Here is a 144179-nt window from a genome sequence, read left to right as displayed (position 1 = left end):
TCTGTCTCCCCCTTCTAGACTGTGAGCCCACTGTTGGGTAGGGACTGTCTCTATACGTTGCCAGCTTGTACTTCCCAGGCGCTTAGTCCAGTGCTCTGCACACAGGAAGCGCTCAATAAATACGATTGATTGATTGATTGGTAGTGCCCATGCTGGCCGATGGCCTTTTGGACTGTGAGCCCACTGTTGGGTAGGGACTGTCTCTATATGTTGCCAACTTGGACTTCCCAAGCGCTTAGTCCAGTGCTCTGCACACAGTAAGCGCTCAATAAATACGATTGATTGATTGATTGATTGGTAGTGCCCATGCTGGCCGATGGCCTTTTGGACTGTGAGCCCACTGTTGGGTAGGGACTGTCTCTATATGTTTCCAACTTGGACTTCCCAAGCGCTTAGTCCAGTGCTCTGCACACAGTAAGCGCTCAATAAATACGATTGATTGATTGACTGATTGATTGATGGCCCAGATTGGCGAGCTATTTAGAGAGCGAGGCCCCGGCCCTCCAATGGCAGAGGGGTCAAGAGTGGGCCGGGGGTCCGCCTTGGCCCCCCAGCCTCAGGACGACGACGACAACGACCTCCCGCCCCTCCCTGCAGCAGGCCGGAGCAGAGGCAGACCGAGGACTGCAATGCAGCAGCGGGCACGGGCCCAGCCGCTCGGGATAAAACAATGTTGGCAATGTTGGCGCGGGGAGGGACGAAGGGGGACGTCCAGCCCCTCAGGGACCCTGCTGCAAGTCACGAGGACCCGGGTTCCAATCCTGCCCCTGCCACTTAATAATAATGGCATTTATCAAGCGCTTACTATGTGCAAAGCACTGTTCTAAGCGCTGGGGAGGTTACAAGATGATCAGGTTGTCCCACGTGGGGCTCACAGTCTTCATCCCTATTTTACAGATGAGGTCACTGAGGCCCAGAGAAGTGAAGTGACTTAACCAAAGTCACCCAGCTGACAAGTGGCAGGGCCGGGATTTGAACCCACGACCTCTGACTCCAAAGTCCGGGCTCTTTCCACTGAGCCACGCTGCTTCTCTGCCGGGTGACCCTGGGCAAGCCGCTTCACTCCTCCGGGCCTCAGTTCCCTCATCGGTACAATGCGGATTGAGGCCGTGAGCCCTATATAATAATCATGATGGCGTTTATTAAGCGCTTACTATGTGCAAAGCACTGTTCTAAGCGCAGGGGAGGTTACAAGGTGATCAGGTTGTCCCGCGGGGGGCTCACGGTCTTAATCCCCATTTTACAGGTGAGGTAACTGAGGGACAGAGAAGTCAAGTGACTTGCCCAAAGTCACACAGCTCACAAGTGGTGGAGCCGGGATATATCCTGTATATATGTTGGTACATATTTATTACTCTATTTATTTTATTATGTTTGGTTTTGTTCTCTGCCTCCCCCTTCTAGACTGTGAGCCCACTGTTGGGTAGGGACCGTCTCTATATGTTGCCAACTTGGACTTCCCAAGCGCTTAGTACAGTGCTCTGCACACAGTAAGTGCTCAATAAATACGACTGATGATGATGATATATGTTGGTACATATTTTTTACTCTATTTTACTTGTACATATCTATTCTATTTATTTTATTAATGTTTGGTTTTGTTCTCTGTCTCCCCCTTCTAGACTGTGAGCCCACTGTTGGGTAGGGACCATCTCTATATGTTGCCAACTTGTACTTCCCAAGCGCTTAGTACAGTGCTCTGCACACAGTAAGTGCTCAATAAATACGACTGATTGATTGATTTGAACCCATGACCTCTGACTCCAAAGCCCGGGCTCTTTCCACTGAGCCACGCTGCTTACCTCATCTGTAATCCCCGTTCTGCTAAGCACTTACTATGGGCCAAGCATTGTTCTACGCGCTGGGGTAGATCCAAGGTAATCAGGTTGTCCCACGTGGGGCTCATAGTCTTCATCCCCATTTTACAGATGAGGGAACTGAGGCACAGAGAAGTGACTTGCCCAAAGTCACACAGCTGGTTAAGTGGCAGAGCCGGGATTAGAACCCACAGTCTCCAACTCCCAAGCCCGGGCTCTTTCCAGTGAGCCACACTGTAAGCGCTTAGTACAGTGCTCAAGCGCTTAGCACAGTGCTCTGCACACAGTAAGCGCTCAATAAATACGATTGATTGATTGCTTCTCAACCCTAGGGCGCAGTACAGTGCCTGGCACCGCGTAGGCATGTAACAAATACCATTATTATCGTTATTAGGAGTCAGAGGACCCGCGTTCTAATGCTCTCCGCAACTCGCCTGCTGTGTGACTTTGGGATGGTTACTTGGCTACTCTGGGCCTCCGTTTCCTCAACTGTAAAATGGGGGTTCAGTACTTGTTCACTTAGACCGTGATGTCCGACCTGATTGATTATGTTGCCAATTTGTACTTCCCAAGCGCTTAGTACAGTGCTCTGCACATAGTAAGCGCTCAATAAATACGATTGATGATGATGACTGATATGTATCTATCCCAGCGCTTACTATATGCCAGGCACTGTACTAAGCGCTAGGGTAGATACAAGCTAATCAGGTTGAACACAGTACCGTAAAAAAAAGGGCCAGGAGCCAAGTCTGCCCCACCCTGTACTATGCCACCCTGTAGACTGTAAGCTCCTTGTGGGCAGGGAACACGTCCATTAACTGTTATATTGGACTCTTCCAAGCGCTTAGTACAGTGCTCTGCATACAGTAAGGGCTCAGTAGAGACCACTGATGGACAGAAGCGGGCCCTGTCTGGGGGGCTGGGGGGGCCCATCCCCGGCCTGGCTGCCGTCATCCTCTCTCCGTCCTTGTCACCCCGGGCGGGAAGACAGACACCATCCGTCTGAGAAGCAGCACGGTGTAGTGGTTAGAACACCGAGGCTGGGAGTCACAAGGTCACGGGTTCTAATCCTGACCCCCGCCACTTGTCTGCTGCGTGACCTTGGACAAGTCACCTCACTGTGCCTCAGTTCCCTCATCTGAAAAACGGGGATGGAGACTGTGAACCCCCCGTGGGACAGGGACCGTGTCCAGCCTCATTTGCTTGTAGCCACTCCAGCGCTTAGTACAGTTCCTGGCACATAGAAAGCACTTAATTATCATTAGTACCATCATCATCATCATCAATCGTATTTATTGAGCGCTTACTGTGTGCAGAGCACTGGACTAAGCGCTTGGGAAGTACAAATTGGCAACATAGAGAGACAGTCCCTACCCAACAGTGGGCTCACAGTCTAAAAGGGGGAGACAGATATATGTATATATGTTTGTACATATTTATTACTCTATTTATTTATTTTATTTGTAAATATCTATTCTATTTATTTTATTTTGTTAGTATGTTTGGTTTTGTTCTCTGTCTCCCCCTTTTAGACTGTGAGCCCACTGTTGGGTAGGGACTGTCTCTATATGTTGCCAATTTGTACTTCCCAAGCGCTTAGTACAGTGCTCTGCACATAGTAAGCGCTCAATAAATACGATTGATGATGATGATGATGATAATAATGGCATTTATAAAGCGCTTACGATGTGCAAAGCCCTGGGGAGGTCACAAGGGGCTCACAGTCTTCATCCCCATTTTACGGATGAGGTCACCGAGGCCCAGAGAAGTGAAATGACTTCCCCAAAGTCACACAGCTGACAAGTGGTGGAGGCGGGATTTGAACCCATGACCTCTCACTCCAAAGCCCGGGCTCTTTCGATTGACCCAAGCTCCATCTCTCCTACCCCCAGGGCTGCTGATCAGACCCGCTCCTGACCAAGTCTCCCCACCCGCACCGGACAGACATCACCACCCTCCGGGCTGTGAATTGGACCCTCTGTTCACCATACCCCCACCCCCAAAAAAAACCATTGGCACTGGGCATATAGGCAGAGAAGTCACTTCCCTTCTCTGGGCCTCAGTGACCTCATCTGTAAAATGGGTATTAAGACTTTGAGCCCACAGTGGAACAACCCGATCACCTTGTAACCTCCCCAGCAGCTTAGAACAGTGCTTGGCACATAGTAAGCGCTTAATAAACGCTATTATTATTATTATCACAAGCAAATCAGGTTGGACGCGGTCCCTGACCCACATATGGTCTCAATCCCCATTTTACAAATGAGGTCAGTGAAGTGAAATGACCTCTCCCCCTCGCCCCCCTCCATCCCCCCTTCTTACCTCCTTCCCTTCCCCGCAGCACCTGTATATATGTTTGTACATATTTATTACTCTATTTATTTTACTTGTACATATCTATTCTATTTATTTTGTTAGTATGTTAGGTTTTGTTCTGTCTTCCCCTTTTAGACTGTGAGCCCACTGTTGGGTAGGGACTGGCTCTATATGTTGCCAATTTGTACTTCCCAAGCGCATAGTACAGTGCTCTGCACATAGTAAGCGCTCAATAAATACGATTGATGATGATGATGATGATGACTTTGTCCAAGGTCACGTGGGGGGGGCGAGGGGAGGCGACTGAGTCCGCGTGTGACTTTCTGTCTGTCTGTCTCCGGGTCCAGGAGCAGGGCATCGGCCTCACGGTGTTCTTCGTCACCTTCCTGACCCCGATGGCCTACATCCTGTCCAACCTGGAGAACTACAAGAAGGGCTCCGGTGCATAACGACCCGCAGACCCGAGCTGCGCTGCCCACCTGCCCGCCCGCCCGCCCACCATGGCAACGGAGCACTGACCATTAAATCATTCTTTCCCTGAGCACGGCTCCTCTGGTTCTTCCCCACGGCGCTGAGAGGCAGGAAGGGCGGGTTGGTCGGAAAGGGAGAAGAGACTGGGCCTGCATCAGCCCACTCTACGCCCATTGCGGGCAGGGAATGTGTCTACTGAGAGCTCACCTCCTCCAGGAGGCCTTCCCAGACTGAACCCCTTCCTTCCTTTCCCCCTCTCTATCCCCCCCATCTTACCTTCTTCCCTTCCCCACAGCACCTGTATATATGTATATGTTTGTACATATTACTCTATTTTACTTGTACATATCTATTCTATTTATTTTGTTAGTATGTTTGGTTTTGTTCTCTACTGAGAGCTCACCTCCTCCAGGAGGCCTTCCCAGACTGAACCCCTTCCTTCCTCTCCCCCTCTCCATCCCCCCCATCTTACCTCCTTCCCTTCCCCACAGCACCTATATATATATGTATATGTTTGTACATATTTATTACTCTAACTTGTACATATCTATTCTATTTATTTTATTTTTTTAGTATGTTTGGTTTTGTTCTCCATCTCCCCCTTTTAGACTGTGAGCCCACAGTTGGGTAGGGACCGTCTCTATATGTTGCCAACTTGCACTTCCCAAGTGCTTAGTACAGTGCTCTGCACACAGTAAGCGCTCAATAAATACGATTGATTGATTGTTATGCTGCACTCTCCCAAGTGCTTGGTACAGTGTTCTGCACACAATAGGCACTCACTAAATACACCTGAACGAATGATACAGCCACCAGCCTTCCACCTGCTGCCTCCTGACAGTCACAGTCTAATAGCTAGAACACAGACCTGGGAATCACGAGGACCTGGGTTCTAATTCTGTTCTGCCACTGGGCAGCTGTATGGCCTTGGGCAAGTCAATCAATCAATTGTATTTATTGAGCGCTTACTGTGTGCAGAGCACTGTACTACGCGCTTGGGAAGTACAAGTTGGCAACATATAGAGACGGACCCTACCCAACAGCGGGCTCACAGTCGCTTCTCGGAGCCTCAGTCCCCTCAGCTGCAGAATGGGGATTAAGACTGTGAGCCCCGTGTGGGGACAACAACTGTGTCCGGCCTGATTAGCTTGTATAATAATAATAATAATAATGGCATTTATTAAGCGCTTACTATGTGCAAAGCACCGTTCTAAGCGCTGGGGAGGTTACAAGGTGATCAGGTTGTCCCACGGCGGGGGGCTCACAGTCTGAATCCCCATTTTCCAGATGAGGTCACTGAGAAGTGACTTGCCCAAAGTCACACAGCTGACATGAGGCGGAGCTGGGATTTGAACCCATGACCTCTGACTCCAAAGCCCGGGCTCTTTCCACTGAGCCACGCTGCTTCTCATAAGCGTACCTGTACAAACATATATACAGGTGCTGTGGGGAGGGGACGGAGGTAGGGCAGGGGGGATGGCACATAGTAAGTGCGTAACAAATTAGTACAGTGCTCTGCACACAGTAAGCGCTCAATAAATACGATTGAATGAAATGGCACAATTATCAGTAACCTGCCACGGGCCTCACCAGCCGGCCACCTCCGTCCCGCTATCCACGGTCCGTCACACCATGCTGAGAAAGGCGGCCAGGTGGCCACCATGTTTAGACGCCTCCACCGCTCTGCACCTTGTGTCCCCAAGGACGGCGGGGACTCGCCTACCGATGAAGGTTGGCCCCGATCCCTGCTCCTTCCCAAGGGAGGGAAGTGCCAGTTGGCAGACCTCACCTTTCCGAGGTGGGTTTTGGGAGCGGCCCGCACAGTTCAAACACAACCAGCCAAATAGAGCTGTGGTGCACCCTGGCAGGCTGCCACAGTCCTCCCAAGGCCAGAGGGGTAATAATAGCAATGATAATCGTGGCACCTGTTAAGCACTCACTATGAGCCAGGCGCCGTACTAAGCGCCGCGGGGAAGAGCCCAAGCTTTGAAGTCGGAGGTCATGGGTTTCAATCCCAGCTCCGCCAACTGTCAGCTGTGTGACTTTGGGCAAGCCGCTTCACTTCTCTGCGCCTCAGTGACCTCGTCTGTAAAATGGGGATTAAGACTGTGAGCCCACAATAATAATAATAATGATGGCATTTATTAAGCGCTTACTATGTGCAAAGCACTGTTCTAAGCGCTGGGGAGGTAACAAGGTGATCAGGTTGTCCCATGGGGGGCTCACAGTCTTAATCCCCATTTTACAGATGAGGTGACAGGGAAGTTAAGTGACTTGCCCAAAGTCACACAGCTGACAATTGGCAGAGCTGGGATTTGAACCCAGGACCTCTGACTCCAAAGCCCGGGCTTTTCCCACTGAGCCACGCTGCTTCCCTACCTGATCACCTTGTAACCTCCCCAGCAGCTTAGAACAGTGCTTGGCACATAGTAGGCGCTTAATAAACGCCATTATTATTATTACAAGCAAACCAGGTTTGGACGCGGTCCCTGTCCCACGTGGGGCTCACAGTCTCAATCCCCATTTTACAAATGAGGTCACAGGGGCCCGGAGAAGTGAAATGACTTTGTCCAAGGTCACGTAGGTGACGAGCTCCCCGGGGGTCCCTCGGCCCTTTCCGGATCAAACTTTCTCCCAGTTTGAGCTCTCCGGGGGCCCGACCCAGAGGCCCGGGCTGACTTCCCCAAATCCACCTCCCCTTTGGAGAAAAACTGGGGGTGGAGGGAGGTGACTGACAGGGGGAACTGCCCAGAAAACATTTCCCAACCCAGAACCGAGCTGCACGAAGACCCTCCGCGCTCGTCCAGCCCGCCAACAGGACAGCGTGGGGCAGAGGGGAGGAAGGCAAAGAAGTTTATTCCAGCAGGATTCCTGTACCACACTTTTAAAATGTTCATAAAAGACGAGCCCAAACCAACGGGGATATAAAAACCAAACTTCCGCTAGGTTACATTTCCGACTTCTCAAAGACGAGCGGCCAAGGGGGCCGGGGTTGGGAGGCGGCTTCCTCCGCGGGAACGGGGGCAGGAAGCCGCGGCTTCTGCCCTCTGGCCGGTGGAGGGGTTGGGGGTGGGAGGTGGGGGGGGTGGCAGCCCCCCGGGGCTCAGGGAGGGTGGCAAGCACTCCTCCAGCACCCTCCAGGCTGGTAAAAACAAACCCTTTGCCACCTGTTCGGGCTCGGAGCCGACCCGCCCCCCCCCACCCCACCCTCCCGGAGTAGCCGCACTCTAAAAATAACGGACCCGCCCCCACGGGGGTCCGCTCCGGCTCCCGGAGTCGCTGCCTTTCGGGCGGCCCCGCTCCAGACACCGGAGGTGGCGGCGCGGAGGAGGTGGCTGAGCCTCTCCGGACGAGCATCGGGAAGCGGGGCTTGCACCCCCTCCCCCGGAAGAGGATCCGGTCCGGAGTCGGGCGGCGTGGGGGCCTCCGGCCCGGGACCCTCCCCTCCCCTTCCCTCCCTCTAGGTGAGGATGTCGTGGGCCTGGTGCTCCACCAGCATCTCCATGCTCTTCACGTCCGTGCACCACGATTCCAGCCGCTCTTTCATCCCCTTGATCTGGAACACACGCGCCCGTGCGGGGCTGGGGAAACCGAGGCCGGGGCGGAGGGGGGGTGGGGGGCACGCGCCGCCTCCCCCCGACCCTCCTGGGAAGAGGGCAGGCTCCGCAGGGCCTCGCCCCATGAAGGAACGTGCCATTAATAGACTCCTGGGGTGGGAGGGGAGTCGGGGGCTACGACTTGGCCTGCCCGGGATGGAACCCAACACCCGAATTCTTCCCATGGGACATCCCGCCTCCAAACCGGGTTGGACGGAGAAGGCCTACGTCTCTGGCATCCTCCTCCTCCTCTTGGTGTCCGGCTGGGCAAGCCTCACTGCCCACCCTTACCCGGGGCCAGCGTCTGCCTCACTCTTGCTCTCCGGGCTTGCCCACATCCCCGCCCCAGCTGTGGCAGCTCCCTGAACACAGCTCCCCTGCCTCTAATAATAATAATGATGGCATTTATTAAGCGCTTACTATGTGCAGAGCACTGTTCTACGCGCTGGGGAGGTTACAAGGAGATCAGGTTGTCCCACGGGGGGGGGCTCACGGTCTTAATCCCCATTTTACAGATGAGGGAACTGGGGCACAGAGAAGTGACTTTGCCAATTGTCTGCTGTGTGACTTTGGGCGAGCCGGGATTCAAACCCATGACCCGGCTCCAAAGCCCGGGCTCTTTATAATAATGATGGCATTTCTTAAGCGCTTACTACGTGCAAAGCACTGTTCTAAGCGCTGGGGGAGGTTACAAGGTGATCAGGTTGTCCCTCGGGGGGCTCACAGTCTTAATCCCCATTTTACAGATGAGGTAACTGAGGCCCAGAGAAATTAAGTGACTTGTCCAGTCACACAGCTGACAATTGGCAGAGCCGGGATTCAAACCCATGACCCGACTCCAAAGCCCGGGCTCTTTCCACTGAGCCACGCTGCTTCTCTAGACTGTAAGCTCACCGTGGGCAGGGAATGTGTTTAGAGTTGTATTCTCCCAAGCGCCTAGTCCAGTGCTCTGCGCACAGTCAGCGCTCAATAAATACAACAATGAATGAGTGGATGTTGATCCACCCTCTTTGCTTCAACCGGGCCTCCTCAAAGGAAGGGGAAGAAGAGGAAGCACTCCTGAGGGAGTGACTTTGGGCAAATCACTTCACTTCTCTGTGCCTCAGTTACCTCATCTGGAAAACGGGGATCATCATCATCATCATCAATCGTATTTATTGAGCGCTTACTGTGTGCAGAGCACTGTACTAAGCGCTTGGGAAGTCCAAGTTGGCAACATCTAGAGACAGCCCCTACCCAACAGTGGGCTCACAGTCTAAAAGGGGGAGACAGAGAACAAAACCAAACATACTAACAAAATAAAATAGATAGAATAGATATGTACAAGTAAAATAAATAGAGTAATAAATATGTACAAACATATATACAGGTGCTGTGGGGAAGGGAAGGAGGTAAGATGGGGGGGATGGAGAGGGGGACGAGGGGGAGAGGAAGGAAGGGGCTCAGTCTGGGAAGGCCTCCTGGAGGAGGTGAGCTCTCAGCAGGGCCTTGACTGTGAGCCCCCCGTGGGACAAAGTGGGGCTCTTTCCACTGAGCCACGCTGCTTCTCTAGACTGTAAGCTCACCATGGGCAGGGAATGTGTCTGTTTAGAGTTGTATTCTCCCAAGCGCCTAGTCCAGTGCTCTGCACATAGTAAGCGCTCAATAAATACGACTGATTGATTGACAACCTGATCACCTTGTAACCTCCCCAGTGCTTAGGACAGTGCTTGGCACATAGTAAGCGCTTAATAAATGCCATCATGATGATGATGATGATGATGATGATGATGATGATTCCCAAAGGCCCGCCCGCCCCCAGGCAGAGTGGTGCCCGCCGCCTCACCTGCTGTAGGTCCAGCACCCGCGGCTGCACCCAGGTCATGTGTACCCGCCTGTCCACCTCGTCGATGCTGCCCTTCAACAGCCCCACCGACAAGGCCTTCATCACTAGGAGCTCCACCTGGACACCCGCAGACCAAGGCGCCGTCCGTCCGGGCCCGTTGCCGAGGGCCACCGGATCGGACCTCGCGGGGGACGGACCCACGTGCCCATCCCCCGGGGGGGGGGCCGCATCCCCCTCCCCACCCCGGCCTCACCTCGTTCACGGTGACTTTGGCACTTTTGGCAATTTCCTCAAAGGTCAGCTGCCGGTGGTTGGCGGGTCGGGTAAAGGTCATCTGCAGCAAAGGGGAAGGAGGAAACTTTGGTCCCAGGAGTCCGGTTAATAATTAATGAGGACTGTGGTATTTGTTCAAGTTCTTACGAGGTGCCAAGCCCTATAGTAAGCGCTGGGGTAGATGTAAGTAACAATAATAATAATAATGATGGTATTGGTTAAGTGCTTACTATGTTCCAAGCACTGTTTTAACCGCCGGGGGAGATACAAGGCAATCAGGTTTCCCACATTGGGGCTCACAGTCTTAACCCCATTTTACAGATGAGGTAACTGAGGCACAGAGAAGCGCCCAAAGTCACACAGCAGACAAGTGGTGGGGTTAGGATTAGAACCCACGACTTCTGACTCCCAAGACCGTACTCTTTCTACGGAGCCACGCTGCTTCCCATAAGAGAATCAGTGGGTCTAAGTAGGAGGAAGAACAAGGTTTTGAATCCCCATTCTGCGGATGAGGGAACTGAGGCCCAGAGGCGTTAGGTGACTCACCCCTGGTCACACAGCGGATAAGTGGCGGTGCTGGATTTAGAACTCTGGTCCTCTGACTTCCAGCCTCGGGCTCTTTCCACTAGGCCACAATGGGCTGGAAGGGTCATCTGCTGACTGTAAGCTCCGTTTTGGGCAGGAAATGTGCCTACTGTCGTATTGTACTCTCCCAAGTGTTTTATGATGGCATTTATTAAGCGCTTACTATGTGCAAAGCGCTGTTCTAAGCGCTGGGGAGGTTACAAGGTGATCAGGCTGCCCCGCAGGGGGCTCACAGTCTTAATCCCCATTTTACAGATGAGGTAACTGAGGCCCAGAGAAGTGAAGGGACTTGCCCAAAGTCACCCAGCTGACAATTGGCGGAGCCGGGATTTGAACCTCTGACCTCTGACTCCAAAGCCCGGGCTCTTTCCACTGAGCCACGCTTAGTACAGTGCTCTGCACACAGTAAGGGCTCTGTAAATATAGCTGAGTGAACTGAATGAATGCCTTACTGGGCATTTTTTCCATGCCCCCACATTAAGCAGTGTGGCTCAGTGGAAAGAGCCCGGGCTTTGGAGTCAGAGTTCATGGGTTCAAATCCCGGCTCCGCCACTTGTCAGCTGGGTGACTTTAGGCAAGTCACTTCACTTCTCTGGGCCTCAGTTCCCTCATGTGTAAAATGGGGATTAAGACTGTGAGCCCCCCGTGGGACAACCTGATCACCTTGTAACCTCCCCAGGGCTTAGAACAGTGCTTTGCACACAGTAAGCACTGTACATATTTGTTACTCTATTTTACTTGTACATATCTATTCTATTTATTTTATTTTGCTAGTATGGTTTTGTTCTCTGTCTCCCCCTTTTAGACTGTGAGTCCACTACTGGGCAGGGACCGTCTCTATATGTTGCCAACTTGTACTTCCCAAGCGCTTAGTACAGTGCTCTGCACACAGTAAGCGCTCAATAAATACGATTGATGATGATGATGATGTACTGAGCGCTTGGGAAGTACAAGTTGGCAACATATAGAGACAGTCCCTACCCAACAGTGGGCTCACAGTCTAAAAGGAGGAGACAGAGAACAAAACTGAACATACCAACAAAATAAAATAAATAGAATAGATATGTACAAGTAAAATGAATAAATATAGTAATAAATATGTACAGACATGTATACATATATACAGGCTGTGGGGAAGGGAAGGAGGTAAGATGGGGGGATGGAGAGGGGGACGAGGGGGAGAGGAAGGAAGGGGCTCAGTCAAGTCACTTGACTGACAATCAATCAATCGTATTTATTGAGCGCTTACTGTGTGCAGAGCACTGTACTAAGCGCTTGGGAAGTACAAGCTGGCAACATCTAGAGACAGTCCCTACCCAACAGTGGGCTCACAGTCTAGAAGGGGGAGACAGAGAACAAAACCAAACATACTAACAAAATAAAATAGAATAGATAGGTACAAGCAAAATAAATAAATAAATAAATAAATAGAGTAATAGTAATAGTAATAAATAAATGCCATCATTATTCCTGGGATGGCTTTTAAGCCGGGACCCGGGGTCACCAGGCTAGGGGCCGAAGGCTCCTCACCCCAAGGCTCCAATCTCTCCAGTGTGGGCCACAGGACGGTGGCCAATGGCCCCGCCGGGTGACCGCACAGTCCGACCGACCCTAGAACGGCTCGGGTCAGGGATTTAGCCTGGACTCAATCAATCAATCAATCAGTCACATTTATTGAGCGCTTACTGTGTGCAGAGCACCGTGCTAAGCGCTTGGGAAGTCCAAGTTGGCAACATCTGGAGACGGTCCCTACCCAACAGCGGGCTCACAGTCTAGAAGGGGGAGACAGAGAACAAAACAAAACATATTAAAAAAATAAAATAAATAGAATAAATATATGTACAAGACTCACCTCCATGAGGCACAGCAGCTGGCTCTTCTGCAGGAGGAGAGCTTCGTTGGCAGCCAGGTCCGGCTGCAAAACAAGACGGGGAGGCCCACGTGAGGCAGGAGGCCCCCGGCACGTTCACCTCCGGTTGCCACCCACCCCCCGGGCCCCCAGACAATCAATCAATCAATCAATCGTATTTATTGAGCGCTTACTATGTGCAGAGCACTGTGCAGACACACTCCATCGGCCACACCTGGGGGTGGGGAGACTGCACGAGGGGGCAGTGGGAAGGAGGGAGGAAAAGGGGTGCAGACCCCGGCTCCGACGCCGTGCCCGAGCCGTCTCCTGACCCCGCGGTGCACTTAATCCGGCCAGGCTGCAGAACCCGAGCCCAACCTCTAGCAAGAATAATAATAAATAATAATGGCATTTATTAAGTGCTTACTATGTCCAAAGCACCGTTCTAAGCGCTGGGGAGGTTACAAGGTGATCAGGTTGCCCCACAGGGGGCTCACAGTCTTCATCCCCATTTGACAGATGAGGGAACTGAGGCCCAGAGAAGTGACTTGCCCAAAGCCACCCAGCTGACAATTGGCGGAGCCAAGATTTGAACCCACACCCTCTGACTCCAAAGCCCGGGCTCTTTCCACTGAGCCACGCTGCTGCTTCTAGACTGTGAGCCCACTGTTGGGTAGGGACTGTCTCTATTTGTTGCCAACTTGTACTTCCCAAGCACTTAGTATAGTGCTCTGCACACAGTAAGCGCTCAATAAATACGATTGATTGATTGATTGATTGTTGGGTAGGGACTGTCTCTATATGTCGCCAACTTGTACTTCCCAAGTGCTTAGTACAGTGCTCTGCACACAGTAAGTGCTCAATAAATACGATTGGTTGATTGATTGATTGTTGGGTAGAGACTCTCTATATGTTGCCAACTTGTACTTCCCAAGCACTTAGTACAGTGCTCTGCACACAGTAAGCGCTCAATAAATACAATTGATTGATTGATTAATGAGCGCCCCACCCAGTCAGTCGGTCAATCCTATTTATTGAGCGCTTACCGTGTGCGGAGCACTATTCCAAGTGCTTGGGGGAGGACAGTATAGCAGAAAAGTTCCCTGTACTGAGCGTGGAGCGGCGAGCTCGGGATGGACCGGCTCGCCAGCCTGAGCGGCCACAATGATGGCCTGTGAAATCAATCAATCAATCAATCAACCAACTGTGAAAGAGCCAAACTGGCGTGAGGGTCCGCAGGGGAAACCCACCTCATCAATCGTATTTATTGAGCGCTTACTGTGTGCAGAGCACTGTACTAAGCGCTTAAACCAGACCTGAACCAGACAACCTGAACCAGACAACGAGCCCCTGCCCTTTTGGCATCTCCTGGGCCCCAGCTCTTTGTGTTTTTGGAGGCCCCCGAGCCCCCCACAAAATATCGACAATGATAATAATGATATTTATTCAGCACTTGCCATAGGCAAAGCACTGGGGTTGATAAAATATAACCAGATCATACACAGCCCCTGGCTCTCATGGGGCTCAGTCTGTGAGGGAGAACTTAATAATAATAATAATGGCATTTGTTAAGCACTTACTATGTGCAAAGCACTGTTCTAAGCGCTGGGGGAGAATACGCGGTGATCAGATTGTCCCACGTGGGGCTCACAGTCTTCACAGTAAGCACTCAGTAAATACGATTGATTGAATGAATGAATGAATCCCCATTTTACAGATGAGGTAATGGAGGCACAGGGAAGTGAAGTGACTTTCATTCACTCAATTGTATTTATTAAGCGCTTACTGTGTGCAGAGCATTGTACTAGGCGCTTTAGTCCCCAGTAACAACAATACCAACTGTGGTATACTCAGCACTTACTATGGACCGAGTACTTTACTAAGTGCTGGGGCAGATACAGGATCAACAGGTCAGACATAGTCTAGGATAGAGATTATGTATATATATGTATATATGTTTGTACATATTTATTACTCTATTTTTTATTTATTTATTTTACTTGTACATATCTATTCTATTTCTTTTATTTTGTTAGTATGTTTGGTTTTGTTCTCTGTCTCCCCCTTTTAGACTGTGAGCCCACTGTTGGGTAGGGACTGTCTCTAGATGTTGCCAATTTGTACTTCCCAAGCGCTTAGTACAGTGCTCTGCACATAGTAAGCGCTCAATAAATACGATTGATGATGATAGAGAACAGGTAATGCATCCCCATTTAACAGATGAGGCCAAGAGAAGCAATAGTAATAATAATTATGGCATTTGTTCATTCATTCATTCATTCAATCGTATTTATTGAGCGCTTACTGTGTGCAGAGCACTGGACTAAGCACTTGGAAAGCACAAGTCGGCAACATATAGAGATGGTCCCTACCCAATAACAGGCTCACATTCATTCATTCAATCGTATTTACTGAGCGCTTCCTGTGTACAGAGCACTGGACTAAGCACTTGGGAAGTACAAGTCGGCAACATATAGAGACGGTCCCTACCCAATAACAGGCTCACATTCATTCATTCAATTGTATTTATTGAGCGCTTCCTGTGTGCAGAGCACTGGACTAAGCACTTGGAAAGTCCAAGTCGGCAACACATACAGACGGTCCCTATCCAATAACAGGCTCACAGTCTAGAAGCGCTTACCAACTGTCAGCTGTGTGACTTTGGGCAAGTCACTTAACGTCTCTGTGCCTCAGTTACCTCATCTGTAAAATGGGAATTAAGACTGTGAGCCCCCCCGCCCACCACCTGTGGGACAACCTGATCACCTCGTAACCTCCCCAGCGCTTATGTGCTTTGCTTTGCACATAGTAAGCGCTTAATACCATTATTATTATTATTATTATTATTACCACCATGTTCCAGGCACTGTACTAAGCGCTGGGGTGGATACAAACAAACAGGTTGGGCAGTCTCTGTCCCACAGGGGCTCATGGTCTCGATCCCCATTTTACCGATGTGGCAACTAAGGCCCAGAGAAGTGAAGTGACTTGTCCAAGATCACACAGCAGGCAAGAGGTGGAGCCGGGATGAGAACCCAGGTGGTCTGACTCCCAGGAAGGGGTGGGGGGTCTTTCCCCTTCTAGACTGTGAGCCCACTGTTGGGTAGGGACTGTCTCTATATGTTGCCCACTTGTACTTCCCAAGCGCTTAGTACAGTGTTCTGCACACAGTAAGCGCTCAATAAATACGATTGACTGATTGATTGATTGACCACCCAACACTGCCCTGAGGACTTAGGGGAAGCAGCATGTTTCAGTGGAAAGAGCCCGGGCTTTGGCGTCAGAGGCCGTGAGTTCAAATTCCGGCTCCGCCACTTGTCAGCTGTGTGACTTTTTCTCTGGGCCTCAGTTCCCTCATCTGTAAAATGGGGATGAATCAATCAATCAATCAATCGTATTTATTGAGCGCTTACTATGTGCAGAGCACTGTACTAAGCGCTTGGGAAGTACAAACTGGCAACACACAGAGACAGTCCCTACCCAACAGTGGGCTCACAGTCTAAAATGGGGAGACAGAGAACAGTACCAAACATACCAACAAAATAAAATAGGATAGAAATGTACAAGTAAAATAAATAAATAAATAAATAAATAGAGTAATAAATATGTACAACCATATATACATCTATACAGGTGCTGTGGGGAAGGGAAGGAGGTAAGATGGGGGGATGGAGAGGGGGGCGAGGGGGAGAGGAAGGAAGGGGATAATGATGGCATTCGCTAAGCGCTTACTATGTGCAAAGCACTGTTCTAAGCGCTGGGGGGTTACAAGGTGTTCAGGATGCCCCCACGGGGCTCACGGTCTTAATCCCCACTTTACAGAGAAGGTAACTGAGGCCCAGTGAAGTGACTTGCCCAAGGTCACACAGGTGAAACTAGGTGGAGCGGGATTCGAACCCCTGACCTCTGACTCCAAAGCCCGGGCTCTTGCCACTGAACCACACTGCTTCTCTATAATGAAGACTGTGAGCCCCTCGTGGGACAACCTGATTACCCTGTATCTACCCCAGCTCTTAGAACAGTGCTTTGCACATAGTAAGCGCTTAACAAATACCATTATTACTATTATTATTATTATTATTGTTATTATTGTTATTATTATTATTATTATTATTTAATGTCCGTACACCTCATCGCTGAGGTGTGGCTTTGCCCTGGCTCCATTCCCGCCAGTCTGCTTAGCCTTCCGCTCTTGGGCTCCCAGAGGGTACGGGGTTTGTAGCTCCCTCGTGCCTGTCCGCCCTCCTTCCCAGCAGACTGTGAGCGCCCTGGACGCCAGGGTCCGTGTCTTACTCAGAGAAGCAACGTGGCTCAGTGGAAAGAGCAACGGGCTTTGGAGCCAGAGGTCACGGGTTCAAATCCCGACTTTGCCAATTGGGTGACTTTGGGCAAGTCAATTTAACTTCTCTGGGCCTCAGTGACCTCACCTGTAAAATGGGGATGAAGACTGTGAGCCCCGCGTGGGACAACCTGTTCACCTTGTAACCTTCCCTAGCGCTTAGAACAGTGCTTTGCACATAGTAAGCACTTAATAAATGCCATCATTATTATTATTACGCAACTGTGTTCTCTACAAAATGGGCCCTGTGTGCCTCCCCCCGCCCCCAACTATTGATAAACTATTGCCAGCTTGTACTTCCGAAGTGCTTAGTACAGTGCTTTGCACGCAGTAAGAGCTCAATAAATACGATTGAATGAATGAATGAATGCTCTGCCCACAGTAAGCACTCAATAAATACGACTGAATGAATGAATGAATGAATGCTCTGCCCACAGTAAGCACTCAATAAATACGACTGAATGAATGAATGCTCTGCCCACAGTAAGCACTCAATAAATACGACTGAATGAATGAATAAATCAAACGTTTTCGGGTCCACGGGGATGAAAGCTGCTGGTTGGGGGCAGGGAATGTGTCTGTTTCTGGTCCAAGCGCTTAGTCCAGTGCTCTGCACATACGATTGAATGAATGAATCCCCATTTTACAGATGAGGTAACTGAGGCACAGAGAAGTGAAGTGACTTTCACAATAAGTACAATTGACTGATTGGTAAAAGCTGTTGGCCCGCCCGGGGCCCCAGTGGTTGGACGAGACGGCCACTGACCTGCTGGCCCCAGGAGGCCTTCAGGGCCTGAAACTTCTCCACGTTGCCGCTGTTGAAGGCAAACAGGGTGTCGATCAGCCATTGCCGGTCAGTGCCGCGCAGGGACTCCAGCACCGGGTGCATGAGCTGGGGAGGAGAGTGGCGTCAGCCTCGGGGCCCGCCCGGACCCCTACTCCCTGGGACGCCGGGCCCCGCGGTCAACTCTGGCTCGCTCACTCACTCACCAGTTCGCCGAAGTTGTAAACCCCTTCGGCCAGCAGTCCGGCGAGGCCCAGGGTGAACGCCCTCTCCTGCTGCTCGGACACTGGAGGGCAATGGGAGACGACCGGATCACCCGGGAGGCGCGGCCCACTCCCCCCACTTTCCAGGATGCCCCTCCAGGGAGAGGGGCCGGGCCCTCCCGCTCGACCCCTTTTCTTGGTTTTGTTCTCCGTCTCCCCCCTTTTAGACTGTGAGCCCACTGTTGGGTAGGGACTGTCTCTATATGTTGCCAACTTGGACTTCCCAAGCGCTCAGTACAGTGCTCTGCACACAGTAAGCGCTCAATAAATACGATTGATGATGATGATGATGACCCCTCAAGTTCTCATCGGGAACCGTGTGCGGGCGTGCACACGTTGGGCACGTGAGGAAGAGCCCCGGCCCGACGGGCTCCGTTCCAGGCCTCGCCCCCCACCCCGGGGCCCGAGACCGGGGTGGGTCGCATCTCCTCAGGGCTCCCACGCCGGGCACCTGGCAGCTCCTTGACGTCGACGCAGCCCAGGAAGCGCAGGGCGTCCTTGTAGTAGGAGGCGTGGTTTCCGACGGTCTGGTAGTATTTGCTGGAGAGGTCGTAGAAGCGGCTGTGGACGGAGGTGACTCCGGGGAGGCCGTTCAGCATCTCCTCCACGTCTTCGATCGTCTCCTGCACACGCGGGTCCCAACACGGGCCTCAGCTGGGCCGGGCCAAGCCCCCCGGGGCCCCCAGCCACGCCACCTCGTTCTTGCCGGGGTCAAGGCCATGCGATGAGCTCCGCATCCAGGACCTTCCAGCTCCCTGCCCACGAGGAGCTTACCCTCTAATGGCGGGGGGTGGGGAAGGGCAGACAGAAACCTGCCTACAGAGGGTAAGGCTCAAATAACTGTTCTTGGAAGCAATGGGGCTGTGCGGTAGAGCCTAGGGGATACAGCCTGGGCCCAGGAGTCGGAAGAACCTGGGTTCTAATCCCGGCTCTACCACATTTCTGCTGTGTGGCCTTGAGCAAGTCACTTCACTTCTCTGGGCCTCAGTGTCCTAATCTACAAAATGGAAATAACAACAATGATGGTGCTTGTTCAGCACTTACTATGTGCCGAGCACTGTTCTAAGCGCTGGCGTAGATACACGGTTATCAGATTGGCCCCAGTGGGGTTCACAGTCTTAATCCCCATTTTCCAGATGAGGGAACTGAGGCCCAGAGAAGTGACTTGGCCCAAGTCACACAGCTGACAAGTGGAGGAGCTGGAATTAGAACCCACGACCCCTGACTCCCAAGCTCGGGCTCTTTCCACTGAGCCACGCTGCTTCTCTCAAGCAGCGGATAAGAGTGTGAGCCCCACGTGGGACAGGGACTTGTGTCCGACCTGATTAACTTGTATCAACCCCAGTGCTTAGAAAAGTGCCTGGCACATAGTAAGCACTTAAATACTATTATTATTATATTATTATCAGTCATCTGGGAATCGCCTGCTCCCATGACCGGTCCCTGGCTCCCCCAGCTCAAGCGGAGAAACTGGAATTCCCAGCCCAGCTCACACAACCCCGCGATGGTGTGTGAATCTCGAGGTGGGCGAAGCGTACCCGGGCTCTCACCCAGAGGTGCCAGCCGAGGTGGCTGGGCTAAGCACCCTATTCTAGCACAAACTCCCAGGCCAGGCTCTGGGGAGTCACCACACTAGCCTCAGGTCCTGGGCCCTGCCAGCCAGCTTCCCTGGCCCACTAGCTAGCCAACCGGCCAGCCAGCCCCGCTGACCTCAAGGCGGGGAAAGAGAAAAACTGGCTGGGAAAAGGACCGACAGTTTCTCAGCCCCAGAGGACCCCGCTGACAGGTCCAAATGGGGCTGGGGGCATTGTTTCAGAGGGAATTTCTAATGGAAAATCCTTTACAGCCACGCCTAGCTCACCCCAATCTAACCCTGGCTGGGGCCGGGCAACAGCTGGGTACCAGCGGGCCTGCTGAAGGGTGTCCCGGGGGGAGAAAGCATGAGATGCCGCGGGGCCGGGCCGATGTCGGCCGGCTCACCTTGGTGACCGGCAGGTCCCCTATGTTTAACTTCAAGGCCCCGATGGCCGTCTTACACAGGATCACGGCCTCATCGCTGCTCTTCACCTGGAAACAAACGGGGCACCGTGTCGGGGCCGAGGAGGGCCGGTCGCGGACGCGGGACGGACGCCGGCACCCAGCCAACGCGAGCTTGGCCAAGTGGTCGCCCCGACCCGGAAGGAGGATTGGCAGAAGGGGGGGGAAGAGAAACAAATCGGGATCACGATGATCTTCGGGGCAGCCCGGATGGACAGGCCGCCTGGGGCTGACCAGAAGCCAAGCACACTCCATGCACCACCCCAAACCACTGGGGTCTTTCGGGTGTACCTTTTCTCGAGTCTTTTCCAGAAAGGTAAGGGCCACGCTGGGATCTAGACAGAGAAAAACAAGGGAACCCACTGGGAAACAGAACTGCCAGGCAGCGCCGCGACCCGGATCAGTTCAACCATTCCATCATATTTATTTAGCGCTTGGGAGAGTACAATACAACAATAAACAGACACATTTCCTGCCCACGATGAGCTTAAAGTCTATAATTCTGCGAGTGAACTCAAGAAGCAGAGATAACCCTCGAACTCTGGCCCGCTCCCGGATAGACTGGCCCTCGGGACCCACTCTTTCTCCTCCAGTCAATCAATCAACCGTATTAATTGAGTGCTTCCTGCGTGCAGGGAGCCAAAAAAATCCCAAAAACCGAGTTTGGTTTCCAGCCGTAGCCCCCCAGCCTCACCTGTCATCTGCCGGACCACATGAAGAATGATTTCTACCAGGGACAGGGGGTTCACTCTGTAATGACAACACGGCCAGTTCTTACACCTGTCCGGCAACGCACGCGGCCCCGGGAACCGGGGCAGAGAACGCAAGGGGGGTCGTACCTGTGCTCGAACTCGCTGATGAAGTTTTCGTAGAGCTGCGAGAGCAGAACCAGAGGGTCAGTTGTGGTGGGGCCACTTTAGTCTGCTCAGTCCATCAGGTTCCCCGCTCCTCCCTCTCTATCAATCACGTATATTTAATCGTATTTCCCCCTTCTTCCCCCCAACCCTCTCCACCAGTTAAATCCCCCTGCTCGCCCTGGTGGGAAGGCCCCGGGACTGGACATCAGGAGACCTAGGCACCACTAGGGCCCACTTCCTGACTGCTGCGCGGCCTTAGGCAGGGCACTGAAGTTCTCTCCGCCTCAGTTTCTTCATCTGTAAAATGGGGATAAAACACCTGCGCTCCCTCCCCTAAACCGGGAGCCCCGTGTGGGACAGAGGCTGGGCCCGATCTGCATGGTTTAGTGGAAGGGGCACGGGCGGAGGAGCCAGAGAACGTGGGTTCTAATCCCGGCTCTGCCAGTTGTCTGCTGTGCGACCTTGGGCAAGCCACTTAACTTCTCTGTGCCTCAGTTACTTTTTCATTCATTCATTCATTCAATCGTATTTATTGAGCGCTTGCTGTGTGCAGAGCACTGGACTAAGCGCTTGGGAAGTACAAGTTGGCAACATACAGAGACGGTCCCTACCCAACAGTGGGCTCACAGTCTGGAAGGGGGAGACAGAGAACAAAACAAAACATATTAACAAAATAAAATAAATGGAACATGTATAAATAAAATAAATAAATAAATACCTCATCTGTAAAATGGAGATTAAGACTGTGAGCCCCACGTGGGACAACCTGATTACCTTGGAACTAGCCCAGCGCTTAGAACAGTGGTTGGCACATCATCATCATCAATCGTATTTATTGAGCGCTTACTGTGTGCAGAGCACTGTACTAAGCACTTGGGAAGTCCAAGTTGGCAACATATAGAGATGGTCCCTACCCAACAGTGGGCTCACAGTCTAGAAGGGGGAGACACAGAACAAAACAAAACATACTAACAAAATAAAATAGAATAAATATGTACAAATAAAATAAATAAATAAATACCTCATCTGTAAAATGGGGATTAAGACTGTGAGCCCCGCGTGGGACAACCTGATTACCTTGGAACTAGCCCAGCGCTTAGAACAGTGGTTGGCACATCATCATCATCAATCGTATTTATTGAGCGCTTACTGTGTGCAGAGCACTGTACTAAGCACTTGGGAAGTCCAAGTTGGCAACATATAGAGATGGTCCCTACCCAACAGTGGGCTCACAGTCTAGAAGGGGGAGACAGAGAACAAAACAAAACATATTAACAAAATAAAATAGAATAAATATGTACAAATAAAATAAATAAATAAATACCTCATCTGTAAAATGGGGATTAAGACTGTGAGCCCCGCATGGGACAACCTGATTACCTTGGAACTACCCCAGCGCTTAGAACAGTGGTTGGCACATCATCATCATCATCATCAATCGTATTTATTGAGCGCTTACTGTGTGCAGAGCACTGTACTAAGCGCTTGGGAAGTACAAGCTGGCAACATATAGAGACAGTCCCTACCCAACAGTGGGCTCACAGTCTACAAGGGGGAGACAGAGAACAAAACCAAACATACTAACAAAATAAAATAAATAGAATAGATATGTGCATAGTAAGCGCTTGATAAATACCATTATTATTATTATTATTACTATCTTATATCATTCCCAGAGTTTAGCGGAGTGCTTGGCACCACCAGACCAGAAATCTCCACTTGTCTGGAGGTCAGTGACGGTGTCCGTCAAGCGTTTATTCCGTGCTAAGTGTCGGGGTCGGAATTTATGCCCACCGTCTTGGAACCTGGACAGCTGGTGGCTGAAAATTGTTTGGCCTGTGGAAGGCGGCACGCGGGCCCGAGGCTTTGACGCCGGCTTCGTTGGGAACCTGAACCCCGGAGGTGCCCTCTCTCACCCGGGGCGGCCACAGCAGAAAATCCACATGCCCGGAAGCCACTGCCCGCTCATCCCCTGCTGGGGAGGAGGTTGGCGGGGGGCCACTGGCGCCAGGCTAGGTGTGGCGGGCCCTGCGACCTCTTCCCCACGGAGGCCTCTCCAACCCGTCTCCCCCAAGGCACTGGGGCTGCCGGGATTTCACTCGGGGCCAGTTCCGCCTCCCCGTCCCCAGACAATCGCGTCTGGCGGAACAACAACTCCACCTCAGTGAACCAACATGGTCATCACGACTTGCTCGGCAGCCACGAGGTGAAACTGTACCCCTGGAGCCTAAAGGTAGACTGCCCCCCAAAAGGCTCATGTCGGAGGGGGTGGAGGGTCGTGAGGCCCCTAAATAATAATAATAATGATGGAGCCTAAAGGTAGACTGCCCCCCAAAAGGCTCATGTCGGAGGGGGTGGAGGGTCGTGAGGCCCCTAAATAATAATAATAATGATGGAGCCTAAAGGTTGACTGCCCCCCAAAAGGCTCATGTCGGAGCGGGTGGAGGGTCGTGAGACCCCTAAATAATAATAATAATGACGGCATTTATTAAGCGCTTACTATGCGCAAAGCACTGTTCTAAGCGCTGGGGCGGTTACAGGGAGACCAGGTTGTCCCACGGTGGGTTCACAGTCTTAATCCTCATTTTACAGATGAGGGAACTGAGGTACAGAGAAGTTCAGTGATTTGCCCAAAGTCACACAGCCCTCAGCTGGAGGAATCACAGACCCCGGCAGGGAAGGCCTTCCCCTCCGCCCCTCCAAGGAGGGGGGCAGTTTCTGGGGGTCTCCGAGGAAGGAGAGCCCAGAAGCCTCCCCCTTCTAGACTGTGAGCCCGCTGTTGGGTAGGGACCGTCGCCATACGTTGCCAACTTGGACTTCCCAAGCGCTTAGTCCAGTGCTCGGCACACAGTAAGCGCTCAATAAATACGACTGAATGAATGAATGAAAGCCGTCCTAGCCGTGGGACCCAGCGCTCGGCGGCAGAGTCCAAAGGCCGAGGTCCCTGGGCATTTGGGGGGAGAAGGGGAACCCCCTCACCTTGACGAGGCCATCTCCTTTGGCAAAGCAGGGGTCCTGCACAAAATCGAGGACCTGAAGAGTGAGTTGATGCCACAGCCTGAAAAACAGAAACCCCCAGTGACAACACGGAATCAACTGGTCGGTCAATCCAACGATCGTACGGGATGCGGCTCCCAGTGCAGGCAGAGCAGCGGCCCGAGAGCACAATCGATCGTGTCCACTAAGCGCCTACTGGGTGCCAAGCACTGTACTGAGCGCCACGCTATATGCTCGTTGTGGGCAGGGAATTTGCCTGTTCCAAGTGCTTTGTACAGGGCCCTGCACACTCAATAAATACCACTAAATACCAATACCAATAAATAAGTGCTCAATAAATACCACTGACTGACTAGGGAGGTTATAATTTTGGAGAAAGGCAAGCGCAGCCCTCCAGGAGCTTACAGTGTGATGGACCAGGATCCTGGAAACCCTTAAATAATAAAAGTAACAGTAATAATAATAATAACGGTGGCATTTGTTAAGTGCCTACTGTGGGCCAGGCACTGTGCTAAATGCTGGGGTGGATACAGACACAGTCCCTGTCCCACATGGGTGTTCACAGTTGTAATCCCCATTTTACAGATGAGGCACCTGAGGACCAGAGAAGTGAAGTGACTTACCCAAGGTCACCAAGCAAATGGCAGAGCCGGAATTCGAACCCAGGTCCTGCTGAGTCTCAGGCCCATGGTCTATCCCCTAGGCTACCTACCGAAGCCAAGGAGCTTCATTTCTTAGTCACAAAAACAAATCTGTGTGTTTGAGATTCCTTTGATCTGGGACGTGGTGGATGCCGGGGACGGTGGGACCTTCCACAACAGAGAAGCAGCATGGCGTAGTGGATAGAGCCCTGGCCTAGGAGTTGGAAGGACCCGGGTTCTAATCCTGACTCCGCCATTTGTCGGCTGGGTGACCTTGGGCAAGTCACTTAGCTTCTCTGTGCCTCAGTCACCTCACCTGTAAAATGGAGATTAAGACTGTGAGTCCCACGTGGGACAGGGGCCTTGTCCAACTCGGTGTGCTTGTATCTACCCCAGGGCTTAGCATACAGTGTGCGCTTAACAGATACCACAATTATTAATTTCTACCTCTGCCTCTGGCCAGGGGCTAGTTCTGCACCTGTCTGCAGAGGTGGGGGAGGAAACTGGGCCTCTGCCTGAAACCCCTGGACCCCCGGGGGAACCACCGAGACCACAGCTGCCACTCTCCCCCCATTCCAGCCTTACATTAATTCATTCATTCATTCAATCGTATTTATTGAGCGCTTATTCATTCATTCATTCATTCAATCGTATTTATTGAGCGCTTACTGTGTGCAGAGCACTGGACTAAGCACTTGGAAAGTACAAGTTGGCAACATATAGAGACGGCCCCTACCCAACAACGGGCTCACAGTCTAGAAGCGGGAGACGGACAACAAAACAAAACATGTGGACAGGTGTCAAGTCGTCAGAACAAATAGAATTAAATATGTTCAATACTCATATAGATGCCCCCGATGATTCTTCCACAGTCCACCTCCTCTGACTCCTTTACTCCACCCCACCTCACACGCTCAATAACCTGAGCACACACTTGATCTTATAATCTCTGATAACTGATCAATCTCTACCCTCACCAATTCTTAAATTCCTCTCTCTGACCACAAACTCCTCTCCCGCTCTCTTTCCCCTACAACGAGCCCCCCACAGAGCCCTCCATTCTTTTGACCCCCTCCGGTATTCTAGAGACATCCTACCCCATTCGGTCTCCACGCCCGTATTTCTGTCTCCTGACAACTGATTCCGTTGTATTGTACTTTCCCAAGCACTCAGTACAGTGCTCTGCCCATAATAAGCCCTGAAAAAATACCATTGATTGATTTATTGATTACTCACAAGGAGCTTACACTCGCATAAGAGAAACTTGTGTGCAAAGTACTGTACTAAGCGCTTGGGAAGTCCAAGTTGGCAACATATGGAGACGATCCCTACCCAACAGTGGGCTCACAGTCTAGTTTACGTTTACATTGTTCTTAAACTTGTGGCCAGAGGCAAGGGAATATAACTGGAGAATCCCATTTGCCTAGCATGGCCCCCAATGATGGCCGGGTGGGAGGACCCATTTGTCAGAGGATACTGAGGGTCGCTCTCACCCAGTCATCAGAAGATTCCAGGGAAATGGCATTGCTTCCACACCAACAGGGTTTCCCTATGTGGGTGTCCAGCTATACCAAAATAATATAAACCAATTTAGGGAGCTTTCAGCCCAAAGAGTTTAGGAACTTCTTGAATGCCCTGTTAGGCTTCATGGTCCAGGCACCGGAAATCCACATTCATGCCTTACCAAAACCCACCCCAGGAGAACTCCCTGGATGCAGTGGAAAACCACAGGGTCTGGGAATCAGAAGACCTGGGTTCTCTACCCGGGTCTGCCGCTTGCCTGCTGGGATATCTTGGGCGAGGCACTTATCCCTCTGTTTTGCAAACTAAATCCTTCCTTCCTTCCTCTCCCCCTCGTCCCCCTCTCCACCCCCACATCTTACCTCCTTCCCTTCCCCACAGCACCTGTATATATGTATATATGTTTGTACAGATTTGTTACTCTATTTATTTTACTTGTACGTATCTATTCTATTTATTTTATTTTGTTAGTAGGTTTGGTTTTGTTCTCTGTCTCCCCCTTTTAGACTGTGAGCCCACTGTTGGGTAGGGACTGTCTCTATATGTCGCCAACTTGTACTTCCCAAGCGCTTAGTACAGTGCTCTGCACACAGTAAGCGCTCAATAAATACGATTGATGATGATGATGATGAAATCCCCATTCTCCCTCCCAAAAGACTGTGAGCCCCTTGTGGGTCCCTACTCCAGGGCTTAATATAGTGCCTGGCAAGTAACAAGTGTTTAACAAATACTGCCATAATAATTATTATTATTATTGCACTTGTTCAGCACTTACTATATGCCAGGCGCTGTACTAAGCACTGGGGTGGAAACAAGCAGAGCGGGCCGGACACATCCTCTGTCCCACGTGGGGCTCACCGTCTCAATCCCCATTATATAGTCTTCTAGACTGTGAGCCCACTGTTGGGTAGGGACCGTCTCTATATGTTGCCAACTTGTACTTTCCAAGCGCTTAGTACAGTGCTCTGCACACAGTAAGCGCTCAATACGATTGAATGAATGAATTATATAGATGAGGGAACTGAGCCCCAGAGAAGTGAACTGACTTGCCCACGGTCCCAAAGCAGACGAGTGGCCGAGCCGGGATTAGAACCCATGACCTTCTGACTCTCAGGCCCGGGCTCTAGCCACTATGCCCTGCTGCTTCTCCCCCTTTTAGACTGTGAGCCCACTGATGGGTAGGGACTGTCTCTATATGTTGCCAATTTGTACTTCCCAAGCGCTTAGTACAGTGCTCTGCACATAGTAAGCGCTCAAATACGATTGATGATGATGATATTATGAGATAGTTCCTTCCAGAAGAACCGGCAAGGACAAGCGGGACGGGGTAGAAGAACTACTGCAACAAGTGCTCTGTAAATATCCCAAGAGCTGGAGCAGGGGCGACAGAGGGTGGTGGTTGTTTGTGTTGCCTCTTTTGGGCAGGGCCCCGGTATCTGTCCGCCTCTCCCTCTTCTCTCTCCCACCACGCCCTCATGTCTCTCCCTCTCTCCCTCATCCTCTGAGTCACCCCACCCTCACAGTGGCCTGGCCTCTCACCCCCGCTCCCCGCCAACCAAAGTGGGCCAGCCTCAGCTCCCCCTGCCCCCCATAGTGACCTGGCCTTACCACCCCCTCCACCACAGTGGCCTGGCCTCACATCTTCTCACTCATGAAAAGCAGCGCTCGAGCTGCTGACCACTGCTGGCAAAAGTCTAAACATCAAGCTAACCTTTCCCACCTTAACTCTGCCCTCTCCTCTGCCAGGCAAAACTATTTCTCCTCCCTTATTGACATCCAGGTCCATCATCCCCGTCAGCTCTTCCATCCATTTAACTCCCTTCTCAGGCCCCCTGTTCCTCCCCCTCCTCCATCCCTCACCCCCAACGATCTGGCCTCCTACTTCATTAGTAAAATTAACTCCATCAGGTCTGAGCTCCCCAAAGTCACTCCTCCCCCTTCTCCAACCCCCCTGTTCTCAACCCTCTCCGCTACTCTCCCATCCTTCCCAGCAGAATCTTCAGACGAGATCTCCTCCTCCCTCCTCTCAAGTGCTACTCCAGCTACCTGTGCTTCAGACCCCATTTCCGCTCATCTTATCAAATCTCTCGCCCCTTCCCTCCTCCCCTCCTTAATTTCCATCTTCAACCACTCACTCTCCACCGGTTCCTTCCCCTCTGCCTTCAAACATGCCCACGTCTCCCCCATCCTAAAAAAACTCTCTCTTGACCCCACCTCCCCTTCTAGTTATCGCCCTATCTCCCTCTTACCATTCTTTTCCAAACTCCTAAAATGAGTCGTCTACACCCACTGACTCGAATTCCTCAACACCAACTCTCTCCTTGACCCCCTCCAATCTGGCTTCCGTCCCCTACACTCCACCGAAACTGCCCTCTCAAAGGTAACCGATGACCTCCTCCTTGCCAAATCCAACGGCTCCTACTCTATCCTAATCCTTCTCAACCTCTCAGCTGCCTTTGACACTGTGGACCATCCCCTTCTCCTCAACACGCGATCCGACCTTGGCTTCACAGACTCCGTCCTCTCCTGGTTCTCCTCTTATCTCTCCGGCCATTCATTCTCAGTCTCCTTTGCGGGCTCCTCCTCCCCCTCCCATCCCCTTACTGTAGGGGTTCCTCAAGGGTCAGTTCTTGGTCCCCTTCTGTTCTCTACCTACACTAACTCCCTTGGTGAACTCATTCGCTCCCACAGCTTCAACTATCATCTCTACGCTGATGACACCCAGATCTACATTTCTGCCCCTGCTTTCTCTCCCTCCCTTCAGGCTCGGGTCTCCTCCTGCCTTCGGGACATCTCCATCTGGATGTCTGCCCGCCATCTAAAACTCAGTATGTCCAAGACTGAACTCCTTATCTTCCCTCCCAAACCCTGCCCTCTCCCTGACTTTCCCGTCACTGTAGACGGCACTACCACCTTTCCCGTCTCACAAGCCCGCAACCTTGGTGTCATCCTTGACTCTGCTCTCTCGTTCACCCCTCACATCCAATCCGTCACCAAAACCTGCCGGTCTCACCTCTGCAGCATCACCAAGATCCACCCTTTCCTGTCCATCCAAACCGCTACCTTGCTGGTTCAATCTCTCATCCTATCCCGACTGGATTACTGCATCGGCCTCCTCTCTGATCTCCCATTCTCCCGCCTCTCCCCACTTCAGTCTATACTTCATTCTGCTGCCCAGATGATCTATGTGCAGAAACGCTTTGTGCATGTTACTCCCCTTCTCAAAAATCTCCAGTGGCTGCCTGTCAATTTATGCATCAAGCAAACACTCCTCACCCTGGGCTTCAAGGCTGTCCATCCATCCCCTGGCCCCCTCCTCCCTCACCTCCCTTCTGTCCTTCTCCAGCCCAGCCCACACCCTCCACCCTCCGCTCCTCCGCCGCTAATCTCCTCACCATTAGGCCTCGTTCTCGCCTGTCCCGCCGTCGACCCCCAGCCCACGTCCTCCCCCTGGCCTGGAATACCCTCCCTCCCCACATCCGCCAAGCTAGCTCTCTTCCCCCCTTCAAAGCCCTACTGAGAGCTCACCTCCTCCAGGAGGCCTTCCCAGACTCAGCCCCCTTTTCCCTCTCCTCCTCCCCATCCCCTCCACCCTACCTCCTTCCCCTCCCCACAGCACCTGTATATATATATATATATATATATATTTGTACAGCTTTATTACTCTATTTTACTTGTACACACTTACTATGTGTTTTGTTAATGATGTGCATATAGCTTTAATTTGATTTGTTCTGATGATTTTGACACCTGTCTACATGTTTTGTTTTGTTGTCTGTCTCCCCCTTCTAAACCGTGAGCCCGCTGTTGGGTAGGGACTGTCTCTAGATGTTGCCGACTTGTACTGCCCAAGCGCTTAGTCCAGTGCTCTGCACACAGTAGGCGCTCAATAAATACGACTGAATGAATAATGGCAAGAGCCCGGGCTTGGGAGTCACAGGAGGTGGGTTCTTATTCCGGCTCCGCCATTTGTCTGCTGTGTGACCCTGGGCAAGCCACTTAACTTCTCTGTGCCTCAGTTTCCTCATCTGTAAAATGGGGATGAAGACTGTGAGCCCCACGAGGGACAATCTGATCAGCTTGTATCTACCCCAGTGCTTGGCACGTAGTAACCACTTAACAAATACCACCATTATTATTATTATCCACTTTTTAGTTGCTTGTCTTCAGTCACCGCCCCCCTCAACCTCCCCCTCTCCCCCCAACACACACACACACACACACACACACACACACACTCTCTCTCTCTCTCCCCACCCCCCCCCCCCCCCAAATACTGGCCTGAACTCAGTCATCTTCCCATAGTGGCCTGGACAGACGGATGGACAGATGAACAGAGACCGACAGAAACAAAGATAGACAGAGACAGAGACAAAGACAAAGACAGAGACAGAGAGACAGAGACAGACAGCGAGACAGAGACAGACAGAGATAGACTGACAGAAACAGAGACAGACAGATAGAGACAGAGACAGATAAGAGTCAGACAGAGACAGAGACAGACAGAGACAGATAGACAGAGACAGACAGACAGAGACAGACACAAAGACAGAGACAAACAGACAGAGACAGACGGAGAGACAGACAGACAGACTGACAGAAAGACAGAGACAGATAAGAGTCAGATAGAGACAGAGACAGAGAGACAGAGACAGACAGAGACAGACAGAGACAGAGAGACAGAGACAGACAGACAGAGACAGACAGACACACACACACAGCCCTTCCCCCAACCCCCCTACCCCAAAGTGGCCTGGCCTAGCTCATCCCTCCTCACAGTGGCCTGGCCTCACTCAATCAAATCAATCGCTAGTATTTAGGGAGCGCTTCCTGGATTCAGAGCACTGTACTGTGAGGTTGGGAGAGCACAATAATAACAATCTAACAGACACTTTCGCTGCCCAAGACAAGCTTACAGTGTAGACACCCCCCACTAACAGTCATCTGGCCTTACTCACCAACACCCCCAGTCCCCCATAGAGGCCTGGCCTCATTTACCCCCACTCCCACCCACCCACAGAGTGACCTGCCCTCACTCCCCTCGCCTCCCCATTGCCAAACTGTACTTTCCAAGCGCCCAGTCCAATGCTCTGCACACAGTAAGCGCTCAATAAGACGAGCAGCGCGGCTCAGTAGAAAGAGCGTGGGCTTGGGAATCAGAGGTCATGGGTTCAAATCCCAGCCTGGCCACTTGTCAGCTGTGTGACTTTGGGCAAGTCACTTCACTTCCCTGGGCCTCAGTTCCCTCATCTGGAAAATGGGGATTGAGACTGTGAGCCCCTCGTGGGGTCACCTGATCACCTTGTATCCCCCCACAGCGCTGAGAACAGTGCTTCGCACATAGTAAGCGCTTAACAAATACCATCATCATTATTCATAAATACGACTGAATTCAGTCATTCATTCAATCGTATTTATTGAGCGCTTACTGTGTGCAGAGCACTGTACTAAGCACTTGGGAAGTACAAGTCGGCAACAACTAGAGACGGTCCCTACCCAACAACGGGCTCTCAGTCCACATGTCTGCTGTGGGATCTTGGGCAAGTCACTTCACTTCTCTGGGCCTCAGTTACCTCATCTGTAAAATGGGGATTAAGACTGTGAGCCCCACGTGGGACAACCTGATCAGCCTGTATCTTCCCCAGCGCTTAGAACAGTGCTTTGCACATAGTAAGCGCTTAACAAATGCCAATTATTATTATTATTATTAGAAGGGGGAGACGGGCAACAAAACAAAACAAGGACAGGTGTCAAGTCATCAGAACAAAATGAATGAATAGGGGCCTGGCCTCATTCCCCCACCCCCCCACACAGTGACCTGGCCTCAGCCCCCCTGTCCCCCCTCTGCCAAATTGTACTTTCCAAGTGCTTAGTCCAGTGCTCTGCACACAGTGAGCGCTCAATAAATACGACTGAATGAATGAATAGGGGCCTGACCTTACCACCACCACAGCGGCCCGGCCTCAGTCACCTCCCACCCACACAGTGGCCTGGCATCATCCCCCCAACAAAGCGACCTGGCTTCAGTCACCGTCCCCCCGACTCCACAGTGCCTTGGCCTCAGTCACCCACTACCCCCCGTGGTCACCTGGCCTCAGTCAACCACCCCTCCAACGTAGCTCAGTGGAAAAAGCCCGGGCTTGGGAGCCAGAAGTCATGGGTTCTAATTCCGGCTCCTCCACTTGTCGGCTGTATGACTTTGGGCAAGTCATTTAACTTCTCTGTGCCTCAGTTCCCTCACCTGGAAAATGGGGATGAAGACTTTCTCACGTGGGACAACCTGACCACCTTACAACCCCCCAGCGCTTAGAACAGTACCCGACACATAGTAAGCGCTTAACAAATGCCACCATTATTATTATTATCATTCCCCCTGCCCTCCCCAAAGTGGCCTGGCCTTACCATCCCCCACCCCACCACAGTGGCCTGGCCTCAGTCACCCTCCCACCCCCACAGTGGGCTGGCATCACTCCCCTCAACAAAGTGACCTGGCTTCAGTCACCCCTGACTCCACAGTGGCCTGGCCTCAGTCACCCCACCCCACAGTGGCCTGGCACCATTCCCCCCAACAAAGCAACCTAGTTTCTGTCACCCCCGACTCCACAGTGGTCCGGCCTCAGTCACCCCACACCACAGTGGCCTGGCATCACCCCCCCCAAACAAAGCAACCTGGCTTCAGCCACACACCCCCACTCCTCCACAGTGCCCTGGCCTCATCACCCACCCCCCACCGTGGTCACCCGGCCTCAGTCACCCCCACCCCACAGTGGGCTGGCATCACTCCCCTCAACAAAGTGACCTGGCTTCAGTCACCCCTGACTCCACAGTGGCCCGGCCTCAGTCACCCCACCCCACAGTGGCCTGGCATCACCCCCTCAAAAAAGCAACCTGGCTTCGGCCACCCCCCACCCCACAGTGCCCTGGCCTCAGTCACCCCCCACCCCCGTGGCCACCAGGCCTCAGCCACCCCCTGCTGCCTGAGCCCACTGTTGGGTAGGGACCGTCTATGTTGCCACCTTGTCCTTCCCAAGCGCCTAGTCGTCATCATCACCATCATCATCAATCGTATTTATTGAGCGCTTACTATGTGCAGAGCACTGTACTAAGCTCTCGGGAAGTACAAATTGGCAACATATAGAGACGGTCCCTACCCAACAGTGGGCTCACGGTCTAAAAGGGGGAGACAGAGAACAAAACCAAACGTACTAACAAAATAAAATAAGTAGAATAGATATGTACAAGTAAAGTAAATAAATAAATAAATAGAGTAATAAATATGTACAAGCATATATACATATATATGTATATATGGTGCTGTATATATACAGGTGCTGTGGGGAAGGGAAAAAATAAATAGAGTAATAAATATGTACAAGCATATATACATATATATGGTGCTGTATATATACAGGTGCTGTGGGGAAGGGAAAAAAAAAATAAATAGAGTAATAAATATGTACAAGCATATATACATATATATGTATATATGGTGCTGTATATATACAGGTGCTGTGGGGAAGGGAAAAAATAAATAGAGTAATAAATATGTACAAGCATATATACATATATATGGTGCTGTATATATACAGGTGCTGCGGGGAAGGGAAAAAATAAATAAATAGAGTAATAAATATGTACAAGCATATATATGTATATATGGTGCTGTATATATACAGGTGCTGTGGGGAAGGGAAAAAATAAATAAATAGAGTAATAAATATGTACAAGCATATATACATATATATGTATATATGGTGCTGTATATATACAGGTGCTGTGGGGAAGGGAAAAAATAAATAGAGTAATAAATATGTACAAGCATATATACATATATATGGTGCTGTATATATACAGGTGCTGTGGGGAAGGGAAAAAATAAATAAATAGAGTAATAAATATGTACAAGCATATATACATATATATGTATATATGGTGCTGTATATATACAGGTGCTGTGGGGAAGGGAAAAAATAAATAGAGTAATAAATATGTACAAGCATATATACATATATATGGTGCTGTATATATACAGGTGCTGTGGGGAAGGGAAAAATAAATAAATAGAGTAATAAATATGTACAAGCATATATATGTATATATGGTGCTGTATATATACAGGTGCTGTGGGGAAGAGAAAAAATAAATAAATAGAGTAATAAATATGTACAAGCATATATACATATATATGTATATATGGTGCTGTATATATACAGGTGCTGTGGGGAAGGGAAAAATAAATAAATAGAGTAATAAATATGTACAAGCATATATATGTATATATGGTGCTGTATATATACAGGTGCTGTGGGGAAGGGAAAAAATAAATAAATAGAGTAATAAATATGTACAAGCATATATACATATATACGTATATATGGTGCTGTATATATACAGGTGCTGTGGGGAAGGGAAAAAATAAATAGAGTAATAAATATGTACAAGCATATATACATATATATGGTGCTGTATATATACAGGTGCTGCGGGGAAGGGAAAAAATAAATAAATAGAGTAATAAATATGTACAAGCATATATACGTATATATGGTGCTGTATATATACAGGTGCTGTGGGGAAGGGAAGGAGGTAAGATGGGGGGGATGGAGAGGGGGGCGGGGGGGAGAGGAAGGAAGGGGCTGAGTGTGGGAAGGCCTCCTGGAGGAGGTGAGCTCTCAGCAGGGCCTTGAAGGGAGTCAGTAAGCGCTCAATAAATACGATTGATCGATCGATGGGTGCCAGTGTCCCCGGCGGGCGCCGTGCCCCCTCACTTCTTGGTGTAGAGCTCCTCCAGCCGGTGCCACACGGCGGCCTGGCCGGGGCCGGAGCTCTGGCTCTGCTGCAGGAAGCCCGGCACGTCCTTCATGGCGGCGGCGGCGGCGGCGGGGGGGGGGCACCACGGGGGGGCACCACGGGGGGCACCGAGGACGGGACGAAGGGACCGCGTGGGCACCCTGGGGATGCCCTGAGGGGGAGGCCCTGACGGTGCCCTGCCGTTGCCAAGGCCTTCCCCGGCAACGCCAACCGGAAATGCACACTCACTTCCGGTCCCCCGCCGCGCGGGGCATGCTGGGAATCTCCCCCCTTCGGCCCCCGCCGCGCGGGGCATGCTGGGAATCCCCCCTTAGGCCCCCGCCGCGCGCCACGTGACCTCCGCCCCCCCCTCCTCATGCCTCCTCATTCATCAGCATCATCATCAATCGTATTGATTGAGCGCTTACTGTGTGCAGAGCACTGTACTAAGCGCTTGGGAAATACAAGTTGGCAACATATAGAGACGGTCCCTACCCAACAGTGGGCTCACAGTCTAAAAGGGGGAGACGGAGAACAAAACCAAACAGACTAACAAAATAAAATAAATAGAATAGATATGGACAAATAAAATGAATAAATAAATAAATAAATACAGTAAAAAATATGTACAAACATGCAGGTGCTGTGGGGAAGGGAAGGAGGTAAGATGGGAGATTCCTCCTCATTATAATACTAATAATGTTGGCATTTGTTAAGCGCTTACTATGTGCAAAGCACTGTTCTAAGCGCTGAGGGGAACACAAGGAGATGAGGTTGTCCCACGTGGGGCTCACAGTCTTCATCCCCATTTTACAGATGAGGGAACTGAGGCCCAGAGAAGTGACTTGCCCAAGGTCACACAGCTGACCTGTGGGGGAGATGGGATTCGAACCCATGACCCCTGCCTCCCAAGCCCGCGCTCTCTCCACTGAGCCACGGTGCTTCTCTCCTTCCTTCCTTTTCAGTCAGTCATTCGACCGCGTTTATTTCGTTCTCTGTCTCCCCCTTTTAGACTGTGAGCCCACTGTTGGGCAGGGACTGTCTCTATAGGTTGCCAATTTGGACTTCCCAAGCGCTTAGTCCAGTGCTCTGCACACAGTAAGCGCTCAATCATCATCATCATCAATCGTATTTATTGAGCAATTACTATGGGCAGAGCACTGTACTAAGCACTTGGGAAGTACAAATTGGCAACATATAGAGACAGTCCCTACCCAACAGTGGGCTCACAGTCTAAAAGGGGGAGACAGACCACAAAATGAAACATATTAACAAAATTAAATAGAATAAATATGTACAAGTACATATTCTGTCATATTTACTGTGTGCAGAGCACTGGACTAAGCGTTTGGCAGCAAAGAGAGACGGTCCCTGCCCACAACGGGCTCACAGTCTAGAAGGGACAACAAAACAAGCAAACAGGCAGCAGCACCATCATTAGCAATAACGATGCTTAGCGCTTATTCATTCATTCAATCGTATTTATTGAGCGCTTACTGTGTGCAGAGCACTGGACTAAGTGCTTGGGAAGTCCAAGCCAGCAACATATAGAGACAGTCCCTACCCAACGGCGGGCTCACAGTCTAGAAGGGGGAGACAGACCACAAAACAAAACATATTAACAAAATAAAATAAATAGAATAAATAGGTACAAGTACATATTCAGTCGTATTTACTGTGTGCAGAGCACTGGACTAAGCGCTTGGCAACAAAGAGAGACGGTCCCTGCCCACAACGGGCTCACAGTCTAGAAGGGACAACAAAACAAGCAAACAGGCATCAGCAGCATCATTAGCAACAATGATGCTTAGCGCTTAGATGACCCAGTGCTTAGAACAGTGCTTTGAACATAGTAAGCGCTTAATAAATGCCATTATTATTATTATTATTATTATTATTAATAAAATGGGGCTAGGAGTCTTAACCCCCGCTTTACAGATGAGGTAACTGAGGCCCAGAGAAGTGAAGTGATTCAATAATAATAATAATGATGGCATTTATTAAGCACTTACTATGTGCAAAGCACTGTTCTAGGCACTGGGGAGGTTACAAGGCGATCAGGTTGTTCCACAGGGGGCTCACAGTCTTAATCCCCCCAAATTTGGCTCAGCTCTGCCAATTGTCAGCTGTGTGACTTTGGGCAAGTCACTTAATTTCTCTGTGTCTCAGTTACCTCATCTGTAAAATGGGGATTAAGACTGTGAGCCCCCTGTGGGACAACCTGATCACCTTGTAACCTCCCCAGCACTTAGAACAGTGCTTTGCACATAGTAAGTGCTTAATAAATGCCATTATTATTATTATTATTATTAGAACCCATGACCTCTGACTCCCAAGCCTGGGCTCTTTCCACTGAGCCACGCTGGTTCTCTTCTCACTTCTCTGTGCCTCAGTTCCCCCATCTGCAGAATGGGGATGAAGATTGTGAGCCCCACGTGAGGCCACCTGATCACTTTGTATCTCCCAGTGCTTATAGAACAGTGCTTGGCACATAGTAAGTGCTTCACAAATTATACTTATTAATATTATTATTCTCTGGGCCTCAGTTCCTTCATCTGAGAAATGGGGCTCCAATCCTCATACAATCCCTCCTACATGAACTGGTTCAGTGGAAAGAGCCCGGGCTTTGAAGTCAGTGGTCATGGGTTCAAATCCCAGCTTTGCCAACTGTCAGCTGTGTGACTTTGGGCAAGTCACTTAACTTCCCTGGGCCTCAGTTACCTCATCTGTAAAATGGGGATTGACTGTGAGGACTCCGAGGGACAACCTGATCACTCTAGCCTCTCCAGCACTTAGAACAGTGCTTTGCAGATAGTAAGTGCTTAATAAATGCCATTATTATTATTATTATTATTATTATGAACTGCGAGCCCTATGAGAGACCTGATGACTTCGTGTCTACCGCAGCGCTTGGAACATAGTAAGCCCTTAACAAGTGCCATAATTATTAGTATTATGGAAGGATTGGCATTTGGGGCGAAGCAGAGACTCTTCTATTCTAGACTTGGTGGAAAAGGCCTGTGTTTCAGTCCTTTGTGACGCTTGGCACATAGTAAGCCCTTAAGAAATACCATAATTATTAGTATTAGGGAAGGATTGGCACTTGCGGAGAGGCAGTGGGTCTTCTATTCTAGACTTGGTGGCAAAGGCCTGTGTTTCAGTCCTTTGTGACGTTTGGCACACAGTAAACCCTTAACAAATACCATAATTATTAGTATTAGGGAAGGATTGGCACTTGGGGAGAGGCAGCAGCTCTTCTATTCTAGACTTGGTGGCAAAGGCCTGTGTTTCAGTCCTTTGTGACGTTTGGCACACAGTAAACCCTTAACAAATACCATAATTATTTGTATTAGGGAAGGATTGGCACTTGGGGAGAGGCAGCAGCTCTTCTATTCTAGACTTGGTGGTAAAGGCCTGTGTTTCAGTACCTTGTGACGTTTGGCACATAGTAAGCCCTTAACAAATACCATAATTATTAGTATTATGGCAGGATTGGCACTTGGGGCGAGGCAGCGGCTCTTCTATTCTAGACTTGGTGGCAAAGGCCTGTGTTTCAGTCCTTTGTGACGTTTGGCACATAGTAAGCCCTTAACAAATACCATAATTATTTGTATTAGGGAAGGATTGGCACTTGGGGAGAGGGAACGGCTCTTCTCTTCTAGACTTGGTGGCAAAGGCCTGTGTTTCAGTCCTTTGTGACGCTTGGCACATAGTAAGCCCTTAACAAATACCATAATTATTTGTATTAGGGAAGGATTGGCACTTGGGGAGAGGCAGCAGTTCTTCTATTCTAGACTTGGTGGTAAAGGCCTGTGTTTCAGTACCTTGTGACGTTTGGCACATAGTAAGCCCTTAACAAATACCATAATTATTAGTATTATGGCAGGATTGGCACTTGGGGCGAGGCAGCGGCTCTTCTATTCTAGACTTGGTGGCAAAGGCCTGTGTTTCAGTCCTTTGTGACGTTTGGCACATAGTAAGCCCTTAACAAATACCATAATTATTTGTATTAGGGAAGGATTGGCACTTGGGGAGAGGGAACGGCTCTTCTCTTCTAGACTTGGTGGCAAAGGCCTGTGTTTCAGTCCTTGTGACGTTTGGCACACAGTAAACCCTTAACAAATACCATAATTATTTGTATTAGGGAAGGATTGGCACTTGGGGAGAGGCAGCAGCTCTTCTATTCTAGACTTGGTGGTAAAGGCCTGTGTTTCAGTCCTTTGTGACGCTTGGCACATAGTAAGCCCTTAACAAATACCATAATTATTAGTATTATGGCAGGATTGGCACTTGGGGAGAGGCAGCGGCTCTTCTATTCTAGACTTGGTGGCAAAGGCCTGTGTTTCAGTCCTTTGTGACGTTTGGCACATAGTAAGCCCTTAACAAATACCATAATTATTTGTATTAGGGAAGGATTGGCACTTGGGGCGAGGCAGCGGCTCTTCTATTCTAGACTTGGTGGCAAAGGCCTGTGTTTCAGTCATTTGTGACGTTTGGCACATAGTAAGCCCTTAACAAATACCATAATTATTAGTATTAGGGAAGGATTGGCACTTGGGGAGAGGCAGCAGCTCTTCTATTCTAGACTTGGTGGTAAAGGCCTGTGTTTCAGTACCTTGTGACGTTTGGCACATTGTAAGCCCTTAACAAATACCATAATTATTAGTATTATGGCAGGATTGGCACTTGGGGCGAGGCAGCGGCTCTTCTATTCTAGACTTGGTGGCAAAGGCCTGTGTTTCAGTCCTTTGTGACGTTTGGCACATAGTAGGCCCTTAACAAATACCATAATTATTTGTATTAGGGAAGGAGTGGCACATGGGGAGAGGCAGCAGCTCTTCTATTCTAGACTTGGTGGCAAAGGCCTGTGTTTCAGTCCTTTGTGACGTTTGGCACATAGTAGGCCCTTAACAAATACCATAATTATTTGTATTAGGGAAGGAGTGGCACATGGGGAGAGGCAGCAGCTCTTCTATTCTAGACTTGGTGGCAAAGGCCTGTGTTTCAGTCCTTTGTGACGCTTGGCACATAGTAGGTCCTTAACAAATACCATAATTATTAGTATTATGGCAGGATTGGCACTTGGGGAGAGGCAGCGGCTCTTCTCTTCTAGACTTGGTGGCAAAGGCCTGTGTTTCAGTCCTTTGTGACGTTTGGCACATAGTAGGCCCTTAACAAATACCATAATTATTTGTATTAGGGAAGGAGTGGCACATGGGGAGAGGCAGCAGCTCTTCTATTCTAGACTTGGTGGCAAAGGCCTGTGTTTCAGTCCTTTGTGACGCTTGGCACATAGTAGGTCCTTAACAAATACCATAATTATTAGTATTATGGCAGGATTGGCACTTGGGGAGAGGCAGCGGCTCTTCTATTCTAGACTTGGTGGCAAAGGCCTGTGTTTCAGTCCTTTGTGACGTTTGGCACATAGTAAGCCCTTAACAAATACCATAATTATTTGTATTAGGGAAGGATTGGCACTTGGGGAGAGGGCACGGCTCTTCTCTTCTAGACTTGGTGGCAAAGGCCTGTGTTTCAGTCCTTTGTGACGCTTGGCACATAGTAAGCCCTTAACAAATACCATAATTATTTGTATTAGGGAAGGATTGGCACTTGGGGAGAGGCAGCGGCGTGTTTCAGTGACGTTTGGCACATAGTAAGCCCTTAAGAAATACCATAATTATTAGTATTAGGGAAGGATTGGCACTTGGGGAGAGGCAGCGGCTCTTCTATTCTAGAGTTGGTGGTAAAGGCCTGTGTTTCAGTCCTTTGTGAGCCAACAGAAGCAGGGGTTGTGTCCTTCCCCCCTCCTGGGGGGCACAGAAAGTCAAAGAGGGGGTGCCAGGGGGATCTACAGCTCCCCACTTCTCTGCAGCCGCTTTCTGCCACGTAGCCGCCTGGCAGGGTGGGCACACACCTGCCAGGCTGCTGTCAGGGGGGCTCCACCAGTTGGCAGAGGGCAGGGGCAGGGAAATTTGGGGAGCAAAATGGGGTTGGGGTGTCAGGCTGGATTCTCTGCAGCCAGAAAGGTGCTTCTTCCCTGTCCGGGCCTGCGGGGCTCAGGAGGTGAGCCGGGGCTGGGGGCGGGTGGCCTGTTTGTACATATTTATTACTCTATTTATTTATTTATTTTACTTGTACCTATCTATTCTATTTATTTTATTTTGTTAGTATGTTTGGTTTTGTTCTCTGTCTCCCCCTTTTAGACTGTGAGCCCACTGTTGGGTAGGGACTGTCTCTAGATGTTGCCAACTTGGACTTCCCAAGCGCTTAGTGCAGTGCTCTGCACACAGTAAGCGCTCAATAAATACGATTGATGATGATGATGACTGGCACAGCCCTCTAGCTTTGGGGGCATCAGGTTTTGGGGTGGGGGTCCCAGGAGCTGAGCCCGGGAAGGTCAGAGGCAAACTATGTGCTTAGAACAGTGCTTTGCACAGAATAATAATAATGACATTTATTAATGTGTATATATACACATTATGTATGTATATATGCATGTATGTATATATGTTTGTACATATTTGTTACTCTACTTGTACATATCTATTCTATTTACTTTATTTTGTTAGTATGTTTGGTTTTGTTCTCTGTCTCCCCCTTTTAGACTGTGAGCCCACTGTTGGGTAGGGACTGTCTCTAGATGTTGCCAACTTGTACTTCCCAAGCGCTTAGTCCAGTGCTCTGCACACAGTAAGCGCTCAATAAATACGATTGATGAAATACGATTGATGATTAAGCGCTTACTATGTGCAAAACACTGTTCTAAGCGCTGGGGAGGTTACAAGGTGATCAGGTTGGCAGCAATCGGAGCCTTGGGAGCGCTTCTTACAGCAGTTGGCACACACTAAACGCCCAGAGAACGCGATTGAATGGGAGCCCACTGTTGGGTAGGGACTGTCTCTATATGTTGCCAACTTGTACTTCCCAAGCGCTTAGTACAGTGCTCTGCACACAGTAAGCACTCAATAAATACGATTGATTGATTGATTGAATGAATTGAATGAAAGTTTTATTTTATTTTAGGGGGTGTATGTCTGTGTTCTTTCCTCTCCCCCCCACGTCTTACCTCCTTCCCTTCCCCACAGCACCTGTACATATGTATATATAATTAATTTAATTTTTGGTATTTGTTAAGCGCTTACTATGTGCCAAGCACTGTTCTAAGCGCTGGGGAGGATACAAGGTGATCAGGTTGTCCCATATGGGGCTCACAATCAATCCCCATTTTACAGATGAGGTAACTGAGGCACAGTGAAGTGAAGTGACTTGCCCAAAGTCACCCAGCTGACAAGCGGCGGAGCCGGGATTTGAACCCATGACCTCTGACTCCAAAGCCCGGGCTCTTTCCACGAAGCCACGCTGCTTCCCCAATGTATATATGTTTGTACATATTTATTACTCTATTTATTTTACTTGTACATATCTATTCTATTTATTTTATTTTGTTAATATGTTTGGTCTTGTTCTGTGTCTCCCCCTTCTAGACTGTGAGCCCACTGTTGGGTAGGGACTGTCTCTAGATGTTGCCAACTTGTACTTCCCAAGCGCTTAGTACAGTGCTCTGCACACAGTAAGCACTCAAAATACAATTGATTGATTGATTGTGTTAAAGCGCTTGCCATGTGCCAGGCACTGTACGAAGCGCTGGGGTAAGAAATACCAACGTTACTATATAATAATGATAATAATAATAATGGCATTTATTAAGCGCTTAGAGAAGCAGCGTGACTCAGTGGAAAGAGCACGGGCTGAGGAGTCAGGTCATGGGTTCAAATCCCAGCTCTGCCAATTGTCCGCTGAGTGACTTTGGGCAAGTCACTTCACTTCTCTGGGCCTCAGTTCCCTCATCTGGAAAATGGGGATGAAGACTGTGAGCCCCCCGTGGGATAACCTAATCACCTTGTAACCTCCCTAGCGCTTAGAACAGTGGTTTGCACATAGTAAGCACTTAATAAATGCCATTATTATTAATTATTATTATTATTATTCTCTGGGCCTCAGTTATCTGGGAAATGGGGATTGAGGCTGGAAGCCCTATGTGGGACAGGGACTGTCCAACCCAATTTGCTTGTATCCACTTCAGCGTTTAATACAGGGTCCAGCATATATTAAGCGCTTTACAAATACTATTATTATTATTATATATAATAATATATATTATTATGTATTATTATATATAATATACTTATTGTATATTGCATATAATATATAAAATATAATATATGCTATATAATGATACATATATTATATTATATATAATAATACATTATATGATAACATATAATAAATCATATAATATATAACAGAAATATATAATAATATTTACTATGCTGTACAACATATAATACAATATGATATATGATATATTATATATAATATAGTAATATACTATATTATTATATTATTATTATATAACATTATATAATATAATATAATATAATATATAATGATAATAATAATCCTCATTTTACAGATGAGGTAACAGGCCCAGGGAAGTGAAGTGACTTGCCCAAGGTCACCCAGCAGACCTGTGGTAGAGCTGGGATTAGAACCCAGGTCCTTCTGACTCCCAAGGCTGGGCTCTGTCCACTAAGCCATGCTGCTTCCCTACAGGATAATCAGGTTGGACACAGTCCCTGTCCCACATGGGGCTCACAATCTTAGTTACCCCATTTTACAGATGAGGTGACTGAGACACGGAGTGCCTTCACAAAGTGAAATGACTTACCCAAGGTCACACGGCAGACTTGTGGCAGAGCTGTTATTGGAACCCAGGTTGATGAAATTAGGGCCCTGCCATCGTCCTTATAATAATAATAATAATGATGGCATTTATTAAGCGCTTACTATGTGCAAAGCACTGTTCTAAGCGCTGGGGAGGTTACAAGGTGATCAGGTTGTCCCACGAGGGGCTCACAGTCTTAATCCCCATTTTACAGATGAGGGAACTGAGGCACAGAGAAGTTAAGTGACTTGCCCAAAGTCACACAGCTGATAATTGGCAGAGCCATTATCAATAGAAGCAGCGTGGCTTAGTGGAAAGAGCCCGGGCTTGGGAGTCAGAGGTCATGGGTTCTAATGCCGGCTCCGCCACTTGTCAGCTGTGTGACTTTGGGCAAGTCACTTCACTTCTTTGTGCCTCAGTAGCCTCATCTGTAAAATGGGGATTTAGACAGTGAGCCCCCCATGGGACAACCTGATCACCTTGTATCCTCCCCAGCGCTTAGAACAGTGCTTGGCACATAGTAAGCGCTTAATAAATGCCATTATTATTATTATTATTGTCTGCTGTGTGGCCTTGGGCAAGTCACTTAATTTATCTGTGCCTCAGTTACCTCATCTACAAAATGGGGATTAAGGCTGTGAGCCCCACGTGAGACAACCTAATTACCTTGTATCTATTCCAGTACTTAGAACAGTGCTTGTAAGTGCTTAACAAATATTATTATTTTTTTTTAAATAGAAATTAAATATTATTTTTAATATTATTATTATTAATAGAACTTACTGAGTGCTTACCCTGTTCAGAGCATTGGACTAAGTATTTAGTAGAGCACACAGAGGGCCCTCCACACTGGGAAAATGGAGAGAGAGAGAATAATAATATTATTATGGTATTTGTTAAGCGTTTACTATGTGTTTATCAGAGTTAACGGAGTTTTTTGGGGGGGAGTTAATGGTATTTGTTAAGCGCTTACTATGTGCCATGCACTGTTCTAATCAATCATCACTGTGCACGGGAAGCAGTGTGGCTTAGCGGAGAGAGCCCGGGCTTGGGAGTCAGAGGGCGTGGGTTCCAATTCCGCTCCACCACTTGTCTGCTGTGTGACTTTGGGCAAGCCACTTAACTTCCCTGAGCCTCAGTTACCTCATCTGTAAAATGGGGATTAAGACTGTGAGCCCCATGTGGGACAACCTGATTCACTTGTATCTCCCCCAGCGCTTAGAACAGTGCTTGGCACATAGTAAGCACTTAACAAATACCATAATTATTATATAAGCCAGTCAATTAAGAGTACGGGCTTTGGAGTCAGAGGTCATGGGTTCAAATCCCAGCTCCGCCAACCATCAGCTGTGTGATTTTGGGCAAGTCACTTCACTTCTCTGGGCCTCAGTTACCTCATCTGTAAAATGGGGATTAAAACTGTGAGCCCCCGGTGGGACAACCTGATCACTTTGTAACCTCCCCAGCGCTTGGCACATAGTAAGCGCTTAACAAATACCATCATTATTATTAATGTTGGTATTTGTTAAGCGCTTACTATGTGCCAAGCACTGTTCTAAGCACTGGTTGGGGGATACAGGGTAATCAAGGTTGTCCCACGGGGGGCTCACAGTCTTCATCCCCATTTTACAGATGAGGGAACTGAGGCCCAGAGAAGTTAAGTGACTTTCCCCAAGTCACACAACTAACAAGTGGCAGAGCCAGGATTAGAACCCACGACCTCTGACTCCCAAGCCCGGGCTCTTTCCGCTGAGCCACGCTGCTTCTCTCCACATCTCACATGGGGCTCACAGTCTTAATCCATTTTCCAGATGAGGTCACTGAGGCCCAGAAGTGTGAAGTGACTTGCCCAGCGTCACACACAGCAGACAAGTGACAGAGGCAGGATTAGAACCCTGCCCTTCTGACTCTCAGGCATGCCCCAGGCTCTTTCTGTTAGGCCATGCGTTCACTGCCTATGATCAATCATATTTATTGAGCGCTTACTGTGTGCAGAGCACTGTACTAAGCGCTTGGGAAGTACAAGTTGGCAACATATAGAGATGGTCCCTACCCAACAGTGGGCTCACAGTCTAGAAGGGGGAGACAGAGAACAAAACAAAACATTAACAAAATCAAATAAATAGAATAAATATGTACAAATAAAATGAATGAATAAATAGAGTAATTCATTCATTCATTCAATCGTATTTATTGAGTGCTTACTGCGTGCAGAGCACTGGACTAAGCGCTTGGGAAGTACAAGTTGGCAACATCTAGAGACGGTCCCTACCCAACAGTGGGCTCCCAGTCTAGAAGGGGGAGACAGAGAACGAAACAAAACACATTAACAAAATAAAATAAATAGAATAAATACGTACAAATAAAATAGTCATTCATTCATTCATTCAATGGTATTTATTGAGTGCTTTTTGTGTGCAGAGCACTGTACTAAGCACTTGGGAAGTACAAGTTGGCAACATCTAGAGACGGTCCCTACCCAACAGTGGGCTCACAGTCTAGAAGGGGGAGACAGAGAACAAAACAAAACATATTAACAAAATAAAATAAAGAGAATAAATATGTCCAAATAAAATAGAGTAATAAATACGTACAAACATATATGCACATATACAGGTGCTGTGGGGAAGGGAAGGAGGGAAGGCGGAGGGGATGGGAAGGGGGAGGAGGGGGAAGAGTCCATATCCTGAGAGCTCACCTCCTCCAGGAGGCCTTCCCAGACTGAGCCCCCTCCTTCCTCTCCCCCTCCTCCCCTTCTCCATCCCCCCCACCTTACCTCCTTCCCTTCCCCACAGCACCTGTATATATGTATAGATGTTTGTGCATATTTGTTACACTATTTATTTTACTTGTACATATTTATTCTATTTATTTTATTTTGTTAGTATGTTTGGTTTTGTTCTCCGTCTCCCCCTTTTAGACTGTGAGCCCACTGTTGGGTAGGGACCGTCTCTATATGTTGCCAACTTGGACTTCCCAAGCGCTTAGTCCAGTGCTCTGCACACCGTAAGCGCTCAATAAATACGATTGATTGAATGAATGAATATCCACCCCAGTGCTTAGTCCAGTGCCTGGCACATATCAAGTCATCGTCATCAATCGTATTTATTGAGCGCTTACTGTGTGCAGAGCACTGTACTAAGCACTTGGGAAGTCCAAGTTGGCAACATATAGAGACAGTCCCTACCCACCAGTGGGCTCACAGTCTAAAAGGGGGAGGCAGAGAACAAAACCAAACATACTAACAAAATAAAATAAATAGAATAGATATGTACAAGTAAAATAAAGATATGTACAAATACCATAATTATAATAATGATTATTATTCTCTCTCTCCCAGTTGTCCTAGGGTGGAGGGCCCTCTGTGTCCACAGCCAGCGAGGTCACAACTGGAAACTCCCAATCCGAGGACCACCGGGATCAGGTCACGCCGGGGGCTTGGCAGGCGGCACTGACCGGGCGGCGGGCACCCGGGGGCTGAGGTGGGGCAGGGTTCCCAGCATTTCCTCCCTCTGCCCATCCGCCAAGCTCGCTCTCTTCCTCCCTTCAAGGCCCTGCTGAGAGCTCACCTCCTCCAGGAGGCCTTCCCACACTCAGCCCCTTCCTTCCTCTCCCCCTCCTCCCCCCTCCATCCCCCCCATCTTACCTCCTTCCCTTCCCCACAGCACCTGTATATATGTATATATGTTTGTACATATCTTTTACTCTATTTATTTTATTTGTACATATCTATTCTATTTATTTTATTTTGTTAGTATGTTTGGTTTTGTTCTCTGTCTCCCCCTTTTAGACTGTGAGCCCACTGTTGGGTAGGGGCTGTCTCTAGATGTTGCCAACTTGTACTTCCCAAGCGCTTAGTACAGTGCTCTGCACATAGTAAGCGCTCAATAAATACGATTGATGATGATGATGATTTCCTGGGGTGCCACCAGCTCAGTAGGCGAGTGTGTGTGTGTGTGTGTGTGTGTTTGTGTGTTTGTGTGTGTGTGTGTGTATGTGTGCTAGGGGGGTGGTGGGAGGGTCCTGATGGGGATTGAGGCTAGAGGAGCAGGCTTGGGGAGGAGAAATGTGGGAAGCAGCATGGTCCAGTGGCTAGAGCCCGGGTTCTAAATCCCGGCCCTGCCACTTGTCTGCTGTGTGACCTTGAGCAAGTCACTTCCCTTCTCTGCTTCAGGTACCGCTTCGGGAGAATGGGGATTAAGACTGTGAGCCCCATTCATTCATTCATGTTCTGTCTCCCCCTTCTAGACAGTGAGCCCGCTGTTGGGTAGGGACTGTCTCTGTATGTTGCCAACTTGGACTTCCCAAGCGCTTAGTCCAGTGCTCCGCACACAGTTAGCGCTCAATAAATACAATTGAATGAATGAATGAATTCAGTCGTAGTTATTGAGTGCTTACTGTGTGCGGAGCACTGGACTAAGCGCTTGGGAAGAACAAGTCGGCAATGGAGAGAGACGGGCCCTACCCAACGACGGGCTCACCGTCTAGAAGGGGGAGACAGACGACAAAAAAAACATGTGGACAGGTGTCAAGTCATCAGAATAAACAGAGGGAAAGCTAGATGCACATCATTAACAAAATAAATAGAATAGTAAATATGTTTGAGAAGCAGCGTGGCTCAGTGGAAAGAGCCCGGGCTTTGGAGCCAGAGGTCATGGGTTCGTATCCCGGCTTTGCCAATTGTCAGCTGTGTGACTTGGGGCAAGTCACTTCACTTCTCTGGGCCTCAGTGACCTCATCTGTAAAATGGGGATGAAGACTGTGAGCCCCCCGTGGGACAACCTGATCACCTTGTAACCTCCCCAGCGCTTAGAACAGTGCTTTGCACATAGTAAGCGCTTAATAAGTGCTATTATTATTGTTATTATTAACAGCAAATAGGTGGCTGAACCGAGATTAGAACCCAAGTCCTCTGACGCCTAGGCCCGTGCTCTTTCCCCTAGGCCAATCCATCAATAGTATTTACGCTAGAATTGGTAGACCCTATCCCTAATAATAATAATAATAATAATGGTATTTGTTAAGTGCTTAGAGAGCGAGGTCCAGGGAGAAGGTTGGCATTGGAGTGCTTAGTCCAGTGCTCTGCACACAGTAAGCGCTCAATAAATCATCATCATCAGTCGTATTTATGGAGCGCTTACTGTGTGCAGAGCACTGGACTAAGCGCTTGGGAGGTACAAATTGGCAACATATAGAGACAGTCCCTACCCAACAGTGGGCTCACAGTCTAAAATAAATAAATAAATACGATTGATTGATTGATTGATTGATTAGAGGGGGTAGTTCCCCTGCCCCCTGGGTGGGCTTTCCCTCCCTCCATTGCCCCGTTCCACCGTGTCCCCCGCAGACCGTGCGGCCCAAGGTTGTTCTCCCTGACCCCGGGGGTCACGGACTCCCTCAGAACCGGAGGAGAGAGCGGCGGACGGGAGGGACTCTCCCTGCGGGACATCGCCGAGCGGATCCGACGTCAGGAGTGCCATCGCCTCGTGGTCATGGCGGGGGCGGGCATCAGCACCCCCAGTGGCATCCCGGACTTCAGGTAATCAATCAATCAATCAATCAATCAATCATCAATCGTATTTATTGAGCGCTTACTGTGTGCAGAGCACGCTTGGGAAGTACAAGTTGGCAACATATAGAGACGGTCCCTACCCAACAGTGGGCTCACAGTCTAAAAGGGGGAGACAGAGAACAATAATAATAATAATAATAATAATAATGGCATTTGTTAAGCGCTTACTATGTGCAGAGCACTGTTCTAAGTGCTGGGGGAGATACAAGGTGATCAAGTTGCCCCACGGGGGGCTCACAGTCTTAATCCCCATTTTACAGATGAGATAACTGAGGCTCAGAGAATAATAATAATGGTATTTGTTAAGCGCTTGCTATGTGCGAAGCACTGTTCTAAGCGCTGGGGTGATACAAGGTGATCAGGTGGTTCCACATCGGGCTCACAGTTTTAATCCTTATTTTAATAATAATAATAATAATAATGGCATTTGTTAAGCGCTCACTATGTGCAAAGCACTGTTCTAAGCGCTGGGGCGGTTGTCCCACGTGGGGCTCACAGTCTTCATCCCCATTTTACAGATGAGGTAACTGAGGCACAGAGAAGTTAAGTGACTTGCCCGAAGTCACACAGCTGACAATTGGCAGAGTAGGGATATGAACCCATGAGCTCCCAAGCCCGTGCTGTTTCCATTGAGTCACGCTGCTTCTGATGTGGTGGGGGGGAGAGCAGGAGGTTTGGAGGGGAAAAGGAGGAGAGGAAAAAAAGAGGAGTGGGATTGGAGGGGAAAAGAGGAGCAGTGAGGCTGGGGGGGAGGGGAAGGGAAGAGAGGAGCGGATTGGGAGAAGAGTAGGAGGGGGGAAAGAGGGAAAGCGGAGGAGGAGAAGGGAAGAGGGGGAGCGGAGTTCGGGGAGAGGAGACGAGACGGAGAGGGGAAAGAGGAGGAGAGGGTTTGGGGAAAGAGGAGGGAAGGGCAGGACGAGGAGAGGAGAAGGAGGGGGAAAGAGAAGTTCAGTGACTTGCCTAAGGTCACACAGCAGACGTGGTGGAGCCGGGATTCGAACCCATGATCTCTGACTCCAAAGCCCGTGCTCTTTCCGCTGAGCCACGCTGCTTCTTCTATTAAGCGCTTACTATGTGCAAAGCACTGTTCTAAGCACTGGGGAAGTACCTCGGCTCCCCCCATCCCATCTTTCCCCTTCTCCCTGGACCAGTCCGCCCTCCCGTGGGAGGCCTGAGCCGCCCCCTCCCCATAATAATAATAATAATGGCATTTATTAAGCGCTCACTATGTGCAAGGCACTGTTCTAAGCGCTGGGGAGGTTACAAAGTGATCAGGTTGTCCCACGGGGGGGCTCACAGTCTTAATCCCCATTTTACAGATGAGGGAACTGAGGCCCAGAGAAGTGAAGTGACTTGCCCAAAGTCACACAGCTGACAATTGGCGGAGCTGGGATTTGAACCCATGACCTCTGACTCCAAAGCCCGGGCTCTTTCCACTAAGCCACGTTGCTTCTCTATAATACTGTAATAATAACATAATATAATGTATATTATATAATAATAGTATTTTACACCATAATAATTGTGGTATTTGTTAAGCGCTTACGTTGTGCCGGGCACTGTACTAAGCGCTGGGGCGGGTATGAGTAAATCGGGGTGGACCCACTCCCTGTCCCACATGGGGCTCCCAGTCTCAATCCCCATTTCCAGAGGAGGGAACTGAGGCACAGAGGAAGTGAAGGGACTTGCCCAAGGTCCCACAGCAGACGAGGGGCCTTGTCTTGGGGAAGCAGCGTGGCTCAGTGGAAAGAGCTCGGGCTTTGGAGTCAGAGGTCGTGGGTTCGAATCCCGGCTCCGCCACGCGTATGCTGTGTGACTTTTAGACTGTGAGCCCCCTCTTAGACTGTGAGCCCACTGTTGGGTAGGGACCGTCTCTCTATGTTGCCAACTTGGACTTCCCAAGCGCTTAGTCCAGTGCTCTGCACACAGTAAGCGCTCAATAAATACGATTGATGATGATGACCTTGGGCAAGTCATTTAACTTCTCTGAGCCTCGGTTCCCTCATCTGGAAAATGGGGATCATGAAGGCTGTGAGCCCCCCCGTGGGACAGCCTGATCACCTTGTAATCTTCCCCCGGGCCTGGAATGCCCTCCCTCTGCCCATCCGCCAAGCTAGCTCTCTTCCTTCCTTCAAGGCCCTGCTGAGAGCTCACCTCCTCCAGGAGGCCTTCCCAGACTGAGCCCCTTCTTTCCTCTCCCCCTCGTCCCCCTCTCCATCCCCCCGCCTTACCGCCTTCCCCTCCCCACAGCACCTGTATATATGTATATATGGTTGTACATATTTATTACTCTGTTTATTTATTTATTTATTTATTTTACTTGTACATTTCTATCCTACTTATTTTATTTTGTTGGTATGTTTGGTTCTGTTCTCTGTCTCCCCCTTTTAGACTGTGAGCCCACTATCGGGTAGGGACTGTCTCTATGTGATGCCAATTTGTACTTCCCAAGCGCTTAGTACAGTGCTCTGCACATAGTAAGCGCTCAATAAATACGATTGATTGATTGATTGATTGATTGATTCCCCAGCGCTTAGAGCGGCGCTTTGCACATAGTAAGCGCTTAATAAATGCTATTATAAAAGAAGGGGGGCCGAGCCGGGATTGGAACCCAGGACCGGCTGACACCCAGGCCCGGGCTCCGTCCACTCCGCCGTGCAGGTCGCCCGGGAGCGGTCTGTATAGCAACGTCCAGCGGTACGCCGTCCCTTACCCCGAGGCCATCTTCGAACTGGCCTTCTTCTCCCGGGACCCCAAGCCCTTCTTCGCGCTGGCCAAGGAGCTGTACCCCGGCAACTACCGGCCCAACTTCGCCCACTACTTCCTTCGCCTCCTCCACGACAAGGGCCTCCTCCTGCGGCTCTACACCCAGAACATCGACGGGCTGGAGCGGGGTGAGGGACGCCCCCCAAGAAGGGAGGGGTGTGATGGGGGAGACGGGAGGAACCCCCATCTATGTATTTATCTTCTACATATCTATTCTACTTATCTAATTTTGTTAGGATGTTCGGTTTTGTTCTCTGTCTCCCCCTTCTAGACTGTGAGCCCGCTGTTGGGTAGGGACTGTCTCTGTATGTTGCCGGCTTGTACTTCCCAAGCGCTTAGTACAGTGCTCTGCACACACAGTAAGCGCTCAATAAATACGATTGATCAGGTTGTCCCAAGGTGGGCTCACAGTCTTAATCCCCATTTTACAGATGGGGGAACTGAGGCCCTCTACATCCCCCCCCATCTTACCTCCTTCCCTTCCCCACAGCACCTGTATAGATGTATATATGTTTGTACAGATTTATTACTCTATTTTACTTGTACATATCTATTCTATTTATTTTATTTTGTTAGTATGTTTGGTTTTGTTCCCTGTCTCCCCCTTTTGGAGTGTGAGCCCACTGTTGGGTAGGGACTGTCCCTAGATGTTGCCAACTTGTAAGAGAAGCAGCGTGGCTCAGTGGAAAAGAGCCCGGGCTTTGGAGTCAGAGGTCATGGGTTCAAATCCCGGCTCCGCCGGTGGTCAGCTGTGTGACTTTGGGCAAGTCACTTCACTTCTCTGAGCCTCAGTTACCTCATCTGTAAAATGGGGATTAAGACTGTGAGCCCCACGTGGGACAACTTGATCACCTTGTATCCCCCCAGCGCTTAGAACAGTGCTCTGCACATAGTAAGCGCTTAATAAATGCCATTATTATTATTATTATTATTATTATTATTATTAACCCCCCGATCTCGGGGGTCGGTGAAGGGGAGTCATGTCCCGGGGGGACGAGTCCAGCAGGTGCCCCTTCCCTTGGGCTGCGGCCGGGGCGTATTGGAGGGGTCTCAAACCTCCACCACTATCAGCGCTCTGAACTTAGTACAGTGCTCTGCACACAGTAAGCGCTCAATAAATACGATTGATGATGAACTCCCACTGTTGGGTAGGGACCGTCTCTATATGTTGCCAGCTTGGACTTCCCAAGCGCTTAGTCCAGTGCTCTGCACACAGTAAGCGCTCAATAAATGCGATTGATTGATTGAGCATCAATCAATCCATCGGTGGTATTGATTCATTCATTATTCGTTCATCCAATCCTATTTATTGAGCGCTTACTCATTCGAGCTCTCATCCTATCCCGTCTGGACTGCTGCACCAGCCTTCTCTCTGATCTTCCATCCTCGTGTCTCTCCCCACTTCAATCCATACTTCATGCGGCTGCTGGATTTTCTTGTATCCTCCCCAGAACTTAGTACAGTGCCTGGAATCAATCAATCAATCGATCGTATTTATTGAGCACTTACGGTGTGCAGAGCACTGTACTAAGCGCTTGGGAAGTCCAAGTTGGCAACATATAGAGGCAGTCCCTACCCAACAGTGGGCTCACGGTCTAGAAGACTGTGCCCTTTGATCCTTCCACCTGTCCTGAACTGTTGGGGGAGGAGCTGTGAGTCTAAAGGACCTGGGTTCTAATCCCAGCTCCACCACTTGTCTGCTGTGTGACCTTGGAAAAGTCACTGTGCCTCAGTTTCCTCATCTGTCAAACGGGGATTAAGACTGTGAGCCCTATGTGGGACAGGAACTGTGGCCAACTCAATTAACTTCTTTGAATGAATGAATGTATATATGTATGTATTTATTACTCTATTGTATTTGTACATATTCTATTTATCTTATTTTGTTAATATGTATTGTTTTGTTGCCTGTCTCCCCCTTCTAGACTGTGAGCCCACTGTTGGGTAGGGACCGTCTCTATATGTTGCCGACTTGTACTTCCCAAGCGCTTAGTACAGTGCTCTGCACACAGTAAGTGCTCAATAAATACAATTGAATGAATGAATGAATCTACCCAGGCACTCAGAAGCGCTTAAAATGCCACAATTATTATTCTTATTATGAACCCTGCTTCTCCCTGTTTGACACACTCAAGGCGCTTAGTAATAATAATAATAATAATGATGGCATTTGTTAAGCGCTTACTATGTGCAAAGCACTGTTCTAAGCGCTGGGGAGGTTACAAGGTGATCAGGTTGTCCCACGGGGGGCTCACAGTCTTCATTCCCATTTTCCAGATGAGGTCACTGAGGCCCAGAGAAGTGAAGTGACTTAGTAAGCGCTCAATAAATATGATTGATTGATTGATTCCTCTCCCATTCCCTCAGGGCCCCTAATACTACTAAAAGTAATTGTGGAATTTGTTAGATGTATGCCATTCATTCATTCATTCATTCAGTCGTATTTATTGAGCGCTTAACTGTGTGCAGAGCACTGTACTAAGCTCTTGGGAAGTGCAAGTTGGCAACATCTAGAGACGGTCCCTACCCAACAGTGGGCTCACAGTCTAGATGGGGGAGACAGAGAACAAAACAAAACATATTAACAAAATAAAATAAATAGAATAGATATGCACAAGTAAAATAAATAAATAAATAGAGTAATAAATACGTACAAACATATATACATATATACAGGTGCTGTCCATGTGCCAAGCACTGTGTGAAATGCTGGTTTAGACTGGAAGCCAACTCTATTGTATTTTAATAAGAATAATAATAATAATAATACTGGCATTTGTTAAGTGCTTCCTATGTGTGAAGCACTGTTCTAAACGCCGGGTGAGGATACAAGGTGATCAGGTTATCCCACATGGGGCTCACATTCTTCATTCCCATTTTACAGATGAGGTAACTGAGGCCCAGAGAAGTTAAGTAACTTGCCCAAAGTCTCACAGCTGACACGTGGCGGAGCCGGGATTAGAACCCATGACCTCTGGCTCCCAAGCCCGGGCTCTTTCCACTGTGCCATGATGCTTCTCCAAACGACAGTAAAAAGGCATGTGTAATAATAGTGGTGTTTGTTAATAAATAATAATAATAATGGCATTTATTAAGCACTTACTATGTGCAAAGCACTGTTCTAAGCGCTGGGGAGGTTACGACGTGATCAGGTTGCCCCACAGGGGGCTCAGTCGGGACAAACTGATCACCTTGTAACCTCCCCAGCGCTTAGAACAGTGCTTTGCACATAGTAAGCGCTTAATAAATGCCATTTTAAAAAAATCCCCATTTTACAGATGAGATCACTGAGGCCCAGAGAAGTGAAGTGACTTGCCCAAAGTCACACAGCTGACAATTGGCGGAGCCGGGATTTGAACCCATGACCACTGACTCCAAAGCCCGTGCGCTTTGCATTGAGCCACGCTGCTTCTCTGAGCGCGTGTTAAGCGCTTCTTCCCCACAGCACCTGTATATATGTATATATGTTTGTACGTATTTATTACTCTATTTATTTGTACATATTTGTTCTATTTATTTTATTTTGTTAATATGTTTTGTTCTCTGTCTCCCCCTTCTAGACTGTGAGCCCACTGTTGGGTAGGGACCGTCTCTAGATGTTGCCAACTTGGACTTCCCAGGCGCTTAGTCCAGTGCTCTGCACACAGTAAGCGCTCAATAAATACAATTGATTGATTGATTGATTCCAGGCACTGTACTAAGTGCTGGGGAGGATACAAGAAAATCCAGTTGGACCTCAGTCCTTGTCCCATGTGGGGCTCACAGTCTCCATCTGTAAAATGGGGAGTAAGACTGGGAGCCCCAGGTGGGACAGGGACTGTGTCCAACCTGATTTCCTGGTAAAGCGCTTAGTCCAGTGCTCTGCACACAGTAAGCGCTCAATAAATACGATTGAATGAATGAATGAATGAATGAATGAACAGTGCCTGGCCCATGGTAAGCGCTTAACAAATACCGTAGAAAAAAAGAATACAATTGATTGACATTGTGGGGACAGGGAAGTGCCCTAGCAGGGTCAAAATGAAGAAATACAATTGATTGACTTTGGGGAGACAGGGAATTGCCCGTAGCAGGGTCAAAATGAATAAATACAATTGATTGACTTTGGGGGGATGGGGAAGTGCCCTTAGCAGGGTCAAAATGAATAAATACAATTGATTGACTTTGGGGGGACAGGGAAGTGCCCTTAGCAGGGTCAAAATGAAGAAATACAATTGATTGACTTTGGGGGGACGGGGAAGTGCCCGTAGCAGGGTCAAAATGAATAAATGCAATTGATTGACTTTGGGGGGACGGGGAAGTGCCCGTAGCAGGGTCAAAATGAATAAATACAATTGATTGACTTTGTGGGGGATGGGGAAGTGCCCGTAGCAGGGTCAAAATGAAGAAATACAATTGATTGACTTTGGGGGGACAGGGAAGTGCCCGTAGCAGGGTCAAAATGATTAAATACAATTGATTGACTTTGGGGGGACGGGAAAGTGCCCGTAGCAGGGTCAAAATGAAGAAATACAATTGATTGACTGTGGGGGGACGGGGAAGTGCCCGTAGCAGGGTCAAAATGAAGAAATACAATTGATGATTGACTTTGGGGGGACAGGGAAGTGCCCGTAGCAGGGTCAGTGGGTCACCCAGTGGCACAATTGGGACCGGAAGTGGCAACTGTGCCCCCGGCCCCCTCCCGCCCTCCTTTGCTTGGCTTTCAGCGGCAGGGATCCCGCCTTCGAAACTGGTTGAAGCTCACGGCACGTTCGCCTCGGCCACCTGCACCGTCTGCCTGCGGGAGTACCCCGGCGAGGACTTCAGGGTGAGGGAATGCTGCAGGGGACTGCCGGGAAAGGGGGCTCTGGACCCCCAGTTGGGGGAGGGCCGGGGGTCGGCATCACTCCAACGTCAGTCCATCGGCCTGGCTGAGAAGCAGGACGGCCTAGTGACTAGAGCCCGGGCCTGGGTGTCAGAGGGTCATGGGCTCCACCACTTGTCAATCAATCAATCGTATTTATTGAGCGCTTACTGTGTGCGGAGCACTGTACTGAGCGCTTGGGAAGTCCAAGTTGGCAACATCTAGAGACGGTCCCTACCCAACAGTGGGCTCACAGTCTAGAAGGGGGAGACGGAGAACAAAACCAAACATACTAACAAAATAAAATAAATAGAATAGATATGTACCAGTAAAATAAATAGAGTAATAAATATCATCATCATCATCATCAATCGTATTTATTGAGCGCTTACTGCGTGCAGAGCACTGTACTAAGCGCTTGGGAAGTCCAAGTTGGCAACATATAGAGACAGTCCCTACCCAACAGTGGGCTCACAGTCTAAAAGGGGGAGACAGAGAACAAAACCAAACATATTAACAAAATAAAATAAATAGAATAGATAGGTACAAGTAAAATAAATACATAAATAGAGTAATGAATATGTACAAACATATATACATATATACAGGTGCTGTGGGGAAGGGAAGGAGGTAAGATGGGGGGATGGAGAGGGGGACGAGGGGGAGAGGAAGGAAGGGGCTCAGTCTGGGAAGGCCTCCTGGAGGAGGTGAGCTCTCAGTAGGGCCTTGAAGGGAGGAAGAGAGCTAGCTTGGCTGATGAGCAGAGGGATTGGGGACATTCCAGGCCCGGGGGATGATGTGGGCCAGGGGTGGATGGCGGGACAGGCGAGAACGAGGCACGGTGAGGAGATTAGCAGCAGTGGAGCGGAGGGTGCGGGCTGGGCTGGAGAAGGAACCTTGATCACCTTGTAACCTCCCCTGCGCCTAGAACAGTGCTTTGCACATAGTATGCGCTTAATAAATGCCATCATTATTATCATTATGAATGAATGTTTTTATTATTTGCAGGGGGATGTGATGGAAGGCCGGATCCCCCGCTGTCCGGTCTGCACCGGGGTGGTCAAACCGGACATCGTGTTCTTCGGGGAGCAGCTGCCCCAACGGTTCTTCCTGCACATGGCCGACTTCCCCCTGGCCGACCTGCTGCTCATCATCGGAACCTCCCTGGAGGTCCGCGGGCCCGGCGGGTCGGGACGGGGGAGACCCCGAAAGGAGGGCCTCCCCTCAGCGGGGGTGGCGGGGCCTGCCCATCCGGCGTGGGCGTCGGGGAGGGGAGCGGTGGCATCATCATCATCATCAATCGTATTTATTGAGCGCTTACCGTGTGCAGAGCACTGTACTAAGCGCTTGGGAAGTACAAATTGGCAACATATAGAGACGGTCCCTACCCAACAGTGGGCATCTACACATGTCTCACCGTACCTCGTTCTCGCCTGTCCCGCCATCGAACCCCGGCCCACGTCATCCCCCCGGGCCTGGAATGCCCCCAATCCCTCTGCCCATCCGCCAAGCTAGCTCTCTTCCTTCCTTCAAGGTCCTACTGAGAGCTCACCTCCTCCAAGAGGCCTTCCCAGACTGAGCCCCTTCCTTCCTCTCCCCCTCGTCCCCCTCTCCATCCCCCCCCATCTTACCTCCTTCCCTTCCCCACAGCACCTGTATATATGTTTGTACGTACTTATTACTCAATTTCTTTATTTCTTTATTTTACTTGTACCTATCTATTCTATTTATTTTGTTAGTATGTTTGGTTTTGTTCTCTGTCTCCCCCATTTAGACTGTGAGCCCGCTGTTTGGGTAGGGACTGTCTCTATATGTTGCCAATTTGTACTTCCCAAGTGCTTAGTCCAGTGCTCTGCACATAGTAAGCGCTCAATAAATACGATTGATTGATTGATGTCTCACACCCCGCCGGGCAGGTGGAGCCTTTCGCCAGCCTGGCCGGAGCTGCCCGGAGTTCCACCCCTCGCGTGCTGATTAACCGGGACGCGGTGGGCCCGTTCGCCCGGGGCCCCCGGCCCAACGACGTGGTTCAGCTGGGGGACGTCGTCCGCGGCGTGGAGATGCTGGTGGACCTGCTGGGCTGGACCGAGGAGATCCGGGACCTCATTCGCCAAGAAACCGAGAAGGTAGCCGGCCACCGGTCATTCGGTCATCCGTTCGTTCATTCAGCTGCCTTTCTGGAGCGCTTACTCTGTGCAAAGCGCTGTACTAAGGGCCTGAGAGACTACAATCAATCAATCAATCGTATTTATTGAGCGCTTACTATGTGCAGAGCACTGTACTAAGCGCTTGGGAGGTACAAATTGGCAACACATAGAGACAGTCCCTACCCAACAGTGGGCTCACAGTCTAAAAGCGGGAGACAGAGAACAGAACCAAACATACTAACAAAATAAAATAGCGTAGCGGACACATGAGAAGCAGCGTGGCTCAGCGGAGAGAGCCCGGGCTTGGGAGTCAGAGGTCGTGGGTTCAAATCCCAGCTCAGCCGCTTGTCAGCTGTGTGACTTTGGGCAAGTTACTTAACTTCTCTGGGCTCAATCAATCAATCATATTTATTCATTCATTCAATCGTATTTATTGAGGGCTTACTGTGTGCAGAGCATTGTACTAAGCGCTTGGGAAGTACAAGTTGGCAACATATAGAGACGGTCCCTACCCAACAGCGGGCTCACAGTCTGGAAGAATAATGATGGTATTTGTTAAGGGCTTACTATGTGCAAAGCACTGTTCTAAGCGCCGGGGGGATACAAGGTGATCAGGTTGTCCCTACCCAACAGTGGGCTCACAGTCTAGAAGGGGGGCTCACAGTCTAGAAGGGGAGATAAATGATGGCATTTATTAAGCGCTCACTATGTGCAAAGCACTGTTCTAAGCGCTGGGGAGGTTACAAAGTGATCAGGTTGTCCCACAGGGGGCTCACAGTCTTAATCCCTATTTTACAGATGAGTTAACTGAGGCACAGAGAAGTTAAGTGACTTAATAGTGGTATTTGTTTTAAGTGCTTACTATGTGCAAAGCACTGTTCTAAGCGCTGGGCGGATACAAGGTGATCAGTTTGTCTCACGTGGAGCTCACAGTCTTAATCCCCATTTTACAGATGAGGTAACTGAGGCACAGAGAAGTGAAGTGACTTGATGGCATTTATTAAGTGCTTACTATGTGCAAAGCACTGTTCTAAGCGCTGGGGGGGATACAAGGTGATCAGGTTGTCCCACATGGGGCTCACAGTCTTCATCCCCATTTTACAGATGAGGGAACTGAGGCTCAGAGAAGTGAAGTGACTTGCCCAAAGTCACACAGCTGACAATTGGCGGAGCCAGTTTTTGAACCCCTGACCTCTGACTCCAAAGCCTGGGCTCTTTCCACTGAGCCACGCTGCTTCCCAGCGTGGAAGTACTTTGTACTTTCCCAAGCTCTTAGTACAGTGCTTTGCACACAGTAAGCGCTCAATAAATACGACAGAATGAATGAATTTCCCCCCATCTGTAAATTATTTTAATTATTGATTTAATTAATTATTTTAATGTGTCTCCCCCACTAGACTGTAAGCTTTTTGTGGGCAAGGTTCTTGTCTTCCAACTCGATAGAGAAGCCGCGTGGCTCAGTGGAAAGAGCCCGGGCTTGGGAGTCAGAGGACGTGGGTTCTAGTCCCGGCTCCACCACTTGTCTGGGGTGTGACCTTGGGCAAGTCACTTCACTTCTCTGGGCCTCAATTACCTCATCTGTAAAATGGGGATTAAGACTGTGAGCCCCACATGGGACAACCTGATCACCTTGCATCTACCCCAGCACTTAGAACAGTGCTTGGCACATCGTAAGCGCTTAACAAATACCATTATTAGTATTATTATTGTATTGTCCCTTCCCAAGTGCTTAGAACAGTCAGTCAATTGTATTTATTGAGCGTTTACAGTGCAGGGCACTGTACTAAGCACTTGGGAGAGTACAATATAGCGATATAACAGACATATTCCCAGCCCACAAGCGTACAGTCAAGAGGCTCTGCAAATGGTAACTATGCATAGGTTATCATTGATTGATTGGCAAAATGACACTAAAATCATTTTCAGAGGGGAGGAATTGGCCGGCCTGCTAGTGATAGTGCAGCTTGGAGCTGAGTGAAGCAGGGGCAGGAGAAAAAATGCCACTGGAGTTGGGCAATCAATCAATCAATCAATCGTATTTATTGAGCGTTTACTGGGTGCAGAGCACTGTAGTAAGCGCTTGGGAAGTACAAGTTGGCAACATATAGAGACAGTCCCTACCCAACAGTGGGCTCACAGTCTAAAAGGGGGAGACAGAGAACAAAACCAAACATACTAAAAAAATAAAATAAATAGAATAGATATGTACAAATAAAATAAATAAATCAATAAAGAGAGTAACAAATATGTACAAACATATGTACATATATACAGGTGCTGTGGGGAAGGGAAGGAGGTAAGATGGGGGGATGGAGAGGGGGACGAGGGGGAGAGGAAGGAAGGGGCTCAGTGTGGGAAGGCCTCCTGGAGGAGGTGAGCTCTCAGTAGGGCCTTGAAGGGAGGAAGAGGCCATGTAAAACAGCGTGGTTCAGTGGAAAGAGCCTGGGCTTTGGAGTCAGAGGTCAGGGGTTCGAATCCCTGCTCTGACCATTGTCAGCTGTGTGACTTTGGGCAAGTCACTTCACTTCTCTGGGCCTCAGTTACCTCATCTGTAAAATGGGGATTAAGACCATGAGCCCCACGTGGGACAACCTGAACACCTTGTAACCTCCCCAGCGTTTAGAACAGTGCCTTGCACAGAGTAGCGCTTAAATGCCATTATTATTATTATTATGTAAAATAGTGGTCCAAAGGAAGCAGCATGGCTTAGTGGAAAGAGCCTGGGCTTGGGAGTCAGAGGTCATGGGTTCTAATCCCCCTCCCCATCCCCCCGTCTCACCTCCTTCCCTTCCCCACAGCACCTGTATATATGTATATATGTTTGTACGTATTTATTACTCTATTTTATTTGTACATATTTATTCTATTTTGTTAATATGCTTTGTTTTGTTGTCTGTCTCCCCCTTCTAGACCGTGAGCCCGCTGTTGGGTAGGGACCGTCTCTAGATGTTGCCGACTTGTACTTCCCAAGCGCTTAGTCCAGTGCTCTGCACACAGTAAGCGCTCAATAAATACGATTGAATGAATGAATAATCCCGGCTCTGCCATTTGTCAGCTGTGTGACTTGGGGCAAGTCACTTCACTTTTCTGTGCCTCAGTGACCTCATCTGTAAAATGGGGATGAAGACCGTGAGCCCCACGTGGGACAGGGACTGTGTCCAACCTGTTGATGGGGATGAAGACTGTGAGCCCTATGCGGGACAACCTGATTACCTTGTATCAACCCCAGCGCTTAGAACAGTGCTTGGCACATAGTAAGTGCTTACCAAATGGCATTATTATTATTATTATTATTATTATTATTTCCTTTGGGACTAGCCTAATTTTGTTTCAAGAAAGCCGGGGGTTGAGAAGCATCTTGGTCTAGTGGTCTTGGTCTTTTGTTGTCTGTCTCCCCCTTCTAGACTGTGAGCCCGTTGTTGGACAGGAACCGTCTCTAGATGTTGCTGATTTGTACTTCCCAAGCGCCTAGTCCAGTGCTCTGCCCACAGTAAGCATTCAATAAATAGGATTGAATGAATGAATGAATGAATGAATGAATGAATAGTGGAAAGAACCCCGGGCCTAGGAATCAGAGGCGTTGAGTTCCAATCCCGCCTCTGGCATGTGTCTGTGGTGCGATCTTGGTCAAGTCACTTATCTTCTCTTTGCCTCAGTTATCTCATCTGTAAAATGGGGACGAAGACTGTGAGCCCCATGTGGGACAGGGACTGTGTCCAACCTGATGATGTATCCACCCCATCGCTTAGGACAGTGCTTGGCACGTAGTAAGACTAGACTGTGCGCCTGTTGTTGGGGAGGGACCGTCTCTAGATGTTGCCGATTTGTACTTCCCAAGCGCTTAGTCCAGTGCTCTGCCCACAGGAAGCATTCAATAAATACGATTGAGTGAATGAATGAATGAATGAATGATTAGTGGAAAGAATCCTGGGCATGGGAGTTAGAGGTGTTGAGTTCCAATCCCGCCTCTGGCATGTGTCTGTGGTGCGATCTTGGTCAAGTCACTTATCTTCTCTTTGCCTCAGTTATCTCATCTGTAAAATGGGGGCAAAGACCATGAGCCCCATGTGGGACAGGGACTGTGTCCAACCTGATGATGTATCCACCCCATCGCTTAGGACAGTGCTTGGCACGTAGTAAGACTAGACTGTGTGCCTGTTGTTGGGTAGGGACTGTCTCTAGATGTTGCTGATTTGTACTTCCCAAGCGCTTAGTCCAGTGCTCTGCCCACAGTAAGCATTCAATAAATACGACTGATTGAATGAATGAATGAATGAATAGTGGAAAGAACCCCGGGCCTAGGAATCAGAGGCGCTGAGTTCCAATCCCGCCTCTGGCACGTGTCTGTGGTGCGATCTTGGTCAAGTCACTTATCTTCTCTTTGCCTCAGTTATCTCATCTGTAAAATGGGGACGAAGACCGTGAGCCCCATGTGGGACAGGGGGACTGTGTCCAACCTGATGATGTATCCACCCCACCGCTTAGGACAGTGCTTGGCACGTTGTAAGACTAGACTGTGCGCCTGTTGTTGGGGAGGGACCGTCTCTATCTGTTGCCGATTTGTACTCTCCCAAGCGCTTAGTCCAGTGCTCCGCACACAGTCAGCGCTCAATAATGAATGAATGATAGCCATTCATGATAGCTGATGAGAAGCAGCGTGGCTCAGTGGAAGGAGCATGGGCGTTGGAGTCAGTGGTCATGGGTTCATATCCCGCTCCACCAATTGTCAGCTGTGTGACCTTGGGCAAGTCACTTCTCTGGGCCTCAGTTACCTCATCTGTAAAATGGGGATTGACTGTGAGCCCCCCCGTGGGACAACCTGATCACCTTGTATCCCCCCAGAGCTTAGAACAGTGCTTTGCACATAGTAAGCGCTTAATAAATGCCATTATTATTATTATTATTATTATTATAAAAACAGGGGGGGCTGACTCAGCATTCTTTGCCTTCCAGCTGGATGCCCAGGGCAGGTAGGGCACCCTGATGCCCAGCTGCGGACCCCTGCATCACCCTCCAGACCAGGCAAGGCCCACGACGCGGGGGCGACTTGGGCAGAGAGGTCGGCGGGGCCTGAGGAGAGACCGGAGGAGAGACCGGAGGGGAGTCCTGAGGGGGAACGCTGAGGGGAGCCCTGAGGAGACACCTGAGAAGCAGCGTGGCTCAGTGGAAAACAGCACGAGCTTTGGAGTGAGAGGTCAATCAATCAATCGATCGTATTTATTGAGCGCTTACCGTGTGCAGAGCACTGGACTAAGCACTTGGGAAGTCCAAGTTGGCAACATATAGAGACAGTCCCTATCCAACAGTGGGCTCACAGTCTAGAAGGGGGAGACAGAACAAAATCAATCAATCAATCAATTGTATTTATTGAGCACTTACTGTGCAGAGCACTGGACTAAGCGCTTGGGAAGTCCAAGTTGGCAACATATAGAGACAGTCCCTACCCAACAGTAGGCTCACAGTCTAGAAGGGGGAGACAGACGACAAAACAAAACATATTAACAAAATAAATAGAATCGATATGTACAAGTAAAATAAATAAATAGGGTAATAAATATGTACAAACATATATACACATATACAGGTGCTGTGGGGGAGGGAAGGAGGTAAGATGGGGGGATGGAGAAGGGGATGAGGGGGAGAGGAAGGAGGGGGCTCAGTGTGGGAAGGCCTCCTGGAGGAGGTGAGCTCTCAGTAGGGTCTTGAAGGGAGGAAGAGAGCGTGCTTGGCGGATGGGCAGGGGGATTGGGGGCATTCCAGGCCCGGCGGATGACGTGGGCCGGGGGTCAATGGCGGGACAGGCGAGAACGAGGTACGGTGAGGAGATTAGTGGCGGAGGAGCGGAGGGTGCGGGCTGGGCTGGAGAAGGAAAGAAGGGAGGTGAGGTAGGAGGGGGCGAGGGGATGGACAGCCTGGAAGCCCAGGGTGAGGAGTTTCTGCCTGATGCGCAGATTGATTGGTAGCCACTGGAGGTCATGGGTTCAAATCCCAGCTCTGCCAATTGTCAGCTGTGTGACTTCGGGCAAGTCACTTCACTTCTCTGGGCCTCAGTTACCTCATCTGTAAAATGGGGATTAAGACTGTGAGCCCCCCATGGGCCCACCTGATCACCTTGTAACCTCCCCAGTGCTTAGAACAGTGCTTTGCACATAGTAAGTGCTTAATAAATGCCATTATTCTTCTAGACTGTGAGCCCCCTGTTGGGTAGGGACCGTCTCTAGATGTTGCCAACTTGTACTTCCCAAGCACTTAGTCCAGTGCTCTGCACACAGTAAGCGCTCAATAAATACGATTGATTGAGTCAGAGGTCATGGGTGCAAATCCCTGCTCTGCCAATTGTCAGCTGTGTGACCTTGGGCAAGTCACTTCACTTCTCTGGGCCTCAGTTACCTCATCTGTAGAATGGGGATTAAGACTGTGAGCCCCCTGTGTGATAACCTGATCACCTTGTAACCTCCCCAGTGCTTAGAACAGTGCTTTGCACATAGTAAGTGCTTAATAAATGCCATTATTCTTCTAGACTGTGAGCCCACTGTTGGGTAGGGACCGTCTCTGTAGGTTAGGTTGCCAACTTGTACTTCCCAAGCGCTTAGTCCAGTGCTCTGTACACAGTAAGTGCTCAATAAATACGATTGATTGATTGAATCAGAGGTCATGGGTTCAAATCCCGGCTCTGCCCACTGTCAGCTGTGTGACTTTGGGCAAGTCACTTCACTGGGTCTCAGTTACCTCATCTGTAAAATGGGGATTAAGACTGTGAGCCCCCCCGTGTGATAACCTGGTCACCTTGTAAGTGCTTAATAAATGCCATTATTCTTCTAGACTGTGAGCCCACTGTTGGGTAGGGACCGTCTCTAGACGTTGCCAACTTGGACTTCCCAAGCGCTTAGTCCAGTGCTCTGCTCACAGTAAGCGCTCAATAAATACGATTGAAGAAGAGCCCTGAGGGGAGGACCATCCCTTGCCCTGGGAGCCCCCTCACGCCCGAAGGCCACGTGCTTCGCCCCCGGGTGGGGAGGTCACAGGACGGAGGGTGCCCACTTCCTCCCGCCTTTTCCGTTTGAGCCCCCCGCCCTAAGCCAAGGCCTCGCCCCTGAGGCTGTGGCGGGAATCAATCAATCAATCAATCGTATTTATTGAGCGCTTACTGTGTGCAGAGCACTGTACTAAGCGCTTGGGAAGTCCAAGTTGGCGACATATAGAGACGGTCCCTACCCAACAGTGGGCTCACAGTCTAAAACGGGGAGACAGAGAACAAAACCAAACATACTAACAAAATAAAATAAATAGAACAGATATGTACAAGTAAAATAATCAATCGTATTTATTGAGCGCTTACTGTGTGCAGAGCACTGTACTACGAGCTTGGGAAGTACCAAGTTGGCAACATATAGAGACAGTCCCTACCCAACAGCGGGCTCACAGTCTAAAAGGGGGAGACGGAGAACAAAACCAAACATACTAACAAAATAGAATAGATATGTACAAGTAAAATAATCAATCAATCGTATTTATTGAGCGCTTACTGTGTGCAGAGCACTGTACTAAGCGCTTGGGAAGTCCAAGTTGGCAACATCTAGAGACAGTCCCTACCCAACAGCGGGCTCACAGTCTAAAAGGGGGAGACGGAGAACAAAACCAAACATACTAACAAAATAAAATAAATAGAATAGATATGTACAGGTAAAATAAATAAATGAATAAAGTAATAAATATGTACAAACATATACAGGCGCTGTGAGGAAGGGAAGGAGGCCCGTCCTACCCTTCCCTGGGCGCCGCCTCCCGGCCCAATCTGCGCCTGCGCCCCCTCCCCTCCCACCGCCTCTCCCTTCTCTGCGCCTGCGCAGGCCCGTCACCACCTCCTTCCCCGTCCCTCTGCGCCGGCGCGCCCTCCCCTAGACCCCCCCGTCCCGCCTCTCCCTTCTCTGCGCCTGCGCAGGCCCGTCACCGCCTCCTTCCCCGTCCCTCTGCGCCTGCGCGCCCTCCCCTCCCACCGCCTCTCCCTTCTCTGCGCCTGCGCGGGCCCGCCCCCTCCCCGGTGCGCCGCTTCCTTCCCCGCCCCTCTGCGCCTGCGCGGACTCGCCCCCTTCTGCCGCCTCTGCCTTCTTTGGGTGCCGCCTTTCCGGGCTCCTCTGCGCCTGCGCGGGCTTTTCTCCTCCTCCTGCCACCCCCTGCCTTTCCCTAATAATAATAATAATAATAATAATGGTACTTGTTAAGCGCTTACTATTCGCAAAGCACTGTTCTAAGCGCTGGGGAGGTTACAAGGTGATCAGGTTGTCCCACGGGGGGGCTCACAGTTTTAATCCCATTTTACAGATGAGGTAACTTGAGGCCCAGAGAAGTTAAGTGACTTGCCCAAATCAATCAATCATATTGATTGAGCGCTTACTGTGTGCAGAGCACTGTACTCAGCGCTTGGGAAGTACACGTTGGCAACATATACAGTCCCTACCCAACAGTGGGCTCACAGTCTAGAAGGGGGAGACAGAGAACAAAACAAAACATATTAACAAAATAAAATCAATCAATCGTATTTATTGAGCGCTTACTGTGTGCAGAGCACTGTACTAAGCGCTTGGGAAGTACAACTTGACAACATATAGAGACAGTCCCTACCCAACAGTGGGCTCACAGTCTAGAAGGGTGAGACGCAGAACAAAACCAAACATATTAACAAAATAAATAGAATAGATATGTACAGGTAAAATAAATGAATAAATAAATAGAGTAATAAATATGTACAAACATGCCAACTTGTACTTCCCAAGCACTTAGTACAGTGCTCTGCACACAGTAAGCGCTCAATAAATATGATTGATTGATTGATATATACAGGTGCTGTGGGGAAGGGAAGGAGGTAAGACGGGGGGATGGAGAGAGGAACGAGGGGGAGAGGAAGGAGGGGGCTCAGTCTGGGAAGGCCTCCTGGAGGAGGTGAGCTCTCAGTAGGGCCTTGAAGGGAGGAAGAGAGCTAGCTTGGCGGATGGGCAGTGGGAGGGCATTCCAGGCCCGGGGGATGATGTGGGCCGGGGGTCGATTGCGGGACAGGCGAGAACGAGGCCTAACGGTGAGGAGATTAGCGGCAGAGGAGCGGAGGGTGCAGGCTGGGCTGGAGAAGGACAGAAGGGAAACGAGGTAGGAAGGGGCGAGAGGATGGACAGCCTTGAAGCCCAGGGTGAGGAGTTTCTGCCTGATGTGCAGATTGATTGGTAGCCACTGGAGATTTTTGAGGAGGGGAGTAACATGCCCAGAGTGTTTCTGGACAAAGACAATCCGGGCAGCAGCGTGAAGTATGGATTGAAGTGGGGAGAGACACGAGGATGAGAGATCAGAGAGAAGGCTGATGCAGTAGTCCAGACGGGATAGGATGAGAGCTTGAACGAGCAGGGTAGCGGTTGGGATGGAGACGAAAGAGTGGATATTGGCGATGTTGTGGAGCTGAGACCGGCAGGTTTTGGTGACGGCTTGGATGTGAGGGGTGAATGAGAGAGCGGAGTCGAGGATGACACCAAGGTTGCGGGCTTGTGAGACGGGAAGGATGGTAGTGCCGTCAACAGAGATGGGAAAGTCAGGGAGAGGACAAGGTTTGGGAGGGAAGACAAGGAGCTCAGTCTTCGACATGTTGAGCTTTAGGTGGCGGGCGGACATCCAGATGGAGATGTCCTGAAGGCAGGAGGAGATGCGAGCCTGGAGGGAGGGGGAGAGAGCAGGGGCAGAGATGGAGATCTGGGTGTCATCAGCGTAGAGATGATAGTTGAAGCCGTGGGAGCGAATGAGGTCACCAAGGGAGTGAGTGTAGATCGAGAACAGAAGGGGACCAAGCACTGAACCTTGGGGAACCCCCACAGTAAGAGGATGGGAGCGGGAGGAGGAGCCTGCAAAAGGGACTGAGAAAGAACGACCGGAGAGATAAGAGGAGAACCAGGAGAGGACGGAGTCTGTGAAGCCAAGGTTGGATAGCGTGTTGAGGAGAAGCGGGTGGTCCACAGTGTCGAAAGCAGCTGAGAGGTCGAGGAGGATTAGGATTGCCCAAAGTCACACAGCTGACAGTGGAGTCGGGATTTGAACCCATGACCTCCGACTCGAAAGCCATGCTCTTACCATGGAGCCACAGTGCTTCTCCACACTGCTTTTCCCTCCTTTCTCCCTCTTCTGCCCAGTTCCCACCGCGGGCCCCGGATCAGAGGGCACAAGCCGGGCAGGAAACCCCGGGCCCCAACGCCTCTTCTCTACTTTCCTGCCGCGTTTGACCTCTTGGAGACATTCCCCTTGGCAGTCTCAAAGTTTTGTCTTTATAATATAGTATTATCAAGATCGTGTTCATTTTATTACGTCACCCCACCACAAACCAACCACCTGTACTTCCCAAGCGCTTAGTACAGTGCTCTGCACACAGTAAACGCTCAATAAATACGATTGAATGAATGAATAAGGGAAAGAGCGTGGACCTGGGTGATTAGGGGCCTGGGTTCTTATCCTGGTTACAGCACTTTGCTGGGACAATTTGGGCCTCAGTTTCTCATCTGCAAAACGGAGGGTCAATCTGTGTTCTCCTTCCTACTTAGACTGTGAGTCCCATGAGGGGCCTGATGATCATGTATTTATTCCAGCACTTAACACGGTGCTTGACTCGGTGCTTAATACTACAATTATTATTATTATCATTATCGCATAATAATAATAAGGTTGGTATTTGTTAAGCACTTACTATGTGCCAGCACCGGGATAGATACAAGGTTATTAGGTTGTCCCACTTGGGGCTCACAGTCTTCATCCCCGTTTTACAGATGAGAGAACTGAGGCCCAGAGAAGTGAAGTGACTTGCCCAAAGTCACACAGCTGACAAGTGGCGGAGCCGGAATTGGAACCCACGACATCTGACTCCCAAGCCCGGGCTCTTTCCACTGAGCCACGCTGCTTCTCTGCTTCTTCAACCTCCCCCATAGATTTTGATATTTGTTAAGCGTTTACTGTGTGCCAGGCACCGTATCCACTGGGATGGATACAAGCAAATGGGGTTGGACACAAGCACTTAGCACACTGCTCTGCACACAGTAAGCACTCGAGAAATAATAATAATAATGGCATTTATTAAGCGCTTACTATGTGCAAAGCACTGTTCTAAGCACTGGGAGGTTACAAGATGATCAGGTTGTCCCACGGGGGGCTTACAGGCTTCATCCCCATTTTACAGATGAGGTGACTTGTACTTCCCAAGCACTTAGTACAGTGCTCTGCACACAGTAAGCGCTCAATAAATACAATTGATTGATTGATTGACTTGCCCAAAGTCACACAGCTGGCAATTGGCAGAGCCGGGATTTGAACCCATGACTCCTGACTCCAGAGCCCGTGCTCTTTCCATTGAGCCATGCTGCTTCTCTAATACGATTGAATGAATGAAGACATGGGGCTCACAGTCTTAATTCCCATTTACAGATGAGGTAAGTGAGGCCCAGAGAAGTGACCTTACTTGCTCAGCAGACAATAATAATAATAATAATGGCATTTATTAAGCACTTACTATGTGCAAAGCACTGTTCTAAGCACTGGGGAGGTTACAAGGTGATCTGGTTGTCCCACAGGGGGCTCACAGTCTTCATCCCAATTTTACAGATGAGGTGACTTGCCCAAAGTCACACAGCTGGCAATTGGCAGAGCCAGGATTTGAACCCATGACTCCTGACTCCAGAGCCCGTGCTCTTTCCATTGAGCCATGCTGCTTCTCTAATACGATTGAATGAATGAAGACATGGGGCTCACAGTCTTAATTCCCATTTTACAGATGAGGTAAGTGAGGCCCGGAGAAGTGACCTTACTTGCTCAGCAGACAATAATAATAATAATAATGGCATTTATTAAGCACTTACTATGTGCAAAGCACTGTTCTAAGCACCGGGGAGGTTACAAGATGATCAGGTTGTCCCACGGGGGCTCACAGTCTTCATCCCCATTTTACAGATGAGGTGACTTGCCCAAAGTCACACAGCTGGCTGTTGGCAGAGCCGGAATTTGAACCCATGACTCCTGACTCCAGAGCCCGTGCTCTTTCCATTGAGCCATGCTGCTTCTCTAATACGATTGAATGAATGAAGACATGGGGCTCACAGTCTTAATTCCCATTTTACAGATGAGGTAAATGAGGCCCAGAGAAGTGACCTTACTTGCTCAGCAGACAATAATAATAATAATAATAATGGCATTTATTAAGTGCTTACTATGTGCAAAGCACTGTTCTAAGCGCTGGGGAGGTTACAAGATGATCAGGTTGTCCCACAGGGTGCTCACGGTCGTCATCCCCATTTTACAGATGAGGTAACTGAGGCCCAGAGAAGTGATGTGTACTGTGTGTCTCCCCCTTTTAGACTGTAAGCCCACTGTTGGGTAGGGACTGCCTCTATGTGTTGCCAACTTGTACTTTCAAGCGCTTAGTCCAGTGCTCTGCACACAGTAAGCGCTCAATAAATACGATTGAGTGGTTGATTGATTGACGTTACTTGCTCAGCAGACAAGTGGCAGAGCTGGGATTAGAATCTAGATCCTTCCGGACTCCCAGGATCCATCATCAATCGTATTTATTGAGCGCTCACTATGTGCAGAGCGTTGATCCAGCTCTATCCACGAGGCCGCGTCACTTCTCACGTCAGCCCGCGATGCTGCCAGCACTTACCCAGCCACAAAAATCCCCAAATTCACTGTTTCTTGCCAAACCACTCGCAGTTCCCCTGCGGTTGGCCACGATGGCTGCCGTGATCCAGGACATTCCTCCACCCTCATCAATCAATCAATCAATCAATCAATCATATTTATTGAGTGCTTACTGTGTGCAGAGCACTGTTCTAAGCGCTTGGGAAGTCCAAGTTGGCAACATCTAGAGACGGTCCCTACCCAACAGCGGGCTCACAGTCTAAAAGGGGGAGACGGACAACAAAACCAAACATACTAACAAAATAAAATAAATAGAACAGATATGTACACGTCAAAGCATGTACAAGTAACACGCAAGCCGTCTTAGAAGCAGCACGGCCTATCGGCTAGAGTACGAGCCTGGAACTCGGGAGGAGCTGGGGCTCTATTTGTTAATTTATTTTATTTGTACATGTTTAGTCTATTTATTTTACTTTGTTAAGATGTTTCGTTTTGTTGTCTGTCTCCCCCTTCTAGACTGTGAGCCCCCTGTTGAGTAGGGACCGTCTCTATATGTTGCCAACTTGGACTTCCCAAGCGCTTAGTCCAGTGCTCTGCACACAGTAAGCGCTCAATAAATACGATTAAATGAATGAATGAACCCCGGGGTGGCCCCCAAGGAGATCGGGTTGGACGCAGGCCTTGTCCCGCAGAGGGCTCGTACCATGTGTAGTACTCTATTTATTTATTTTATATTACTCTTTATTTATTTTATTTTGTTAATATGTTTCGTTTTGTTGTCGGTCTCCCCCTTCTAGACTGTGAAGCCGCTGTTGGGTAGGGACCGTCTCTATAGGTTGCTGACTTGTACTTCCCAAGCGCTTAGTCCAGTGCTCTGCACACAGTAAGTGCTCAATAAATACGATTGAATGAATGGTTGAATGGTTCTAATCCCGGCTCCGCCACGTGTCTGCTGCGTGACCTGGGGCAAGTTGCGTTACTTCTCCTTTTAGACTGTGAGCCCACTGTTGGGTAGGGACTGTCTCTATGTGTTGCCAATCTGTACTTCCCAAGCGCTTAGTACAGTGCTCTGCACATAGTAAGCGCTCAATAAATACGATTGATTGATTGATTGATTCTCCGTACCTCAGTTTCCTTACCTGTAAGTTGGGGACTAAGGCTGGGAGCCCCATGTGGGACAGGGACTGTGTCCAACTCATCCCCCTTGTATTTGGTTTTCCGTTGAATATTTTCCTGAGGGCATTCATATTGAGAGGATACAGTCAAAAGGCGTGAATTGGTTTCTTCAGGTAATAATCATCAGTTGCCACTTTAGTACGTCTATACCACCCGATCATTTAATAATAATAATAATAATAATGGTATTTATTAAGCGCTTACTATGTGCAAAGCACTGTTCTAATCGCTGGGGAGTTTACAAGGTGATCAGGTTGTCCCACGTGGGGCTCACAGTCTCGATCCCCATTTCCCAGATGAGGTAACTGAGGCACAGAGAAGTTAAGCGACTTGCCCAAAGTCACACAGCTGATAGTCGGCGGAGCCGGGATTTGAACCCACGACCTCTGACTCCAAAGCCCGGGCTCTTTCCACTGAGCCACGCTGCTTCCCTAAGTGATTTAAGTTATCACGACCTTCTGTAGTACCTAATACGACTGTCTCTGTGTGTTGCCAATTTGTGCTTCCCAAGCGCTTAGTACAGTGCTCTGCACATAGTAAGCGCTCAATAAATACGATTGATGATGATGATGATGATACTTTACACACCCTGTTGCTTAAGCACAGATGTACATATCCTCTTTAACTTCTTCCTCACTGTGGGCAGGGGATGCACCTACCAACTCTTTCTTATTGTACTCTCCCGAGCACTTGAAACAGTGCTCTGCACACAGTAAGCGCTCAATAAATACCTTCATTGACGATGTTGTAACTTATCGTCTCTGCCCGCGACTAGAGTGTAAACTCCTTGAGGACAGGGGTCGTGTGTATTATCTCAATCAATCAATCAATCAACCAATCGTATTTATTGAGCGCTTACTGTGTGCAGAGCACTGTACTAAGCGCTTGGGAAGTACAAGTCGGCAACACATCTCAGTTATAGTCTTGTCGTAGGCTTGTAATGGAGGAAGCAAAGAGGCATATTGGGGAGAAGACAGTAGCTAAGAGTGTGGGAGTGTATTTAACTAACTAGAGAAGCAGCGTGGCTCAGTGGAAAGAGCCCGGGCTTTGGAGTCAGAGGTCATGGGTTCAAATCCTGACTCCGCCACTTGTCAGCGGTGTGACTTTGGGCAAGTCACTTCACTTCTCTGGGCCTCAGTTCCCTCATCTGGAAAATGGGGATTAAGACTGTGAGCCCCCTGTGGGACAACCTGATCGCCTTGTAACCTCCCCAGTGCTTAGAACAGTGCTTTGCACATAGTAAGCGCTTAATAAATGCCATCAAAAAAAAAACAAAAAAGAAACTAGCCTTCTAACTAGACTAACTAGTCTTCTAGACTGTGAGCCCGCTGTTGGGTAGGGACCGTCCCTATATGTTGCCAACTTGTACTTCCCAAGCGCTTAGTACAGTGCTCTGCACACAGTAAGCGCTCAATAAATACCTTCGTTGACGATGTTGTAACTTATCGTCTCTGCCCGCGACTAGAGTGTAAACTCCTTGAGGACAGGGGTCGTGTGTATTATCTCAATCAATCAATCAATCAATCAATCAATCGTATTTATTGAGCGCTTACTGTGTGCAGAGCACTGTACTAAGCGCTTGGGAAGTACAAGTCGGCAACACATCTCAGTTATAGTCTTGTCGTAGTCTTGTAATGGAGGAAGCAAAGAGGCATATTGGGGAGAAGACAGTAGCTAAGAGTGTGGGAGTGTATTTAACTAACTAGAGAAGCAGCGTTGCTCAGTGGAAAGAGCCCAGGCTTTGGAGTCAGAGGTCATGGGTTCAAATCCTGACTCCGCCACTTGTCAGCGGTGTGACTTTGGGCAAGTCACTTCACTTCTCTGGGCCTCAGTTCCCTCATTTGGAAAATGGGGATTAAGACTGTGAGCCCCCTGTGGGACAACCTGATCGCCTTGTAACCTCCCCAGCGCTTAGAACAGTGCTTTGCACATAGTAAGCGCTTAATAAATGCCATCAAAAAAAAAAAACAAAAAAGAAACTAGCCTTCTAACTAGACTAACTAGTCTTCTAGACTGTAAGCCCGCTGCTGGGTAGGGACCGTCTCCATATGTTGCCAACTTGTACTTCCCAAGCGCTTAGTACAGTGCTCTGCACACAGTAAGCGCCCAATAAATATGATTGAATGAATGAAAAATCTACCCCAGTGCTTAGATAATAACAATAATTTTGGTATTTCTTAAGCGCTTACTATGTGCCAAGTGCTTGGCACATAGGAAGCTCTTAAATGCCATTGTTATTATTATCAATTAGTATTAATTATTATCGTAGGCGGTTAAGACCCTCACTTTCCCAGAGAAAGAGATTCCACAATCTCAGTCACCCATTTTCTTCCTTTTACCTAAATCCTCGTTACCATCGGCCGTAGTATTTACTGAGGGGCTACCACGGCCAACCGGTGTTAGAAAAGCAGCACGGCTTAGTGGGTAGAGCACGGGCCTCGGAATCAGAAGGTCATGGGTTCTAATCCTTACTCAATCAATCAATCGTATTTATTGAGCGCTGACTGTGTGCAGAGCACTGTACTAAGCGCTTGGGAAGTACAAGTTGGCAACATATAGAGACGGTCCCTACCCAACAGTGGGCTCACAGTCTAAAAGGGGGAGACTCCATCACTCGTCTGCTGTGTGACCTGGGGAGATCACCTCTCTGTGCCTCGCTTACCTCATCTGTAAAATGGGGATGGAGACTGTGAGCCCCACATGGGAGAGGGACTGTTTCCAACTCAATATGCTTGTATCCACCCCAGTGCTTAGCACAGTGCCTGGCACAGAGTAAGCACTTCATAGATACCATTATTATTATTATTATTATTATTATTATTATTATTATGCAGGGTAAATTCTGTGGCTTGAGCTCCGTCCCTCTTGTCCTCTGTGCTCTTGGGCGAGAACGCTGGTCCCTCTCTGCTAGAAACTCCGGTGTGAGGCTCGGTGGAAAGGGCACGGGCTTCGGAGTCAGGGGTCATGGGTTCGAATCCCTACTCCACCACATGACTGCTGTGTGGCCTTGGGAAAGTCACTTAACTTTTCTGAGCCTCAGTTACCTCATCTGTAAAATTGGGATTAAGATTGTTAGCCCCACAAGGGGCAACTTGATTACCTTGTATCCCCCACCAGCGCTTAGAACAGTGCTCTGCACATACTAAGCACTTAAAAAATGCCATTATTATTATTATTATTATTATTATTAATATTAATTATTATTACCGTGGAGGCCTGGCTTATGTTCTCAGTTGCCCCATCCCAAACCATTCCGGCTGGGAACCGGATGGGCACGGGATACTTTGCCTCATTTTGAGTGGGGTCATGCCAGTAGGGGCAGCTAATTCCCACTGGCTCTGTCAATCAGTCGGTGGTATTTATTGAGTGCCTATTGTATGTGGAGGACTGTACTAAGCTTCAGAACTGGCAAGGATCCCCCATGGGCAGTGCCGCTGGGCCCCTTGGCCCCCATCCAAGCTTCCTTCCTTCATTCATTCAATCGTATTAATTGAGCGCTTGGTGTGCGCGAAGCACTGTACTAAGCACTTGGGAGAGTACAATACAATAATAAATAGACACATTCCCCGCCCACAACAAGCTCAGAACCTCTAACCAAGGCTAATGGACACTGTGGTCTTCCAGCCAAAGCCCGAGTGCACCTTTTTTTTTTAAAAATGGTACATGGTACATGCTTACTGTGTGTCAGGCACTGTATTAAGCACTGGGGTAATAATAATAACGATGATAATGATGGCATTTGTTAAGCACTTACTATTTGCAAAGCACTGTTCTAGGCGCTGGGGAGGTTACAAGGTGATCAGGTTGTCCCACGGGGGGCTCACATTCTTCATCCCCATTTTACAGATGAGGTAACTGAGGCACAGAGAAGTGAAGTGACTTGCCCAAAGTCCCACAGCTGACAGTTGGCGGAGCCGGGATTTGAACCCATGACCTCTGACTCCAAAGCCCGGGCTCTTTTCCACTGAGCCACGCTGCTTCTCAGGGGGTAGAAACAAGGTAATCAGGTTGGACACAGTCCCTGTCTCCCATAGGGCTCATAGTTTTAGAGGGGGGAGGATTTAATCCCCGTTTAACAGATGAGGTAACTGAGGCAGAGAAGTTAAGTGGTTTGCCCTGGGTCACACAGAAGATAAGAGGTGGGGCTGGGATTAATAATAATAATAACGGCATTTATTAAGCGCTTACTATGTGCAAAGCACCGTTCTAAGCGCTGGGGAGGTTACAAGGTGATCAGGTTGTCCCACGGGGGGCTCCCAGTCTTAATCCCCATTTGACAGATGAGGTAACTGAGGCCCAGAGAAGTGAAGTGACTTGTCCAAAGTCACACAGCTGGCAATTGGCGGAGCCGGGGTTTGAACCCATGACCTCTGACTCCAAAGCCCGGGCTCTTTCCACTGAGCCACGCTGCTTCTCAGGGATTAGAACCCAGGCCCTCTGACTTTCAGGCCCGGGCTCTTTCAACAAGGCTACGTCGCTTCCTCCCGATCCTGGAGAATCCCTTCCCAAGGCACGGACCTGATCCGTGCCGCCGGTGTCCCCCGCTCAGAAACACGCGGACGCACGCCTGCCAGAAACGGTTCTTTATTCCAGCACAATGCGTTCACAGCTATAGCGCTCTACTCTGCAAACCTCAGTACACAGACACATCGGAAGGATTTGGGTTTTTTGTGGGTTTTTTTCCTTCGAATAAATAAGGTCTAAGCTAAGAGTGAGGGGAGAGGGGGACGGGGTTGGTGGGGGGGGCTGCTCACAAGTCACAAGTAGAGAGGACTATGGATTCAGAGGCGTCAAAGCGGGCAGCGCAAGCCAGTGGAGACTTTTTCGTCTCCGGGAAAGATGGGAGCAGCAGAGGGATGACCACCCGGACCCACGCATCGGGCAAAGCTTATGCCCACTCACCCTTTGGGCACCTCTCCCCCCAAACCCCGCCGAGGTCCTGACCCCCGTGCACCCCGACTCCCTTCCCCGGCCGGAACCGCCTCGCGTGCCCCGGTTGGCAGTTCTGCAGGGAGGGAGACGCTGCCCACGTGCCCCCGGGCTGGCTCGGAGGTGCCCACCCACCCGCTCTTCCGTTCCTGGAGCCGCCTGTCCCTAGCGATAGATGGTAAACGCCCCAGGCCCACCCCCCTCCACCCAAGCATGCCCTCTCCTACCCCCACCTACCTCACCCATCCGTCCCCAAGCCCCATCCCCGGACACTGGGCATTCTCCCCTCGCTTTTCTGCCCGCTCCCGAACCCCGGTGTCTTGGGGGAGGTAAGATGGGGGTTCTTTCCTTCTTCCCCTCCCTTCCCTCATCTTTATGGGTGTAATCGATTGGCCTTGAGGCTCCTGGGATCTGTAGGGTGCCAACCCTCCCAAATCCCAGGAGAGTCTGGGGGTTCAGAGTCAAGACAGGGAGAGATTTAGGGGGAAGAGAGGGTGAGGGGGACGTGGGGGCGGGACTCGCCGTCTGGGGAGGGAACGAGGCCTCGCTCTGTTGGGCTCAGGAGGTGACCGGCCCTGACGCCCGCTGGGAATGACGGGATCCCAGCCCTAACCCCCTGGCTGCGGCCCCGATCCTGGAAGGAGAGTGGAGGGGCCCGGCGGTCCCGGGGGTGGGGGCGGAGGGGGCGGGGTGGGTTGGTCAATCCAAGCCCAGGTCCGAGTCGTCCGATGACCTCTCCTCGGCCAACTGGCGCATCACCTCCTGCAGAGACGTGAGGGTCCCCCCCGGGCTCATCCCCATGGGCCGAATAACTTGTTGCCTGCAAAGGAGGGGCGGCCAGCGGCTGCGTCAGCGTCGGGGAACACGACAACCTTGACACGAGGCCGCACCGGGTCAGACCCACGGTCCGGCCGGCCCGGGCCGCCGTCTCCACCGGCGGGGAAGACGGGGAAGGGGGGCGGTGACGACCATCCCAAGGCCCTAGCTCTCCCTCCAAGGCCCCGGCTCTCCTGACTCGCCCAGGCCCCTCTCCGAGCCACGTGCCCTAGGCCCCGTCTCGGCCCGGGCTGGACGTTCCCTACATCTCCGTCCGCTCCATCTGCCATCCCCCCGGGGCCCACGTCCCTTGGAAGGCTTCTGAGGGCAGAGTAACCTTCGCCGGAGCAGACGGAGGAAGTGGGGCCCTTGGGGGAGGGATGGAGCCCGGGGCCCCATCCCCACCCCCAGCAACTTGGGGGGCCGTCGGCTCACCCCCAGACCCTCTCTCCCTTCTGCCCAGCCTGAGGGAGGCCTTCTCGAGCGCTCCCGGGTCAGGATCTGAGTGGCGAGGAGGCGAGCCGAGGACCAGAATGATCGTTATAATCATTATGGTATTCGTTAAGGGCTTACTATGTGCCAGGCACTGTACTAAGCGCCGGGCACCGTGACCAGAACGTGACCGGAGAGCCAGCCGGGGCGGGTGCCCGGGTGCGGCGGTCAGCCCTACGTGCCCCCCGGACCCCGGAGGGTACAGGCCGGAGATGCGGGTGGCGCGGCGGGGGTGAAGGAGCCCGGGCTCCCCGAGCGGGGAGAGGCCCCGACTTTGGGGTTCCATCTGCCAATCCCTTCCAGAAGGCCCCTGGAGCCTTGGGTGGGCGGAGGTGGGGAGAGGGAGAGGGAGGGGGCTGCTGGAGTGTCCCCCGCCCCACCCTGCCCACCCCCGGGGGGTAGGGAGGGTGGGGGGGGGGGGAGCCGCAGCCAGGCACTAGAAATAGGCTAATGAGAGCGACGGCCCTTGGCCCCCTGCGTCTGGCCCCCGCCCTTCCCCTGGCCTCTGGCCCCTGCCCCCTGGCACCTCACCCCCACCACACCTGGAGAGCTTGTCAAACATGTTCACCAGCTTCATGGCTTCGTACTCCTTCTGCTCCTCCGTCATCCCCTCCATGGGGTTAGGGAGCTTCTCCTCCACGCGCCCTGTCACCGGGTTAATGCTGGCCACGACCAGAGGAGAAAGAGAAGGACTCGGCTGCAGCCAGAGCCGGGGCAGGGTGGGGGCGGAGGCCTCCCCAAGCCTGACCCATCCCTCCCCAACCCCGACGACCGCCCCAGATGCCCCCCGGCCCGTTTGTCCCCACCGAGGCCGGGGGCAGGAGCCCGCCCCCGGGCCTGGTCTTTCCCGTCCGGCCTGGCCGGGGGTGAGGGGGTGAGGGGGACGGTGGTTCCCCCCAATCCTGGGGTCGGGGGGCGGCAGGCTGGGGAGTGGGCAGCTCACAGCCAAAACGTGGGGAGGGTCGAGGGTGGGGGGTGCTAGTCGGGAACTGGGTTTGAGGGAAAGCGCGGGAACGGCAGAGAAGGGGGTCCGCGGACGGGCGCTCGAAGGAGACGAAGGCCGGGGCAGGAGAGGTGGGGGGCCTCGGCGGGAAGAAGCGGCTGGATGTAGCACAGAGCGGCAATGCGGGGGTGAGCACGGTGGGGTGGGGAGACTGGGGGGGGAAAACAAGGCTCGGGACGAGGGGGGGTCCCCCTCCCCGGGGAGCAACAGGAGAAGATGCCGGTGAGGATGGAAGGGAGAGGAATCAGCCGTGGCGGGGAGAGACAGGATCGTACTTGGGCTTAGCTTCCTTGTATTCCTCCGTGTCCGTGTCCTCGTCCTCCGAGTACTCGCCCTCGACCCGGCTGTGGCCGGGGACCATGAGGCCCCGGGCGGCGAGGAGGCCGGCCGCGTTCCCGTAGCCGGTGTACTTCACGAACCGGGACACTGAGGCAGAGAGGCAGAGACCCACGGACGTGCTGCGGGGCCGCCCTCCGACCAGGCGCTCTGCTCTCCCCGGGGGGCTGGGGAGGGCGGGCAGGGGCCACCCCGGGCCTGTGACAGGGTCAGTCTCCGGCCCACCGCTCTGGTCTGTCTTTGCTCCCCTCTGGGAGAGCGGACGGGGGACTGGGAGCAGCGGGGGAAGGATTTGGAAATGGCTCAAAGGGGCTACTGGGGCACTGTCACCCCACCGCTCGCTCTTCCATCTGCAACAGGGACTGGGGGGTGGGATCTCAGGATTTGACAAGATCCTCCGGTCCCCAAGGCATCGCCAACACGGTCTGGCCGTTCCTCCTCCTGTCCTCGGACTCCCGGGTCACAAGGCGGACTGGCCGACTCAGCCTCCCTCGGCTATCCCACGGGAGGCCCAAAACCCAGGGCTAGCCTTCGGAGGGCCCACCTTCTTTCCTTCTCCACAGCCTCGGTTTCCCTGGTGGGGTGGGGGTGGGGGGCAACCGATAGGCTCTCTTTTGGCCGGAGGGCTCATCTGGGCCCAGATGACAATGATGATGATGACGGTATTCGTTAAGTGCTTCCTATGTGTCCAAGCACCCCCGGCCCACGTCATCCCCCGGGCCTGGAATGCCCTCCCTCTGCCCATCCACCAAGCTCGCTCTCTTCCTCCCTTCAAGGCCCTACTGAGAGCTCACCTCCTCCAGGAGGCCTTCCCAGACTGAGCCCCCTCCTTCCTCTCCCCCTCGTCCCCCTCTCCATCCCCCCCATCTTACCTCCTTCCCTTCCCCACAGCACCTGTATATATGTATATATGTTTGTACAGATTTTTTACTCTATTTATTTATTTATTTATTTTATTTGTACATATCTATTCTATTTATTTTATTTTGTTAGTATGTTTGGTTTTGTTCTCTGTCTCCCCCTTTTAGACTGTGAGCCCACTGTTGGGCTTATCGAAGGCCCATCTCCTCCAAGAGGCCTTCCCTGCCTAAGCCCTCCTTTCCGCTTCTCCCACTCCCTTCCGCGTCACCCTGACTTGCTCCTTTCAAGCCGCGTGGCTCAATGACAAGAGCCTGGGCTCGGAAGCCAGAGATCGTGGGTTCTCCGACTCCACCACTTGTCAGCTGTGTGACTTTGGGCAAGTCACTTCACTTCTCTGCGCCTCAGTTCCCTCATCTGGAAAATGGGGATGAAGACTGTGAGCCCCACGTAGGACCCCATCTTACCTCCTTCCCTTCCCCACAGCACTTGTATATATGTATATATGTTTGTACAGATTTATTATTCTATTTATTTATTTATTTATTTTACTTGTATATCTATTCTATTTATTTTATTTTGTTAGTATGTTTGGTTTTGTTCTCTGTCTCCCCCTTTTAGACTGTGAGCCCACTGTTGGGTAGGGACTGTCTCTAGATGTTGCCAACTTGGACTTCCCAAGTGCTTAGTACAGTGCTCTGCACACAGTAAGCGCTCAATAAATACGATTGATTGATTGATTGATTGATTGATTGATTGACAACCTGATCACCTTGTATTCCCCCCAGCGCTTAGAACGGTGCTTTGCACATAATAATAATAACAATGGCATTTATTAAGCGCTTACTACAGGCAAAGCCCTGTTCAAAGTGCTGGGGAGGTTTCAAGGTGATCAGGTTGTCCCATGGCGGGCTCACCGTTTTAATCCCCATTTTACAGATGAGGTAACTGAGGCACAGAGAAGTTAAGTGACTTGCCCAAGTAAGCACTTAACAAATGCCATCATTATTATTAGTATTATCCCCTCCCCCAGCCTCACACCACCACTTAGAGAACCAGCGTGGCTCAGTGGAAAGAGCCTGGGCTTTGGAGTCGGAGGTCATGGGTTCAAATCCTGGCTCTGCCAATTGTCAGCTGTGTGACTTTGGGCAAGTCACTTAACTTCTCTGTGCCTCAGTTCCCTCATCTGTAAAATGGGGATTAAGACTGTGAGCCCCCCGTGGGACAACCTGATCTCCTTGTAATCTCCCCAGCACGTAGAACAGTGCTTTGCACATAGTAAGTGCTTAATAAATGCCATCATTATTATTATTATTATTATTATGTCCCTATCTGTTATTTACTTATTTCTATTCATTGCTGTCTCCCCCTTTAGACTGTCAGCTCGCTGTGGGCAGGGAATGTCACTGTTTATTGTTGTACTGCCCTGTCCCGAGCACTTGGAGAAACAGTGTGGCTCAGTGAAAAGAGCCTGGGCTTGGGAGTCAGAGGTCATGGGTTCAAATCCCGGCTCCACCACTTATCAACTGTGTGACTGTGGGCAAGTCAGATAACTTCTCTGGGCCTCAGTTCCCTCATCTGTAAAATGGGGATGAAGACTGTGAGCCCCCCATGGGACAACCTGATCACCTTGTTAACCTCCCCAGGGCTTAGAACAGTGTTTGGCACATAGTAAGCACTTAATGAATGCCATCATCATCATCATCATCATCAATCGTATTTATTGAGCGCTTACTATGTGCACAGCACTGTACTAAGCGCTTGGGAAGTACAAATTGGCAACGTATAGAGACAGTCCCTACCCAACAGTGGGCATCATTATGGCAAACAGCGTGGCTCAGTGGAAAGAGCACGGGCTTTGGAGTCAGAGGTCATGGGTTCAAATCCCGACTCCACCACATGTCTGCTGTGTGACCTTGGGCAAGTCACTTAACTTCTCTGAGCCTCAGTGACCTCATCTGTAAAAATGGGGATGAAGACTGTGAGCCCCACGTGGGACAGCTTGATCACCTTGTATCCCCCCAGCGCTTAGAACAGTGCTCTGCACATAGTAAGCGCTTAATAAATGCCATCATTATTATTATTATTAGTCCAGTGCTGTGCACCCGGTCAGCGCTGGCCTTCCCAGACTGAGCCCCTTCCTTCCTCTCCCCCTCGTCCCCCTCTCCACCCCCCCATCTTACCTCCTTCCCTTCCCCACAGCACCTGTATCTATGTAGATATGTTTGTACATATTTATTACTCTATTTATTTTGCTTGTACATATCTATTCTATTTATTTTATTTTGTTAGTATGTTTGGTTCTGTTCTCTGTCTCCCCCTTTTAGACTGTGAGCCCGTTGTTGGGTAGGGACCGTCTCTAGATGTTGCCAACTTGGACATCCCAAGCGCTTAGTCCAGCGCTCTGCACACAGTAAGTGCTCACTAAATACGACTGACGATGATGATGATATGTTGCCAACTTGGACTTCCCAAGCGCTTAGTCCAGCGCTCTGCACACAGTAAGCACTCCCTAAATACGATTGATGATGATGATGATATGTTGCCAACTTGGACTTCCCAAGCGCTTAGTCCAGCACTCTGCACTCAGTAAGCGCTCATTAAATACGACTGATGATGATGATGATATGTTGCCAACTTGGACTTCCCAAGGGCTTAGTCCAGCGCTCTGCACACAGTAAGCGCTCCCTAAATACGATTGATGATGATGATGATGATACGTTGCCAACTTGGACTTCCCAAGCGCTTAGTCCAGCGCTCTGCACACAGTAAGCGCTCCCTAAATACGATTGATGATGATGATGATATGTTGCCAACTTGGACTTCCCAAGCGCTTAGTCCAGCGCTCTGCACACAGTAAGCGCTCCATAAATACGATTGATGATGATGATGATGATACGTTGCCAACTTGGACTTCCCAAGGGCTTAGTCCAGCGCTCTGCACACAGTAAGCGCTCACTAAATACGACTGATGATGATGATGATATGTTGCCAACTTGGACTTCCCAAGGGCTTAGTCCAGCGCTCTGCACTCAGTAAGCGCTCCCTAAATACGATTGATGGTGATGATGATATGTTGCTAACTTGGACTTCCCAAGCGCTTAGTCCAGCGCTCTGCACTCAGTAAGCGCTCCATAAATACGATTGATGATGATGATGATATGTTGCCAACTTGGACTTCCCAAGGGCTTAGTCCAGCGCTCTGCACACAGTAAGCGCTCCCTAAATACGATTGATGATGATGATGATGTGTTGCCAACTTGGACTTCCCAAGCGCTTAGTCCAGCGCTCTGCTCACAGTAAGCGCTCCCTAAATACGATTGACGATGATGATGATACGTTGCCAACTTGGACTTCCCAAGGGCTTAGTCCAGCGCTCTGCACACAGTAAGCGCTCACTAAATACGACTGATGATGATGATGATATGTTGCCAACTTGGACTTCCCAAGGGCTTAGTCCAGCGCTCTGCACACAGTAAGCGCTCCCTAAATACGATTGATGATGATGATGATATGTTGCCAACTTGGACTTCCCAAGGGCTTAGTCCAGCGCTCTGCACACAGTAAGCGCTCCCTAAATACGATTGATGATGATGATGATGATGCCTAAATATGATGGACCGTCTGATTGACCAACTGAGGCAGGAGATCCCGGGCCCGGCCCCCCGGCCCACCACCCCCAGCTCCCTCCTCACCGCTCTCCTTGCAGAGCACGAAGAGGAACTCGGCGGAGCAGTGCTTCACGTCGGTGTCGATGTGGGTCATGAGACGCACCAGCTTGTTGCGCAGCAGGTTCCCCACCTCGGGACGGTTCCTCACATCCCGCAGCGGAGGCAGCACCTGTCCGGGGGGCCGGGGTGGGGAAGAGAGGGGTGGGCTCAGCCAGGGGACCCCCATTTGAAGCAGCGTGGCTCCGTGGAAAGAGCCCGGGCTTTGGAGTCAGAGGTCGTGGGTTCGAATCCCTGCTCCACCACGTGTCTGCTGTGTGGAGAAGCAGCGTGGCTCAGCGGAGAAGCAGCGTGGCTCAGTGGAAAGAGCCCGGGCTTTGGAGTCAGAGGTCGTGGATTCGAATCCCTGCTCCACCACATGTGCGGAGAAGCAGGGCGGCTCAGCGGAGAAGCAGCGTGGCTCAGTGGAAAGAGCCCGGGCTTTGGAGTCAGGGGTCATGGGTTCGAATTCCTGCTCCACCACGTGTCTGCTGTGCGGAGAAGCAGCGTGGCTCAGCGGAGAAGCAGTGTGGCTCAGTGGAAAGAGCCTGGGCTTTGGAGTCAGAGGTCATGGGTTCAAATCCCGGCTCTGCCAATTGTCAGCTGGGTGACTTTGGGCAAGTCACTTCACTTCTCTGGGCCTCAGTGACCTCATCTGGAAAATGGGGGATTACGACTGTGAGCCCCACGTGGGACAACCTGATTACCTTGTATCTACCCCAGCGCTTAGAACAGTGCTTGTATATATGTATATATGTTTGTACATATTTATTACTTTATTTATTTATTTATTTTACTTGTACATATCTACTCTATTTATTTTATTTTGTTAGTATGTTTGGTTTTGTTCTCTATCTCCCCCTTTTAGACTGTGAGCCCACTGTTGGGTAGGGACTGTCTCTATGTGTTGCCAATTTGTAGTTCCCAAGCGCTTAGTACAGTGCTCTGCACATAGTAAGCGCTCAATAAATACGATTGATGATGATGATGATGATGCTTGGCACATAGTAAGCGCTCAACAAACACCAACATTATTACTCTTTTAGACTGTGAGCCCACTGTTGGGTAGGGACTGTCTCTATATGTTGCCAACTTGTACTTCCCAAGTGCTTAGTACAGTGCTCTGCACACAGCAAGCGCTCAATAAATATGATTGATGATGATGACCTTGGGTAAGTCACTTAGCTTCTCTGAGCCTCAGTTACCTCATCATAAAATGGGGATTAAGACTGTGAGCCCCACGTGGAACAACTTGATCACCTTGTATTCCCCCTCCCCAGCGCTTAGAACAGTGCTCTGCACATAGTAAGCGTTTAACAAATGCCATCATTTTTATTATTATTATTATTATTGACAAGCTCCTCGGGTCCCCAAGACCTCGCCAATACGGTCTGGCCGTTCCTCCTCTTATCCTCGGACTCCCGGGTCAAAAGGCGGGAGGCGGATTGGCCGACTCAGCCTCCCTCGACTATCCCATGGGAGGCCCAAAGCCCAGGGCTAGCCTTCGGAGGGCCCACCTTTTTTTTTTAATGACATTGATTAAGCGCTTACTATGTGCAAAGCACTGTTCTAAGCACTGGGGAGGTTACAAGGTGATCAGGTTATCCCACGGGGGGGCTCGCAGTCTTCATCCCCATTTTACAGATGAGGTCACTGAGGCCCAGAGAAGTCGAGTGACTTGCCCAAAGTCACACAGCTGACAAGCGGCGGAGCCGGGATTTGAACCCATGACCTCTGACTCCAAAGCCCGGGCTCTTTTCCACTAAACCACGCTGTTTCTCTTCTTTCCTTCTCCACAGCCTCAGTTTCCCTGGTGGGGTGGGGGTGGGAGACAGCACTGACTCCCTGCTCCTTGCTTCCCCTCTCATTCATTCATTCATTCATTCATTCATTCATTCATTCATTCATTCATTCGTATTTATTAAGTGCTTACTGGGCGCAGGGCACTGTACTACTACTGTAAGAGAAGCAGCGTGGCTCAATGGAAAGAGCACGGGCTCAGGAGTCAGAGGTCATGGGTTCGAATCCCGGCTCTGCCACTTGTCGGCTGTGTGACTTGGGGCAAGTCACTTCACTTCTCTGGGCCTCGGTTACCTCATCTGGAAAATGGGGATTAAGACTGTGAGCCCCACCTGATCACCTTGTAACCTCCCCAGCGCTTAGAACAGTGCTTTGCACATAGTAAGCACTTAATAAATGCAATCATCATCATTATTATTATTCATTCAGTCATATTTATTAAGTGCTTACTGGGCACAGGGCACTGTACTACTGTAAGAGAAGCAGCGTGCCTCAATGGAAAGAGCCTGGGCTTGGGAGTCAGAGGTCATGGGTTCAAATCCCGGCTCTGCCGATTGTCAGCTGTGTGACTTGGGGCAAGTCACTTCGCTTCTCGGTGCCTCAGTTACCTCATCTGTAAAATGGGGATGGAGACGGTGAGCCCCACGTGGGACAACCTGATCACCTTGTATCCTCCTCAATCAATCAGTCGTATTTATTGAGCGCTTACTGTGTGCAGAGCACTGTACTAAGCGCTTGGGAAGTACAAATTGGCAACATATAGAGACAGTCCCTACCCAACAGTGGGCTCACAGTCTAAAACAGCGCTTAAAACAGTGCTTGGCTCATAGTAAGCACTTAACAAATGCCATCACTATTATCATTATTACTAAGCGCTTGGGAGAGTACAATGCAACAATAAAGAGACGCATTGTCTGCCCACAACGAGCTTACAGTCTAGAGGGGACTCTCCTCACCTAGCAAGAGGCTCCTCTCCGCCTCCCGGGCGCTCTTGGTTGGGCTCCCTGCCCCCCCGCCCCAATCCTCTTGGTCCTAGTGAGGGGCTGGGGGTGGCCCCTCGCCCCCATCCTCCCAGTCATTCATTCAATCGTATTTATTGAGCGCTTACTGTGTGCTCAGCACTGTACTAAGCGCCAGTCCTAACTGGGGGTGGGCCCTCCGACTCCCCATTACTTTCACTTCGGATTCAGACGAGGGGCCGGGGGCAAGCCCCTTGTCCCCCTGTCCACCCCCAATCCCAGTCCAGGAGAGGGACTGGGCGTGAGAGTCCTCTGACTCCCCTTCTCCCCATCTCAGGGATCAATAATCGTTGGGAAATTTGTTAAGCACTTATTATGTGGCAAGCACTGTACTAAGCACTGGGGTCAACACCGAATAATCAAATCAGACACAGTCCTTGCCCCACGTGGGGCTCACAGTCCAAGGGGGAGGGAGAACTGGCATTTAATCCCCATTTTTAAAGGTGAAGAAACTGTGGCCTAGAGAGGTTAAGCGACTTGCCCAAGGTCACACAGCAGGCAAGCGGCGGAGCCGGCATTAGAACCCAAGTCTTCAGACTTTCGGGCTTGGGCTCTTTCCACGAAGCAGCGTGGCTCCGTGGAAAGACCGCGGGCTTTGGAGTCGGAGGTCATGGGTTCAAATCCCGGCTCCCCCACTTGTCAGCTGTGTGACTCTGAGCAGGTCACTTCACTTCTCTGTGCCTCAGTTACCTCCTCTGTCAAATGGGGATGAAAACTGTGAGCCCCCCGTGGGACAAGCTGATCACCTTGTCACCTCCCCAGCGCTTAGAAAAGTGCTTTGCACATAGTAAGCGCTTAACAAATATCATCATTATTATTATTGTTATATCAATCAATCATATTTATTGAGCGCCTACTATGTGCACAGCACTGTACTAAGCGCTTGGGAAGTACAAATTGGCAACATATAGAGACAGTCCCTACCAATTTGTACCAATTTCCACTAGGCCATGCTGCTTCTCGGTTGGCAGGGGTGGCTAAATTAGCCCTGGCTCCAGGAAGGGGCACGGTGCCACTCTCTGTGACTCCGTGGACCCGGCTGAGAGCTGTCACTCGGCTGAGGAGAGCAGGAGGTGTTGGGGGGTGGTAGCGGTGGAGGGGGAAGGACCCCAAATCCAAGTCACAGGGGCCTGCGTGACAGCCCGCATAGGGATGGAGGCGTCAGGTGCCAGCTGCCGCGTCCGCCCTGAACCCCAACCCCCCTTCCCGGGACCTACCGGGCCTCCCTTCCGGAACCTACCTTGGCTTTGAGGAATTTCCGAGTCTGGCGGTGGACGCGGGAGCTCTCGGTCAGCAGATTCAGCACGGGGGTCACACTTTCCTTCAGCTTGTGGCCCTGCAAAATCACCCCCAGGTCAGGCCGAAGCGAGGAATCAATCAGTCAGTCGGATTCCCACAGTGCCAAACCCTCCAGTGGCTTCCCGTTGCTTGTTACATCACGCAGGCGCTCCTGGCCGTTGGCTTCAAGGCCAGCCACTGATAATAATCATAATAATTAATAATTACGGTATTTCTAAAGCATTTACTAGGTGCCAGGCCCTGTAGTAAGAGTGGGAGTGGATACAAGCAAATCGGGTTGGACACAGTCCCTGTCCCATATGAGGCTCACAAACTCAATCCCTATTTAACAGATTTTAACAGATGTCTCAGTTACCTCATCTATAAAATGGGGATCGTCCCACGTGGAAAGACCTGATTACCCTGTATTCATCCCAGCGCTTGGAATAGTGTTTGGCGCATAGTAAGTGCTTAACAAATACCATTATTATTATTATTATTACTATTATTATTAGATGAGGTAACAGAGGCACAGAGAAATGAAGTGACTCGCCCAACGTCACAGAGCAGAAAAGTGGCAGAGCCAGGATTAGAACCCACATCCTCTGACTCCAGGACCGGGCTTATTTATTACTCTATTTATTTATTTATTTTACTTGTTCATATCTATTCTATTTATTTTATTTTGTTAGTATGTTTGGTTTTGTTCTCTGTCTCCCCCTTTTAGACTGTGAGCCCACTGTTGGCTAGGGACTGTCTCTATATGTTGCTAACTTGTACTTCCCAAGTGCTTAGTACAGTGCTCTGCACACAGTAAGCGCTCAATAAATACTATTGATTGATTGATTGATTGATTGATTTCCACTAGGCCATGCTGTTTCTCTAACTCTCTCTTTTACATAAAAGAGATCTACAAATCTACATCTCTGCCCCTGCTCTCTCTCCCTCCCTCCAGGCTTGCATCTCCTCCTGCCTTCAGGACATCTCCACCTGGATGTCTGCCCGCCACCTAAAACTCAACATGTCCAAGACTGAACTCCTTGTCTTCCCTCCCAAACCCTGCCCTCTCCCTGACTTTCCCATCACTGTTGACGGCACTACCATCCTTCCCGTCTCACAAGCCCGCAACCTTGGTGTCATCCTCGACTCCGCTCTCTCGTTCACCCCCACATCCAATCCGTCACCAAAACCTGCCGGTCTCACCTCCGCAACATCGCCAAGATCCGCCCTTTCCTCTCCATCCAAACCGCTACCCTGCTCGTTCAAGCTCTTATCCTATCCCATCTGGATTACTGTATCAGCCTCCTCTCTGATCTCCCATCCTCCTGTCTCTCCCCACTTCAATCCATACTTCACGCCGCTGCCCGGATCATCTTTGTGCAGAAACGTGCTGGGCATGTTACTCCCCTCCTCAAAACTCTCCAGTGGCTACCAATCAACCTACGCATCAGGCAGAAACTCCTCACCCTGGGCTTCCAGGCTGTCCATCCCCTGGCCCCCTCCTCCCTCACCTCCCTTCTGTCCTTCTCCAGGCCAGCCCGCACCCTCCGCTCCTCCGCCGCTAATCTCCTCACCGGGCCTCGTTCTCGCCTGTCCCGCCATCGACCCCCGGCCCACGTCATCCCCCGGGCCTGGAATGCCCCCAATCCCTCTGCCCATCCGCCAAGCTCGCTCTCTTCCTCCCTTCAAGACCCTGCTGAGAGCTCACCTCCTCCAGGAGGCCTTCCCACACTGAGCCCCTTCCTTCCTCTCCCCCTCGTCCCCCTCTCCATCCCCCCCATCTTACCTCCTTCCCTTCCCCACAGCACTTGTATATATGTATATATGCTTGTACATATTTATTACCCTATTTATTTATTTATTTATTTTACTTGTACATATCTATTCTATTTATTTTATTTTGTTAGTATGTTTGGTTTTGTTCTCTGTCTCCCCCTTTTAGACTGTGAGCCCACTGTTGGGTAGGGACTGTCTCTATATGTTGCTAATTTGTACTTCCCAAGTGCTTAGTCCAGTGCTCTGCACATAGTAAGCGCTCAATAAATACGATTGATGATATAGTGACAGTCCCTACCCAACAGTGGGCTCACAGTCTAGAAGGGGGAGACAGAGAACAAAACCAAAGATATTAACAAAATAAAATAAATAGAATAGATATGTACAAGTAAAATAAATAGAGTAATAAATAATAGAGTAATAAATATGTACAATATGATGATCTCATCTACCCCAGCGCTTAAACCAGCGCCTGGCCCACGCTAAGCGCTTAACAAATTACTAGTAGAAAAAGAAATGGTGACGATGATGAATTCAAAATCATCCCCGAGTCGGGGGAGAGAAGAGGGGAGGAAGTGAGAAGCAGCTTGGCTCAGTGGAAAAGAGCCCGGGCTTTGGAGTCAGAGGTCATGGGTTCAAATCCCTGCTCCGCCAATTGTCAGCTGTGTGACTTTGGGCAAGTCACTTCACTTCTCTGGGCCTCAGTTACCTCATCTGTAAAATGGGGATTAAGACTGTGAGCCCCAGGTGGGACAACCTGATCACCTTGTAACCTCCCCAGCGCTTCGAACAGTGCTTTGCACATAGTAAGCGCTTAATAAATGCCATTATTATTATTATTATTAAGTGACCGAGCCCTGCCGGGGGCAGCGACTGTCAATCATCCGCCTCCCAGCCCAAGCAGGGAGCCCGGGAGGATGCCATCTTCCAGAACGATCTTCCCAGTCGGCTCTCCCGCCCTCAGACAAGCGCTCTCGGGGTCCCCTTGCCCCCCGATGCTGAGCTGTGACAAAGCCCTAGCAACAGTTCACCCCAGGGACCTTCCTGGTGACTCACAACCGTTGCTAGGGCCATTATGGCAGACGGGGCGGCTGTGGTGTTTTTCCACCCCGACGCCCAAACGGCAATCCCGAACGGCAGGCCGAGCGACCCGGAGCCTGGTTGTCCTGGGGTCTCAGAGATGTATAATAATAATAATAATAATGGCATTTATTAAGTGCTTACTATGTGCAAAGCACTGTTCTAATCAATCAATCAATCAATCGTATTTATTGAGCGCTTACTGTGTGCAGAGCACTGGACTAAGCGCTTGGGAAGTCCAAGTTGGCAACATCTAGAGACAGTCCCTACCCAACAGCGGGCTCACAGTCTAGAAGGGGGAGACAGAGGACAAAACCGAACATATTAACAAAATAAAATAAATAGAATAGATATGTACAAGTGAAATAGAGTAATCAATCAATCAATCAATCGTATTTATTGAGCGCTTACTGTGTGCAGAGCGCTGGACTAAGCGCTTGGGAAGTCCAAGTTGGCAACATCTAGAGACAGTCCCTACCCAACAGTGGGCTCACAGTCTAGAAGGGGGAGACAGAGAACAAAACCGAACATATTAACAAAATAAAATAAATAGAATAGATATGAACAAGTAAAATAGAGTAATCAATCAATCAATTGTATTTATTGAGCACTTACTGTGTGCAGAGCACTGGACTAAGCACTTGGGCAGTCCAAGTTGGCAACATCTAGAGACAGTCCCTACCCAAAAGTGGGCTCACAGTCTAGAAGGGGGAGACAGAGAACAAAACCGAACATATTAACAAAATAAAATAAATAGAATAGATATGAACAAGTAAAATAGAGTAATCAATCAATCAATCAATCAATTGTATTTAATGAGCACTTACTGTGTGCAGAGCACTGGACTAAGCGCTTGGGCAGTCCAAGTTGGCAACATCTAGAGACAGTCCCTACCCAACAGTGGGCTCACAGTCTAGAAGGGGGAGACAGAGAACAAAACCGAACATATTAACAAAATAAAATAAATAGAATAGATATATACAAGTAAAATAAATAAATAAATAGAGTAATAAATGCGTACAAACATATATACATCTATACAGGTGCTGTCGGGAAGGGAAGGAGGTAAGACGGGGGGATGGAAAGGGGAGAGGAAGGAGGGGGAGGACGAGGGGGAGAGGAAGGAGGGGGTTCAGTCTGGGAAGGCCTCCTGGAGGAGGTGAGCGCTCAGTAGGGCCTGTGCTGGGGAGGTTACAAGGTGAACAGGTTGTCCCATGGGGGGCTCACAGTCTTCATCCCCATTTCACAGATGAGGGAAGTGAGGCACAGAGAAGCTAAGTGACTTGCCCAAAGTCACACAGCTGACAAGCTGATTAAAACCCACGTCCTCTGACTCTCAAGCCCGGGCTCTTTCCGCTGGCTTCTCATTTTACAGATGAGGCCCACCGAAGTGACTTTTCACTTTGGAGTCAGAGGTCATGGGTTCAAATCCCCACTCAGCCAATTTGTCAGCTTGTATGACTTTGGGCAAGTCACTTCACTTCTCTGTGCCTCAGTTACCTCATCTGGAAAATGGGGATTAAGACTGTGAGCCCCCTGTGGGACAACCACTCATTCATTCATTCATTCAATCAATCGTATTTATTGAGCGCTTACTGTGTGCAGAGCACTGTACTAAGCACTTGGGAAGTACAAGTTGGCAACATGTAGAGACGGTCCCTACCTAACAACGGGCTCACAGTCTAGAAGGGGGAGACAGAGAACAAAACAAAACATGTGGTCAGGTGTCAAGTCATCAGAATAAATATAAGTAAAGCTAGAAAACCAGTAAAACTAGTAAAACTAGAAAACTAGTATAGCTAGAAAACCAGATAATAATAATAATAATGTTAGTATTTGTTAAGTGCTTACTATGTGCCAAGCACTGCTCTAAGCACTGGGGAGGTTACAAGGTGATCAGGTTGTCCCACGGCAGGGCTCACAGTCTTAATCCCCATTTTACAGATGAGGGAACTGAGGCCCAGAGAAGTGAAGAATATTACTCTATTTATTTATTTATTTATTTTACTTATCACTCTATTTATTTATTTATTTATTTTACTCATTACTCTATTTATTTATTTATCTATTTTACTTGTACATATCTATTCTATTTATTTTATTTTGTTAGTATGCTTGGTTTTGTTCTCTGTCTCCCCCTTCTAGACTGTGAGCCCACTGGGTAGGGACTGTCTCTATATGCTGCCAACTTGTAATAATAATAATAATGATAATAGCATTTATTAAGCGCTTACTATGTGCAAAGCACTGTTCTAAGCGCTGGGGAGGCGACAAGGCGATCAGGTTGCCCCACGGGAGGCTCACAGTCTTCATCCCCATTTTACAGATGAGGGAACTGAGGCCCAGGGAAGTGAAGTGACTTGTCCAAAGTCACCCAGCTGACAAGGGGCAGACCCGGGCTTTGAACCCATGACCTCTGACTCCAAAGCCCGGGCTCTTTCCACTGAGCCACGCTGCTTCTCCTTGTAACCCCGTAACCTCCCCAGCGCTTAGAACAGTGCTTTGCACATAGTAAGCGCTTAATCAACCCCCTTTCCCGGTCCGGTCCTGACTGACTCCCCCCCAACCCCCAACCCGGGAAAAAGGCCCTTGTTATCACCAAGTTACATTAAGGACAACCTCATTCGCACCTACTCAGCCTTCCTGTCCCGCCATCGACCCCCGGCCCACGTCCTCCCCCGGGCCCGCAATGCCCCCAATCCCTCTGCCCACCCGCCAAGCTCACTCTCTTCCTCCCTTCAAGACCCTACTGAGAGCTCACCTCCTCCAGGAGGCCTTCCCACACTGAGCCCCTTCCTTCCTCTCCGCCTCCTCCCCACCCTCCATCCCCCCATCTTACCTCCTTCCCTTCCCCACAGCACCTGTCTATATGTCTATATGTTTGTACAGATTTATTACTCTATTTATTTATTTATTTATTTTACTTGTACCTATCTATTCTATTTATTTTATTTTGTTAGTATGTTTGGTTTTGTTCTCTGTCTCCCCCTTTTAGACTGTGAGCCCACTGTTGGGTAGGGACCGTCTCTATATGTTGCCAGCTTGGACTTCCCAAGCGCTTAGTCCAGTGCTCTGCACACAGTAAGCGCTCAATAAATACGATTGACTGATTGATTGATTGAAGTGACTTGCCCAAAATCACCCAGCTGACAAGGGGCAGACCCGGGCTTTGAACCCATGACCTCTGACTCCAAAGCCCAGGCTCTTTCCACTGAGCCACGCTGCTTCTCCTTGTAACCCCGTAACCTCCCCAGCGCTTAGAACGGTGCTTTGCACGTAGTAAGCGCTTAAGCAACGCCATTACTGTTTTCCAAGGTCACCCAGCGGACCGGTGGCGGAGCCGGGATTGGAACCCAGGTCCTTCTGAATCCCAGGCTGGGGCCCTGTCCACGGGGCCACACTGCCAGCTGACCCCGACAACCTCCCCACCAGTCATAAGTAGCCCCAGAGCGGCCAGTACAGAGCCAGCGAGGGGAGGGGACCGGGCAGGGGGCACTTACCCTGTCCAGACGGCGCTCTAAAAAGTCCAGGAGGACGTTGACTGCGTCCATGTTGACCCCCATGTACTCCAAAGAGCCTGGGTGCAGCTTGGGGGCCAGGAGGACATCGAGACACTTGAGGGGCAGATTGCCCAGGAGGTTGACGGTGTGGCTGAGGTGGACAGAGGGGCAGGGAGAGACAGACAGGAGGGGTCAACACCAGAGACAAAGCCATTCATTCATTCCTTCCATCCTATTTATTGAGCGCTTACCGTGTGCGGAGCACTGGACTAAGCGCGTGGAAGCTCTCTTAGACTGTGAGCCCAATGTTGGGTAGGGACTGTCTCTGTATGCTGCCAATTTGTACTTCCCAAGCGCTTGGTACGGTGCTCTGCACATAGTGAGCGCTCAATAAATAGGATTGATTGACTGATTGATTGATTGAAGCAGCGTGGCTCAGTGGAAAGAGCCCGGGCTTTGGAGTCAAAGATCGTGGGCTCAAATCCCGGCTCTGCCCATTGTCAGCTGGGTGACTTTGGGCAAGTCACTTCAATCAATCAATCAATCAATCAATCAATCGTATTTATTGAGCGCTTACTGTGTGCAGAGCGCTGGATTAAGCGCTTGGGAAGTACAAGCTGGCAACATATAGAGCCAGTCCCTACCCAACAGTGACCTCATCTGTAAAATGGGGATGAAGACCGTGAGCCCCCCGTGGGGCAACCTGTTCACCTTGTAACCTCCCCAGCGCTTAGCACATAGTAAGCGCTTTATAAATGCCATTATTATTATTATTATTATTATAAGTACAAACCCCTCCCAGCCCCAGGTGGATTCGGTTCTCACCCCCAGACTGCTCAATCATCAATCGTATTTATTGAGCGCTTACTGTGTGCAGAGCGCTGGACTAAGCGCTTGGGAAGTACAAGCTGGCAACATCTAGAGACAGTCCCTACCCAACAGTGGGCTCACAGTCTAAAAGGGGGAGACAGAGAACAAAACCAAACATACTAACAAAATAAAATAAATAGAATAGATATGTACAAGTAAAATAAATAAATAGAGTAATAAATATGTGCAAACATAAATATATACAGGTGCTGTGGGGAAGGGAAGGAGGTAAGGTGGGGGGATGGAGAGGGGGACGATCAATCAGTCAATCAATCATATTTATTGAGCGCTTACTGTGTGCAGAGCGCTGGACTAAGCGCTTGGGAAGTACAAGCTGGCAACATATAGAGCCAGTCCCTACCCAACAGTGACCTCATCTGTAAAATGGGGATGAAGACTGTGAGCCCCCCATGGGGCAACCTGTTCACTTTGTAACCTCCCCAGCGCTTAGAACAGTGCTTTGCACATAGTAAGCGCTTTATAAATGCCATTATTATTATTATTATTATTATTATTATTATAAGTACAAATCCCTCCCAGCCCCAGGTGGATTTGGTTCTCACCCCCAGACTGCTCAATCAGTCCATCGATCATATTTATTGGAAGGCAGCGCGGTCTAGTGGAAAGAGCACGGGTTTGGGAGTCAGAGGATCTAATGATAATAGTAATGATGGCATTTATTAAGCGCTTACTATGTGCAAAGCACTGTTCTAAGCGCTGGGGAGGTTACAAGGTGATCAGGTTGTCCCATGGGGAGCTCACAGTCTTAATCCTCATTTTACAGATGAGGGAACTGAGGCACAGAGAAGTGAAGTCACTTGCCCAAAGTCACACAGCTGACAATTGGCAGAGCTGGGGTTTGAATCCATGACCTTTTTTGAGTGCTTACTGTGTGCAGAGCACTGTACTAAGCGCTTGGGAAGTACAAGTTGGCAACATATAGAGACGGTCCCTACCCAGCAACGGGCTCACAGTCTAGAAGTGCTTAGAACAGTGCTTTGCACATAGTAGGCGCTTAATAAATGCCATCAAAGAAAAGAAAAAAGAAGTATAAGAATGGTATTTGGTAAGCACTTACAATGTGCCAGGCACTGTTCTAAACGCTGGGGGAGATACAAGGTGATCAGGTTGCCCCACATTGGGCTTACAGTCTTAATCCTCATTTTACAGATGAGGTAACTGAGGCACAGAGAAGTAAAGTGACTTGCCCAAGGTCACACAGCAGACAAGTGGTGGAGCGGGATTAGAACCCATGGCCTTCTGACTCCCAGGCCCTTTATTTTTATTTTATTTTATTTTGGTATTTGTTAAGCGCTTACTATGTGCATAGCAGTGTTCTAAGCGCTGGGGAGGATACAAAGTGAACAGGTTGTCCCATGTGGGCCTCACAGTCTTCATCCCCATTTTACAGATGAAGTAACTGAGGCACAGAGAAGTGAAGTGACTTGCCCAAAGTCACACAGCTGACAAGCAGCGGAGCTGGGATTTGAACCCATGACCTCGCTCTATCAATCAATCAATCAATCAATCAATCAATCAATCAATCGTATGTATTGAGTGCTTACTGTGTGCAGAGCACTGTACTAAGCGCTTGGGAAGTACAAGTACAAGTACAAATACAAGTCGACTACCCACTGTTGGGTAGGGACTGTCTCTATATGTTGCCAACTTGTACTTCCCAAGCGCTTAGTACAGTGCTCTGCACACAGTAAGCGCTCAATAAATATGATTGATTGATTGACTGACTACGCCATGCTGCTTCCGTATTTATTGGAAAGCAGCGTGGGCTAGTGGAAAGAGCACGGGTTTGGGAGTCAGGGGATCGAATCCCGGATACGCCACTTGTCCGCTGTGGGACCTTGGGTGAATCACTTAACCTCTCTGGGCCTCAGTTCCCTCATTGGTAAAATGAGGATTAAGGTTGTGTCGCTGTTGTTGCCATCTTATGCTGTCGAGTTGTGTCCGACCCGTGGCGACGCCATAGACACATCTCTCCCAGAACGCCCCTTTTAGACTGTGAGCCCATTGTTGGGTAGGAACCGTCTCTATACGTTGCCAACTTGGACTTCCCAAGCGCTTAGTACAGTGCTCTGCACACAGTAAGCGCTCAATAAATACGATTGATTGATTGATTAATTGAATGCCCCACTTCCATCTGCAATCCTTCGGGTAGCATATGCACTGTAGAGAAGCAGCATGGCACAGTGGAAAGAGCCCGGGCTTACCTCCTTGCCTTCCCCACAGCACCTGTATATATGTATATATGTTTGTACAGATTTATTACTCTATTTATTTATTTATTTTACTTGTACATAGCTATTCTATTTATTTTATTTTGTTAGTATGTTTGGTTTTTTTTTCTCTGTCTTCCCCTTTTAGACTGTGAGCCCACTGTTGGGTAGGGACTGTCTCTATATGTTGCCAATTTGTACTTCCCAAGCACTTAGTACAGTGCTCTGCACGTAGTAAGCGCTCAATAAATATGATTGATGATGATGATGATGATGGAGTCAGAGGTCATGGGTTCGAATCCCAGCTCCGCCACCTGTCTACTGTGTGACCCTGGGCAAGTCACTTCACTTCTCTGAGCCTCAGTTCCCTCATCTGGAAAATGGGGATTAAGACTGTGAGCCCCACGTGGGACAACCTGATCACTTTGTATCCCCCCAAGTGCTTAGAACAGGGCTTTGCACATAAGCGCTTAGTACAGTGCTCTGCACACAGTAAGTGCTCAATAAATTGAGACAGTAAGCCCCTCGTGGGACGGCGACAGTGTCCAACCCAATTCGCTCATATCCATCCCAGCGCTTAGTTCAGTGCCGGGCACATAATAAGCGCCTAATACTATAATTATTATTATTATTATTAATGGATGAAATAATAATTTCTCCCCCTTACCCCACAAACGGGCTCTAGTCTCTATATGTTGTACGTATTACTCTATTTATTTATTTTATTTGTACATATTTATTCTCTTCATTTTATTTTGTTGATATGTTTTGTTTTGTTGTCTGTCTCCCCCTTCTAGACTGTGAGCCCACCGTTGGGTAGGGACCGTCTCTATACGTTGCCGACTTGTACATCCCAAGCGCTTAGTCCAGTGCTCTGCACACAGTAAGCGCTCAATAAATACGATTGAATGAATGAATGAACGAATAAATACGATTGATTGATAGGCACGGAGTTTTCTTGGTAAAAACCCGGAAGCGGTTTACCGTTGTCTCCTTCCCGTGCAGTAAACGAGTCTCTGCCCTCGACTCTCTCCCCTGCCGCTGCTTCCCAGCACGAGGGAATTTTGACTTGTAGCAGATGGCCTTCCCCTGGCTAGCCACTGGCCAAGCTAGAAGTGGAATGAGTAGGCCTCTGTTTGACTCTCCTTTCTGTAGTCGTGACCGGTGCGACCCTGAGAGGGGTTAAGCTTCAAGGCTGTCCATCCATCCATCCCCTCGCCCCCTCCTACCTCACCTCCCTTCTGTCCTTCTCCAGCCCAGCCCGCACCCTCCACTAATCTCCTCACCGTACCTCGTTCTCGCCTGTCCCGCCATCGACCCCCGGCCCACGTCATTCCCCGGGCCCGGAATGCCCCCAATCCCTCTGCCCCTCCGCCAAGCTAGCTCTATTCCTCCCTTCAAGGCCCTACTGAGAGCTCACCTCCTCCAGGAGGCCTTCCCACACTGAGCCCCTACTTGTACATATCTATTCTATTTCTTTTATTTTCTTGGTATGTTTGGTTTTGCTCTCTATCTCCCCCTTTTAGACTGTGAGCCCACTGTTGGGTAGGGACCGTCTCTATATGTTGCCAACTTGTACTTCCCAAGCGCTTAGTACAGTGCTCTGCACACAGTAAGCGCTCAATAAATACGACTGATGATGATGATGATGAAGCGGGCCGGCAGCGGGCCTTCACCTGTGGAACTCCTCGGTGCGGTCATCGCCGTCAGCGGAAATCATCAGGCAGTGGCGCAGAAGGGCGCCCAGGTGCCGGAACAGGGCAGCGTCTTCCTGCCCACGACAAAGAAAAGAAGCGCTTAGTACGGAAATTCAGTCATCATTCCTTCCATCGTATTTATTGAGCATTTACCATGTGCTAAGCGCTCGGGAGAGGACACCGGAACAATAAACAGACGCATTCCCTTCCCACAACAAGTCTGCCGTCCAACAACACAACCGCTGCCTCCATCGCCACTGGTGTTGTTGTGAAGCCCTTTTATTCATTCATTCACTAAGCATTCATTCACATTCATTCATGTGCTTAGTACAGTGCAAGCGCTTAGTACAGTGCTCTGCACACAGTAAGCGCTCAGTAAATACGATTGATTGATTGATTGATTCAGTCGCTGCTTCCATCGCTACTGGTGTTGTTCTGAAGCCCTTTTGTTCATTCATTCACTAAGCATTCATTCACATTCATTCATGTGCTTAGTACAGTGCAAGCGCTTAGTACAGTGCTCTGCACACAGTAAGCGCTCAATAAATACGATTGATTGATTGATTGATTCAGTCACTGTCTCCAGCGCCACTGGTGTTGTTGTGAAGCCTCTTTATTCATTCATTCACTAAGCATTCATTCACATTCATTCATGTACTAAGCGCTTAGTACAGTGCAAGCGCTTAGTACAGTGCTCTGCACACAGTAAGCGCTCAATAAATACGATTGATTGATTGATTGATTCAGTTGCTGCCTCCATCGCCACTGGTGTTGTTGTGAAGCCCTTTTATTCATTCATTCGCTAAGCAGTCATTCACATTCATTCATGTACTAAGCGCTTAGTACAGTGCAAGCGTGTAGGACAGTGCTCTGCACACAGTAAGCGCTCAATAAATACGATTGATTGATTGATTCAGTTGCTGCCTCCATCGCCACTGGTGTTGTTGTGAAGCCCTTTTATTCATTCAATCATATTTATTGAGTGCTTACAGTGTGCAGAGCACTGTACTAAGCGCTTGAGAGAGTACGATACAACAATAAACAGGCACATTCCCTATTTATTTATTTATTTTACTTGTACATATCTATTCTATTCTTCCCCACAGCACCTATATATATGTATATATGTTTGTACATATTTATTACTCTATTTATTTATTCTACTTGTACATATCTATTCTATTTATTTTATTTTGTTAATATGTTTGGTTTTGTTCTCTGTCCCCGCCTTTTAGACTGTGAGCCCACTGTTGGGTAGGGACTGTCTCTATGTGTTGCCAACTTGTACTTCCCAAGCGCTTAGTCCAGTGCTCTGCACACAGTAAGCGCTCAATAAATACGATTGATGATATTCTATTTATTTTATTTTGTTAATATGTTTGGTTTTGTTCTCTGTCTCCCCATTCTAGACTGTGAGCCCGCTGTTGGGTAGGGACCGTCTCTATATCCATCAATCGTATTTATTGAGCGCTTACTGTGTGCAGAGCACTGTACTAAGTGCTTGGGAAGTACAAGCTGGCAACATATAGAGACAGTCCCTACCCAACAGTGGACTCACAGTCTAGATATGTTGCCAACTTGTACTTCCCAAGCGCTTAGTCCAGTGCTCTGCACACAGTAAGTGCTCAATAAATACGATTGATTGATTGATTGATTGATTCCCTGCCCACAATGAGCTTACAAAGCAGGGAGACACTTACTCTGTGTCAGGCAGTGTTCTAAGCGCTGAGGTAAGAATAATAATTATTATGTTATTTGTTAAGCAGCAGAGAAGCTGCATTATTTGTTAGAAAAGCAGCGTGGCTCAGTGGAAAGGGCACGGGCTTGGGAGTCAGAGGTCATGGGTTCTAATCCCGGCTCCACCACCTGTCTGCTGGCTTGGGAGTCAAAGTGATCAGGTTGCCCCACGGGGGGCTCACAGTCTTAATCCCCATTTTCCAGATGCGGGAACTGAGGCCCAGAGAAGTGAAGTGACTTGCCCAAAGTCACACAGCTGACAAATGGCAGAGCCGGGATTCGAACCCATGACCTCTGACTCCCAAGCCCGGGCTCTTTCCACTGAGCCACGCTGCTTCTCTAACAGTGCTGGGCACGTAGTAAGCACTTAACAAATGCCATAATTATTAATTATTATCTTGTATCTCCCCCAGCGCTTACAACAGTGCTTGGAAGCGCTTAACAAGCACCAAAACTATTATACAATATAAGGAGGTCGGACACGGTCACTGCCCCCGCTTGAGGCTCACGAAGGAGGGAGATTGGGGATTTAATCTCCATGTTACAGATGAGGAAACTGAGGCCCAGAGAAGTTAAGTGACTGGCCCAAAGTCACACAGTAGGGACGGAGCTGGCGTTAGAAACCAGGTCGCGTTTCCCAGGCCTGGCTCTGCCTGCACATCTCCTCCAAGAGGCCCTCCCTGATTTAGCCCTCATTTCCTCTTTCCCACTCCCTTCTGTGTCCCCTTGCGCTTGAATTTGTCCCCTTTATTCACCCTTCCCTCGGCTCCACACCACTTTTTATTTGTTGGTTTTGTTTTTCTTGTAATTGTGAAGCAATTAGTAAGTGCTGGGCACTTACGTGCCTATTCCGAATTTATTTATTTCTATTAATGTCTAGCTACCCCTCTAGCCAGACACTGGAGAAGCAGCGTGCAGTGCTTGGCACATAGTAAGCGCTTAACAAATGCCATAATTATTAATTATTATCTTGTATCTCCCCCAGCGCTTACAACAGTGCTTGGGAGCGCTTAAAAAGCACCAAAATTATTATACAATTTAAGGAGGTCGGAAGTCCCTGCCCCCGCTTGAGGCTCACGAAGGAGGGAGAATGGGGATTTAATCTCCATGTTACAGATGAGGAAACTGAGGCCCAGAGAAGTTAAGTGGCTGGCCCAAAGTCACACAGTAGGGACGGAGCTGGCGTTAGAAACCAGGGCCCGTTTCCCAGGCCTGGCTCCGCCTGCACATCTCCTCCAAGAGGCCCTCCCTGATTTAGCCCTCATTTCCTCTTTCCCACTCCCTTCTGTGTCCCCTTGCGCTTGAATTTGTCCCCTTTATTCACCCCTCCCTCGGCTCCACACTGCTTTTTGATTGTTTGTTTTATTTTTCTTGTATTTGTGAAGCAATTAGTAAGTGCTGGGCACTTACGTGCCTATCCTGAATTTAGTTATTTCTAGAGAAGCAGCGTGGCTCAGTGGAAAGAGCCCGGGCTTTGGAGTCAGAGGTCATGGGTTCCAATCCCGGCTCCACCAACTGTCAGCTGGGTGACTTTGGGCAAGTCACTTCACTTCTCTGTGCCTCAGTTCCCTCATCTGTAAAATGGGGATGAAGACTGTGAGCCCCCTGTGGGACAATCTGATCACCTCGTAACCTCCCCAACGCTTAGAACAGTGCTCTGCACATAGTAAGAGCTTAATAAATGTCATTATTATTATTATTATTAATGTCTATCTACCCCTCTAGCCAGACATTGGAGAAGCAGCGTGGCCTAGCGGGCAGAGCCCGGGCCTGGGAGTTATAGCAGGACCTGGGTTCTAATCCCGGCTGTGCCACATGTCTACTGTGTGACCTTGGGCAAGCCACTTCACCTTTCTGTGCCTCAGTTCCCTCACCTGTAAAATGGGGATAAGAGTGTGAGCCCCAAGTGGGACGGGGACTCTGTCCAACCTGATTAACTTGTATCTACCTCAGAGTTTAGAACAGTGCCTGGCACATAGTAAGCGCTTAATAAGCACCATAATTATTATTATGGTACTTGCAAGAAATTAACTTCTCTGTGCCTCAGTTCCCTCATCTGTCAAATGGGGATGAGGACTGTGAGCCCCAAGTGGGACAACCTGATCACCTTGTATCTCCCCAGCGCTTAGAACAGTGCTTGGCCCATAGTAAGCGCTTAACAAAAACAAGTTAATGAGACCGGACACAGTCCTTGTCCCTCATGGGGCTCACACTCTTAGTACCCAATTTACAGATCAGGTAACTGAGGCCCAGAGAAGTGAAGTGATTTCTCCAAGGTCACCCAGCAGACATGTGGTGGAGCCGGGATTAGAACCCAGGGCAGGTCCGTGCTCTATCCACTAAGCCATCCCGCTTCCCCTAACTGTTACTATTAGTAAGAGCTTAACAAATACCGTCATTTTTTTTCTTTATTACGTGCTAGGCACTTTTGTACCTATCCCAAATTTATTGGGAAGCAGTGGATAGAGCCCGGGCCTGAGAGTCAGAAGGTCATGGGTTCGAATCCCGATTCCACCACTTGCCTGCTGTGTGGCCTTGGGCAAGTCACTTCACTTCGCTGGGCCTCAGTTACCACCTCGGCGAAATGGGGATTAAGACTGTGAAACCCCATGTGGGTTTTAGACTGTGAGCCCACTGTTGGGTAGGGACTGTCTCTATATGTTGCCAATTTGTACTTCCAAAGCGCTTAGTACAGTGCTCTGCGCATAGTAAGCGCTCAATAAATACGATTGATGATGATGATGTGGGTCAAGGACAGTGCCCAACTCAATTTGCTTGTATCCACCCCAGCGCTTAGCACACTGCCTGGCCCATAATGATGGTATTTGTTAAGCGCTTACTCTGTGCCAAGCACTGTTCTAAGCGCTGGGGGGATACAAGGTGATCAGGTTGTCCCACGGGGGGCTCACAGTCTTACTCCCCATTTTACAGGTGAGGGACCTGAGGCACAGAGAAGTGAAGGGACTTGCCCAAAGTCACAGAGCTGACAAATAAATAAATAATGATGGCATTTATTAAGCGCTTACTATGTGCAAAGCACTGTTCTAAGCGCTGAGCACTTTTCTAAGCGCTTCTGAGCACTGTTCTAAGACAACTGGCGGAGCCGGGATTTGAACCCCTGACCTCTGACTCCAAAGCCCGTGCTCTTTCCACTGAGTCACGCTACTTCTCGGAAAGCACAGAAAGCGCTTAACAAATACCGCTGTTATTAACAATGATAATAATAATAATAATAATGGCATTTATTAAGCGCTTACTATGTGCAAAGCACTGTTCTAAGCGCTGGGGAGGTTACAAGGTGATCAGGTTGTCCCTCATGGGGCTCACAGTCTTAATCCCCATTTTACAGATGAGGGAGCTGAGGCCCAGAGAAGTGAAGTGACTTGCCCAAAGTCACCCAGCTGACAATTGGCGGAGCCGGGATTTGAACCCATGACCCCTGACTCCAAAGCCCGGGCTCTTTCCACTGAGCCACGCTGCTTCTCTATTATTATTCATTTATTTCCACGGAGGTCCGTCTTCCCCTTTAGACTGGAGACTGCATCGCTGGAGATGTGAGATGAGATGAGCTGGAGATGAGAAGCAGCGTGGCTCAGCAGAAAGAGCCCGGGCTTTGGAGTCAGAGGTCATGGGTTCGAATCCCGACTCCACCACAAGTCTGCTGTGTGACCTTGGGCAAGTCACTATCTATTCTAAGTCACATATCTATTTATTTTATTTTGTTAGTACGTTCGGTTTTGTTCTCTGTCTTCCCCTTTTAGACTGTGAGCCCACTGTTGGGTAGGGACCGTCTCCATGTGTTGCCAATTTGTACTTCCCAAGCGCTTAGTACAGTGCTCTGCACATAGTAAGCGCTCAATAAATACGATTGATGATGAAGTCACTTCACTTCTCTGAGCCTCAGTGACCTCATCTGTGAAAATGGGGATTGAGACCGCGAGCCCCCCGTGGGACAACCTGATCACACTGTATCCCCCCCAGCGCTCAGAACAGTGCTTTGCACGTAGTAAGCGCTTAACAAATGTCATCTTTATTATGATTATTATGTGCTTTTAGGAGGGCTCTGAAGGAGGAGGGAGTGACCGTGCCGCCCCCGGGCCCTCACCTCGTCGGCCTCCTTCTTGTTGGAGTCGAAGGTGATGTTGAAGAGCACCTTGAGGATCTCCATGGCCCGCTCGGTCTCCTGGCGGGGCAGGGGCGGCGGGGGGCTCCACTCGGCGGCCACCTCGTGGGGGTCCAGCCAGGTGGCCCCCAGGGTCAGCTCCAGGGCGTCGGTCAGGAGGCTGACCCCCCGGAGGTCCCGGGCCAGCTGCTGCCGGACGTCCACCCGCAGGGCGGACAGCAGGAAGAGGAGGCGCAGGTCGAAGAACTTGACGTCGTGGGGGACGCCCCCCTGGTTGTACAGCTTGACGCGCTCGGTCAGGCCCACCACCAGCTGGGCCTCGGCGGTCAGCGCCTGGGCCCGCGGGCTGCTGAAGACGATGTTGCACAGGCACTTGAGGGCCTCCAGCGTCACGTCCAGGTCGAGCAGCTCCCGCACGAACTCCTCCGAGTACTGGATGCCCGCGTGGCGGGCCAGGGTGCGCAGGCTCTCCCGGCTGGTGAACGGGTCCAGGCAGCCCTTGTCCCGGGACAGGATGCGGATGGCCTCCAGGCACGTCACCTGGCACGACGGCTGCAGGTCTCGCTCCAGGAATTCGATCAGCAGCTGCCCCATTTTCTGCACCGGGGAGAGAGCGCTTAGTCGCTTCGCTTCTCTGGGCCTCGGTTCCCTCCTCCGCGAAATGCGGATTATTAATCATAATGACGATGGCATTTATTAAGCGCTTACTCTGTGCAAAGCACTGTTCTAAGCGCTGGGGAGGGGACAAGGTGATCTGTTGACGGCACTACCATCCTTCCCGTCTCACAAGGCCGCAAACTTGGTGTCATCCTCGACTCCGCTCTCTCATTCAGCCCTCACATCCAAGCCGTCACCAAAACCTGCCGGTCTCAGCTCCTCAACATCGCCAAGATCCGCCCTTTCCTCTCCATCCACACCGCTACCCTGTTCGTTCAAGCTCTCATCCTATCCCGTCTGGACTACTGCATCAGCCTTCTCTCTGATCTCCCATCTTCGTGTCTCTCCCCACTTCAATCCATACTTCATGCTGCTGCCCAGATTATCTTTGTACAGAAACGCTCTGGGCATGTTACTCCCCTCAAAAATCTCCAGTGGCTACCAATCAACCTGCGCATCAGGCAGAAACTCCTCACCCTGGGCTTCCAGGCTGTCCATCCATCCATCCCCTCGCCCCCTCCTACCTCAGCTCCCTTCTCTCCTTCTCCAGCCCAGTCCGCACCCTCTGCTCTTCTGCCGCTAATCTCCTCACCGTACCTCGTTCTCGCCTGTCCCGCCATCGACCCCCGGCCCCCGTCATCCCCGGGGCCTGGAATGCCCCCAATCCCTCTGCCCATCCGCCAAGCTCGCTCTCTTCCTCCCTTCAAGGCCCTACTGAGAGCTCACCTCCTCCAGGAGGCCTTCCCAGACTGAGCCCCCTCCTTCCTCTCCCCTCTCCATCCCCCCCCATCTTACCTCCTTCCCTTCCCCACAGCACCTGTATATATGTATATATGTTTGTACATATTTGTTACTCTATTTATTTATTTATTTTACTTGTACATATCTATTCTATTTATTTTATTTTGTTAGTATGTTTGGTTTTGTTCTCTGTCTCCCCCTTTTAGACTGTGAGCCCAATGTTGGGTAGGGACTGTCTCTATATGTTGCCAATTTGTACTTCCCAAACGCTTAGTACAGTGCTCTGCACATAGTAAGCGCTCAATAAATACGATTGATGATGATGATGATGATAAGGGATAATAATATAATAATAATAATAATATAATAATAATAAGGGATGAAGACTGTGAGCCCCACTCGGGACAACCTGATCACCGTGTATCTACCCTAGTACTTAGAACAGTGCCTGGCACGTAGTAAGCACTTAACAATACCATAATCATTATTATTATTATTCAGCACTTACCATGTGCCAGGCACTGTACTAAGTGCTGAGGTAGATACAAGGTAATTGGGTTGGACACAGCCCCAGACCTACCCGGGGCTCACAGTCTCAATACCCATTTTACAGATGAGGTAACTGAGGCCCAGAGAACTGAAGTTACTTGCCTTAAGTCACAAAGCAGGCAAGTGGCGGAAGCAGCATTAGAACCCATGACCTTCTGAGTCCCAGGCCCATGCTCTACACACTATGCCATGCTGTATACTGAGAGCTCACCTCCTCCAGGAGGCCTTCCCAGACTGAGCCCCCTGCTTCCTCTCCCCCTCCTCCCCCTCCCCTTCCCCCCCGCCTCACCTCCTTCCCCTCCTCACAGCACCTGTACATATGTATATATGTTTGTCTGGATTTATTACTCTATTTATTTTATTTGGACATATTTATTCTATTTATTTTATTTTGTTAATATGTTTTGTTCTGTTGTCTGCCTCCCCCTTCTAGACTGCGAGCCCGCTGTTGGGTAGTGTCCATCTCTATATGTTGCCAACTTGGACTTCCCAAGCGCTTAGTCTGGTGCTCTGCACACAGTAAGCGCTCAATAAATACAACTGAATGAATGAATGAATGAATGAAAATCATTCTGATTATTAAGGAAGTGGGTGAGGGGACCCAGCCCTCAAGCCCCTCTCTCCATAGCAAACAAAAACTTGTCACTATTGGCTTCAAAGCTGTCCATCCCCTGGCCCCCTCCTCCCTCCCCTCCCTTCTGTCCTTCTCCAGCCCATCCCGCACCCTCCGCTCCTCTGCCACCGCTAACCTCCTCACTGGGCCTCGTTCTCACCTGTCCTGCCGCCGACCCCTGTTCCACCTACCTCTGGCCCTTATGTTGCCAACTTGTACTTCCCAAGCGCTTAGTCCAGTGCTCTGCACACAGTAAGCGCTCAATAAACACGATTGAATGAATGAATGAATGAAAATCATTCTGATTATTAAGGAAGTGGGCAAGGGGACCCAGCCCTCAAGCCCCTCTCTCCATAGCAAACGAAAACTTGTCACTATCGGCTTCAAGGCTGTCCATCCATCCCCTCGCCCCCTCCTCCCTCCCATCCCTTCTGTCCTTCTCCATCCCAGCCCGCACCCTCCGCTCCTCTGCCACCGCTAACCTCCTCACTGGGCCTCGTTCTCACCTGTCCCGCCGCCGACCCCTGTCCCACCTACCTCTGGCCCTTATGTTGCCAACTTGTACTTCCCAAGCACTTAGTCCAGTGCTCTGCACACAGTAAGCGCTCAATAAACACGATTGAATGAATGAATGAATGAAAATCATTCTGATTATTAAGGAAGTGGGTAAGGGGACTCAGCCCTCAAGCCCCTCTCTCCATAGCAAACAAAAACTTGTCACTATTGGCTTCAAAGCTGTCCATCCATCCCCTCGCCCCCTCCTACCTCCCCTCCCTTCTGTCCTTCTCCATCCCAGCCCGCACCCTCCGCTCCTCTGCCGACGCTCACCTCCTCACTGGGCCTCGTTCTCACCTGTCCCGCCGCCGACCCCTGTCCCACCTACCTCTGGCCCTTATGTTGCCAACTTGTCCTTCCCAAGCGCTTAGTCCAGTGCTCTGCACACAGTAAGCGCTCAATAAATACGATTGATTGATTGATTGATTGGCCCGGAACGCCCTCCCTCCTCAAATCCACCAGACAATCCCTCTTCCCCCCTTCAAAGCCCTACTGAAGGCTCACCTCCTCCAGGAGGCCTTCCCAGACTAAGCCCCCCCTTTTCCTCAGCTCCCCCTCCCTTCTGGCTCGACCGGCTCCCTCTGCTCTTCTCCCCCTCCCCCCGCCCCATAGCACTTATATATATATCATCATCATCATCATCAATCGTATTTATTGAGCGCTTACTGTGTGCAGAGCACTGGACTAAGCACTTGGGAAGTACAAGTTGGCAACATATAGAGACAGTCCCTACCCAACAGTGGGCTCACAGTAGAAAAGGGGGAGACAGAGAACAAAACAAAACATGCTAACAAAATAAAATAAATAGAATAGAATATATAAGGGAAGCAGCGTGGCGCAGTGGAAAGAGCTCGGGCTTTGGAGTCAGAGGTCATGGGTTCAAATCCCGGCTGCACCACTTAATAACGATGGCATTTGTTAAGCGCTTACTATGTGCCAAGCACTGTTCTAAGCGCTGGGGGGGGATACAAGGTGATCAGGTTGTCCCACGGGGGGCTCACAGTCTTAATCCCCGTTTTACAGATGAGGGAACTGAGGCTCAGAGAAGTGAAGTGACTTGCCCAAGGTCACACAGCAGACATGGGGCGGAGCCGGGATTCGAACCCATGACCCCTGGCTCCAAAGCCCGGGCTCTTTCCACTGAGCCATGCTGCTTCTCTCAGCTGACCAATTGTCAGTTGTGTGACTTTGGGCAAGTCACTTCACTTCTCTGGGCCTCAGTTACAGCATCTGTAAAATGGGGATTAAGACTGTGAGCCCCCCCATGGGACAGCCTGATCACCTTGTAACCTCCCCAGTGCCTAGTACAGTGCTTTGCACATAGTAAGCGCTTAATAAATGCCATCATTATTATTATTATTATTATTATATGTATACATGTAGGCCCCTGTCTACATGTTTTGTTTTGTTGTCTGTCTCCTCCTTCTAGACTGTGAGCCCATTGTTGGGTAGGGACTGTCTCTATATGTTGCCAACTTGTTCTTCCCAAGTGCTTAGTCCAGTGCTCTGCACACAGTAAGCGCTCAATAAATACGATTGAATGAATGAATCTGCATTTCTATTTATGTATATTGATGCCTGTTTACTTGTTTTGATGCGGAGATATCTCTAATTCTATTTCTTTATATTTATGCCTCTTGTTTTGACGTCTGTCTCCCCCCTTCTAGACCGCAAGCCCGGCGTGGGCAGGGATGGTCTCTCCTTATGGCTGAATTGTACTCTCCAAGCACTTAGTACAGTGCTCCGCACACAGAAAGCGCTCAATAAATACAATAGAATGAATGAATGAGTCCCTGGAGACCTTCCCGACTGTCCGGGGATATTCCCGGAGGCGTCGGAGGCTCCATCTGCCTGGTGGAAGAGCTGCAGGGTGGGAATGGGATGGAACGGGACCTGACTTCTGTTTGCACACCTCCTTCCCTTCACCACAGCACCTGTTTATATGGATATATGTTTGTACATATTTGTTACTCTATTTATTTATTTATTTTACTTGTACATATCTATTCTATTTATTTTATTTTGTTAGTATGTTTGGTTTTGTTCTCTGCCTCCCCCTTTTAGACTGTGAGCCCGCTGTTGGGTAGGGACCGTCTCTAGATGTTGCCAATTTGTACTTCCCAATCACTTAGTCCAGTGCTCTGCACACAGTAAGCGCTCAATAAATACGATTGATGATGATGGCACTTAAATCATTTCATCGACGAGCCTCTGGATACGGTCAGTGGTGGGATGGGTGAATTTCTGGGGCAAGAGGAGTGTGTGGAGTGTGTGGTGTGTGTGTGTGTGTGTGTATGGGTGGAAATGGAGGGTATACAAGTGTATTGGGAAGGTCTAGGAGTATAGGTGGGAACCTAATAATAATAATAATGATAATGATGGCATTTATTAAGCGCTTACTATGTGCAATGCACCGTTCTAAGCGCTGGCGAGGTAACAAGGTGATCAGGTTGTCCCACAGGGGGCTCACAGTCTTCATCCCCATTTTCCAGATGAGGTCACTGAGGCACAGAGAAGTGACTTGCCCAAAGTCACACAGCTGACAATTGGCGGAGCCGGGATTTGAACCCAGGACCTCTGACTCCAAATAATAATAATAATAATGATGATGGTATTTATTAAGCACTTTTACTATGTGCAAAGCACTGTTCAAAGCGCTGGGGAGGTAACAAGGCGATCAGGTTGTCCCACAGGGGGCTCACAGTCTTCATCCCCATTTGACAGATGAGGTCACTGAGGCACAGAGAAGTGAAGTGACTTGCCCAAAGTCACACAGCTGACAATTGGCGGAGCTGGGATTTGAACCCAGGACCTCTGACTCCAAATAATAATAATAATGATGGTATTTATTAAGCACTTACTATGTGCAAAGCACCGTTCTAAGCACTGGGGAGGCAACAGGGTGATCAGGTTGTGCCACAGGGGGCTCACAGTCTTCATCCCCATTTTACAGATGAGGTCACTGAGGCCCAGAGAAGTGAAGTGACTTGCCCAAAGTCACACAGCTGACAATTGGCGGAGCTGGGATTTGAACCCAGGACCTCTGACTCCAAATAATAATAATAATGATGGTATTTATTAAGCACTTACTATGTGCAAAGCACCGTTCTAAGCACTGGGGAGGTAACAAGGTGATCAGGTTGTCCCATGGGGGCCTCACAGTCTTAATCCCCATTTTCCAGATGAGGGAACTGAGGCCCAGAGAAGTGAAGTGACTTGCTCAAAGTCACATAGCTGACAATTGGCGGAGCTGGGATTTGAACCCAGGACCTCTGACTCCAAATAATAATAATAATGATGGTATTTATTAAGCACTTACTATGTGCAAAGCACCGTTCTAAGCACTGGGGAGGTAACAAGGTGATCAGGTTGTCCCATGGGGGCCTCACAGTCTTAATCCCCATTTTCCAGATGAGGGAACTGAGGCCCAGAGCGGTGAAGTGACTTGCCCAAAGTCACTCAGCTGACAATGGGCGGGGCCGGGATTAGAACCCACGACCTCTGACTCCGAAGCCCGGGCTCTTCCCACTGAGCCACGCTGCTTCTCTTGGGTTGCATCTAGGATGGATTGGGTGGGTGGAGGGTGTGTGTGTGTGTGTGTGTGTGTGTGTGTGTGTGTGTGTGTGTGTGTGTGTGTGTGTGTGTGTGTGTGTGTGTGTGTCCGCCCTGTGACTCCGGGGGGGTGACGCAGTTTTGATAGCCCAGCACCCCACAGCTTGGGATCCCGCTCTCAGCTCTGCTGAGGGCCGGACGGAGACACCGATGGAGGGACAGAGGGAGTGGACAACTGATCACCTTGCTCCCCAGCGCTTAGAACAGTGCTTTACACATAGTAAGCGCTTAACAAATGCCACCACCATTATTATTATTATTATTATTATTATTATTATTATTATTATTATCATTTCCCGGCGGACAACTGATCACCTTGTAACCTCCCCAGCGCTTAGAATAGTGCTGTGCACATAGTAAGCGCTTAACAAATGCCATCATTATTATCATTATTACTATTGTTTCCCGGTGGACAACTGATCACCTTGTAACTGCCCCAGCACTTAGAACAGTGCTTTGCACGTAGTAAGCGCTTAACAAATGCCATCATTATTATTATTATTATTACTATTATTGTTTCTCGGCGGACTACTGATCCCCTTGTAACCTCCCCAGTGCTTAGAACAGTGCTTTGCACATAGTAAGCGCTTAACAAATGCCGTCATTATTATTATTATTATTGTTTCCCGGTGGACAACTGATCACCTTGTAACCTCCCCAGTGCTTAGAATAGTGCTGTGCACATAGTAAGCGCTTAACAAATGCCATCATTATTATCATTATTATTATTGTTTCCCGGCGGACAACTGATCACCTTGTAACTGCCCCAGCACTTAGAACAGTGCTTTGCACGTAGTAAGCGCTTAACAAATGCCGTCATTATTATTATTATTATTATTATTGTTTCCTGGCCAACAACTGATCCCCTTGTAACCTCCCCAGCACTTAGAACAGTGCTGTGCACATAGTAAGCGCTTAACAAATGCCATCATTATTATCATTATTATTATCGTTTCCCGGCGGACAACTGATCATCTTGTAACCGCCCAGCACTTAGAACAGTGCTTTACACGTAGTAAGCGCTTAACAAATGCCATCATTATTATTATTATTATTACTATTATTGTTTCTCGGCGGACTACTGATCCCCTTGTAACCTCCCCAGTGCTTAGAACAGTGCTTTGCACATAGTAAGCGCTTAACAAATGCCGTCATTATTATTATTATTGTTTCCCGGTGGACAACTGATCACCTTGTAACCTCCCCAGCGCTTAGAATAGTGCTGTGCACATAGTAAGCGCTTAACAAATGCCATCATTATTATCATTATTATTATTGTTTCCCGGCGGACAACTGATCACCTTGTAACTGCCCCAGCATTTAGAACAGTGCTTTGCACGTAGTAAGCGCTTAACAAATGCCGTCATTATTATTATTATTATTATTATTATTATTGTTTCCTGGCCAACAACTGATCCCCTTGTAACCTCCCCAGCGCTTAGAACAGTGCTTTGCACATAGTAAGCGCTTAACAAATACCATCATTATTATCATTATTATTATCGTTTCCCGGCGGACAACTGATCATCTTGTAACCGCCCAGCACTTAGAACAGTGCTTTGCACGTAGTAAGCGCTTAACAAATGCCATCATTATTATTATTATTATTATTACTATTATTGTTTCTTGGCGGACTACTGATCCCCTTGTAACCTCCCCAGCGCTTAGAACAGTGCTTTGCACGTAGTAAGCGCTTAACAAATGCCGTCATTATTATTATTGTTGTTGTTTCCCGGCGGAAAACTGATCACCTTGTAACCTCACCAGTGCTTAGAACAGTGCTTTGCACATAGTAAGCGCTTAACAAATGCCATCATTATTATCATTATTATTATCGTTTCCCGGCGGACAACTGATCCCCTTGTAACCGCCCCAGCGCTTAGAACAGTGCTTTGCACATAGTAAGCGCTTAACAAATGCCATCGTTGTTATTATTATTATTGTTTCCCAACAAACTGATCACCTTGTAACCTCCCCAGCACTTAGAACAGTGCTTTGCACATAGTAAGCACTTAACAAATGCCATTATTATTATTATTATTATTATTATTATTATTATTATTATTGTTTCCTGGCGGACAACTGATCACCTTGTAACCTCCCCAGCGCTTAGAATAGTGCTGTGCACATAGTAAGCACTTAACAAATGCCATCATTATTATCATTATTATTATTGTTTCCCAACAGACAACTGATCACCTTGTAACCTCCCCAGCGCTTAGAATAGTGCTGTGCACATAGTAAGCGCTTAACAAATGCCATCGTTGTTATTATTATTATTATTATTATTGTTTCCCAACAGACAACTGATCACCTTGTAACCACCCCAGCACTTAGAACAGTGCTTTGCACATAGTCAGCGCTTAACAAATGCCGTCATTATTATTATTATTATTATTATTATTATTATTGTTTCCTGGCGGACAACGGATCCCCTTGTAACCTCCCCAGCGCTTAGAACAGTGCTCTGCACATAGTAAGCGCTTAACAAATGCCATCATTATTATCATTATTATTATTGTTTCCCAACAGACAACTGATCACCTTGTAACCTCCCCAGCGCTTAGAACAGTGCTTTGCACGTAGTAAGCGCTTAACAAATGCCGTCATTATTATCGTTATTATTGTTTCCTGGCGGACAACTGATCCCCTTGTAACCTCCCCAGCGCTTAGAACAGTGCTTTGCATGTAGTAAGCGCTTAACAAATGCCATCATTATTATTATTATTGTTTCCTGGCGGACAACTGATCACCTTGTAACCTCCCCAGCGCTTAGAACAGTGCTTTGCACATAGTAAGCTCTTAACAAATGCCATCATCATCATCATTATTATTATTATGGACAGAGGGAGGGAGGGAGGGACACAGACCCGGCCCTCAGGCACCCAGCGAGGGCCAGGAGGATGCTGGGCCCGGCTCCCTGCCCGCCACCGGACTCCAGTTCCAGGCCTTTCCTGGAAGGACGGAGGGATGAAGGAAGCGGAGACGGACGGAGGGATGGATGGAGGGAGGGAGAGCGGGCCCTCAGAAGCCCGCTGAGGACCAGGAGGAGGCTGGGCCCTTCTCCCTGCTCACTTTGGGCCTTCAGCTCCAGGCCTCGGCTGGTGGGACAGACAGAGGGACGGAGGAACGGACAGACGGAGGGAGGGAGGGAAGGAGGCCTGGCCCACAGAAGCCCGGAGAAGGCCAGGAGGAGGTTGCCTCTCCCCCTCGTCCCCCTCTCCATCCCCCCATTCTTCCCTCCTTCCCTTCCCCACAGCACCTGTATATATGTATATATGTTTGTACATATTTATTACTCTATTTATTTATTTATTTTACTTGTATATATCTATTCTATTTATTTTATTTTGTTAGTATGTTTGGTTTCGTTCTCTGTCTCCCCCTTTTAGACTGTGAGCCCACTGTTGGGTACGAACTGTCTCTATATGTTGCAAACTTGGACTTCCCAAGCGCTCTGCACACAGTAAGCGCTCAATAAATACGATTGATTGATTGATTGATTGGAGACGGACAGAGGGATGGATGGAGGGAGAGAGGGAGAGCGGGCCCTCAGAAGCCCGCTGAGGACCAGGAGGAGGCTGGGCCCTTCTCCCTGCTCACTGTGGGCCTTCAGCTCCAGGCCTCAGCTGGAGGGACAGACAGAGGGATGGAGGAACGGACAGACTGAGGGAGGGAGGGAAGGAAGCCGGGCCCTCAGAAGCCCAGAAAAGGCCAGGAGGAGGCTGGGCCCTTCTCCCTGCTCACTTTGGGCCTTCAGCTCCAGGCCTCGGCTGGAGGGACAGACAGAGGGATGGAGGAACGGACAGACTGAGGGAGGGAGGGAAGGAGGCTGGGCCCTCAGAAGCCCGGAAAAGGCCAGGAGGAGGCCGGGCCCTTCTCCCTGCTCACTTTGGGCCTTCAGCTCCAGGCCTCGGCTGGAGGGACAGACAGAGGGATGGAGGAACGGACAGACTGAGGGAGGGAGGGAAAGAAGCCGGGCCCTCAGAAGCCAGGAAAAGGCCAGGAGGAGGCTGGGCCCTTCTCCCTGCTCACTTTGGGCCTTCAGCGGCCTGGAGGGACAGACAGAGGAATGGAGGAACGGACAGACTGAGGGAGGGAGGGAAGGAAGCCGGGCCCTCAGAAGCCCGGAAAAGGCCAGGAGGAGGCTGGGCCCTTCTCCCTGCTCACTTTGGGCCTTCAGCGGCCTGGAGGGACAGACAGAGGGATGGAGGAACGGACAGACTGAGGGAGGGAGGGAAGGAAGCCGGGCCCTCAGAAGCCCGGAAAAGGCCAGGAGGAGGCTGGGCCCTTCTCCCTGCTCACTTTGGGCCTTCAGCGGCCTGGAGGGACAGACAGAGGGATGGAGGAATGGACAGACTGAGGGAGGGAGGGAAGGAAGCCGGGCCCTCAGAAGCCCAGAAAAGGCCAGGAGGAGGCTGGGCCCTTCTCCCTGCTCACTTTGGGCCTTCAGCTCCAGGTCTCGGCTGGAGGGACAGACAGAGGGACAGAGGAACGGACAGACTGAGGGAGGGAGGGAAGGAGGCCGGGCCCTCAGAAGCCCGGAGAAGGCCAGGAGGAGGTTGCCTCTGGACAAGGCTTAGGGGGCAGCTGGGGACGGGGAGCCAAGCTCTCCACAACCCATGTGGGAGGCAGGCCAGAGAAGGGAAGCCCCTCCGGTGGGCAGGGCCCTGACCCCCTCTGGGCCCCATCCCTGCTGCCTCGGCAGTGCCTGGGATGGGTTGGGGCGGGGAACTGCCCTCAAGACCCTCTCTGCTGGGGTTCCCGGCCGCCCCTCGTGAGAGAGCACACGATACCTTTCGATCTTCTCGCTCTTCATCTTCAAACGTAAAGCACTGGGATTTCTGCAACAGCAAAACACGGAGGGGGCATTAGTGCCAACGGAGTGGGGAGGGGCGGGGGGCCGAGACGGGGACGGGGTAGTGGGAGAGGAGAGGTTGGGGTTTGGAGCAAAGTGGGGGGTCTTATAGGGGCTCACACCTCTTTCCAGGCGGTGGTGGGGCCTAGTGGGCCTGGGAGTCGGCAGAACTGGGGTTCTAACTTTGACTCGTTCACGTGTCTGTTGCGTGACCTTGGGCAAGTCACTTTACTTCTCCGTGCCTTAGATTCCCCAGCTGTAAAATAAGGGTTCAATACCTGTTCTCTCAAACCCACCTCAGCCACTTGCCAGCTGTGTGACCTTGGACAAGTCACTTTATTCCTCTGTGCTTTAGATTCTTCAGTCATACAACGAGGATTCAATAGCTGTTCTCTCAAACCCACCTCAGCCACTTGCCAGCTCTGTGACCTTGGGCAAGTCACTTTATCTCTCTGTGCTTTAGATTCTTCAGTCGTACAACGAGGATTCAATACCTGTTCTCTCAAACCCACCTCAGCCACTTGCCAGCTGTGTGACCTTGGGCAAGTCACTTTATTTCTCTGTGCTTTAGGTTTTCTTCAATCGTACAATGAGGTTTCAATAGCTGTTCTCTAAATCCGCCTCGGCCACTTGCCCGCTGTGTGACTCTGGACAAGTCACTCTGCTTCTCTGGGCCTTAGATTCCTCATCCGCAAAATGAGGATTCAATGCCTGTTCTCTAAACCCGCCTCAATTCAATTCAATTCAATCGCATTTATGGAGCGCTTACTGTGTGCAGAGCACTGTACTAAGCGATTGAGAGAGTACACTTCAACAATAAAGAGTGACAATCCCTGCCCACCACAAGCTCACAGTCTAAAGGCGGGGAGACAGGTCTGAGAGTCAGAGGACCTGGGTTCGAAACCCGCCTCTGCCACTTGCCTGCCGTGCGACCTTGGGCAAGTCCATTCACTGTTCTATGTCTTAGATTCCTCACCAATAAAATGAGGATTCCTGTTCTCTCTCCTACTTGGACCGGGAGCCCCCTGTGGGGCAGGGACTAACACTTAGTACAGTGCCTGGCACATAGTAGGCACTTAATAAAAAAACCACAGCGATTATTCCCCTTCAGCGTCGCCAGGAAGAACTTGGCTCTTTTCAGTCCTACTTGGAAGCTCTCTGGTCTCTCCAGAGACATGGGGCAACAAGCCGGAATCCCCTGGAAGCGGCCCCATTGGAAAGAGGAACAAGAATTCCCGAGAATGAGAGGCAGGATGCCCCGACCATTGCTTTCCTGAGAGGCAGCAAACAATTTAGAGAGAAGCACAGGCCAGTGGAAAGAGCCTGGATCCCTTCCCCACAGCACCTGTATATATGTATATATGTTTGTACATATTTATTACTCTATTTATTTATTTATTTTACTTGTACATATCTATTCTATTTATTTTATTTTGTTAGTATGTTTGGTTTTGTTCTCTGTCTCCCCCTTTCAGACTGTGAGCCCCCTGTTGGGTAGGGACTGTCTCTATATGTTGCCAACTTGGACTTCCCAAGCGCTTAGTACAGTGCTCTGCACACAGTAAGCACTCAATAAATACGACTGATGATGATGACGATGACGGATCCGAGAGTCAGAGGACCTGGGTTCAAAACCCGGCTCCGCCACTTGCCCGCCGTGTGACCTCGGGCAAGTCAGCTTCTCGGGACCTCAGTTTCCTCCTCTGAAAAATGGAGATTAAAGTCTACTTCCTCCTAGTTAGGCTGTGAGCCCCATGTGGGACCGGATGATCTTGTATCTTCCCCAGAGCTTAGCACAGCGCTTGACACATAGTCAGTGTTTAACAATGACCTTAATTATTACTGTTAGAGAAAGCTACTGTAGTGTGGGAGACGTGGGGTAGGCGCTCATGTCTCCAGCAAGTGCAAGCAGTATGGTCTAGCGGCTAGAGCTGAGCCCGGTGTCAGAAGGACCTGGGTTCTAATCCCAGCTCTGCCCCTTGTCTGCTGTGTGATCTTGGGTAAGTCACTTCACTTCTCTGGGCCTCAGTTCCCTCATCTGTAAAATGGGGGTTAAGACTGTGAGCCCTGTGTGAGACAGGGACTGTGACCAACGCGATTATTTCGTATCTACTCCAGCTTTTAGAACAGTGTCTGGCACATAATAAGTGCTTAACCGGTACCGTAATTATAATTACTACGGTGCACCCCAATGCCACGGGCTTCCCCAAGTAGACGGCTCCTGGGGCGTACTGGGAGGCGTGATCATTCTCAAGAATAAGGAGGTGACCAACAGCCAGCTGGGAGCCGGCCCCCCAAGGATGGTGCTTAGTACAGTACTCTGCACACAGTAAGCGCTCAATAAATACAATTGATTGATTGATTGATTGATTCTGGATGCCCTGCAGGACTCAGGGAGAGCGGAGCCCTCCAACTCAAGCGGGCAACTTTAAGAGGGTGGGGCGTCGAGGGGACGAGGCGGGGATGTGTGTGAATGAGGGCAGGAGTGGTGGAAACAGGAGGGGGACCTGGGGAGGAGGAGGAGAAGGAGGAGAAAAGAGATGGAGGGGAGGAGAAGGTGATTAGGGTACTCACCGTTGCCATGGCAGTGTTTTACACCCTCTTGAGGGCAAACCATCTGCCCGGCTCCCCCCTGCCCGGTCCACCGGGCTGCCCCTCACCGAAAACCCTTTCCCCCACCCTCACTGGGCTGCCTGGCAGACAGGGCTGGGGTGAGGCAGGATGGTGGTCAGAAGTTTCCAACCCAGGATCCCCCTGAGGGGGAGAAAAGGGGCATCGGCGTCCTTCTCATCCTCCTCCCGCCGGTCATCCGGAGGGGCCAGAGGTGGGGCCGAAACTCCGGCCCCTCCGGCCGGCCTCGGTGGGGGACCGTCGCCCCCTGGGCCCCCGGGATTGGCGACCATGGTCAGTTCTCTCTGGCTCTCCGGGGCCATTCAGGCCCCCTCCACTCCCTCTGAGGCAGCGATCCAAGTTGCCCCGGCTCAGCGCTGGCAAAGAACCGAGGGGCTTCTCAGGCCAAAGGCGAGGGAGGCCCGGGTCAAGCGGTCATCTCTTCAGGGGTCTCTTCATCTCCTCTCCTGGCTCACCCATCGCAGAGCTGCTCCAAGAGGGCTCTTAACCATGACTTTTCGGCCAGTGGTCTCCGGGGTCTTCCAGTCACCCAGGTCCTGGCTCACCGTGGAGGATTCCAGGATAAGCCGCTCCACGGTCCTCGTTCCCCTCCGGAAGCTCTCCAGAGTCCCTGCTTCAGCTCCTGGCATGAGTCTCCTTTCCTTCAGGATTTCTTCTTCCTCCCTTGGAAAGGTCCCCAGGGTCTGACCTCTATAAATAAATTCAGGGCCGACCACGCTCTCGTCGGCCCCTCAGCCTCACGCTCTGGGCGTCTTCAAATTTTAGATGTCGGCGCTCCGTCGATCAGCCCCCGGTCTCCCGGTTCCCTCCAGCTCCCGAGCGGCCCACCGCCCATGTCTGGAGAGCGGTCCTCTGCCCAGGCAGTGTCACCATGGCAACTGCAGAGGCCTCTCCGCTCTTAGAAAGGATGCTCCGCATCTCGAAGATGTCCTCCTCGTGCCAGGGGTTGGGAGGGGGGTGATTCCAGAAACGTCTTAGATCCTGCCTCCTCTTCAGGATTGCATGTGGGATGTCGTGAGGCCGAAAGGGACAGTCGGAAAACATATGCAAGATTGGAAGTTCCCCGGCTGGGCCTGGAATGCCCTCCCTCTGCCCATCCGCCAAGCTAGCTCTCTTCCTCCCTTCAAGGCCCTGCTGAGAGCTCACCTCCTCCAGGAGGCCTTCCCAGACTGAGCCCCTTCTTTCCTCTCCCCCTTGTCCCCCTCTCCATCCCCCCGTCTTACCTCCTTCCCTTCCCCACAGCACCTGTATATATGTATATATGGTTGTACATATTTATTACTCTATTTATTTATTCATTTATTTATTTTACTTGTACATTTCTATCCTACTTATTTTATTTTGTTGGTATGTTTGGTTCTGTTCTCTGTCTCCCCCTTTTAGACTGTGAGCCCACTGTTGGGTAGGGACTGTCTCTATGTGATGCCAATTTGTACTTCCCAAGCGCTTAGTACAGTGCTCTGCACATAGTAAGCGCTCAATAAATACGATTGATTGATTGATTGATTGGGGCTGGGCCCCCCATGGCACGCTCCCAAAGGGCTCAGACCTTCGAAGCTCAGCCCTCAGTCGAGCTGTCGGTGGTGACGGCAAACTGTCCTCGACCTTCCAGATCAGTGGGGTACACGGTCACTTTCAGGGGGGCGTGCGATCACCCCCTTCCCTGCCCGTGTCTCTAATTCCCTCCCGCTAACGAACGGACAAATCCAAGATTGGCTCCATGGCACCCCCTCCTCTGGAGTCACTAGCTGTGACAGTTAATGGGTCTTTTTCCTCCCATTAATAATAGTCATTCATTCATTAATCGTATTTATTAAGCACTTACTGTGTGCAGCATACTGTGAGAATAAAACTGTGCTGTTTGTTATTATTATAGGATATTACATATAAATATAATATGTAATAACAATAATGATATTTGTAAAGTGCTATGTGCCGTGCACTGTACTAAGCACTGGGGTGGATACAAGCAAATCAAGTTGGACACAGTCCCTGTACCACATTACTCCCCATTTTACACACGCAGTAACTGAGGCACAGAAAAGTGAAGTGACTTGCCCAAGGTCACACAGCAGACAAGTGGCAGAGCCAGGATTAGAACTCATGATCTTCCGAGTCCCTGGCCCTTATTCTATACACTACAATGGCCGCTTCTCAATTACTGGGGTAGCTACGCGGGCTTTGGAGTCAGAGTTCCTGGGTTCGAATCCCGGTTCCGCCAATTGTCAGCTGTGTGACTTTGGGCAAGTCACTTCACTTCTCTGGGCCTCAGTTACCTCATCTGTAAAATGGGGATTAAGATTGTGAGTCCCCCGTGGGACAACCTGATCACCTCGTAACCTCCCCAGCGCTTAGAACAGTATTTTATTTTATTTTATTTTACTTGTACATATCTATTTTATTTATTTTATTTTGTTAGTATGTTTGGTTTTGTTCTCTGTCTCCCCCTTTTAGACTGTGAACCCACTGTTGGGTAGGGACTGTCTCTATATGTTGCCAACTTGTACTTCCCAAGCGCTTAGTACAGTGCTCTGCACACAGTAAGCGCTCAATAAATACGATTGATGATGATGATGATGACAACCTGATCACCTTGTAACCTCCCCAGCGCTTAGAACAGTGCTTTGCACATAGTAAGCACTTAATAAATGCCATTATTATTATTATTATTACAGGATAAACAAATCGGACACAGTCCCTTCCCCACTTGGGGGTTCACAGTCTAAAGGGGAGGGAGAGCAGGTATTCGATACCCATTTTACTGATGAGGAAACTGAGGTGCAGGGAGGGTAAATGACTTGCCCAGGGTCACTCAGCAGGGAAGCCGGGGAGCTGGGATTAGAAACCCGTCTCTCCTGGCTCCCATGCCTGGGCTCTTCCCACTAAGCCATGCTGCTTCTTTTTGCCTCCAAGTACATGTCCAGGGGTCTGGTCCTCCCTGGATATTTCTATGGCCAACGCCTGTCATCATCATCATCATCATCAATCGCATTTATTGAGTGCTTACTATGTGCAGAGCACTGGACTAAGCGCTTGGGAAGTACAAATTGGCAACGTATAGAGACAGTCCCTACCCAACAGTGGGCTCTGTCCCCTGCGGCCTGGCCTGCAGGCCCCCTCGTCCCTCACATTCTCCCTCTATCGCTGCCGACTCAATCCGGGGGGGCCCCTGGCTGGACTCGCACCTCGGCTTCGAGCCCTGGGAACGGCCTCAGTTATGTGGTTGCGGTCATGGGTTCTAATCCCAACTCCGCCACTTGTCTGCTATGTGAGCTTGGGAAAGTCACTTCACTCCTCTGGGCCTCAGTCACCTCATCCGGAAAATGGGGATGGAGACTGGGAGCCCCGTGTGGGACAGGAACTGTGTCCAACCCTATTTGCTTGTATTCACCCCAGCGACTGGTACAGTGCCTGGCACACTCCTCCAGGAGGCCTTCCCAGACTGAGCCCCTTCCTTCCTCTCCCCCTCGTCCCCCTCTCCATCCCCCCCATCTTACCTCCTTCCCTTCCCCACAGCACCTGTATATATGTACATATGTTTGTACAGATTTATTACTCTATTTATTTATTTATTTTACTTGTACATATCTATTCTATTTATTTTATTTTGTTAGTACGTTTGGTTTTGTTCTCTGTCTCCCCCTTTTAGACTGTGAGCCCAATGTTGGGTAGGGACTGTCTCTATATGTTGCCAATTTGGACTTCCCAAGCGCTTAGTCCAGTGCTCTGCACATAGTAAGCGCTTAATAAATACGATTGATGATGATGATAGTAAGTGCTTAACAAATACCGTAATTATTATTATTATTACCCCATTTCCTGACAAACCAAATAGGTCTTTCCCTCCAGGCTCTGCTGGGGCACAGTCACCTCATTTTTCCTGGGTCTGGACAAAGACAAGGCACTGAAGGGTTCCACTATATCGTAAATAGACTATAAGCTCGTCGTGGGCAGGGACCGTGTCTCTTTATTGTTATATTGTCGGAGAAGCAGCGTGGCTCAGTGGAAAGAGCCCGGGCTTTGGAGTCAGAAGTCAGGGGTTCAAATCCCGGCCCCACCAGTCGTTAGCTGTGTGACTTTGGGCAAGTCACTTCACTTCTCTGGGCCTCAGTTCCCTCATCTGTAAAAGGGGGATGAAGACTGTGAGCCCCCCGTGGGACAACCTGATCACCTTGTAACCTCCCCAGCGCTTAGAACAGTGCTTTGCACATAGTAAGTGCTTAATAAATGCCATTATTATTATTATTATATTGTCCTATTGTACTCTCCCACGCGCTTAATATAGTGCTTTGCACACAGTAAGCGCTCAATAAATACGACTGAACGAATGAACAAAGTACGTTCCTTGACGGCAGGGACCGGGTCTACCAACGCTACGTATAGTTCTCTCCCAAGTGCTTGGTACATTGCTCTGCACACAGGAAGCGCTCAAAAAATAGCACTGATTGATTGATTAATTGATTCTCTCCCCGCCTCTCAAATGAGTCAAAAATGCGCTGCCTCTGCTCACTCTCTTCTTTCTCTGAACTGGGCACGACCAGAAAAATCGAGTCTGATTAAGCAAGAAAAACTAGAATTGGAAAAACCACCAACGTGTTCATTTATCTATGTATATATATATACACGTATATATGTTTGTACATATTTATTACTCTATTTATTTTACTTGTACATATCTGTTCTATTTATTTTATTTTGTTAGTATGTTTGGTTTTGTTCTCTGTCTCCCCCTTTTAGACTGTGAGCCCACTGTTGGGTAGGGACTGTCTCTATATGTACTTCCCAAGCGCTTAGTACAGTGCTCTGCACACAGTAAGTGCTCAATAAATACAACTGATTGATTGATTGATTGACTGATGGCTAACACTTATGAATTTACCGATACCCATCCCCAGCAGGGTGGTCTAGTGGAAAGAGCTCGGGCCTAGGAATCGGAGGACCAAGTTCTAATCCCGCCTCTGCCGTGTACCTGCTGTGTGACCTTGGGCAAGTCATTTAACTTCTCTGTTCCTCAATTCCCTCATCTGCAAAATGGGGGTTCAGTACCCGTTCCCCCTCTTACTTAGATTCTAAGACCTGATTATCTTGTAACTACTCCAGTGCTTAGCATGTAGTAAGCACGTAAGAAATGGCATAATTATTACCGGCACATTTTTATAAAATTATTTATTCTAACCACTCCAGTCATAAATGATCTTAATCAGTCAATCAATCAATCAATCGTATTTATTGAGCGCTTACTGTGTGCAGAGCACTGTACTAAGTGCTTGGGAAGTACAAGTTGGCAACATATAGAGACAGTCCCTACCCAACAGTGGGCTCACAGTCTAAAAGTTACAGTCTAAAAGTCTAATTTAGATTTAGATAAGTCTAAATTATCTGATAGCTACCCAACTTTTGGCACTGTGCTTGGCACATAGTAAGGGCATAATAAATACCATCCTCGTCACCGTAAATATTTTTATTTGTCTCCCCCGTTAGAGCGTAAGCTCTTTTTGGTATTTTTTAAGCGCTTACTCTGTGCCAAGCACTGTACTAAGCGCTGGGGTAGACACAAGACCATCAGATCAGACACAGTCCCTGCCCTACATGTGGCTCAGAGGGAGGGAGAACAGGTATATTATCCTCATTTTTCAGATGAAACTGAGGTACGGAGAATTAAGCAGTTAAGAAGTTAAGTTATGAGAAGCAGCGTGGCTCAGTGGAAGGAGCGCGGGCTTTGAAGTCAGAGGTCATGGGTTCAAATCCCGGCTCCGCCAATTGTCAGCTGTGTGACTTTGGGCAAGTCACTTAACTTCTCTGGGCCTCCGTTCCCTCATCTGTAAAAAGGGGATTAAGACTATGAGCCCCCCGTGGGACAACCGGATCACTCTGTAACCTCCCCAGCACTTAGAACAGTGCTTTGCACACGGTAAGTGCTTAATAAATGCCATTATTATTATTATTATTATTATTATTTTTAAGCGACTTATCCCAAGTCACATAGTGGGTAAGCAACAGAACCAGGATTAGAACCCGGATCTCCTAACCACCAGGCCCAGGCTCTTTCCAGTCCACAATGTGCGTTGACTGAGAACGTGTCCAGTCTTTATTCTGAATTTCCCAATTGCTTAGTAAAGTGTATTGCAGTAAGAAGGCATGCAAAAAGTGCTACTATTACTACTACTACTGTTACTGCTACTAGATAAATCAACTTCCTTATTATTATTATCATTTTTAGTCTTATCCTTATCATTATGGCACTTGTTAAGCATTTGCTATGTGTCAAGTGCTGTTCTATATGCAAGTTAATCAGATTGGACACAGTCCCTGTCCCACAAGGGGCTCACAATCTAAGTTGGAAGGAGAACAGCATTGAATCCCCATTTTACAGATGAGGAAATTGAGGCACAGAGAAGTTACTTGTCTAAGGTCACTCAGCAGACAAGTGGTTCTAATCCAGGCGCTGCTGCTTGTCTGCTGTGTGACCCTGGGCGAGTCACAGTTCCCTCACCTGTAAAATGGGGATTGACAGTGTGATCCCCACATGGGACAGGGACTGTATCCAACCTGATTTGCCTGTATCTACCCCAGCGCTTAGTACAGTGCCTGGCACATAACAAGAGCTTAACAAATACCGTAATAATAATAATAATAATAATGGCATTTATTAAGCGCTTACTATGTGCAAAGCACTGTTCTAAGCGCTGGGGAGGTTACAAGGTGATCAGGTTGTCCCACGTGGGGCTCACAATCTTAATCCCCATTTTACAGATGAGGGAACTGAGGCTCAGAGAAGTTAAGTGACTTGCCCAAGGTCACACAGCAGATGTGGCGGAGTCGGGATTCGAACCCATGAACTCTGACTCCAAAGCCTGTGCTCTTACCACTGAGCCACTTTCCACTGAGCCACGCTGCTTCGCCATTATCACTATTATTATGTGGAGGAGCCGGGATTAGAACTGAGAAGCAGCGTGGCTCAGTGAAAAAGCCCAGCCTTTGGAGTCAAAGGTCATGGGTTCAAATCCCGGCTCTGCCACTTGTCAGCTGTGTGACTTTGGGCCAGTTACTTAACTTCTCTGTGCCTCAGTTACCTCATCTGGAAAATGGGGATGAAGACCGTGAGCTCCACGTGGGACAACCCAATTACCTTGTATCCCCCCAGCACTTAGAACAGTGCTTTGCAAATAGTAAGCGCTTAATAAATGCCATTAAAAACAAAACAAAACCCTGTTGACTGCCAGGCCTAGGGAGCATCATCATCATCAATCGTATTTATTGAGCGCTTACTATGTGCAGAGCACTGGACTAAGCGCTTGGGAAGTATAAATTGGCAACATATAGAGACAGTCCCTACCCAACAGTGGGCTCACAGTCTAAAAGGGGGAGACAGAGAACAAAACCAAACATACTAACAAAATAAAATAAATAGAGTAGATATGTACAAGCAAAATAAATAAATAAATAAATAAATAGAATAATAAATATGTACAAACATATATACATATATACAGGTGCTGTGGGGAGGCCTAGGAGAGCATGGCCTAGGAGAAAAAGCATGGACCCAGGGGGCTGAGGATCTGGGTTTTAATCCCAGCTCCATCACCGGTCTGCTGTGTGTCCTGGGGTAAGTCACATCACTTCTCTGTGCCTCAGTTTCCTCACCTGTAAAACGGGGATTCAGCACCTGTTCTCCCTCCTACTTAGATTGTGAACCCCAAGGAGGACAGGGACTGTGTCCACCCTGACTATCTTGTATCTACCCCAGGGCTTAGAACAATTCTTGACACATAGGAAGTGCTTACAAAATATCATAATTATTATTTTTATTATTTCCACCATGGATTAAATGATTGATTTATCCTCCTGCTTCTTTCTACTAGGCCACACTACTCCTCTACTGGGGGTTCGCCCGCCCAAACTCCAGAGACTGAGTGTCTTTGTAGCCAACATTAGCCTTTTCAGATATGGAAGGGTTTTTAGACTGTGAGCCCACTGTTGGGTAGGGACTGTCTCTATATTTTGCCAACTTGTACTTCCCAAGCGCTTAGTACAGTGCTCTGCACACAGTAAGCGCTCAATAAATACGATTGATGATGATGATGAAGGGACTTAGGAATCTGAGGTCTCTGAGGTTGGAGGTCAGCCTCTATATCCATCAATCAATCATATTTATCGAGCGCTTACTGTGTGCAGAGCACTGTACTAAGCGCTTGGGAGAATATAACAGAGTCGGTAGACCCGTTCTCTGCCCACAACCAGCTTACAGTCTAGAGGCTGTAATCAATCAATCACAATCAGAAAAGCAGCGTGGCTCAGTGGAAAGAGCCCGGGCTTTGGAGTCAGAGGTCATGGGTTCAAATCCCAGCTCCGCCAATTGCCAGCTGGGTGACTTTGGGCAAGTCACTTCACTTCTCTGTGCCTCAGTTGCCTCATCTGTAAAATGGGGATGAAGACTGTGAGCCCCGCGTGGTACAACCTGATCACCTTGTAACCTCCCCAGTGTTTAGAACAGTGCTTCGCACATAGTAAGCGCTTAATAAATTCTATTTTTAGAGAAGCAGCGTGGCTCAGTGGAAAGAGCCCGGGCTTTGGAGTCAGAGGTCATGGGTTCGAATCCCGGATCCTCCACATGTCTGTTGTGTGACCTTGGGCAAGTCACTTCACTTCTCTGAGCCTCCGTTACCTCATCTGTAAAATGAGGATGAAGACTGTGAGCCCTACGTGGGACAACCTGATCACCTTGTATCCCCCCCGGCGCTTAGAACAGTGCTCTGCACATAGTAAGCGCTTAACAAATGCTATCATTATTATTATTATTAATAAGCCTGCGTTGGGAAGGCTACAAAAATCACAAAGGATGTGGACCGGCGGCACAGGATTTTCCCTGGATCCCACAAGATTGTGGACTGGGGGACACAGAAGTTTGAATATGAGAAAATTCATCATCATCATCATCATCAATCGTATTTATTGAGCACTTACTATGTGCAGAGCACTGTACTAAGCGCTTGGGAAGTACAAATTGGCAACATATAGAGACAGTCCCTACCCAACAGTGGGCTCACAGTCTAACTGGTTGCAAGCGCGGGATAGAAAATTAGTTTCCACTGGAAACTGTGAAAGCAGATGACGATGTTGACAACTTGACAACTTGTACTTCCCAAGCGCTTAGTCCAGTGCTCTGCACACAGTAAGCGCTCAAAAAATACGATTGATTGATTGATTGATTGAAAGTACCCAGACCTGGGAATCAGAGGACCTGGGTTTTCATCCCGGCTCCACCACTTGTCAGCCGCGTGACCTTGGGGAAGTCACTGCTCTGTGTCTCAGTTTCCTCATCTGTAAATCGGGGATTCGATCGCTGTTCTTCCCCCTATTCAGACTGTGAGCCCCATGTGGGACAAGGGCTGAGTTCAACCTGGTTACTGTGTATCTACCCCAGCGCTTAGTACAGTACTTGGCATAAAAGAAAGCACTTAACAAGTACCAAAAAAACCCAAAACCAAACTGTGCAGAAGGAAGTATCGATGGGGAGAGACCAATGTGGATAAACCCATTAATGGGAGATCTTGATTGGATTAGTAGGGGGGAAATTTGGGTTATTAGTGAGAAAGCTTACAGAAGTTAGAAGGGTCTTGACAGATTAAGCGCTTAGTAAAGTGCTCTGCACATAGTAAGCGCTCAATAAATACGATTGATGATGATTCATGGATGCTAAACCCTTCCTGACTTATTGAAGGGAAAACAAGGTAGGAGGCTGGCTAGCCTAGTGGAAAGATCAGCATGCAGAGAGGCAGGGAGCCCCGGGTTAAAGTCCCATCTTTGCCACTGGCCCGCTGAGTGACTTTGGCCAAGTCACTTCACTTCTCTGGGCCTCAGTTTCCTCATCTCTAAAATGGGGATGAGCTAGATTAAGGGCCCCGGTGTGGGGCTGTGTCCGATTTCATAACTCTGAATCTACACCAGTGCTTGGCTCGTAGTAAGCGCTTAATAAGGCCATAAAGAAAAGATCCAAGGAGCGATGTTCGCTGATCCGGTCGTCTGGCAGGATAACGGTCGAACCGGCCTTCCTTGAACCCGCTCCGGGTTGGGGTAAAGTCCTGAACTTCTGTCCTAACCTCCCCAAGAAAGTCCTTCAGACCTTCAGTGACTGATGAGAAGCAGCAATAATGACTAGAGCCCAGGCCTAGAAGAACCTGGGTTCTAATCCTGGCTCCGCCACATTCATTCATTCATTCGATCGTATTTATTGAGCGCTTACTGTGTGCAGAACACTGTACTAAGCGCTTGGGAAGTCCAAGTTGGCAACATACAGAGACGGCCCCTACCCAACAGTGGGCTCACAGTCTAGAAGACTGTGTCACACATGTCTTCTGTGTGACCTTGGGCAAGTCACTTCACTTCTCTGGGCCTCAGTAACCTCATCTGGAAAATGGGGATAAGGGTGAGCTCCCAATGTGGGACAGGGACTGCGCCTGACCTGATTAGCCTGATTACCCCCAGCACTTAGTGCTTGGCTCAGAGTAGGTGCTTGACAAGAACCATTATTATTATTATTATTTATGCTCTAGGATTGCTTTCCATTTTGCCTTGAGCCAAAATGGCTTCCCTGCCCTTTCAAAATGCAGGGAGCCCGAGTTGAGAAACAGCATGGCCTTGTGGAAACAGCCTGGGCAACAGGGACCCTGGGTTCTAATCCTAGCTCTGCCACTTGCCTGCTGTGGGCCCTCGGGCACGTCACCAGTTTCCCTGGGCCTCAGTTTCCTCACCTGTGAAACGGGGATTAAATCCCTCTTCCCTCTCCCCCTTAGTCCGCAAGCCCGGTGTGGGATTGGGGATCTTTTCGATCTGACTGCACTCTCGTCCACACTACCTCTTGGCACTTAGTAAGCGCTCAACAAATAAGCGCTCAACAAACCCCACAGTTATTATTTCGAAGCTCTGAATCTGACACCAGGCTCCCTAACAGCCCCTAGGGATGGGAATGGGGGTGACCGGAAGGGATATCTGGTCGCGGTTTCCTTGGGAATGCCCGCCGCATCATCGTGTGTTTTTCCAGCGGTCGGTGCCCACGGGTACAGACTGTGCCAAGAGCCAGGCAGTTCTCCTTGTCATTCCTCCAGGGAGACGGGTGAGATCAGTGATTTCCAGCGCTGGCGAGGAAACGAAGTCCAGAAAGGTCCCACGGGGTGGGTGTTTTCAGTCTCCAGGGAAATGTCCCTCCCTCTTCCTCTCGGGAGGCACAGAGGGAGGAGGGATCTTGGCGGATCTATTACGAGGACCCTTCTGCCACCCTGCAGGGCCCGACCCTGTTGGCCGCCGGGGACCCGGCAGATGGCCTCTTCAACTGGGAAATGGTGGGGAGACTCCGTTAAGCGTGCCGGGTGGCTGCTGTTGGATTTCATCCGGAGATTTCGTTGGCCGGACTGGAAAACACATTCGTGGTTTCCAAGGCCTACTGGGATAAGATGCGCTTTGAAGGCAGCGAACAGAGAGTGAGCAAACGAGCAAACAGAAAGAGGCACCGGGGCCGGGCTTGAAGGAGCACTGAACAGCGGACTTCACGCTCACCGGTTCAGAAATTTCCCCGCCTCCTCCCTCTCCCTACAGTCCAGTGTTCAGTGACTCAACGTGGCCTAGGGAAAAAACCGTGAGCCCTGGGTGGGGAGCAGAGGATCTGGGTTCTAATCCCGGCTCCGTCACTGGCCTGCTGTGTGACCTGGGGAAAGTCTTCACTTCTCTGTGCCTCAGTTTCCTCAACTGAGCCCACTGCTGGGTAGGGACCGTCTCTATATGTTGCCAACTTGTACTTCCCAAGCGCTTAGTACAGTGCACTGCACACAGTAAGTGCTCAATAAATACGATTGATTGATTGATTGATTCAACACCTGTTCTCCCTCCTACTTAGATTGTGAACCCCAAGGAGGACAGGGACTGTGTCCATCCCAACTATCTTGACACATAGAAAGTGCTTACAAACTACCGTAATTATTATTTTTTATTATTTCCACCACGGATTAAATGATTGCTTTACCCCCCCGGCTTGTTATCTCTGGAGTCTTTTTTGACTCTCTTCCTTTCCAATCCAATCGAGAAGCAGAGTGGCCTAGTGGAAAGAGCAGCGGCCTGGGAATTAGAGGACCTCGGTCCTAATCCTTCCACTTGTCTGCCGTGTGACCTCAGGCCAGTCACTTAACTGCTCTGTGCTTACTGTCTCTGTAAAAGTACAGTGCTCTGCACATAGTAAGTGCTCAATAAATACGATTGATTGATTGATTGATTGTAAAATGGGGATTAAGACTGTGAGCCCCAGCTGGGACATGGACTGTGCCCCACCTGAATTAATGTCTACCCCAGGTCCTGGCACATAGTAAGCACTTAACAAATACCGTTAAAAAAAAATCCAACACCAAAGAGGCATTTTAGCAGCTATACAGGGTAATTAGACTCCTTACTGGCCTCTCCTCTCTGGTCACTATCTCTTCCTAGGGAAGATTATCTTCTGCCTCCACACAAGAGTCATGCAGAATTTTCCAGAAACCAGCCTAGTGACACAGGAGTCTGGGATGGATTCCTTTTCCCCTCATTTTTAATAATAATAATAATAATGATAATATTAATAATGGCATTTGTTAAGCACTTACTATGTGCCAAGCGCTGTTCTAAGCACTGGGGTAGGTACATGGTAATCAGGTTGTCCCACGCGGGGCTCCCAGTCTCAATCCCCATTTTACAGATGAGATAACTGAAGCCCGGAGAAGTGAGGTGACTCGCCCAAGGTCACAGAGCAGGCAAGTGGCGGAGCCGGGATTAGAACCCACGACCTTCTGAGTCCCAGGCCCGGGCTTTAGATTGTGAGTCCCAGGAGAGACAGGGACCCGATCTGATTTCCTCCAGTGCATTTATTCCCAGAGTTTAGCACAGTGTTCTAACCATCTTCATCATCACCATCATCAATGTGATAGTCATTAAGCATTTACTTATGTGTGTCAAGCACTGTACTAAGCGCTGGGGTAGATATAAGATAATCAGGTTGGACACAGTCCCTGCCCGCAGGAAAACAGTAAGTCAATCAAACAATCAATCGTATTTATTGGGAGCCGGCCGTGTGCCAAAAAACTGTGTTTCTACAACAGAGATCATCATCATCAATCGTATTTATTGAGCGCTTACTATGTGCAGAGCACTGTACTAAGCGCTTGGGAAGTACAAATTGGCAACATATAGAGACGGTCCCTAACCAACAGTGGGCTCACAGTCTGTAGACTCTGAAATTTATTTCTATTAATTTCCCTCTCCCCCTCTAGACTGTAAGCTCATTTTGAGCAGGAAATACGTCTGTTTATTGTCCTATTAGACGCTCCCAAGTGCTTAGTGAAGCAGTGCGGCTCAGTGGAAAGAGCCCGGGCTTGGGAGTCGGAGGTCGTGGGTTCTAATCCCACCTCCGCCACTTGTCAGCTGTGTGACTTTGGGCAAGTCCCTTCACTTCTCTGGGCCTCAGTTACCTCATCTGGAAAATGGGGATTAAGACTGTGAGCCCCATGGGGGACAACCTCCCAGCGCTTAGAACAGTGCTTGGCACATAGTAAGCGCTTAACAAATGCATTGTTATTACCATTATTATTAGCATTCTGGGGTAAATGTTGAGCACCCAGTAAGTGCTCAAAAAATTGACTGACTATACTAAGCACTTGGAAGAGTACAAAATAACAGAGTTGGTAGACACGCTCCCTGCCCACCAGGAGCTCACTATCTAGAGTATATACATATATATATATATATATATATATATATGTATATATGGTTGTACATATTTATTACTCTATTTATTTATTTATTTATTTATTTTACTTGTACATTTCTATCCTATTTATTTTATTTTGTTGGTATGTTTGGTTCTGTTCCCTGTCTCCCCCCTTTTAGACTGTGAGCCCACTGTTGGGTAGGGACTGTCTCTATGTGTTGCCAATTTGTACTTCCCAAGCGCTTAGTACAGTGCTCTGCACATAGTAAGCGCTCAATAAATACGATTGATTGATTGATTGATTGGTAGAGTAAGTGCTTAATAAATACTATTACAACTACTACTATTTGAAACAGTGCCAGGTCAACGGAGTGGATCGGTCAGCTCATAATCAGCCAATCTGTGGTATTTATTGAGCACTTTTGTGGCGAGCACTGTACTAAGCACTTGGAAGAGTTAATAGACATGCTCATACCCACTCTCTGGAAGCACCCTGGGTGCTTAGGAAGTCCACGTGTGTTGTTGTATGTAGAGGGCTATCTGTCACAAGTACACCCACGGAGGGTAGAGATATTCATTCATTCATTCATACGATCGTATTTATTGAGCGCTTACTGTGTGCAGAGCACTGTATTAAGCGCTTGGGAAGTTCAAGTTGGCAACATATAAAGACTAGGCCTTCAGTACAGCGGATACCGGACACTGGGACACACGTGACATCCCAGTGTGAGAGAAGCAGAGTGGCCTAATGGCTAGAGCCCGGGCCTGGGAATCAGGAGGACCCGGGTTCTCATCCCAGCTCCATCCTCTGTCTGCTGAGTGGCCTTGGGCAAGTCACTGAACTTCTTGCTGCCTCAGTTTTCTCATCTGTAAAATGAGGATTCAACCCCTGTTCATTCATTCATTCACTCATTCAATCGTATTTATTGAGCGCTTACTGTGTGCAGAGCACTGGACTAAGCGCTTGGCACTGTACTAAGCAGCGTGGCTCAGTGGAAAGAGCACGGGCTTTGGAGCCAGAGGTCATGGGTTCGAATCCCAACTCCACCACATGTCTGCTGTGTGACCTTGGGAAAGTCACTTAACTTCTCTGCGCCTTGGTTACCTCATCTGTAAAATGGGGATTAAGACTGTGAGCCCCACGTGGGGCACCTTGATCACCTTGTATCCCCCCAGCGCTTAGAACAGTGCCCTGCACATAGTAAGCGCTTAATAAATGCCATCATTATTATTATTATTATTATTACTAAGCGCTAACCCTGTTTTCCCGCCTACTTAGACTGTAAGCCCCAGGCCGGGCAGGGACTGTGTCCAACGTGATCAACTTGTATTAATGCTTAGGACATTGCTTGACACATAGTAAGCACGTAACAAATATAACAACAGTAATGATTATAAGAATAATAATAATTTCTGTTCCCTTCGATATTAGGGAAGCAGCAGGGCCTAGTGGAAAGAGCATTGGTTGGGAGTCTGGGAGTCAGAGGAGCTGGGTTCTAATCCCAGATCTGCCACTCGACTGCTCGGTGACCTTGGGCAAGTCACTTCACTTTTCTGTGCCTTGGTTTCTTCATCTGTGAAATGAGGATTAAATCCTATTCCTCCCTACTTAGACTGTGAAGCCCATGTGGGACAGGGACTGTGTTCAATCTGATTATTCTGTGCCTATCCCAGAATTTAGTACAGTGCTTAAGGGGCACTTAACAAGTCCCATAACTATTATTATTAATAGGAATAATAGTTACTATTATTATTAGATCTCCCAATCTGGCTCCCTTGGTCAAATCCTCTCAGTGACAGAATTTCAGAATCTCCCATTTCACCAGGATCCTCCTTGTGGGCAGGGAACGTGTCCACTAACTCGGTGCTTAGTGGGAAGAGCCCGGGCTTGGGAGCCAGAGGTCGTGGGTTCTAATCCCGGCTCTGCCACTTGTCAGCTGTGTGACCTTGGGCAAATCACTTAACTTCTCAGTTACCTCATCTGTAAAATGGGGATGAAGACTGTGAGCACCACGTGGGACAACGTGATTACCTTCTATCTACCTCAGTGCTTAGAACAGTGCTTGGCACATAGTAAGTACTTAACAAATACCAGCATTATTATCATTATGATTATTGTATTCTTCCCAATGCTTAGTACAGTACTCTGCACAAAGTAAACACTCAATAAATACCACTGATTGATTGATATACCCGGAGTAAGAGATCAACACAGATTGATTCTACATCCAACTTCTCCCCTTTCTCTCTGATTTCTCAGTGCTTGGCATATAGTAAGCGCTTAGCAAATTCTACCATCATTATTATTATTTTTATTATTTAGCTCTGTTCCCTATGCCCACAGCTCCCCACCACTCCCTAGGTGTCAAAACACTGAGGGAGAAGAGAAAGAGGAGAGGGAGGGTGAGAGAGACAGAGAGAGAAGGAGGGAGAGAAAGAGGAGTGTGGGAGAAAATGAGGAGGGAGAGGGAGGGGGAAGAGAGAGAGGGAAAGAGGGGAGAGAGGGAGGGAAAGAGGGAGAGAGAGGAGGGAGAGAGAAATAGAGGGAGAGGGAGAGAAAAGAGGAGAGATAGGGAAGTGAGAGGGAGGGAAAGAGGGAGAGAGAGGGAAAGAGGGAGAGAGGTGGGAGAGAGAGGGAGAGGGAGAGAAAGGGAGGAGAGATAGGGAGGGAGAGAGAAGGACAGAGGAAAGAGGAAAGAGGAAAGAGGAAAGAGGGAGGGAAAGAGGCGGAGAGAGGGAGAGAAAGAGAGGAGGGATGGGGAGGGAGAAAGAGGGGAGAAGAAGACAAGGAAGGAAAGGAAAAGAGAGGGAAAGAGGGAGAGGGAAAGAGAGGAGGGAGAGGGAAAGAGAGAAGGAGAAAAAGAGGAGAGATAGGGAGGGAGAGGGAAAGGGGCGAGGAAGAGAAGGAGGGAAAGAGGACCAGAGGGAAAGGGAGGAGGGAGAGGGAGGGACAGAGAGAAAGAGGGAGATAGGGAGAGAGGTGGGAGAGAGGGAGGGGGAGAGAGAGAAAGGGAGGAGAAATAGGGAGGGAGGAGCGAGGGACGGAAAGGGGAGGAGAGGGAGGAGGGGGAGAAAGAGGGAGAGAGGACGAGAAGGGAAAGAGGGAGAGAAGGAGAGGAGAGATTGGGAGGGAGCGAGAGGGAAAAACGGGAGAAGAGAGGAAGGGAAAGAGGAAGAGACAGGGAAAGGAGGAGGCAGAGGGAAAGAGAGAGAAGGAGAGAAAGAGGAGCGATAGGGAGGGAGAGGGAAAGGTGCGATGAAGAGAGGGAGGAAAAGAAATAGAGGAGAGCTAGGGAAGGAGAGGGGAGGGGAGGAAGGCAGAGGGAGGAGAAATAGGGAGGGAGAGACAAGGGGAGGGAAAGGGAGAGAGAGGAGATGCGGAGAGAGGGAGAAAAGAGGGAGGGGAGAGAGAAAGGAAGGGTGAGGAATAGAGAAGAAGCATAAGAGAGGAAAGGGGAGAGAGGAAGAGGGAAAAGGCGAGAGGGGCCAGAGAGGGAGAGAGGAAAGGGGAGGGAGAGAGGAAAGGGGAGGGAGAGAAAAAGGGAGATAGAGGGGAGAGAGTGGGAAAAAGAGAATTAGAGAGGAGATTGATGATTCCCGACAGACCCAGGCTAGCAGGAAAAAAGGGGGGGGGGGGCTGCTTAGCGGAACCCCGGAAAACGGGCTCGCTGCGGAAACAGGAGCCGTAAACAAAAGCCTCGGGCTGCGGGGGGCTGCGGGGGGAGGGGGGCTTCTGTCTGTTCTGGGAAGGGGGAGGCAGGGAAATAAAGGGGAAAAAAGCGGGGTGGGGGGTCTTTTCCCAGGAACGGCGCAGCGGGGGCAGTTTCCCGGCCTGGCGCGTGGTAAGCGCTTAATAAACACCTCTATTATTATTATTATTATTACAGGCCCCCTCAGCCCGTCGGGTTGCAGCAGCCAATTCGCTGCAGGTTGGAGGTGGGAGGGTGGGCCGCCAGCCAAGCCGTCTGGACACGCACACAAACACACACACTCACATCTACATACATACATGCCCCATACATACGTGTCCAGAACGTGTTGGCCCCCCCACGCCCGCCCAGGCCCGGAGGCGGCGGCCCCTTTCCCCTCCCCTCCCGCAGCCCCCTCCCTCACCTCCTTGTTGTAGATCTGCAGCACCCGGAGGACGGCGTCCTGCTGGCCGTTCTCCACCGTGGCCACCACGGTCCGGGGCTCCACGCTCATGGTTGGGGGCCGAGGGGGCCGGAGGGGGCCCGCACGAAGCAGCCGGAGGGATCGAGGGGTGCAGGACCTGCCCGGGTGGGGAGCCTGGGGGGACGGAGGGGAAAGAGCCGGAGATTGCTCAGCCTGCTACATGGACAGCTGAGCAAATGGGTCAGCCGCTGACCAATCCCTCTCCCTCTATTTTTCCCCCCCTATTAATCTCCTTCCCTCCAGTCCCTCCTTCTCTCCAGTCCCTCCCTCCTTCTCTCCCTGTCTCCCTCCGTCCCTCCCCTTTTCCTCTCCCCCCTCTCCCCGTTTTTCACGGTTTTATAATCATCTTCCCACCAGGGCACCCAGGAACCCCCCTCCCTCCCAGCCCAAGGGTCGATGCCATTCCAGAAATCCTCACCCTGCTATTTTTCCTCCTCCTTCCCCCAGGCCTCCTGATTTCTACCTATTCATCATCAGCATCATCATCATCAATCGTATTTATTGAGCGCTTACTATGTGCAGAGCACTGGACTAAGCGCTAGGGAAGTACAAATTGGCAACATAGAGAGACAGTCCCTACCCAACAGTGGGCTCCCAGTCTGTCCCCTGTGTCCCCCACCCCGGAATGGAAAGCCGGGGGGAAGGGGGGAAAGAGCCTCGAAGAGGGACAGGGATGGAGGGGAAAGAGGAAGAGGAAGGGACAGAGAGACAAACAGGCCATGAAGGAGGGGGGTGGAGCTCAATTTTAAGGTGGCATGAGCCAATCCCCCCCCCCAATCCCTGGGGAGGGGAAGGGGTTAAGGGGTAGGGGGGCAAGAAGGGGGTCTGAGCCCCCAAATCCCAAGGGGGGTGGTGGGACAGAGAAGGCCCAGATGAGGCTGCCCTGAAAGGAAACATGACCGCCTTCCGCCCTGAAAGCTTAGTCCAGTGCTCCGCACACAGTAAGCGCTCAATAAATACGATTGATTGATTGATTGATTGATTGAAAGGCCGTCCCCATCCCTGAGCGACCCCATCAGCCACCCCGGGCGGCCCATCTTCAAACCATTGTCCTCTCCCAAGCGCTTAGAACAGGGCTCTGCACACCGTAACTGCTCAATAAATACAACTGAATGAATAAAGGAACGAACGAAGGAAACCACCTCATTTAGGCCGTAGCTTCTTTTCCGGATTGAGGCCCTCTTCACGCCCCCGCCTCGCCGGGCTCCTTCTCCCTTCTGCATCATGTTTGCACTGGGATCTGTGACCTTTGGGCGTCTGATATTCAGTCGTTATTATTAATAGTAACAATAATGATAGCAGTAGTACTTGTTAATAAAGGAACTCAGTCTAGAGGAGACGTTGGACATTTAAATAAATGACTGATATGGCTGTAAGTGCTGTGGGGCTGAGGGTGGCGTGATTATCGTGTGCTTAAAGCGTAGAAATCCAAGGACAAGGGGGACCCAGAAATGAGAGGAAGTAGGGGAAAAAATGGCTTAGTAGGGGAAGGTGTTAAAATAAGGCTTTGAAGGTGGGGAGAGTGGTGGTCTGTCAGATATTAACAGGGAGGAAGTTCCAGGCCAATGGGAGGATGTGGCCAAGGGGTCATCATCATCATCATCATCATCAATCGTATTTATTGAGCGCTTATTATGTGCAGAGCACTGTACTAAGCGCTTGGGAAGCACAAATTGGCAACATATAGAGACAGTCCCTACCCAACAGCGGGCTCACAGTCTAAAAGGGGGAGACAGAGGACAGAACCAAACATACTAACAAAATAAAATAAATAGGATAGATATGTACAAGTAAAATAAATAACTAAATAGAGTAATAAATATGTACAACCATATATACATATATACAGGTGCTGTGGGGAGGGGAAGGAGGTAAGATGGGGGGATGGAGAGGGGGACGAGGGGTCGGTGGTGAGATAGAGGAGATTGAGGTAGGGAGGTCAACAACTTGACCCTTTTTCCATGGGACTCCATCAGTGGATGATAATGATTATCCAGCGCCGGTGGTTGGCACAAAGTAAGCGTTTAACAAAGTGCTGGAGGAGGTCCAAGATGATCAGATAATAATAATTGTGGTATTATTGTTACAACGGACTTGATATAGATGTTTCCTACCCATAAGGAGTTTACAGCCTAGAGGGAAGAAGGGGATTAAAATAAATTATTGATATGGACATCGTCTTCTCTGAGAGCCCGTTGTTGGGTAGGGGCCATCTCTACGTGTTGCCAACTTGTACTTCCCAAGTGCTTAGTACAGTGCTCTGCACACAGTAAGCGCTCGATAAATACGATTGAATGAATGAATGTGGGGCTGAGAGTGGGGTGAAGATCGAGGGAGGGTTGTTAGGTTTGGCTGCCGCTCAGCGTGGCTCTGTGGGAGGAGCATGGGCTTCGGAGTCAGAGGTTGTGGGTTCTAATCCCGGCTCCGCCACTTATCAGCTCTGTGACTTTGGGCAAACTTCTCTGTGCCTCAGTTACTTCCTCTGCAAAATGGGGATTAAGACTGTAAGCCCCGCGTGGGACAACCTGATTTCCTTGTATCTACCCCAGTGCACAGAACAGTGTTTGGCACATAGTAAGTGCTTAACAAGGACCATTATTATTATTATTATGTGGCAGGCACTGTACTAAGCGCGGGGGTGGATGCAAGCTAATCAGGTTGGACACAGTCTCCGTCCCATATGGGGCTCACAGTCTCAAGCTCCATTTTACAGATGAGGTCACTGAGGCCCTGAGAAATAGGGTGACTTGCCCAAGGTCCTGCAGCAGACAAGTGGCGGAGCCGGGATTAGAACCCCAGTCCTTCTGACTCCCAAGCCTGGGCTCTAGCCATCAGGCCACCCTGCTTCAGACCTAATCCCTGACTCCTGTAGCGCTCACAATCTAAGAGTCTTATCCCCATTTCACAGATGAGGGAACTGAGGCCCAGAGAGGTGAAGTGATTTGATGCCCCCTGCGTTGTTCACATTTTTTTTCCAGCGCTTAGAACAGTGCTCTGCACATAGTAAGCACTTAACAAATGCCATTATTATTATTATTATTTGGCTGAGGTCACCCTGCAGGCCCATGACAAGGCTGAAGCTAGAATCCGGGTCTCCTGATTCCCAGCCTTGGGTTCTTTCCATTAAGCCATCCTGCCTTCCTGATGACTGGAAAAGGTGGAGTTTGGCAGCCAAACCTAACACCCCTCCCTTGATCTTCACCCCACTCTCAGCCCCACACTCATTCATTCAATCGTATTTATTGAGCGCTTACTGTGTGCAGAGCACTGGACTAAGCGCTTGGGAAGTACAAGTTGGCAACACGTAGAGATGGTCCCTACCCAACAATGGGCTCACAGAGAAGACGATGTCCATGTCAATAATTTATTTTAATAATGATAATAATAATAATAATGGCATTTATTAAGTGCTTACTATGTGCAAAGCACTGTTCTAAGCGCTGGGGAGGTTACAAGGTGATCAGGTTGTCCTATAAACCCCTTCTTCCCTCTAGACTGTAAACTCCTTGTGGGTAGGGAACATCTATATCAAGTCCATTGTAACAATAATCGTATTTTTTTATGGAATTTGTTAAGCACTTACTACGTGACAGCTCCTAAGCGCTGAGGTAGATGCAAAATAATCGGTTTGGATACAGTCCCTGTCCCACACGGGGCTTACAGTCTTAGGGTGGGGTGGCCCGAGATCGCAATATTTCATTCAGGTGATGGGCTTTTTCACTGCTTTATTAGAGTGAACATCTCCCAAAGGTCCTAAGCCTCAAATCACTTCCAACCAGGCTCATGGGATCATTTTGTTGGACTTGGCTACAATCAAGAGGAAGCCTGGCCTAATGTAAAGAGCTGGGATTTAGCATCGTGAGATCTAATAGTAATAATAACTGAGGTAATTTATAACCTTTATAATAATAATAGCTGCCGTATTTGAGCCCCCTCCTCCCCCTCCCCATGCCCCCCGCCTTACCTCCTCCCCCTCCCCACAGCACCTGTATATATGTCTGTACAGATTTATTACTCTATTTATTTTACTTGTACATATTTATTCTATTTATTTTATTTTGTTAATATGTTTTGTTTTGTTGTCTGTCTCCCCTTTCTAGACTGTGAGCCCTCTGCTGGGTAGGGACCGTCTCTATATGTTGCCGACTTGTACTTCCCAAGCGCTTAGTACAGTGCTCTGTACAAAGTAAGCACTCACTCAATCAATCAATCGTATTTATTGAGCGCTTACTGTGTGCACAGCACTGTACTAAGCGCTTGGGAAGTACAAGTTGGCAACATATAGAGACCGTCCCTACCCAACAGTGGGCTCACAGTCTAGAAGGGGGAGACAGAGAACAAAACAAAGCATATTAACAAAATAAATAGAATAGATATGTACAAGTAAAATAGAGTAATAAATACGTGCAAACATATATACATATAAACATATATACATAAATGCGATTGAATGAATGAATGAATGAATGAAAAGCAATTACCTTGGGCCAAGCACTGTACTGAGAAGCAGCATGGCTCAGTGGAAAGAGCACGGGCTTGGGAGACAGAGGTCATGGGTTCTAATCCCGGCTCTGCCACTTGTCAGCTGGGTGACTTTGGGCAAGTCACTTAACTTCTCTGTGCCTCAGTTCCCTCATCTGTAAAATGGGGTTGAAGACTGTGAGCACCATGTGGGACAACCTGATCATCTTGTATTCCTCCCAGCGCTTAGAACAGTGCTTCACACCTAGTAAGTGCTTAACAAATGCCATTATTATTATTACTGAACCCAGGGCTAGATAGAAGAGAAGCAGCATGGCCTAGTGGCTAGCGCCTGGGCCTGGGAATAAGGTGGACCTGGCTTCTAATTCCTGCTCTGCCACTTGTCTGCTGTGTGACCTTGGGGAAGTCACTTCATTTCTCTGTGCCTCAGTTCTCTCATCAGTAAAATGGGGATTAAGAGTGTGAACTGTTTGTGTCCAACCTATCTTGTGTTCATTTATTCATTCATTCATTCAATCATATTTATTGAGCGCTTACTGTGTGCAGAGCACTGTACTAAGCACATGGAAGGTACAATTTGGCAACAGATAGAGATAGTCCCTTCCTAACAGTGGGCTCACAGTCTAGAAGGGGGAGACAGACAACAAAACAAAACAAGTAGATAGACAAAACAAGTAGACATTGATATTGCTAGTGGTATTGATAAGTACCACTGATTGATTAACCAATGCAATCGTCGCCAATAAGTTACCTAGTCACATTTACCAACAAATGGAAATCTCCACTGTAGAACCAGAGCAGTTTTGGAGGCGCAGGGCGGGGAAAGGATGTGATTGACACATTCCCAACTGCCGCGGAGATGGGTCGTGGAAGGAAGATGTGTTCATTCATTCAGTCATATTTACTGAGCGCTTATTGTGCGCAGAGCACTGTACTAAGCGCTTGGGAGAGTACAATCCAACCTGGAACATAGTAAGAGCTTTAAAAATACCATTAAAAAATGGTATTTTTTATACCATTTGTAAATTTTTAAAAATTTTTATAAAAGTATAAATTTTTATACAGTCTAAAAATTTAGACTGTGAGCCCACTGTTGGGTAGGGACTGCCTCTATATGTTGCCAATTTGTACTTCCCAAGCGCTTAGTACAGTGCTCTGCACATAGTAAGCGCTCAATAAATACGATTGATGATGATTTAAAAAAAAGAAAGAAGAAAACAGTCTCTGAACCACACGGGGCTCAGAGTCTAAGGAGTGGGAATTAGTAGTGAAGAAAGCGAGACACAGAGAAGTTAAGTGAGTTGCCCAAGGTCACCCAGGAGGCAAGTGGAGGATCTGAGATTAGAACCCAGGACTCCCAGGCCTGTTAGTCCATCCATCTAGATACTAGTCCCAGCTCTAGCAGCAGCCTGCTGTGTGGCCTCGGGCAAATCGCCTGGCCTCTCTGGGCTCCAGTTTCCTTATCTGCAAAAAGAGGATAAGTTAC

At 49.5% G+C, this 144179-nt stretch overlaps 3 protein-coding genes across 4 annotated transcripts; 1 reads left to right on the top strand and 2 right to left on the bottom strand.

The window, feature by feature from the left end:
• Window positions 1-7816: 7816 nt before the first annotated feature.
• Window positions 7817-35178, bottom strand: PSMD13 (proteasome 26S subunit, non-ATPase 13). The gene is made up of 13 exons (XM_038764312.1): window positions 34940-35178; window positions 23992-24070; window positions 20995-21029; window positions 20850-20905; window positions 20447-20490; window positions 20099-20185; window positions 18570-18741; window positions 18062-18141; window positions 17838-17963; window positions 12736-12798; window positions 10279-10359; window positions 10026-10142; window positions 7817-8160 (listed from the first exon to the last, which is right to left on the bottom strand). The coding sequence occupies exons 1-13, from the start codon at window positions 35032-35034 to the stop codon at window positions 8065-8067; spliced, it is 1131 nt and encodes a 376-aa protein (XP_038620240.1). The 5' UTR covers window positions 35035-35178; the 3' UTR covers window positions 7817-8064.
• A 5521-nt stretch (window positions 35179-40699) lies between these two features.
• SIRT3 (sirtuin 3) lies at window positions 40700-69428 on the top strand. 2 transcript variants are annotated; one of them, XM_038764387.1, is made up of 9 exons: window positions 40700-41024; window positions 47027-47168; window positions 49034-49225; window positions 51920-52152; window positions 56731-56831; window positions 57876-58037; window positions 58784-58993; window positions 63968-64036; window positions 69181-69428. In XM_038764387.1, the coding sequence occupies exons 1-8, from the start codon at window positions 40946-40948 to the stop codon at window positions 63986-63988; spliced, it is 1140 nt and encodes a 379-aa protein (XP_038620315.1). In that variant the 5' UTR covers window positions 40700-40945; the 3' UTR covers window positions 63989-64036; window positions 69181-69428. The 2 variants fall into 2 exon arrangements, with proteins under 2 accessions (XP_038620315.1, XP_038620316.1); XM_038764388.1 differs by lacking the exon at window positions 69181-69428 and having other exon boundaries at window positions 40962-41024; window positions 47027-47110; window positions 63968-64221.
• Window positions 69429-77974: 8546 nt separating this feature from the next.
• On the bottom strand, window positions 77975-138241 carry RIC8A (RIC8 guanine nucleotide exchange factor A). Its single transcript, XM_038764255.1, has 10 exons — window positions 138152-138241; window positions 117620-117667; window positions 106079-106693; window positions 100216-100310; window positions 95439-95589; window positions 89045-89140; window positions 84974-85118; window positions 80360-80510; window positions 79624-79743; window positions 77975-78593 (listed from the first exon to the last, which is right to left on the bottom strand). Exons 1-10 carry the CDS (start codon window positions 138239-138241, stop codon window positions 78473-78475), a joined length of 1632 nt encoding a protein of 543 aa, XP_038620183.1. The 3' UTR covers window positions 77975-78472.
• Between the last annotated feature and the right edge of the window lie 5938 nt (window positions 138242-144179).

This window comes from Tachyglossus aculeatus, chromosome 22 (assembly GCF_015852505.1).
Source record: "Tachyglossus aculeatus isolate mTacAcu1 chromosome 22, mTacAcu1.pri, whole genome shotgun sequence".
Classification (NCBI taxonomy): Eukaryota; Metazoa; Chordata; class Mammalia; order Monotremata; family Tachyglossidae; genus Tachyglossus; species Tachyglossus aculeatus.
This window is presented reverse-complemented; position numbering and strand designations above follow the sequence as displayed.

Coding starts and splice junctions, on each gene's coding strand:
- SIRT3 (XM_038764387.1), top strand. CDS start 40,946: ATGGGGTTGGGGTGTCAGGCTGGATTCTCTGCAGCCAGAAAGGTGCTT. Junction 41,025..47,026: donor GGGCCTGCGGGGCTCAGGAG/GTGAGCCGGGGC, acceptor TCTCTCTCCCAG/TTGTCCTAGGGTGGAGGGCC. Junction 56,832..57,875: donor ACCCCGGCGAGGACTTCAGG/GTGAGGGAATGC, acceptor TATTATTTGCAG/GGGGATGTGATGGAAGGCCG.
- RIC8A (XM_038764255.1), bottom strand. CDS start 138,241: ATGAGCGTGGAGCCCCGGACCGTGGTGGCCACGGTGGAGAACGGCCAG. Junction 89,141..95,438: donor TAGAGCGCCGTCTGGACAGG/GTAAGTGCCCCC, acceptor GTGATTTTGCAG/GGCCACAAGCTGAAGGAAAG. Junction 78,594..79,623: donor ATGTTTGACAAGCTCTCCAG/GTGTGGTGGGGG, acceptor CCTCCTTTGCAG/GCAACAAGTTATTCGGCCCA.
- PSMD13 (XM_038764312.1), bottom strand. CDS start 35,034: ATGAAGGACGTGCCGGGCTTCCTGCAGCAGAGCCAGAGCTCCGGCCCC. Junction 21,030..23,991: donor AAGGAGATGGCCTCGTCAAG/GTGAGGGGGTTC, acceptor CTGCTCTCGCAG/CTCTACGAAAACTTCATCAG. Junction 17,964..18,061: donor TTTACAACTTCGGCGAACTG/GTGAGTGAGTGA, acceptor TCTCCTCCCCAG/CTCATGCACCCGGTGCTGGA.